This window comes from Schistocerca americana, chromosome 4 (assembly GCF_021461395.2).
Source record: "Schistocerca americana isolate TAMUIC-IGC-003095 chromosome 4, iqSchAmer2.1, whole genome shotgun sequence".
NCBI classification, from domain to species: Eukaryota; Metazoa; Arthropoda; class Insecta; order Orthoptera; family Acrididae; genus Schistocerca; species Schistocerca americana.
In genome coordinates, this window is record NC_060122.1 from 10,208,856 (window position 1) to 10,353,034 (window position 144,179).

A 144,179-nucleotide genomic window follows, 5' to 3' on the forward strand; every position below is an offset into this window, starting at 1 on the left:
CTTAGAGTTTGTGGTTTGAGCGGCTCCTGGGAGACTAGTATTAGATTCCGATGCCCCAGTGCAGGATTACTGTATCCCTTGGACCTTCACAATGACCATGAAACACAGAAATTGCATTTGAATTGAATACAAAAGGACCTTGACGTTTTAAGTACAAGAGGAGAGAAACTTATAAGAGTTTGCGGTTTGAGCGGCTGCCGGGAGACCAGTAGTAGATTCCGATGCACCAGTGCAGGTTTACTGTATCCCTTGGTCCATCACATTGACCATGAAACACAGAAATTGCATCGGGATTGAATACAAAAAGCACATTGCCGACTTAAGTACAAGAAGAGTGAATCTTCTAAGCGTATATGATCTGAGCTGCTCCTGCGAGACCAGTATTAGATTCCGATGCACCAGTGCAGGTTTACTTTACCCTTGGACATTTACATTGACCATGGAACACAGAAATCGCATCGGGATTGAATACAAAAGGCACAGAGCCGACTTAAGAATAAGAAGAGTGAATTATCCAAGAGTTTGTGCTTTGAGCGGATCCTGGGAGACCAGTATTAGAATCCGATGCACCAGTACAGGTTTACTGCATCCCTTGGACATTCACATTGACCATGACACACAAAAATCTTGTGAGGATTGAATACAAAATGCACGATGCTGACTTAAGTACAAGAAGAGTGAATCTTCTTAGAGTTATTGCCTTGTGCGGCTACTGGGAGACCAGTATTAGATTCCATTACACCAGCGCAGTTTTACTGTAATCCTTGGCCCTTCACATTGACCATGAAACACAGAAATTACATCGTGTTTGAATACAAAATGCACAATGCCGTCTTAAGTACAAGAAGAGGGAATCTTCTAAGAATTTGTGCTTTGAGCGGCACCTGGGAGACCAGTATTAGATTCCGATGCGCCAGTGCAGGTTTACTGTATCTCTTGGACCTTCACATTCACCATGATACACAGAAATTGCATTGTGATTGTATATTGAAGACACAATGCCGACTTAAGTACAAGAAGAGGGAAACTTCTTAGAGTTTGTGCTTTGAGCGGCTCTTGGGAGACCAGTATTAGATTCCGATGCGCCAGTGCAGGTTTACTGTATCCCTTGGACCTTCCCATTCACCATGAAACACAGAAATTGCATAAAGATTCAATACAAAAGTGACAATGCCGACTTAAGTACAAGAAGAGTGAATCTTCTAAGAGGTTGTGATTTGAGCGGCTGCCGAGAAACCAGTAGTAGATTCCGATGCACCAGTGCAGGTTAACTGTATCCCTTGGACCATCACATTGACCATGAAACACAGAAATTGCATCGGGATTGAATACAAAATGGACAATGCCGAGTTAAGTGCAAGACGAGTGAATCTTCAAAGAGTTAGTGTTTTGAGCGGCTTCTGGGAGACCAGTATTAGATTCCGATGCACCAGTGCAAGTTTACCGTGTCCCTTGAACTTTCACATTGACCATGAAACACAGAAATTGCATCGTGATTGAATATTAAAGGCACAATACCGACTTAACTAGAAGAAGAGTGAAACTTCTTAGAGTTTGTGCTTTGAGCGGCTCCTGGGACACCAGTATTAGATTCCGATGCGCCAGTACAGGTTTACTGTATGCCTTGGACCTTCACATTGACCATGAGTCACAGAAATTGCATCGGCATTGAATACAAAAGGACAATGCCGACTTAAGTACAAGAAGTGTATATCTTCTTAGAGTTTGTGGTTTGAGCGGCTCCTGGGAGACTAGTATTAGATTCCGATGCCCCAGTGCAGGATTACTGTATCCCTTGGACCTTCACAATGACCATGAAACACAGAAATTGCATTTGAATTGAATACAAAAGGACCTTGACGTTTTAAGTACAAGAGGAGAGAAACTTATAAGAGTTTGCGGTTTGAGCGGCTGCCGGGAGACCAGTAGTAGATTCCGATGCACCAGTGCAGGTTTACTGTATCCCTTGGTCCATCACATTGACCATGAAACACAGAAATTGCATCGGGATTGAATACAAAAAGCACATTGCCGACTTAAGTACAAGAAGAGTGAATCTTCTAAGCGTATATGATCTGAGCTGCTCCTGCGAGACCAGTATTAGATTCCGATGCACCAGTGCAGGTTTACTTTACCCTTGGACATTTACATTGACCATGGAACACAGAAATCGCATCGGGATTGAATACAAAAGGCACAGAGCCGACTTAAGAATAAGAAGAGTGAATTATCCAAGAGTTTGTGCTTTGAGCGGATCCTGGGAGACCAGTATTAGAATCCGATGCACCAGTACAGGTTTACTGCATCCCTTGGACATTCACATTGACCATGACACACAAAAATCTTGTGAGGATTGAATACAAAATGCACGATGCTGACTTAAGTACAAGAAGAGTGAATCTTCTTAGAGTTATTGCCTTGTGCGGCTACTGGGAGACCAGTATTAGATTCCATTACACCAGCGCAGTTTTACTGTAATCCTTGGCCCTTCACATTGACCATGAAACACAGAAATTACATCGTGTTTGAATACAAAATGCACAATGCCGTCTTAAGTACAAGAAGAGGGAATCTTCTAAGAATTTGTGCTTTGAGCGGCACCTGGGAGACCAGTATTAGATTCCGATGCGCCAGTGCAGGTTTACTGTATCTCTTGGACCTTCACATTCACCATGATACACAGAAATTGCATTGTGATTGTATATTGAAGACACAATGCCGACTTAAGTACAAGAAGAGGGAAACTTCTTAGAGTTTGTGCTTTGAGCGGCTCTTGGGAGACCAGTATTAGATTCCGATGCGCCAGTGCAGGTTTACTGTATCCCTTGGACCTTCCCATTCACCATGAAACACAGAAATTGCATAAAGATTCAATACAAAAGTGACAATGCCGACTTAAGTACAAGAAGAGTGAATCTTCTAAGAGGTTGTGATTTGAGCGGCTGCCGAGAAACCAGTAGTAGATTCCGATGCACCAGTGCAGGTTAACTGTATCCCTTGGACCATCACATTGACCATGAAACACAGAAATTGCATCGGGATTGAATACAAAATGGACAATGCCGAGTTAAGTGCAAGACGAGTGAATCTTCAAAGAGTTAGTGTTTTGAGCGGCTTCTGGGAGACCAGTATTAGATTCCGATGCACCAGTGCAAGTTTACCGTGTCCCTTGAACTTTCACATTGACCATGAAACACAGAAATTGCATCGTGATTGAATATTAAAGGCACAATACCGACTTAACTAGAAGAAGAGTGAAACTTCTTAGAGTTTGTGCTTTGAGCGGCTCCTGGGACACCAGTATTAGATTCCGATGCGCCAGTACAGGTTTACTGTATGCCTTGGACCTTCACATTGACCATGAGTCACAGAAATTGCATCGGCATTGAATACAAAAGGACAATGCCGACTTAAGTACAAGAAGTGTATATCTTCTTAGAGTTTGTGGTTTGAGCGGCTCCTGGGAGACTAGTATTAGATTCCGATGCCCCAGTGCAGGATTACTGTATCCCTTGGACCTTCACAATGACCATGAAACACAGAAATTGCAATTGAATTGAATACAAAAGGACCTTGACGTTTTAAGTACAAGAGGAGAGAATCTTATAAGAGTTTGTGGTTTGAGCGGCTGCCGGGAGACCAGTAGTAGATTCCGATGCACCAGTGCAGGTTTACTGTATCCCTTGGTCCATCACATTGACCATGAAACACAGAAATTGCATCGGGATTGAATACAAAAAGCACATTGCCGACTTAAGTACAGGAAGAGTGAATCTTCTAAGCGTATATGATCTGAGCTGCTCCTGCGAGACCAGTATTAGATTCCGATGCACCAGTGCAGGTTTACTTTACCCTTGGACATTTACATTGACCATGGAACACAGAAATCGCATCGGGATTGAATACAAATGGCACAGTGCCGACATAAGCATAAGAAGAGTGAATCATCCAAGAGTTTGTGCTTTGAGCGGATCCTGGGAGACCAGTATTAGAATCCGATGCACCAGTACAGGTTTACTGCATCCCTTGGACATTCACATTGACCATGACACACAAAAATTTTAGTGAGGATTGAATACAAAATGCACGATGCTGACTTAAGTACAAGAAGAGTGAATCTTCTTAGAGTTATTGCCTTGTGCGGCTCCTGGGAGACCAGTATTAGATTCCAATACACCAGCGCAGTTTTACTGTAATCCTTGGCCCTTCACATTGACCATGAAACACAGAAATTACATCTTGTTTGAATACAAAATGCACAATGCCGACTTAAGTACAAGAAGAGGGAATCTTCTAAGAATTTGTGCTTTGAGCGGCACCTGGGAGACCAGTATTAGATTCCGATGCGCCAGTGCAGGTTTACTGTATCTCTTGGACCTTCACATTCACCATGATACACAGAAATTGCATTGTGATTGAATATTAAAGACACAATGCCGACTTAAGTACAAGAAGAGGGAAACTTCTTAGAGTTTGTGCTTTGAGCGGCTCTTGGGAGACCAGTATTAGATTCCGATGCGCCAGTGCAGGTTTACTGTATCCCTTGGACCTTCTCATTCACCATGAAACACAGAAATTGCATAAAGATTGAATACAAAAGTGCCAATGCCGACTTAAGTACAAGAGGAGTGACTCTTCTAAGAGTTTATGATTTGAGCGGCTGTCGGGAGACCAGAATTCGATTCCGTTGCACCAGTGCAGGTTAACTGTATCCCTTGGACCTTCACATTGACCATGAAACACAGAAATTGCATCGGGATTGAATACATAATGGACAATGCCGACTTAACTGCAAGAAGAGTGAATCTTCTAAGAGTTTGTGTTTTGAGCGGCTCCTGGGAGACCAGTATTAGATTCCGATGCACCAGTGCAAGATTACCGTGTCCCTTGGACCTCCACATTTACCATGAAACACAGAAATTGCATCGTGATCGAATATTAAAGACACAATGCCGACTTAAGTACAAGAAGAGTGAAACTTCTTAGAGTTTGTGCTTTGAGCGGATCCTGGGAGACCAGTATTAGATTCCGATGCACCAGTACAGGTTTACTGCGTCCCTTGGACCTTTACATTGACCATGACACACAGAAATCGTGCCGGGATTGAATACAAAATGCACGATGCTGACTTAAGTACAAGAGGAGTGAATCTTCTAAGAGTTTGTGTTTTGAGCGGCTCCTGGGAGACCAGTATTAGTTTCCAATACACCAGCGCGGTTTTACTGTATCCTCTGGACCTTCACATTGACCATGAAACAGAGAATTTGCATCGGGATTGAATACAAAAGGCACAATGCCAAATTAAGTTCAAGACGAGTGTATCTTCTAAGAGATTGTGCTTTGAGTGGCTCCTTGGAGCCCAGTATTAGATTCTGATGCATCAGTGCAGGTTTACTGTATCCCTTAGACCATCACATTACCATGAAACACAGATATTGCATCGGGATTGAATACAAAAGGCCAAATGCCAACTTAAGTACAAGTCGAGTGAATCTTCTAAGGGTTTGTGTTTTGAGCGGCTCCTGGAAAGCCAGTATGAGATTTCCATGCACCAGTTTAGGGCTAATGTATCCCTTGGACCTTCTCATTGACCATGACACACATAAATAGCACCGGGATTGATGAGAAAAGGCACAATGCCGACTTATGTAAAAGAAGAGGAATCTTCTAAGAGTTTGTGCTTTGAGCGGTCCCTGGGAGACCAGTATTAGATTCCGATGCACCAGTGCAGGATTACTGTATCTCTTAGACGTTCACATTGACCGTGAAACACAGAAATTACACCGGGAATGAATACAAAAGGCACAATGGCCGACATAAGTACAAGATGAGTGAATCTTCTAAGAGTTTGTGCACTGTGGGACTCCTGGGAGACCAGTATTAGATTCCGATGCACGCGTGCAGGTTTACTGTATCCCATGGACCTTCACATTGACCATGAAACACAGAAATCGCAACGGGATCGAATACAAAATGCACAATGACGTCTTAAGTACAAGAAAAGAGAATAATCTAAGAGTTTTTGGTTTTAGTGCCTCCTGGGAGACCAGTATAAGATCCCGATGCAGCAGTGCTGGTTTGCGGTATCCCTTGGACCTTCACATTGACCATGAAACACAGAAATTGCCCCGGGATTTATTACAAAAGGCACAATGCCGACTTAAGTACAAGAACAATGAAACACCTAAGAGTTTGTGCTTTGAGCGGCCCCTGGGCGACCAGTGTTAGATTCCGATGCACCAGTGAAGGTTTACTGTATCCGTTGGACGTTCACATTGACCATGAAACACAGAAATTGCATCGGTATTGAAAACAAGAGAGAGAATTCCGACTTAAGTGTAAGAAGAGTGAATCTACTAAGTGTTGGTGCCTTGAGCGGCTCCTGGGAGACTAGTATTAGATTCCGATGCAGGTTTACTGTATCCCTTCAACCATCACATCCACCATGAAACATTGAAATTGCATCGGGATTGAATACAAAAAGCACCAGGGCGACTTAAATACAAGAAGAGTGAATCTTCTAAGAGTTTGGGTTTTGAGCGGCCCCTGAGAGACCAGTATTTGATTCCGATGCAGCAGTGAAGGTTTACAGTATCCCTTGGACTTTCACATTGACCATGAAACACAGAAATTGCATCGTGATTGAATATTAAAGGCACAATGCCGACTTAAGTACAAGAAGAGTGAAACTTCTTAGAGTTTGTGCATTGAGCGGCTCCTGGGAGACCAGTATTAGATTCCGATGCAGCAGTGAAGGTTTACAGTATCCCTTGGACATTCACATTGACCATGAAACAAAGAAATTGCATCGGGATTGAATACTAAAGGCACAATGACGAATTAAGTACACGATGAGTGAATCTCCCAAGAGTTTGTGCTTTCATCGGCTCCTTGGATACCAGTATTAGATTCCTATACACCAGTGCAGCTTTACCGTATCCCTTGGAACTTCACATTGACCATGAAGCACAGAAATCCCATCAGGGCTGAATACAAAAAGCACAATGCAGACTTAATTACAAGAAGAGTGAATTTCTAAGAGTTTGTGGTTTGAGCGGCTCCTGAGAGACCAGTATTGGATTCCGATGCACCAGTGCAGGTTTACTGTATCCCTAGGACCTTCACATTGACCATGAAACACAGATATCGCATCGGGATTGAATACAAAAGGAACAATGCCGACTTAAGTACAAGAAGAGTGAGCCTTCTAAGAATTTGTGCTTTGAGCGGCTCATGGGAGACCAGTATTAGATTCCGATGCACCAGTGCAGGTTTTCTGTATCCGTTTGACCTTCACTTTGACCATGAAACACGAAAATTGCATCGGGATTGAATACAGAAGGGACAATGCCGACTTAAGTACAAGAAGTGTGAATTTTCTAACAGTTTGTGGTTTGAGCGGCTCGTGGAAGACCTGTATTACCTTCCATTGCACCAGTGCGGGTTTTCTGTATCCCTTGGACCTTCCTATTGAACATGAAACACAGAAATCGCATCGGTATTGAATAAAAAAGGCACATAGCCGACTTAAGTACAAGAAGAGTGAATCTTCTATGAGTTTGTCCTTGGAGCGGCTCATCTGAGACCTGTATCAGATACCGATGCACCAGTGCAGGTTTACTGTATCCCTTGGACCTTCACATTGACCATGAAGCACAGAAATCGCATCGGGGTTCAATACAAAAAGCACAAAGCAGACTTAATTACAAGAAGAGTGAATTTTGTAAGAGTTTGTGGTTTGAGCTTCTCCTGGGAGACCAGTATTAGATTCAGATGCACCAGTGCAGGTTTACTGTATCCCTTGAACCTTCACATTGACCATGAAACACAGATATTGCATCGGGATTGAATACGAAAGGCACAATGCCGACTTAAGTGCAAGAAGAGTGAGTCTTCTATGAGTTTGTGCTTCCAGCGCCTCCAGGGACACCAGTATTAGATTTTGATGCACCAGTGTAGGTTTACCGTTTCCCTTAAACCTTCACATTGACCATGAAACACAGAATTTGCATCGGGATTGAATACAAAAACCACAATGGCGACTTAAGTACAAGAAGAGTGAATTTTGTAAGAGTTTGTGGTTTGAGCAGCACCTTGGGGGACTAGTATTGGATGCCGTTGCACCAGTGCAGGTTTACTGTATCCCTTGGACCATCACATTGACCATGAAACACAGATATTACATTCGGATTGAATCCAAAATGCACAATGCCGACCGAAGTACAAGAAGAGTTATCTTCTAAGAGTTTGTGCTTTGAGCGGCTCCTGGGAGACCAGTATTTGATTCCGATGGACCAGTGCAGGTTTACTGTATCCCTCGGACCATCACATTGACCATGAAACACAGAAACTGCATCGGGATTTAAATCAAAACGGACAATGCCGACTTAAGTACAAGAAGAGTGAATCTTCTGAGAGTTTATGCTTTGAGCGGCTCCTGGGATACCAGTATTAGATTGCGATGCACCAGTGCTGGTTTAACTTATCCCCTGGGCCTTCACATCGACCATGATACATAGAAATTGCATCGGGATTGAATACATAAGGCACAATGGCGACTTAAGTACAAGAAGAGTGAATCTTCTAAGAGTTTTTGCTTTGAGCGGCTCCTTGGGAGACTTGTATTAGGTTCCGATACACCAATGCAGGTTTACTGTCTCCCTTGGACTTTCACATTGACCATGAAGCACAGAAATCGCATGGGGGTTCAATACAAAAAGCACAAAGCAGACTTAATTACAAGAAGAGTGAATTTTCTAAGAGTTTGTGGTTTGAGCGTCTCCTGGGAGACCAGTATTAGATTCAGATGCACCAGTGCAGGTTTACTGTATCCCTTGAACCTTCACATTGACCATGAAACACAGATATCGCATCGGGATTGAATACAAAAGGCACAATGCCGACTTAAGTACAAGAAGGGTGAGTCTTCTAAGAATTTGTGCTTTGAGCGGCTCATGGGAGACCAGTATTAGATTCCGATGCACCACTGCAAGTTGTCTGTATCCGTTTGACCTTCACTTTGACCATGAAACACGGAAATTGCATCAGCATTGAATACAAAAGGGACAATGCCGACTTAAATACAAGAAGAGTGAATCTTCTATGAATTTGTGCTTTGAGCGGCTCATGGGAGACCAGTATTAGATTACGATGCACCAGTGCAGGTTAATTGTATCCCTTGGACATTCACATTGACCATGAAACAAAGAAAATGCATCGGGATTGAATACTAAAGGCACAATGACGAATTAGGTACACGATGAGTGAATCTCCCAAGAGTTTGTGCTTTCATCTGCTCCTTGGATACCAGTATTAGATTCCAATGCACCAGTGCAGGTTTACCGTATCCCTTGGAACTTCACATTGACCATGAAACTTGGAAATTGCATTGGGATTTAATACAAATGCACAATGCTGAGATAAGTACAAGACGAGTGAATCTTCAAAGAATTTGTGCTTTGAGCGGCTCCTGGGAGACCAGTATTAGATTTCGATGCACCAGTTCAGGTTTACTGTATCCGTCTGACCTTCACTTTGACCATGAAACACGGAAGATGCATCGGGATTGAATACAAAAGGGACAATGCCGACTTAAGTATAGGAAGTGTGAATTTTCTAACAGTTTGTGGTTTGAGCGGCTCGTGGGAGACCTGTATTACATTCCAATGCACCAGTGCGGGTTTACTGTATCCCTTGGACCTTCCCATTGACCATGAAACACAGAAATCGCATCGGTATTGAATAAAAAGGCACACAGCCGACTTAAGTACAAGAGGAGTGAATCTTCTATAAGTTTGTCCCTTGAGCGGCTCATCTGAGACCTGTATCAAATTCCGATGCACCAGTGCAGGTTTACTGTATCCCTTGGACCTTCACATTGACCATGAAGCACAGATATCGCATCGGGTTTCAATACAAAAAGCACAAAGCAGACTTAATTACAAGAAGGGTGAATTTTGTAAGAGTTTAAGATTTGAGCGTCTCCTGGGAGACCAGTATTAGATTCAGATGCACCAGTGCAGGTTTACTGTATCCCTTGAACCTTCACATTGACCATGAAACACAGATGTTGCATTGGGATTGAATACGAAAGGCTCTATGCCGACTTAAGTACAAGAAGAGTGAGTCTTCTATGAGTTTGTGCTTCCAGCGCCTCCAGGGACACCAGTATTAGATTTTGATGCACCAGTGCAGTTTTACCGTATCCCTTAAACCTTCACATTGACCATGAAACACAGAATTTGCATCGGGATTGAATACAAAAACCACAATGGCGACTTAAGTACAAGAAGAGTGAATCTTCTAAGAGTTTGTGCTTTGAGCAGCACCTTGGGAGACCAGTATTGGATGCCGTTGCACCAGTGCAGGTTTACTGTATCCCTTGGACCATCACATTGACCATGAACCACAGAAATTGCATTCGGATTGAATCCAAAATGCACAATGCCGACTGAAGTACAAGAAGTGTGATCTTCTAAGAGTTTGTGCTTTGAGCGGCTCCTGGGAGACCAGTATTTGATTATGATGGACCAGTGCAGGTTTACTGTATCCCTTGGACCATCACATTGACCATGAAACACAGAAATTGCATCGGGATTGAAATCAAAACGGACAATGCCAACTTAAGTACAGGAAGAGTGAATCTTCTGAGGGTTTGTGGTTTGAGCCGCTTTTTGGATACCAGTATTAGATTCCGATGCACCAGTGCATATTGAACTTATCCCTTGGACATTCGCATCAACTATGAAACATAGAAATTGCATCGGGATTGAATACAACAGGCACAATGACGACTTAAGTACAAGATGTGAGAGTCTCCCAAGGTTTTGTGCTTTCAGCGGCGCCTGGGATACCAGTATTAGATTTCGATGCACCAGTGCAGGATTACCGTATCCCTTGGACCTTCACATTGACAATGAAACACAGAAATTGCATCGAGATTGAAATCAGAAGGGTCAATGCCGACTTAAATACAAGAAGAGTGAATCTTCTAAGAGTTTAAGCATTGAGCGGCTCCTGGAAGACCAGTATTTGATTCCGATGCAGCAGTGCAGGTTTACAGTATCCCTTGGACCCTCACATTGACCATGAAACACAGAAATTGCCTCGGGATTTATTACAAAAGGCACAATGCCGACTTAAGTACAAGAAGAGTGAATCTTCTGAGAGTTTGTGTTTGAGCGGCTCCTGGGATTCCTGTATTAGATTCCGATGCACAAGTGCACGTTTAACTTATTCCCCAGACCTTCACTTCGACCATGAAACATAGAAATTGTATTGGGATTTAATACAAAGGGCACAATGGCAACTGAAGTACAAGGAGAGTGAATCTTCTAAGAGCTTTTGCTTTGAGTGGCTCCTTGGGAGACCAGTATTAGATTCCGATGCACCAGTGCAGGTTTACTGTATCCCTTGGACTATCACATTGACCATGAAGCACAGAAATCGCATCAGGGTTGAATACAAAAAGCACAATGCAGACTTAATTACAAGAAGAGTGAATTTCTAAGAGTTTGTGGTTTGAGCGGCTCCTGAGGGACCAGTATTAGATTCCGATGCACCAGTGCAGGTTTTCTGTATCCGTTTGACCTTCACTTTGACTATGAAACACAGATATCGCATCGGGATTGAATACAAAAGGAACAATGCCGACTTAAGTACAAGAAGAGTGAGCCTTCTAAGAATTTGTGCTTTGAGCGGCTCATGGGAGACCAGTACTAGATTCCGATGCACCAGTGCAGGTTTTCTGTATCCGTTTGACCTTCACTTTGACCATGAAACACGGAAATTGCATCGGGATTGAATACAAAAGGGACGATGCCGACTTAAGTACAAGAAGTGTGAATTTTCTAAGAGTTTGTGGTTTGAGCGGCTCGTGGGAGACCTGTATTAGATTCCAATGCACCAGTGCAGGTTTACTGTATCCCTTGGACCTTCCCATTGACCATGAAACACAGAAATCGCATCGGGATTGTATAAAAAAGGCACAATGCCGACTTAAGTACAAGAAGAGTGAATCTTCTAAGAATTTGTGCCCTTGAGCGGCTCATGAGAGACCAGTATTAGTTTCCGATGCAGCAGTGCAGGTTTTCTGTATCCGTTTGACCTTCACTTTGACCATGAAACACGGAAATTGCATCGGGATTGAAAACAAAAGGGACAATGGGTACTTAAGGACACGAAGAGTGAATCTTCTGAGAGTTTTTGCTTTGAGCGGCTCCTTGTGAGACCAGTATTAGATTCCGATGCACCAGTGCAGGTTTACTGTATCCCTTCGACTTTCATATTGACCATGAAGCACAGAAATTGCATCGGGGTTGAATACAAAAAGCACAAAGCCGACATAATTACAAGAAGAGTGATTTTTCTAAGAGTTTGTGGTTTGACCGGCTCCTGGGAGACCAGTATTAGATTCCGTTGCACCAGTGCAGGTTTACTGTATCCCTTGGACTTTCACATTGACCATGAAACACAGAAATCGCATCGGGATTAAATAGAAAACACACAATGCCGACTTAAGTACAAGAAGAGTGAATCTTCTAAGAGTTTGTGCTTTGAGCGGCTCATGGGAGACCAGTATTAGATTCCGATGCACCAGTGCATGTTTACTGTATCCCATCGACCTTCACATTGACAATGAAACACAAAAATTGCATCAGGATTGAATACAAAAGTCAGGATGACGACCTAAGTAAAAGATGAGTGAATCTCCCAAGATGTTGTGCTTTGAGTGGGTCCAGGGAGACCAGTATCAGATTCCGATGCACCAGTGCAGGTTTGCTGGAACCCTTGGACCATCACATTGACCATGAAACACAGAAATATCATTCGGATTGAATCCAAAATGCACAATGCCGACTGAAGTACAAGAGGAATGAATGTTCTAAGAGATTGATCTTTATGCGGCTCCAGGGAGACCAGTATTTGATTCCGATGCAGCAGTGCAGGTCTACAGTATCCCATGGACTTTCACATTGACGATGAAAGACGGATATTGCATCGGGATTGAAATCAAAAGAGACAATTCCGACTTATGTACAAGAAGAGTGAATCTTCTGAGAGTTTGTGCTTTGAGCGGCTTCTGGGATACCAGTATTAGATTCCGATGCACCAGTGCAGGTTTAACTTATCCCCTGGACCTTCACATCGACCATGAAACATAGACATTTCATCGGAATTGAATACAAAAGGCACAATGGCGACATAAGTACAAGAAGAGTTAATCTTCTAAGATTTTGTGTTTTGAACGGCTCCTTGGGAGACCAGTATTAGAATCCGATGCACCAGTGCAGGTTTACTGTATCCCTTGGACTTTCACATTGACCATGAAGCACAGAAATTGCATTGGGGTTGAATACAAAAGGCACAAATCCGGCTTAATTACAAGAAGAGTGAATCTTCTAAGAATTTTTCTTTTAGCGGCTCATTGGAGACGAGTATTAGATTCAGATGCACCAGTGCAGGTTTTCTGTATTTTTTTGTCCTTCACATTGACCATGAAACACAGAAATTGCATCGGAACTGATTACGAAAGGGACAAAGACGACTTAAGTACAAGAAGAGTGAGTCTTCTACGAGTTTGTGCTTTGAGCGGCTGCTGGGAGACGAGTATTAGATTCCGATGCACCAGTGCAGGTTTGCTGTATCCCTTGGACCTTCACATTGAGCATAAAAGAAAGAAATTATTTCGAAATTTGAATACAAAAAGCACATTGCCCACTTATTTAAGAGAAGAGTGATTCTTCTAAGAGTTTGTGCTTTGAGCGGCTCCTGGGAGATCAGTATTAGATTCCGATGCACCATTGGATGTTTACTGCATCCCATGGACCTTCACATTGACAATGAAACACAGAAATTACATCAGGATTGAATACAAATGGTACAATGACAACCTAAGTACAAGATGAGTGAATCTCCCTAGATTTTGTTCTTTGAGCGGGTCCAGGGAGACCAGTATTAGATTCCGATGCACCAGTGCAGGTTTACTGTAACCCTTGGACCATCACATTGACCATGAAACGCAGAAACTGCATTCGGATTGTAAAAAAAAGGCACAATGCCGACTGATGTACAAGAAGAGTGAATCTACTAAGATGTTGAGCTTTGAGCGGCTCCTGGGAGACCAGTATTTGATTCCGATGCAGCAGTGCAGGTTTACAGTATCCCTTGGACTTTCACATTGACCATGAAAGACAGATATTGCATAGGGATTGAAATCAAAAGGGACAATGCCGACTTAAGTATAAGAAGAGTGAATCTTCTTAGAATTTGTGCTTTGAGCGGCTTTTGGGATACCAGTATTAGATTCCGATGCACCAGTGCATATTTAACGTATCCCTTGGACCTTCACATCGACCATGAAACATAGAAATTGCATCGGGATTGAATACAAAAGGCACAATGGCGACATAAGTACAAGAAGAGTGAATCTTCTAAGATTTTGTATTTTGAGCGGCTCCTTGGGAGACCAGTATTAGATTCCGATGCACCAGTGCAAGTTTACTGTATCCCTTGGACTTTCACATTGACCATGAAGCACAGATATTGCATTGGGGTTGAATACAAAAGGCACAAACCCGGCTTAATTACAAGAAGAGTGAATCCTCTAAGAGTTTGTGCTTTGAGCGGCTCCTGGGAGACCGGTATCAGATTCCGATGTACCAGTGCAGGTTTACTGTATCCCTTGGACCTTCACATTGACCATGATACAAAGAAATTGCATCGGGGTTGAATACAAAAGGCACAAGGCCAACTTAAGTACAAGAAGAGTGAATCATCTGAAAGTTTGTGCTTCGAGCGGCTCCTGGGAGACCAGTATATGATTCCTATGCAGCTGTGCAGGTTTACTGCATCCCTTGAACCTTCACATTGACCATGAAAGACAGAATTTGCATCGGGATATAAATCAAATGGGACAATGCCGACTTGCGTACAAGAAGTGTGAATCTTCTGAGGGTTTGTGCTTTGAGCGGCTCCTGGGATACCAGTATTAGATTCGGATGCACCAGTGCAGGTTTCACTTATCCCCTAGACCTTTACATCGACCATGAAACATAGAAATTGCATCGGGATTGAATACAAAAGGCACAATGGCGACTTAAGTACAAGAAGAGTGAATTTTCTAAGAGTTTGTGGTTTGAGCGGCTCCTGGGAAACCAGTATTAGATTCCGATGTACCAGTGCAGGTTTACTGTATCCCTTGGACCTTCACATTGACAATGAAAGGCAGAAATTGCATCGGGATTGAAACCAAAAAGGACAATGCCGACTTAAGTACAAGAAGAGTGAATCTTCTATGAGTTTCTGCTTTGAGCGGTTCCTGGGAGACCAGTATTAGATTCCGAAGCACCAGTGCAGGTGTACTGTATCCCTTGGTCCTTCACATTGACCATGAAACACAGAAACTGCATTCGGATTGTAAAAAAAAAGGCACAATGCCGACTGATGTACAAGAAGAGTGAATCTACTAAGATGTTGTGTTTTGAGCGGCTCCTGGGAGACCAGTATTTGATTCCGATGCAGCAGTGCAGGTTTACAGTATCCCTTGGACTTTCACATTGACCATGAAAGACAGATAATGCATCGGGATTGAAATCAAAAGGGACAATGCCGACTTAAGTATAAGAAGAGTGAATCTTCTGAGAATTTGTGCTTTGAGCGGCTTTTGGGATACCAGTATTAGATTCCGATGCACCAGTGCATATTTAACGTATCCCTTGGACCTTTACATCGACCATGAAACATAGAAATTGCATCGGGATTGAATACAAAAGGCACAATGGCGACATAAGTACAAGAAGAGTGAATCTTCTAAGATTTTGTATTTTGAGCGGCTCCTTGGGAGACCAGTATTAGATTCCGATGCACCAGTGCAAGTTTACTGTATCCCTTGGACTTTCACATTGACCATGAAGCACAGAAATTGCATTGGGGTTGAATACAAAAGGCACAAACCCGGCTTAATTACAAGAAGAGTGAATCCTCTAAGGGTTTGTGCTTTGAGCGGCTCCTGGGAGACCGGTATTAGATTCCGATGTACCAGTGCAGGTTTACTGTATCCCTTGGACCTTCACATTGACCATGATACAAAGAAATTGCATCGGGGTTGAATACAAAAGGCACAAGGCCAACTTAAGTACAAGAAGAGTGAATCATCTGAAAGTTTGTGCTTCGAGCGGCTCCTGGGAGACCAGTATATGATTCCTATGCAGCTGTGCAGGTTTACTGCATCCCTTGAACCTTCACATTGACCATGAAAGACAGAATTTGCATCGGGATATAAATCAAATGGGACAATGCCGACTTGCGTACAAGAAGTGTGAATCTTCTGAGGGTTTGTGCTTTGAGCGGCTCCTGGGATACCAGTATTAGATTCCGATGCACCAGTGCAGGTTTCACTTATCCCCTAGACCTTTACATCGACCATGAAACATAGAAATTGCATCGGGATTGAATACAAAAGGCACAATGGCGACTTAAGTACAAGAAGAGTGAATTTTCTAAGAGTTTGTGGTTTGAGCGGCTCCTGGAAACCAGTATTAGATTCCGATGTACCAGTGCAGGTTTACTGTATCCCTTGGACCTTCACATTGACAATGAAAGGCAGAAATTGCATCGGGATTGAAACCAAAAAAGACAATGCCGACTTAAGTACAAGAAGAGTGAATCTTCTATGAGTTTCTGCTTTGAGCGGCTCCTGGGAGACCAGTATTAGATTCCGAAGCACCAGTGCAGGTTTACTGTATCCCTTGGTCCTTCACATTGACCATGATACAAAGAAATTGCATCGGGATTGAATACAAAAGGTACAATGCCGACTTAAGTACATGAAGAGTGAATCTTCTAAGAGTTTGTGCTTTGAGCGGCTCCTGGGAGACCAGTATTTGATTCCTAAGCAGCTGTGCAGGTTTACTGCATCCCTTGGACCTTCACATTGAGCATGAAAGACAGAACTTCCATCGGGATATAAATCAAAAGGGGCAATGCCGACTTGAGTACAAGAAGAGTGAATCTTCTGAGAGTTTGTGCTTTGAGCGTATCCTGGGATACCAGTATTAGATTCCGATGCAGCAGTGTAGGTTTCACTTATCCCCTGGACCTTCACATCGACCATGAAACATAGAGATTGCATCGGGATTGAATACAAAAAGCACTATGCCGACTTAGGTACAAGAAGAGTGAATCTTCTAAGAATTTGTGCTTTGAGCGTCTCATGGGAGACCAGTATTATATTCCGACGCACCAGTGCAGGTTCTCTGTATCCGTTTGACCATCACTTAGACCATGAAACACGGAAATTGCATCGGGATTGAATACAGAAGAGAAAATGCCGACTTAAGTACAAGAAGAGTGAATTTTCTAAGAGTTTGTGGTTTGAGCGGTTCCTAGGAGACCTGTATTAGATTCCATCGCACCAGTGCAGGTTTACTGTATCCCGTGGACCTTCACATTGACCGTGAAACATAGAAATCGCAGCGGGATTAAATAGAAAAGCCACAATGCCGACTTAAGTACAAGAAGAGTGAATCTTCTAAGAGTTTGTGCTTTGAGCGGTTCCTGGGAGACGAGTATTAGATTCCGATGCACCATTGCATGTTTACTGTATCCCATGGACCTTCACATTGACAATGAAACACAGAAATTACATCAGGATTGAATACAAATGGCACAATGACGACCTAAGTACAAGATGAGTGAATCTCCCGGCCAGCCGCGTTGGTCTAGCGGTTCTGGCGCTGCAGTCCGGAACCGCGGGACTGCTACGGTCGCAGGTTCGAGGTCTGCCTCGGGCATGGTTGCGTGTGATGTCCTTAGGTTAGTTAGGTTTAAGTAGTTCTAAGTTCCAGGGGACTTATGACCTAAGATGTATCCCTTGAACCTTCACATTGACCATGAAACACAGATATCGCATCGGGATTGAATACAAAAGGCACAATGCCGACTTAAGTACAAGAAGGGTGAATCTTCTAAGAATTTGTGCTTTGAGCGGCTCATGGGAGACCAGTATTAGATTCCGATGCACCACTGCAAGTTGTCTGTATCCGTTTGACCTTCACTTTGACCATGAAACACGGAAATTGCATCAGCATTGAATACAAAAGGGACAATGCCGACTTAAATACAAGAAGAGTGAATCTTCTATGACTTTGTGCTTTGAGCGGCTCATGGGAGACCAGTATTAGATTCCGATGCACCAGTGCAGGTTAATTGTATCCCTTGGACATTCACATTGACCATGAAACAAAGAAAATGCATCGGGATTGAATACTAAAGGCACAATGACGAATTAGGTACACGATGAGTGAATCTCCTAAGAGTTTGTGCTTTCATCTTCTCCTTGGATACCAGTATTAGATTCCAATGCACCAGTGCAGGTTTACCGTATCCCTTGGAACTACACATTGACCATGAAACTTGGAAATTGCATTGGGATTTAATACAAATGCACAATGCTGAGATAAGTACAAGACGAGTGAATCTTCAAAGAATTTGTGCTTTGAGCGGCTCATGGGAGACCAGTATTAGATTTCGATGCACCAGTGCAGGTTTACTGTATCCGTCTGACCTTCACTTTGACCATAAAACACGGAAATTGCATCGGGATTTAATACAAAAGGGACAATGCCGACTTAAGTATAAGAAGTGTGAATTTTCTAACAGTTTGTGGTTTGAGCGGCTCGTGGGAGACCTGTATTGCATTCCAATGCACCAGTGCGGGTTTACTGTATCCCTTGGACCTTCCCATTGACCATGAAACACAGAAATCGCATCGGTATTGAATAAAAAGGCACATAGCCGACTTAAGTACAAGAGGAGTGAATCTTCTATAAGTTTGTCCCTTGAGCGGCTCATCTGAGACCTGTATCAGATTCCAATGCACCAGTGCGGGTTTACTGTATCCCTTGAACTTTCACATTGACCATGAAACAGAGATGTTGCATTGGGATTGAATACGAAAGGCTCTATGCCGACTTAAGAACAAGAAGAGTGAGTCTTCTATGAGTTTGTGCTTCCAGCGCCTCCAGGGACACCAGTATTAGATTTTGATGCACCAGTGCAGTTTTACCGTATCCCTTAAACCTTCACATTGACTATGAAACACAGAATTTGCATCGGGATTGAATACAAAAACCGCAATGGCGACTTAAGTACAAGAAGAGTGAATCTTCTAAGAGTTTGTGCTTTGAGCAGCACCTTGGGAGACCAGTATTGGATATCGTTGCACCAGTGCAGGTTTACTGTATCCCTTGGACCATCACATTGACCATGAACCACAGAAATTGCATTCGGATTGAATCCAAAATGCACAATGCCGACTGAAGTACAAGAAGAGTGATCTTCTAAGAGTTTGTGCTTTGAGCGGCTCCTGGGAGACCAGTATTTGATTATGATGGACCAGTGCAGGTTTACTGTATCCCTTGGCCCATCACATTGACCATGAAACACAGAAATTGCATCGGGATTGAAATCAAAACGGACAATGCCAACTTAAGTACAGGAAGAGTGAATCTTCTGAGAGTTTGTGATTTGAGCGGCTCCTGGGATACCAGTATTAGATTCCGATGCACCAGTGCAGGTTTAACTTATCCCCTGGACCTTCACATCGACCATGATACATAGAAATTGCATCGGGATTGAATACAAAAGGCATAAGGGCGACATAAGTACAAGAAGAGTGAATCTTCTAAGAGTTTTTTCTTTGAGCGGCTCCTTGGGAGACCAGTATTAGATTCCGATATACCAGTGCAGGTTTACTGTCTCCCTTGGACTTTCAAATTGACCATGAAGCACAGAAATCGCATCGGGGTTGAATACAAAAAGCACAAAGCAGACTTAATTACAAGAGGAGTGAATTTTCGAAGAGTTTCTGGTTTGAGCGGCTCCTGGGAGACCAGTATTTGATTCAGATGCACCAGAGCAGGTTTGCTGTATCCCTTGGAACTTCACATTGACCATGAAACACAGATATCGCATCGGGATTGAATACGAAAGGCACAATGCCGACTTAAGTACCAGAAGTGTGAATCTTCTTTGAATTTGTGCTTTGAGCGGCTCATGGGAGACCAGTATTAGATTCCGATGCACCAGTGCTGGTTTTCTGTATCCGTTTGACCTTCACTTTGACCAAGAAACACGGAAATTGCATCGGGATTGAATACAAAACTGACACTGCCGACTTAAGTACAAGAAGATTGAATCTTCTAAGAATTTGTGCTTTGAGCGGCTCATGGGAGACCAGTATTAGATTCCGCTGCACCAGCGCAGGTTTTCTATATCCGTTTGACCTTCACATTGACCATGAAACACAGATACTCCATCGGGATTAAATATGGAGGGCACAATGCCGACTTAAGTACAAGAAGAGTGAGTCCTCCATGAGTTTGTGATTCCAGCGGCTCCTGGGATACCAGTTATAGATTCCGATGCACCAGTGCAGGTTTACCGTATCCCTTAAACCTTCACATTGACCATGAAACACTGAAATTATATCGGGATTGAATACGCAAGAGACAATGCCGACTTAAGTACAAGAAGAGTGAATCTTCTAAGAGTTTGTGCTTTGAGCGGCTCCTCGGAGACCAGTATTAGATTCCGATGCACCAGTGCAGGTTTACTGTATCCCTTGGACCTTCACATTGACCACGAAAAACAGAAATTGCATGGGGATTGAATACAAAAGGCACAGTGCCGACCTAAGTACAAGAAAAGTTAATCTTCTAAGAGTTTGTGCTTTGAGCGGCTCCAGGGAGACCAGTATTAGATTCCAATGCACCATTGCAGGTTTACTGTAACCCTTGGACCATCACATTTACCATGAAACACAGAACTTGCATTCGGATTGAATACAAAATGCACAATGCCGACTGAAGTACAAGAAGAGTGAATCTTCTAACAGATTGTGCTTTTAGCAGCTCCTGGGAGACCAGTATTTGATTCCGATGCAGCAGTGCAGGTTTACAGTATCCCTTGGACTTTCACATTGAACATGAGAGACAGATATTGCATCGGGATTGAAATCAAAAGGGACATTGCCGACTTAAGTACAAGAAGAGTGAATCTTCTGAGAATTTGTGCTTTGAGCGGCTTTTGGGATACCAGTATTAGATTCCGATGCACCAGTGCATATTTAACGTATCCCTTGGACCTTCACATCGACCATGAAACATAGAAATTGCATCGGGATTGAATGCAAAAGGCACAATAGCGACTCAAGTACAAGAAGAGTGAATCTTCTAAGAGTTTTTGCTTTGAGCGGCTCCTTCTGAGACCAGTATTAGATTCCGATGCACCAGTGCAGGTTTACTGTAACCCTTGGACTTTCACATTGAACATGAAGCACAGAGATTGCATTGGGGTTGAATACAAAAGGCACAAATCCGGCTTACTTACAAGAAGAGTGAATCTTCTAAGAGTTTGTGCTTTGAGCGGCTCCTGGGAGACCAGAATTTGATTCCTATGCAGCTGTGCAGGTTTACTGCATCCATTGGACCTTCACATTGACCATGAAACACAGAAATCGCATCGGGATTAAATAGAAAAGGCACAATGCCTACTTAAGTACAAGAAGAGTGAATATTCTAAGATGTTGTGCTTCGAGCGGCTCATGGGAGACGAGTATTAGATTCCGATGCACCAGTGCAGGTTTACTGTATCCCTTGCACCTTCACATTGACCATGCAACACAGATATTGCATCGGGATTGAATACAAAACGCACAATGCCGACTTGAGTATATGAAGAGTGAGTCTTCTTTGAGTTTGTGCTTTGAACGGCTCCTGAGAGACCAGTATTAGATTCCGATGCACCAGTGCAGGTTTACTGTATCCCTTGGACCTTCACATTGACCATGATACAAAGAAATTGCATCGGGGTTGAATACAAAAGGCACAAGGCCAACTTAAGTACAAGAAGAGTGAATCATCTGAAAGTTTGTGCTTCGAGCGGCTCCTGGGAGACCAGTATATGATTCCTATGCAGCTGTGCAGGTTTACTGCATCCCTTGAACCTTCACATTGACCATGAAAGACAGAATTTGCATCGGGATATAAATCAAATGGGACAATGCCGACTTGCGTACAAGAAGTGTGAATCTTCTGAGGGTTTGTGCTTTGAGCGGCTCCTGGGATACCAGTATTAGATTCGGATGCACCAGTGCAGGTTTCACTTATCCCCTAGACCTTTACATCGACCATGAAACATAGAAATTGCATCGGGATTGAATACAAAAGGCACAATGGCGACTTAAGTACAAGAAGAGTGAATTTTCTAAAAGTTTGTGGTTTGAGCGGCTCCTGGGAAACCAGTATTAGATTCCGATGTACCAGTGCAGGTTTACTGTATCCCTTGGACCTTCACATTGACAATGAAAGGCAGAAATTGCATCGGGATTGAAACCAAAAAGGACAATGCCGACTTAAGTACAAGAAGAGTGAATCTTCTATGAATTTCTGCTTTGAGCGGTTCCTGGGATACCAGTATTAGATTCCGAAGCACCAGTGCAGGTTTACTGTATCCCTTGGTCCTTCACATTGACCATGATACAAAGAAATTGCATCGGGATTGAATACAAAAGGTACAATGCCGACTTAAGTACAAGAAGAGTGAATCTTCTAAGAGTTTGTGCTTTGAGCGGCTCCTGGGAGACGAGTATTAGATTCCGATGCACCATTGCATGTTTACTGTATCCCATGGACCTTCACATTGACAATGAAACACAGAAATTACATCAGGATTGAATACAAATGGCACAATGACGACCTAAGTACAAGATGAGTGAATCTCCCGGCCGGCCGCGTTGGTCTAGCGGTTCTGGCGCTGCAGTCCGGAACCGCGGGACTGCTACGGTCGCAGGTTCGAGGTCTGCCTCGGGCATGGGTGCGTGTGATGTCCTTAGGTTAGTTAGGTTTAAGTAGTTCTAAGTTCCAGGGGACTTATGACCTAAGATGAATCCCTTGAACCTTCACATTGACCATGAAACACAGATATCGCATCGGGATTGAATACAAAAGGCACAATGCCGACTTAAGTACAAGAAGGGTGAATCTTCTAAGAATTTGTGCTTTGAGCGGCTCATGGGAGACCAGTATTAGATTCCGATGCACCACTGCAAGTTGTCTGTATCCGTTTGACCTTCACTTTGACCATGAAACACGGAAATTGCATCAGCATTGAATACAAAAGGGACAATGCCGACTTAAATACAAGAAGAGTGAATCTTCTATGAATTTGTGCTTTGAGCGGCTCATGGGACACCAGTATTAGATTCCGATGCACCAGTGCAGGTTAATTGTATCCCTTGGACATTCACATTGACCATGAAACAAAGAAAATGCATCGGGATTGAATACTAAAGGCACAATGACGAATTAGGTACACGATGAGTGAATCTCCCAAGAGTTTGTGCTTTCATCTTCTCCTTGGATACCAGTATTAGATTCCAATGCACCAGTGCAGGTTTACCGTATCCCTTGGAACTTCACATTGACCATGAAACTTGGAAATTGCATTGGGATTTAATACAAATGCACAATGCTGAGATAAGTACAAGACGAGTGAATCTTCAAAGAATTTGTGCTTTGAGCGGCTCATGGGAGACCAGTATTAGATTTCGATGCACCAGTGCAGGTTTACTGTATCCGTCTGACCTTCACTTTGACCATGAAACACGGAAATTGCATCGGGATTTAATACAAAAGGGACAATGCCGACTTAAGTATAAGAAGTGTGAATTTTCTAACAGTTTGTGGTTTGAGCGGCTCGTGGGAGACCTGTATTACATTCCATTGCACCAGTGCGGGTTTACTGTATCCCTTGGACCTTCCCATTGACCATGAAACACAGAAATCGCATCGGTATTGAATAAAAAGGCACATAGCCGACTTAAGTACAAGAGGAGTGAATCTTCTATAAGTTTGTCAGTTGAGCGGCTCATCTGAGACCTGTATCAGATTCCAATGCACCAGTGCGGGTTTACTGTATCCCTTGCACCTTCACATTGACCATGAAGCACAGATATCGCATCGGGTTTCAATACAAAAAGCACAAAGCAGACTTAATTACAAGCAGGGTGAATTTTGTAAGAGTTTGTGGTTTGAGCGTCTCCTGGGAGACCAGTATTAGATTCAGATGCACCAGTGCAGGTTTACTGTATCCCTTGAACCTTCACATTGACCATGAAACAGAGATGTTGCATTGGGATTGAATACGAAAGGCTCTATGCCGACTTAAGAACAAGAAGAGTGAGTCTTCTATGAGTTTGTGCTTCCAGCGCCTCCAGGGACACCAGTATTAGATTTTGATGCACCAGTGCAGTTTTACCGTATCCCTTAAACCTTCACATTGACAATGAAACACAGAATTTGCATCGGGATTGAATACAAAAACCACAATGGCGACTTAAGTACAAGAAGAGTGAATCTTCTAAGAGTTTGTGCTTTGAGCAGCACCTTGGGAGACCAGTATTGGATATCGTTGCACCAGTGCAGGTTTACTGTATCCCTTGGACCATCACATTGACCATGAACCACAGAAATTGCATTCGGATTGAATCCAAAATGCACAATGCCGACTGAAGTACAAGAAGAGTGATCTTCTAAGAGTTTGTGCTTTGAGCGGCTCCTGGGAGACCAGTATTTGATTATGATGGACCAGTGTAGGTTTACTGTATCCCTTGGCCCATCACATTGACCATGAAACACAGAAATTGCATCGGGATTGAAATCAAAACGGACAATGCAATCTTAAGTACAGGAAGAGTGAATTTTCTGAGAGTTTGTGCTTTGAGCGGCTCCTGGGATACCAGTATTAGATTCCGATGCACCAGTGCAGGTTTAACTTATCCCCTGGACCTTCACATCGACCATGATACATAGAAATCGCATCGGGATTGAATACAAAAGGCATAAGGGCGACATAAGTACAAGAAGAGTGAATCTTCTAAGAGTTTTTGCTTTGAGCGGCTCCTTGGGAGACCAGTATTAGATTCCGATATACCAGTGCAGGTTTACTGTCTCCCTTGGACTTTCAAATTGACCATGAAGCACAGAAATCGCATCGGGGTTGAATACAAAAAGCACAAAGCAGACTTAATTACAAGAGGAGTGAATTTTCGAAGAGTTTCTGGTTTGAGCGGCTCCTGGGAGACCAGTATTTGATTCAGATGCACCAGAGCAGGTTTGCTGTATCCCTTGGAACTTCACATTGACCATGAAACACAGATATCGCATCGGGATTGAATACGAAAGGCACAATGCCGACTTAAGTACCAGAAGTGTGAATCTTCTTTGAATTTGTGCTTTGAGCGGCTCATGGGAGACCAGTATTAGATTCCGATGCACCAGTGCTGGTTTTCTGTATCCGTTTGACCTTCACTTTGACCAAGAAACACGGAAATTGCATCGGGATTGAATACAAAACTGACACTGCCGACTTAAGTACAAGAAGAGTGAATCTTCTAAGAATTTGTGCTTTGAGCGGCTCATGGGAGACCAGTATTAGATTCCGCTGCACCAGCGCAGGTTTTCTATATCCGTTTGACCTTCACATTGACCATGAAACACAGATACTCCATCGGGATTAAATATGGAGGGCACAATGCCGACTTAAGTACAAGAAGAGTGAGTCCTCCATGAGTTTGTGATTCCAGCGGCTCCTGGGATACCAGTTATAGATTCCGATGCACCAGTGCAGGTTTACCGTATCCCTTAAACCTTCACATTGACCATGAAACACTGAAATTATATCGGGATTGAATACGCAAGGGACAATGCCGACTTATGTACAAGAAGAGTGAATCTTCTAAGAGTTTGTGCTTTGAGCGGCTCCTCGGAGACCAGTATTAGATTCCGATGCACCAGTGCAGGTTTACTGTATCCCTTGGACCTTCACATTGACCACGAAAAACAGAAATTGCATGGGGATTGAATACAAAAGGCACAGTGCCGACCTAAGTACAAGAAAAGTTAATCTTCTAAGAGTTTGTGCTTTGAGCGGCTCCAGGGAGACCAGTATTAGATTCCAATGCACCATTGCAGGTTTACTGTAACCCTTGGACCATCACATTTACCATGAAACACAGAACTTGCATTCGGATTGAATACAAAATGCACAATGCCGACTGAAGTACAAGAAGAGTGAATCTTCTAACAGATTGTGCTTTTAGCAGCTCCTGGGAGACCAGTATTTGATTCCGATGCAGCAGTGCAGGTTTACAGTATCCCTTGGACTTTCACATTGACCATGAGAGACAGATATTGCATCGGGATTGAAATCAAAAGGGACATTGCCGACTTAAGTACAAGAAGAGTGAATCTTCTGAGAATTTGTGCTTTGAGCGGCTTTTGGGATACCAGTATTAGATTCCGATGCACCAGTGCATATTTAACGTATCCCTTGGACCTTCACATCGACCATGAAACATAGAAATTGCATCGGGATTGAATGCAAAAGGCACAATAGCGACTCAAGTACAAGAAGAGTGAATCTTCTAAGAGTTTTTGCTTTGAGCGGCTCCTTCTGAGACCAGTATTAGATTCCGATGCACCAGTGCAGGTTTACTGTAACCCTTGGACTTTCACATTGAACATGAAGCACAGAGATTGCATTGGGGTTGAATACAAAAGGCACAAATCCGGCTTACTTACAAGAAGAGTGAATCTTCTAAGAGTTTGTGCTTTGAGCGGCTCCTGGGAGACCAGAATTTGATTCCTATGCAGCTGTGCAGGTTTACTGCATCCATTGGACCTTCACATTGACCATGAAACACAGAAATCGCATCGGGATTAAATAGAAAAGGCACAATGCCTACTTAAGTACAAGAAGAGTGAATATTCTAAGATGTTGTGCTTCGAGCGGCTCATGGGAGACGAGTATTAGATTCCGATGCACCAGTGCAGGTTTACTGTATCCCTTGCACCTTCACATTGACCATGCAACACAGATATTGCATCGGGATTGAATACAAAACGCACAATGCCGACTTGAGTATAAGAAGAGTGAGTCTTCTTTGAGTTTGTGCTTTGAACGGCTCCTGAGAGACCAGTATTAGATTCCGATGCACCAGTGCAGGTTTACTGTAACCCTTGGACCATCACATTGACCATGAAACACAAAAATTGCATACGGATTGAATACAAAATGCACAATGCCGACAGAAGTACAAAAAGAGTGAATCTTCTAAGAGATTGTGCTTTGAGCGGCTCCTGGGAGACCAGTATTTGATTCCGACGCAGCAGTGCAGGTTTACAGTATCCCTTGGACTTTTACATTGACCATGAAAGACAGATATTGCATCGGGATTGAAATCAAAATGGACAATGCCGGCTTAAGTACAAGAAGAGTGAATCTTCTGAGAATTTGTGCTTTGAGCGGCTTTTGGGATACCAGTAATAGATTTCGATGCACCAGGGATATTTAACGTATCCCTTGGACCTTCACATCGACTATGAAACATAGAAATTGCATCGGGATTGAATACAAAAGGCACAATGCCGACTTAAGTACTAGAAGAGAGAGTCTTCTCCGACTTTGTGCTTTGAGCGGCTCCTGGGAGACGAGTATTTGATTCTGATGCACCAGTGCAGGTTTACTGTATCCCTTGATCCTTCACATTGACCATGAAACACAGATATTGCATCGGGATTGAATACAAAAGGCACAATGCCGACTTAAGTACTAGAAGAGAGAGTCTTCTACGACTTTGTGCTTTGAGCGGTACTTGGGAGACCAGTATTAAATTCCGATGCACGAGTGCAGTTTTACTGTATCCTTTGGACCTTCACATTGACCTTGAAACGTAGAAATTGCATCCGGATGGAATACAAAATGGACAATGCCGACTTAAGTACAAAAAGAGTGAATCTTCTAAGAGATTGTGCTTTGAGCGGCTCCTGGGAGACCAGTATTTGATTCCGACGCAGCAGTGCAGGTTTACAGTATCCCTTGGACTTTTACATTGACCATGAAAGACAGATATTGCATCGGGATTGAAATCAAAATGGACAATGCCGGCTTAAGTACAAGAAGAGTGAATCTTCTGAGAATTTGTGCTTTGAGCGGCTTTTGGGATACCAGTAATAGATTTCGATGCACCAGGGATATTTAACGTATCCCTTGGACCTTCACATCGACTATGAAACATAGAAATTGCATCGGGATTGAATACAAAAGGCACAATGCCGACTTAAGTACTAGAAGAGAGAGTCTTCTCCGACTTTGTGCTTTGAGCGGCTCCTGGGAGACGAGTATTTGATTCTGATGCACCAGTGCAGGTTTACTGTATACCTTGATCCTTCACATTGACGATGAAATACAGATATTGCATCGGGATTGAATACAAAATGCACAATGCCGACTGAAGTACAAGACGAGTGAATCTATTTATAATTTGTGCTTTGAGCGGGTCATGGGAGACCAGTACTAGATTCAGACACACCAGTGCAGGTATTCTGCATACGTTTGACCTTCACTTTGACCATGAAGTACAAAAATTGCATCGGGAATAAATATAAAAGGCACAATGCCGACTTACGTACAAGTAGAGTGAATCTTGTAAGAGTTTGTGCTTTGAGCGGCTCATGGGAGACCAGTATTAGATTCCGATGCACCAGTGCAGGTTTACTGTATCCCTTGCACCTTCACATTGACCATGAAACACAGATATTGCATCGGGATTGAATACAAAACGCACAATGCCGACTTATGTATAAGAAGAGTGAGTCTTCTACGAGTTTGTGCTTTGATCGGCTCCTGAGAGATCAGTATTAGATTCCGAAGCACCAGTGCACGTTTACTGTATCCCATGGACCTTCACATTGACAATGAAACACAGAAATTGCATCAGGATTGAACACAAAAGGCACAATGACGACCTATGTACAAGATGAGTGAATCTCCCAAGATTTTGTGTTTTGAGCGGGTCCAGGGAGACCAGTATTAGATCCCGATGCACCAGTGCAGGTTTACTGTAACCCTTGGAGAATCACATTGACCATGAAACACAGAAATTTCATTCGGATGGAATACAAAATGCACAATGCCGACTGAAGTACAAGAAGAGTGAATCTTCTAAGAGATTGTGCTTTGAGCGGCTCCTGGGAGACTAGTATTTCGTTCCGATGCAGCAGTGCAGGTTTACAGTATCCCTTGGACTTTCACATTGACCATGAAAGACAGATATTGCATGGGGATTGAAATCAAAAGGGACAATGCCGGCTTAAGTACAAGAAGAGCAAATCTTCTGAGAATTTCTGCTTTGAGCGGCTTTTGGGATACCAGTAATAGATTTCTATGCACCAGTGCATATTTAACGTATCCCTTGGACCTTCACATAGACCATGAAACATAGAAATTACATCGTAATTGAATACAAAAGGCACAATGGCGACATAAGTTCAAGAAGAGTGAATCTTCTAAGATTTTGTGTTTTGAGCGGCTCCTTGGGAGACCAGTATTAGATTCCGACGCACCAGTGCAGGTTTATTGTATCCCTTGGACTTGCACATTGACCATGAAGCACAGAAATTGCATTGGGGTTGAATACAAAAGGCACAAAACCGGCTTAATTACAAGAAGAGTGAATCCTCTAAGGGTTTGTGCTTTGAGCGGCTCCTGGGACACCAGTATTTGATTACGATGCAGCAGTGCAGGTTTTCAGTATCCCTTGGACCCTCACATTGACCATGAAACACAGAAATTGCATCGGGATTGAATATTAAAGGCAAAATGTCGACTTAAGTACAAGAAGTGTGAATATTCTTAAAGTTTGTGCTTTGAGCGGCTCCTGGGAGACCAGTATTAGATTCCGATGCATCATTGCAGGTTTACTGTATCCCTTGATCCTTCACATTGACCATGAAACACAGATATTGCATCGGGATTGAATACAAAAGGCACAATGCCGACTTAAGTACTAGAAGAGAGAGTCTTCTACGACTTTGTGCTTAGAGCGGTACCTGGGAGACCAGTATTAAATTCAGATGCACGAGTGCAGGTTTGCTGTATCTCTCACACCTTCACATTGACCATAAAACACAGATATTGCATCGGGATTAAATACAAGAGGGACAATTCCAACTTAAATACAAGATGAGTGATTCTTCTAAGATTTTGTGATTTGAGCGACTCCTGGGAGACCAGTATTAGATTCCGATGCACCAGTGCAGATTTACTGTATCCCCTGGACCTTCACATTGACCATGAAACACAGAAATTGCGTCGGGATGGAATACAATATGGACAATGCCGACTTAAGTACAGGAAAAGTGAATCTTCTAAGAGTTTGTGGTTTGAGCGGCTACAGGGAGACCAGTATTAGATTCCGATGCACCATAGCAGGTTTTCTGTATCCCTTGAACCGTCACATTGACGATGAAATACAGAAATTGCATCGGGATTGAATACAAAATGCACAATGCCGACTGAAGTACAGGAAGAGTGAACCTGTTTATAATTTGTGCTTTGAGCGGGTCATGGGAGACCAGTATTAGATTCAGACACACCAGTGCAGGTTTTCTGCATCCGTTTGACCATCACTATGACCATGTAGTATAGAAATTGCATCGGGATTGAATACAAAATGGACAATGCCGCCTTAAGTACAAGAAGAGTGAATTTTCTAACAGTTTGTGGTTTGAGCGGCTCCTGGGAGACCTGTATTAAATTCCGATGCACCAGTGCATTTTTACTGTATCCCTTGGACCTTCGTCTTGACAATGAAACTAAGAAATTGCATCGGTTTTGAATACTAAAGGCACAATGACAACTTAACTACAAGAAGAGTAAATCTTCTAAGAGTTTTTACTTTGAGCGCTTCATGGGAGACCAGTATTAGATTCAGATGCACCAGTGCAGGTTTTCTGTATGTGTTTGTCCTTCACATTGACCATGAAACACAGAAATTGCATCGGGATTGATTACGAAAAGGACAACGCCGACTTAAGTACAAGAAGAGTGAGCCTTCCAAGAGTTTGTGTATTGAGCGGCCCCTGGGATTTCAGTATAAGATTCCCATGCACCAGTGCAGGTTTACTGTATCCCTTGGACCTTCACATTGACCATGAAACACAGAAATTGGATCGGGATGGAATAAGAAAGGAACAATGCCGCCTTATGTACTAGAAAAATGAATCTTCTAAGAGTTTGTGCTTTGAGTGGGTCCAGGGAGACCAGTATTAGATTCCGATGCACCAGTCCAGGTTTACTGTATCCCTTGGACCTTCACATTGACCATGAAAGACGGAAATTGCATCGGGATTGAAACCAAAAGGGTCAATGATGACTTAGGTACAAGAAGAGTGAATCTTCTGTTACTTTGTGTTTGAGCGGCTCCTGGGATACCAGTATTAGATTCCGATGCAGCAGTGCAGGTTTCACTTATAACCTGGACCTTCACATCGACCATGAAACATTGAAATTGCATCGGGATTGAATACAAAAGGCACAATGGCGACTTAAGTACAAGAAGAGTGATTCTTCTAAGAGTTCTTGCTTTGAGCGGCTAATTGTGGGACCAGTATTATTTTCCGATGCACCAGTGCAGGTTTACTGTATCCCTTCGACTTTCACATTGACCATGAAGCACAGAAATTGCATCGGGTTTGAATACAAAAAGCACAAAGCCGACTTAATTACAAGAAGAGTGAGTTTTCTAAGAGTTTGTGGTTTGAGCGCCTCCTGGGAGACCAGTATTAGATTCCGATGAACCAGTGCAGGTTTACTGTATACGTTTGTCCTTCACATTGACCATGAAACACATAAATTGCATCGGGTTTGATTACGAAAGGGACTATGCAGACTGAAGTACAAGAAGAGTGAATCTTCTAAGAGATTGTGCATTGAGCGGCTCCTGGGATACCAGTATTAGATTCCGATGCACCAGTGCAGGTTTCACTTATAACCTGGACCTTCACATCGACCATGAAACATAGAAATTGCATCGGGATTTAATACAAAAGGCACAATGGCGACTTAAGTACAAGAAGAGTGAATCTTCTAAGAGTTCTTGCTTTGAGCGGCTAATTGTGGGACCAGTATTATATTCCGATGCACCAGTGCAGGTTTACTGTATCCCTTCGACTTTCACATTGACTATGAAGCACAGAAATTGCATCGGGTTTGAATACAAAAAGCACAAAGCCGACTTAATTACAAGAAGAGTGAGTTTTCTAAGAGTTTGTGGTTTGAGCGCCTCCTGGGAGACCAGTATTAGATTCCGATGAACCAGTGCAGGTTTACTGTATACGTTTGTCCTTCACATTGACCATGAAACACATAAATTGCATCGGGTTTGATTACGAAAGGGACTATGCCGACTGAAGTACAAGAAGAGTGAATCTTCTAAGAGATTGTGCATTGGGCGGCTCCTGGGAGACCAGTATTTGATTCCGATGCAGCAGTGCAGGTTTACAGTATCCCTTGGACTTTCACATTGACCATGAAAGACAGATATTGCATCGGGATTGAAATCAAAAGGGACAATGCCGGCTTAAGTACAAGAAGAGTGAATCTTCTGAGAATTTGTGCTTTGAGCGGCTTTTGGGATACCAGTAATAGATTTCCATGCAACAGTGCATATTTAACGTATCCCTTGGACCTTCACATCGACCATGAAACATAGAAATTGCATCGTGATTGAATACAAAAACCACAAAGGCGACATAAGTACAAGAAGAGTGAATCTTTTAAGATTTTGTGTTTTGAGCGGCTCCTTGGGAGACCAGTATTAGATTCCGATGTACCAGTGCAGGTTTACTGTAACCCTTGGACTTCCACATTGACCATGAAGCACAGACATTGCATTGGGGTTGAATACAAAAGGCACAAATCCGGCTTAATTACAAGAAGAGTGAATCTTCTAAGGGTTTGTGCTTTGAGCGGCTCCTGGGCACCAGTATTTGATTACGATGCAGCAGTGCAGGTTTTCAGTAACCCTTGGACCCTCACATTGACCATGAAACACAGAAATTGCATCGGGATTGAATAATAAAGCACAATGGGGCCTTAAGTACAAGCAGACTTAATCTTCTAAGAGGTTGTGCTTTCAGCGGCTAATGGGAGACCTGTATTAGATTCCAATGCAGCAGTGCATTGTTTCTGTATCCCTATCACCTTCACATTGACCATGAAACACAGATATTGCATCGGGATTGAATACGAAAGGCACAATGCCGACTTAAGTACTAGAAGAGAGAGTCTTCTACGACTTTGTGCTTAGAGCGGCTCCGGGGAGACGAGTATTTGATTCTGATGCACCAGTGCAGGTTTACTGTATACCTTGGACCTTCACATTGAGCATGAAAGAAAGATATTGTATCGGGATTGAATATTAAAGGCAAAATGTCGACTTAAGTACAAGAAGTGTGAATCTTCTTAGAGTTTGTGCTTTGAACGGCTCCTGGGAGACCAATATTAAATTCCGATGCACGAGTGCAGGTTTACTGTATCCCTTAGACCTTCACGTTGACCATAAAACACACATATTGCATCGGGATTGAATACAAGAGGGACAATTCCAACTTAAAGACAAGATGAGTGAATCTTCTAAATTTTTGCGCTTTGAGCGACTCCTGGGAGACCAGTATTAGATTCCGATGCACCAGTGCAGATTTACTGTATCCCCTGGACCTTCACATTGACCATGAAATACAGAAATTGAATCGGGATGGAATACAAAATGGACAATGCCGACTTAAGTACAAGGAAAGTAATCCATCTAAGAGTTTGTGGTTTGAGCGGCTACAGGGAGGCCAGTATTAGAATCCGATGCACCAATGCAGGTTTTCTGTATCCCTTGAACCGTCACATTGACGATGAAATACAGAAATTGTATCGGGATTGAATACAAAATGCACAATGCCGACTGAAGTACAAGAAGAGTGAATCTATTTATAATTTGTGCTTTGAGCGGGTCAAGGGAGACCAGTATTAGATTCAGACACATCAGTGCAGGTTTTCTGCATCCGTTTGACCTTCACTTTGACCATGAAGTACAGAAATTGCATCGGGATTGAATACAAAATGGACAAGGCCGACTTAAGTACAAGAAGAGTGAATCTTCTAAGAGTTTGTGTTTCAAGCGGCTCCTGGGAGTTCAGTATTAGAATCCGATGCACCAATGCAGGTTTTCTGTATCCCTTGAAACGTCACATTGACGATGAAATACAGAAATTGTATCGGGATTGAATACAAAATGCACAATGCCGACTGAAGTACAAGAAGAGTGAATCTATTTATAATTTGTGCTTCGAGCGGGACATGGGAGACCAGTATTAGATTCAGATGCACCAGTGCAGGTTTTCTGTATATGTTTGTCCTTCACATTGACCATGAAACACAGAAATTGCATCGGGATTGATTACGAAAAGGACAACGCCGACTTAAGTACAAGAAGAGTGAATCTTCCATGAGTTAGTGCATTGAGAGGCTCCTGGAAGTTCAGTATTAGATTCCGATGCACCAGTGCAGGTTTACTGAATCCCTTGGACCTTCACATTGACCATGAAACACAGAAATTGCATTTGGATGGAATAGGAAAGGGACAATGAAGCCTTATGTACTAGAAAAATGAATCTTCTGAGAGTTAGTGCTTTGAGCAGGTCCTGGGAGACCGGGTATTAGATTCCGATGCACCAGTGCAGGTTTACTGTATTTCTTGGACCTTCACATTGACCATGAAATCCGGAAATTGCATCGGGATTGAAACCAAAAGGGGCAAATACGACTTAAGTACAAGAAGAGTGAATCTTCTGATAGTTTGTGCTTTGAGCGGCTCCTGGGATACCAGTATTAGATTTCGATGCACCAGTGCTGGTTTAACGTATCCTTTGGACCTTCACATTGACCATGAAAAATAGAAATTGCATCGGGATGGAATACAAAAGGCACAACGGCGACTTAAGTACAAGAAGAGTGAATCCTCTAAGAGTTCGTGCTTTGAGCGGCTGCTTGGGAGACCAGAATTAGATTCCGATGCCTCAGTGCAGGTTTACCGTATCTCTTGGACCTTCACATTAACCATGAAACACAGAAATTGCATCGGGATTGAATACGTAAGGGACAATGCCGACGTAAGTACAAGAAGGGTGAATCTTCTATGAGTTTGTGCCTTGAGCGGCTCCTGGGATACCAGTATTAGATTTCGATGCACCAGTGCTGGTTTAACGTATCCTTTGGACCTTCACATTGACCATGAAAAATAGAAATTGCATCGGGATGGAATACAAAAGGCACAACGGCGACTTAAGTACAAGAAGAGTGAATCTTCTGATACTTTGTGCTTTGAGCGGCTCCTGGGATACCAGTATTAGATTTCGATGCACCAGTGCTGGTTTAACGTATCCTTTGGACCTTCACATTGACCATGAAAAATAGAAATTGCATCGGGATGGAATACAAAAGGCACAACGGCGACTTAAGTACAAGAAGAGTGAATCTTCTAAGGGTTTGTGCATTGAGAGGCTCCTGGGAGACCAGTATTAGATTCCGATGCACCAGTGCAGGTTTACTGTATCCCTTGGACATTCACATTGACCATGATACAAAGATATTGCATCGGGATTGAATACAAAAGGCACAATGCCGACTTAAGTGCATGAAAAGTGAATCCTCTAAGAGTTTGTCCTTCGAACGGCTCCTGGGAGACCAGTATTTGATTCCGATGCAGCTGTTCATTTTTACTGTATACCTTGGACCTTCACATTGACCATGAAAGACAGAAATTGCATCGAGATTGAAACCAAAAGGGACAATGCCGACTTAAGTACTAGAATTTGTGCTTTGAGCGGCTCCAGGGATTCTAGTATTAGATTCAGATGCACCAGTGCTGGTTTAACGTATCCCTAGGACCTTCACATTGACCATGAAACATAGAAATTGCATCAGGATTGAATACAAAAGTCACAACGGCGACTTAAATACAAGAAGAGTGAATCTTCTAAGAGTTCGTGCTTTGACTGCTACTTGGGAGACCAGTATTAGATTCCGATGCACCAATGCAGGTTTACTGTATCCCCTGGACCTTCACATTGACCATGATACAAAGAAATTGCATCGGGATTGAATACAAAAGGATCAATGCCGACTTAAGTAAAAGAAGAGTGAATCTTCTAAGAGTTTGTGCTTCGAGCGGCTACTTGGGAGACCAGTATTAGTTTCCGATGCACCAAAGCAGGTTTATTGTATCCCTTGGACTTTCACATTGACCATGAAGCACAGAAGTTGCATCACGGTTGAATACAAAAGGCACAAAGCCGACTTAGGTACAAGAAGAGTGAATCTTCTAAGGGTTTGTGCATTGAGAGGCTCCTTGGAGACCAGAATTAGATTCCGTTGCACCACTGCAGGTTTACTGTATCCCTTGGACCTTCACATTTACCATGAAACACGGAAATTGCATCGGGATGGAATTCAAAAGGGACAATGCCGCCTTAAGTACAAGAAGAGTGAATCTTGTGAGAGGTTGTGCTCTGAGCGGCTCCAGGGAGACCAGTATTAGATTCCGATGTACCAGTGCAGGTTTACAGTATCCCTTGGACCTTCACATTGACCAGGATACGAAGAAATTGCATCGGGATTGAATACTAAGAGCACGATGAGGACTTAAGTACAAGATGAGTGAATCACCTAAGAGTTTGTGTTTTCAGCGGCTCCCGGGAAACCACTATCAGATTATGATGCACCAATGCAGGTTTACCGTTTCCTTGGACCTTCACATTGACCATGAAACACAGAAAATGCATCGGGATTGAATAATAAAGGCACAATGCCGACTTAAGTACAAGAGGAGTGAATCTTCTAAGAGTTTGTGCTTTGAGCGGCTCCTGGGAGACCAGTATTAGATTCCGAGGCACCAGTGCAGGTTTACTGTATCCCTTGGACCTTCACATTGACCATGAAACACAGATATTGCATCGGGATCGTATAGAAAGGCACAATGCCGACTTAAGTACAAGAAGAGTGAGTCTTCTATGAGTTTGTGCTTTGAGCTGCTCCTGGGAGACCAGTATTAGATTCCGAGGCACCAGTGCAGGTTTACTGTATTCCTTCGACCCTCATATTTACCATGAAACACAGAAATCGCATCGGGATTGAATACAAAAGCACAATGCCGACTTAAGTACAAGACGAGTGAACCTTCTAAGAATTTTTGCCTTGAGCGGCTCATGGGAGACCAGTATTAGATTCTGATGCACCAGTGCAGGTTTTCTGCATCCGTTTGACCTTCACATTGACCATGAAACACAGAAATTGCATCGGGATTGATTACAAAATGCACAATGCCGACTGACGCACAAGAAGAATGACTCATCTAAGAGTTTGTGGTTCGAGCGGCTCCTGGGAGACCAGTATTTGATTCCGATGCAGCTCTGCAAGTTTACTGTATTTGTTGGACCTTCACATTGACCGTGAAACACAGAAATTGCATCGGGATGGAATACAATACGGACAATGCCGCCTTAAGTACTAGAAAAGTGAATCTACTGAGAGTTTGTGCTTTGAGCGGCTCCAGGGAGACCAGTATTAGATTCCGATGCACCAGTGCAGGTTTACTGTATACGTTTGTCCTTCACATTGACCATGAAACACATAAATTGCGTCGGGTTTGATTACGAAAGGCACTATGCCGACTTAAGTACAGGAATAGTGAATCTTCTAAGAGTTTGTGTTGCGAGCGGCTCCTGGGAGACCAGTATTTGATTCCTAAGCACCTGTGCAGGTTTACTGCATCCCCTAGACCTTCACATTGACCATGAAAGACAGAACTTCCATCGGGATATAAATCAAATGGGGCAATGCCGACTTGAGTACAAGAAGAGTGAATCTTCTGAGAGTTTGTGCTTTGAGCGTATCCTGGGATACCAGTATTAGATTCCGATGCACCAGTGTAGGTTTCACTTATCCCCTGGACCTTCACATCGACCATGAAACATAGAGATTGCATCGGGATTAAATACAAAAAGCACTATGCCGACTTAATTACAAGAAGAGTGAATTTTCTAAGAGTTTGTGGTTTGAGCGGCTCCTGGGAGACCAGTATTACATTCCGATGTACCAGTGCAGGTTTACTGTATCCCTTGGGCCATCTCATTGACCATGAAACACTGATATCGCATCGGGATTAAATACAAAATGCACAATGCCGACTTAGGTACAAGAAGAGTGAATCTTCTAAGAATTTGTGCTTTGAGCGTCTCATGGGAGACCAGTATTATATTCCGACGCACCAGTGCAGGTTCTCTGTATCCGTTTGACCTTCACTTTGACCATGAAACACGGAAATTGCATCGGGATTGAATACAGAAGAGAAAATGCCGACTTAAGTACAAGAAGAGTGAATTTTCTAAGAGTTTGTGGTTTGAGCGGCTCCTAGGAGACCTGTATTAGATTCCAATGCACCAGTGCAGGTTTACTGTATCCCTTGGACCTTCACATTGACCGTGAAACATAGAAATCGCATCGGGATTAAATAGAAAAGCCACAATGCCGACTTAAGTACAAGAAGAGTGAATCTTCTAAGAGTTTGTGCTTTGAGCGGCTCATGGGAGACCAGTATTAGATTCTGATGCACCAGTGCAGGTTTACTGTATCCCTTGCACCTTCACATTGACCATGAAACACAGATATTGCATCGGGATTGAATACAAAACGCACAATGTCGACTTACGTACAAGAAGAGTGAGTCTTCTACGAGTTTGTGCTTTGAGCGGCTCCTGGGAGATCGGTATTAGATTCCGATGCACCATTGCATGTTTACTGTATCCCATGGACCTTCACATTGACAATGAAACAAAGAAATTACATCAGGATTGAATACAAATGGCACAATGACGACCTAAGTACAAGATGAGTGAATCTCCCGGCCGGCCGCGTTGGTCTAGCGGTTCTGGCGCTGCAGTCCGTAACCGCGGGACTGCTACGGTCGCAGGTTCGAATCCCGCCTCGGGATGGGTGTGTGTGATGTCCTTAGGTTAGTTAGGTTTAAGTAGTTCTAAGTTCCAGGGGACTTATGACCTAAGATGTTGAGTCCCATAGTGCTCAGAGCCATTTGAGTGAATCTCCCAAGATTTTGTATTTTGAGCGGGTCCAGGGAGACCAGTATTAGATTCCGATGCATCAGTGCAGGTTTACTGTAACCCTTGGACCATCACATTGACCATGAAACACAGAAATTGCATTCGGATTGAATACAAAATGCACAATGCCGACTGATGCACAAAAAGAGTGAATCTTCTAAGAGATTGTGATTTGAGCGGCTCCTGGGAGACCAGTATTTGATTCCGATGCAGCAGTGCAGGTTTACAGTATCCCTTGGACTTTCACATTGACCATGAAAATCAGATATTGCATCGGGATTGAAATCAAAAGGGACAATGCCGACTTAAGTACAAGAAGAGTGAATCTTCTGAGAATTTGTGCTTTGAGCGGCTTTTGGGATACCAGTATTAGATTCCGATGCCTCAGTGCAGGTTTACCGTATCTCTTGGACCTTCACATTAACCATGAAACACAGAAATTGCATCGGGATTGAATACGTAAGGGACAATGCCGACGTAAGTACAAGAAGGGTGAATCTTCTATGAGTTTGTGCCTTGAGCGGCTCCTGGGAGACCAGTATTAGATTCCGATGCACCAGTGCAGGTTTACTGTATCCCTTGGACCTTCACATTGACCATGATACAAAGAAATTGCATCGGGATTGAATACAAAAGGATCAATGCCGACTTAAGTAAAAGAAGAGTGAATCTTCTAAGATTTTGTGCTTCGAGCGGCTACTTGGGAGACCAGTATTAGTTTCCGATGCACCAATGCAGGTTTATTGTATCCCTTGGACTTTCACATTGACCATGAAGCACAGAAGTTGCATTGCGGTTGAATACAAAAGGCACAAAGCCGACTTAAGTACAAGAAGAGTGAATCTTCTAAGAGTTTGTGCATTGAGAGGCTCCTGGGAGACCAGTATTAGATTCCGATGCACCAGTGCAGGTTTACTGTATCCCTTGGACATTCACATTGACCATGATACAAAGATATTGCATCGGGATTGAATACAAAAGGCACAATGCCGACTTAAGTGCATGAAAAGTGAATCCTCTAAGAGTTTGTCCTTCGAACGGCTCCTGGGAGACCAGTATTTGATTCCGATGCAGCTGTTCATTTTTACTGTATACCTTGGACCTTCACATTGACCATGAAAGACAGAAATTGCATCGAGATTGAAACCAAAAGGGACAATGCCGACTTAAGTACTAGAATTTGTGCTTTGAGCGGCTCCAGGGATTCTAGTATTAGATTCAGATGCACCAGTGCTGGTTTAACGTATCCCTAGGACCTTCACATTGACCATGAAACATAGAAATTGCATCAGGATTGAATACAAAAGTCACAACGGCGACTTAAATACAAGAAGAGTGAATCTTCTAAGAGTTCGTGCTTTGACTGCTACTTGGGAGACCAGTATTAGATTCCGATGCACCAATGCAGGTTTACTGTATCCCCTGGACCTTCACATTGACCATGATACAAAGAAATTGCATCGGGATTGAATACAAAAGGATCAATGCCGACTTAAGTAAAAGAAGAGTGAATCTTCTAAGAGTTTGTGCTTCGAGCGGCTACTTGGGAGACCAGTATTAGTTTCCGATGCACCAAAGCAGGTTTATTGTATCCCTTGGACTTTCACATTGACCATGAAGCACAGAAGTTGCATCACGGTTGAATACAAAAGGCACAAAGCCGACTTAGGTACAAGAAGAGTGAATCTTCTAAGGGTTTGTGCATTGAGAGGCTCCTTGGAGACCAGAATTAGATTCCGTTGCACCACTGCAGGTTTACTGTATCCCTTGGACCTTCACATTTACCATGAAACACGGAAATTGCATCGGGATGGAATTCAAAAGGGACAATGCCGCCTTAAGTACAAGAAGAGTGAATCTTGTGAGAGGTTGTGCTCTGAGCGGCTCCAGGGAGACCAGTATTAGATTCCGATGTACCAGTGCAGGTTTACAGTATCCCTTGGACCTTCACATTGACCAGGATACGAAGAAATTGCATCGGGATTGAATACTAAGAGCACGATGAGGACTTAAGTACAAGATGAGTGAATCACCTAAGAGTTTGTGTTTTCAGCGGCTCCCGGGAAACCACTATCAGATTATGATGCACCAATGCAGGTTTACCGTTTCCTTGGACCTTCACATTGACCATGAAACACAGAAAATGCATCGGGATTGAATAATAAAGGCACAATGCCGACTTAAGTACAAGAGGAGTGAATCTTCTAAGAGTTTGTGCTTTGAGCGGCTCCTGGGAGACCAGTATTAGATTCCGAGGCACCAGTGCAGGTTTACTGTATCCCTTGGACCTTCACATTGACCATGAAACACAGATATTGCATCGGGATCGTATAGAAAGGCACAATGCCGACTTAAGTACAAGAAGAGTGAGTCTTCTATGAGTTTGTGCTTTGAGCTGCTCCTGGGAGACCAGTATTAGATTCCGAGGCACCAGTGCAGGTTTACTGTATTCCTTCGACCCTCATATTTACCATGAAACACAGAAATCGCATCGGGATTGAATACAAAAGCACAATGCCGACTTAAGAACAAGACGAGTGAATCTTCTAAGAATTTTTGCCTTGAGCGGCTCATGGGAGACCAGTATTAGATTCTGATGCACCAGTGCAGGTTTTCTGCATCCGTTTGACCTTCACATTGACCATGAAACACAGAAATTGCATCGGGATTGATTACAAAATGCACAATGCCGACTGACGCACAAGAAGAATGACTCATCTAAGAGTTTGTGGTTCGAGCGGCTCCTGGGAGACCAGTATTTGATTCCGATGCAGCTCTGCAAGTTTACTGTATTTGTTGGACCTTCACATTGACCGTGAAATACAGAAATTGCATCGGGATGGAATACAATACGGACAATGCCGCCTTAAGTACTAGAAAAGTGAATCTACTGAGAGTTTGTGCTTTGAGCGGCTCCAGGGAGACCAGTATTAGATTCCGATGCACCAGTGCAGGTTTACTGTATACGTTTGTCCTTCACATTGACCATGAAACACATAAATTGCGTCGGGTTTGATTACGAAAGGCACTATGCCGACTTAAGTACAGGAATAGTGAATCTTCTAAGAGTTTGTGTTGCGAGCGGCTCCTGGGAGACCAGTATTTGATTCCTAAGCAGCTGTGCAGGTTTACTGCATCCCCTAGACCTTCACATTGACCATGAAAGACAGAACTTCCATCGGGATATAAATCAAATGGGGCAATGCCGACTTGAGTACAAGAAGAGTGAATCTTCTGAGAGTTTGTGCTTTGAGCGTATCCTGGGATACCAGTATTAGATTCCGATGCACCAGTGTAGGTTTCACTTATCCCCTGGACCTTCACATCGACCATGAAACATAGAGATTGCATCGGGATTAAATACAAAAAGCACTATGCCGACTTAATTACAAGAAGAGTGAATTTTCTAAGAGTTTGTGGTTTGAGCGGCTCCTGGGAGACCAGTATTACATTCCGATGTACCAGTGCAGGTTTACTGTATCCCTTGGGCCATCTCATTGACCATGAAACACTGATATCGCATCGGGATTAAATACAAAATGCACAATGCCGACTTAGGTACAAGAAGAGCGAATCTTCTAAGAATTTGTGCTTTGAGCGTCTCATGGGAGACCAGTATTATATTCCGACGCACCAGTGCAGGTTCTCTGTATCCGTTTGACCTTCACTTTGACCATGAAACACGGAAATTGCATCGGGATTGAATACAGAAGAGAAAATGCCGACTTAAGTACAAGAAGAGTGAATTTTCTAAGAGTTTGTGGTTTGAGCGGCTCCTAGGAGACCTGTATTAGATTCCAATGCACCAGTGCAGGTTTACTGTATCCCTTGGACCTTCACATTGACCGTGAAACATAGAAATCGCATCGGGATTAAATAGAAAAGCCACAATGCCGACTTAAGTACAAGAAGAGTGAATCTTCTAAGAGTTTGTGCTTTGAGCGGCTCATGGGAGACCAGTATTAGATTCTGATGCACCAGTGCAGGTTTACTGTATCCCTTGCACCTTCACATTGACCATGAAACACAGATATTGCATCGGGATTGAATACAAAACGCACAATGTCGACTTACGTTCAAGAAGAGTGAGTCTTCTACGAGTTTGTGCTTTGAGCGGCTCCTGGGAGATCGGTATTAGATTCCGATGCACCATTGCATGTTTACTGTATCCCATGGACCTTCACATTGACAATGAAACAAAGAAATTACATCAGGATTGAATACAAATGGCACAATGACGACCTAAGTACAAGATGAGTGAATCTCCCGGCCGGCCGCGTTGGTCTAGCGGTTCTGGCGCTGCAGTCCGTAACCGCGGGACTGCTACGGTCGCAGGTTCGAATCCCGCCTCGGGATGGGTGTGTGTGATGTCCTTAGGTTAGTTAGGTTTAAGTAGTTCTAAGTTCCAGGGGACTTATGACCTAAGATGTTGAGTCCCATAGTGCTCAGAGCCATTTGAGTGAATCTCCCAAGATTTTGTATTTTGAGCGGGTCCAGGGAGACCAGTATTAGATTCCGATGCATCAGTGCAGGTTTACTGTAACCCTTGGACCATCACATTGACCATGAAACACAGAAATTGCATTCGGATTGAATACAAAATGCACAATGCCGACTGATGCACAAAAAGAGTGAATCTTCTAAGAGATTGTGATTTGAGCGGCTCCTGGGAGACCAGTATTTGATTCCGATGCAGCAGTGCAGGTTTACAGTATCCCTTGGACTTTCACATTGACCATGAAAAACAGATATTGCATCGGGATTGAAATCAAAAGGGACAATGCCGACTTAAGTAAAAGAAGAGTGAATCTTCTGAGAATTTGTGCTTTGAGCGGCTTTTGGGATACCAGTATTAGATTCCGATGCACCAGTGCATATTTAACGTATCCCTTGGACCTTCACATCGACCATGAAAGACAGATATTGCATCGGGATGAAATACAAAAGGCACAAATCCGGCTTAATTACAAGAAGAGTGAATCTTCTAAGAGTTTGTGCTTTGAGCGGCTCCTGGGAGACCAGTATTAGATTCCGATGCACCAGTGCAGGTTTACTGTATCCCTTGGACCTTCACATTGACCATGTTACAAAGAAATTGCATCGGGGTTGAATACAAAAGGCACAAGGCCGACTTAAGTACAAGAAGAGTGAATCATCTGAAAGTTTGTGCTTCGAGCGGCTCCTGGGAGACCGTTATATGATTCCTATGCAGCTGTGCAGGTTTACTGCATCCCTTTAACCTTCACATTGACCATGAAAGACAGAACTTGCATCAGGATATAAATCAAAAGGGACAATGCCGACTTGAGTACAAGAGGAGTGAATCTTCTGAGAGTTTCTGCTTTGAGCGGCTCCTGGGATACCAGTATTAGATTCCGATGCACCAGTGCAGGATTCACTTATCCCCTGGACCTTCACATCGACCATGAAACTTAGAAATTGCATCGGGATTGAATACAAAAGGCACAATGGCGACTTAAGTACAAGAAGAGTGAATCTTCTAAGAGTTTTTGCTTTGAGCGGATAATTGTGAGACCAGTATTAGATTCCGATGCACCAGTGCAGGCTTACTGTGTCCCTTCGACTTTCACATTGACCATGAAACACAGAAATTGCATCGGGTTAGAATACAAAAAGCACAAAGCCGACTTAATAACAAGAAGACTGAATTTACTAAGATGTTGTGGTTTGAGCGGCTCCTGGGAGACCAGTATTAGATTCCGATGCACCAGTGCAGGTTTACTGTATCCCTTGGACCTTCACATTGACCATCAAACACAGATATCGCATCGGGATTGAATACAAAATGCACAATGCGGACTTAGGTACAAGAAGAGTGAATCTTCTAAGAATTTGTGCTTTGAGCGGCTCATGAGAGACCAGTATTAGATTCCGACGCACCAGTGCAGGTTTTCTGTATCCGTTTGACCTTCACTTTGACCGTGAAACACGGAAATTGCATCGGGATTGAATACAGAAGGGACGATGCCGACTTAGGTAAAAGAAGAGTGAATTTTCTAAGAATTTGTGTTTTGAGCGGCTCCTAGGAGACCTGTATTAGATTCCAATGCACCAGTGCAGGTTTACTGTATCCCTTGGACCTTCACATTGACCGTGAAACACAGAAATCACATCGGGATTAAATAGAAAAGGCACAATGCCGACTTAAGTACAAGAAGAGTGAATCTTCTAAGAGTTTGTGCTTTGAGCGGCTCATGGGAGACCAGTATTAGATTCCGATGCACCAGTGCAGGTTTACTGTATCCCTTGCACCTTCACATTGACCATGAAACACAGATATTGCATCGGGATTGAATACAAAACGCACAATATCGACTTAAGTACAAGAAGTGTGAGTCTTCTACGAGTTTGTGCTTTGAGCGGCTCCTGGGAGACGAGTATTAGATTCCGATGCACCAGTGCAGGTTTGCTGTATCCCTTGGACCTTCACATTGAGCATAAAAGAAAGAAATTGCTTCGGAATTTAAATACAAAAAGCACATTGCCCACTTATTTAAGAGAAGAGTGATTCTTCTAAGAGTTTATGCTTTGAGCGGCTCCTGGGAGATCGGTATTAGATTCCGATGCACCATTGCATGTTTACTGTATCCCATGGACCTTCAAGTTGACAATGAAACACAGAAATTACATCAGGATTGAATACAAATGGCGCAATGACGACCTAAGTACAAGATGAGTGAATCTCCCGGCCGGCCGCGTTGGTCTAGCGGTTCTGGCGCTGCAGTCCGGAACCGCAGGACTGCTACGGTCGCAGGTTCGAATCCCGCCTCGGGCATGGGTGTGTGTGATGTCCTTAGGTTAGTTAGGTTTAAGTAGTTCTAAGTTCCAGGGGACTTATGACCTAAGATGTTGAGTCCCGTAGTGCTCAGAGCCATTTGAGTGAATCTCGCAAGATTTTGTATTTTGAGCGGGTCCAGGGAGACCAGTATTAGATTAAGATGCATCAGTGCAGGTTTACTGTAACCCTTGGACCATCACATTGACCATGAAACACAGAAATTGCATTCGGATTGAATACAAAATGCACAATGCCGACTGATGTACAAGAAGAGTGAATCTTCTAAGAGATTGTGCTTTGAGCGGCTCCTGAGAGACCAGTATTTGATTCCAATGCAGCAGTGCAGGTTTACAGTATCCCTTGGACTTTCACATTGACCATGAAAGACAGATATTGCATCGGGATGAAATACAAAAGGCACAATGACGACATAAGTACAAGAAGAGTGAAACTCCTAAGATTTTGTGTTTTGAGCGGCTCCTTGGGAGACCAGTATTAGATTCCGATGCACCAGTGCAAGTTTGCTGTATCCCTTGGACTTTCACATTGACCATGAAGAACAGAAATCGCATTGGGGTTGAATACAAAAGGCACAAATCCGGCTTAATTACAAGAAGAGTGAATCTTCTAAGAGTTTGTGCTTTGAGCGGCTCCTGGGAGACCAGTATTAGATTCCGAGGCACCAGTGCAGGTTTACTGTAGCCCTTGGAACTTCACATTGACCATGTTACAAAGAAATTGCATCGGGGTTGAATACAAAAGGCACAAGGCCGACTTAAGTACAAGAAGAGTGAATCATCTGAAAGTTTGTGCTTCGAGCGGCTCCTGGGAGACCAGTATATGATTCCTATGCAGCTGTGCAGGTTTACTGCATCCCTTGAACCTTCACATTGACCATGAAAGACAGAACTTGCATCGGGATATAAATCAAAAGGGACAATGCCGACTTGAGTACAAGAAGAGTGAATCTTCTGAGGGTTTCTGCTTTGAGCGGCTCCTGGGATACCAGTATTAGATTCCGATGCACCAGTGCAGGATTCACTTATCCCCTGGACCTTCACATGGACCATGCAACGCATGGACCTTCACATTGAGCATGAAAAAAAGATATTGCATCGGGATTCAATATTAAAGGCAAAATGTCGACTTAAGTACAAGAGGTGTGAATCTTTTTAGAGTTTGTGCTTTGCGCGGCTCCAGGGAGACCAGTATTAAATTCAGATGCACGAGTGCAGGTTTACTGTATCTCTTAGACCTTCACATTGACCATAAAACACAGATACTGCATCGGGATTAAATACAAGAGGGACAATTCCAACTTAAATACAAGATGAGTGAATCTTCTAAGATTTTGTGATATGAGCGACTCCTGCGAGACCAGTATTAGATTCCGATGCACCAGTGCAGGTTTACTGTATCCCCTGGACCTTCACATTGACCATGAAACACAGAAATTGCATCGGGATGGAATACAAAATGGACAATGCCGACTTAAGTACAGGAAAAGTGAATCTTCTAAGAGTTTGTGTTTTGAGCGGCTACAGGGAGACCAGTATTAGATTCCGATGCACCATTGCAGGTTTTCTGTATCCCTTGAACCGTCACATTGACGATGAAATACAGAAATTGCATCGGGATTGAATACAAAATGCACAATGCCGACTGAGGTACAAGAAGAGTGAATCTGTTTATAATTTGTGCTTTGAGCATGTCATGGGAGACCAGTATTAGATTCAGACACACCAGTGCAGGTTTTCTGCATCCGTTTGACCTTCACTTTGACCATGTAGTATAGAAATTGCATCGGGATTGAATACTAAAGGCACAATGACGACTTAACTACAAGAAGAGTGAATCTTCTAAGAGTTTTTACTTTGAGCGGGCCATGGGAGACCAGTATTAGATTCAGATGCACCAGTGCAGGTTTTCTGTATGTGTTTGTCCTTCACATTGACCATGAAACACAGAAATTGCATCGGGATTGATTACGAAAAGGACAACGCCGACTTAAGTACAAGAAGAGTGAATCTTCCAAGAGTTTGTGTATTCAGCGGCTCCTGGGAGTTCAGAATTAGATTCCGATGCACCAGTGCAGGTTTACTGTATCCCTTGGACCATCACATTGACCATGAAACACAGAAATTGGATCGGGATGGAATAAGAAAGGGACAATGCCGCCTTATGTACTAGAAAAATGAATCTACTAAGAGATTGTGCTTTGAGTGGGTCCAGGGAGACCAGTATTAGATCCCGATGCACCAGTGCAGGTTTTCTGTATCCCTTGAACAGTCACATTGACGATGAAACACAGAAATTGCATCGGGATTGAATACAAAATGCACAATGCCGACAGAAGTACAAGAAGAGTTAATCTTCTAAGAGTTTGTGCTTCGAGCGGCTCCTGGGAGACCAGTATTAGATTCCGATGCACCAGTCCAGGTTTACTGTATCCCTTGGACCTTCACATTGACCACGAAAGACGGAAATTGCATCGGGATTGAAACCAAAAGGGACAATGCCGACTTAAGTACAAGAATAGTGAATCTTCTGTTAGTTTGTGCTTTGAGCGGCTCCTGGGATACCAGTATTAGATTCCGATGCACCAGTGCAGGTTCCACTTATCCGCTGGACCTTCACATCGACCATGAAACAAAGAAATTGCATCGGGATCGAATACAAAAGGCACAATGGCGACTTACGTGCAAGAAGAGTGAATCTTCTAAGAGTTCTTGCTTTGAGCGGCTAATTGTGGGACCAGTATTATATTCCGATGCATCAGTGCAGGTTTACTGTATCCCTTCGACTTTCACATTGACCATGAAGCACAGAAATAGCATCGGGTTTGAATACAAAAAGCACAAAGCTGACTTAATTACAAGAAGAGTGTTTTTTTAAGAGTTTGTGGTTTGAGCGGCTCCTGGGAGACCAGTATTAGATTCCGATGAACCAGTGCAGGCTTACTGTAACCCTTGGACTTTCACATTGACCATGAAGCACAGAGATTGCATTGGGGTTGAATACAAAAGGCACAAATCCGGCTTACTTACAAGTAGAGTGAATCTTCTAAGTGTTTGTGCTTTGAGCGGCTCCTGGGAGACCAGAATTTGATTCCTATGCAGCTGTGCAGGTTTACTGCATCCCTTGGACCTTCACATTGACCATGAAACACAGAAATCGCATCGGGATTAAATAGAAAAGGCACAATGCCTACTTAAGTACAAGAAGAGTGAATATTGTAAGAGTTTCTGCTTTGAGCGGCTCATGGGAGACGAATATTAGATTCCGATGCACCAGTGCAGGTTTACTGTATCCCTTGCACCTTCACATTGACCATGCAACACAGATATTGCATCGGGATTGAATACAAAACGCACCATGCCGACTTGAGTATAAGAAGAGTGAGTCTTCTTTGAGTTTGTGCTTTGAGCGGCTCCTGAGAGACCAGTATTAGATTCCGATGCACCAGTGAAGGTTTACTGTAACCCTTGGACCATCACATTGACCATGAAACACAGAAATTGCATTGGGGTTGGATACAAAAGGCACAAATCCGGCTTAATTACAAGAAGAGTGTATCTTCTAAGAGTTTGTGCTTTGAGCGGCTCCTGGGACACCAGTATTTGATTACGATGCAGCATTGCAGGTTTTCAGTATCCCTTGGACCCTCACATTGACCATGAAACACAGAAATTACATCGGGATTGAATAACAAAGGCACAATGCCGACTTAAGTACAAGAAACCTGAATCTTCTAAGGGGTTGTGCTTTCAGCGGCTCATGGGAGACCAGTATTAGATTCCGATGCAGCAGTGCATTGTTTCTGTATCCCTATCACCTTCACATTGACCATGAAACACAGATATTGCATCGGGATTGAATACAAAAGGCACAATGCCGACTTAAGTACTAGAAGAGAGAGTCTTCTACGACCTTGTGCTTAGAGCGGCTCCTGGGAGACAAGTATTTGATTCTGATGCACCAGTGCAGGTTTACTGTATCCATTGATCCTTCACATTGACCATGAAACACAGATATTGCATCGGGATTGAATACAAAAGGCACAATGCCGACTTAAGTACTAGAAGAGAGAGTCTTCTACGACTTTGTGCTTTGAGCGGTACCTGGGAGACCAGTATTAAATTCCGATGCACGAGTGCAGGTTTACTGTATTCCTTGGACCTTCACATTGGCCATAAAACACAGACATTGCATCGGGATTGAATACAAGAGGGACAATTCCGACTTAAAGACAAGATGAGTGAATCTTCTAAGATTTTGTGCTTTGAGCGACTCCTGGGAGACCAGTATTAGATTCCGATGCACCAGTGCAAATTTACTGTATCCCTTGGACCTTCACATTGACCATGACACACAGAAATTGCATCGGGATGGAATACAAAATGGACAATGCCGACTTAAGTTCAAAAAAAGTGAATCTTTTAAGAGTTTGTGGTTTGAGCGGCTACAGGGAGACCAGTATTATTTCGATGCACCAATGGCAGTTTTCTGTATCCCTTGAACCGTCAAATTGACGATGAAATACAGATATTGCATCGGGATTGAATACAAAATGCACAATGCCGACTGAAGTACAAGAAGAGTGAATCTATTTATAATTTGTGCTTTGAGCGGGTCATGGGAGACCAGTACTAGATTCAGACACATCAGTGCAGGTTTTCTGCATACGTTTGACCTTCACTTTGACCATGAAGTACAAAAATTGCATCGGGATTGAATACAAAATGCACAATGCCGACTTAGGTACAAGAAGAGTGAATCTATTTATAATTTGTGCTTTGAGCGGATCATGAGAGACCAGTATTAGAATCCGGCGCACTAGTGCAGGTTTTCTGTATACGTTTGACCTTCACTTTGACCATGAAACACGGAAATTGCATCGGGATTGAATACAGAAGGGACAATGCCGACTTAAATATAAGAAGAGTGAGTCTCTACGAGTTTGTGCTTTGAGCGGCTCCTGAGAGATCAGTATTAGATTCCGAAGCACCAGTGCACGTTTACTGTATCCCATGGACCTTCACATTGACAATGAAACACAGAAATTGCATCAGGATTGAACACAAAAGGCACAATGACGACCTAAGTACAAGATGAGTGAATCTCCCAAGATTTTGTGTTTTGAGCGGGTCCAGGGTGACCAGTATTAGATCCCGATGCACCAGTGCAGGTTTACTGTAACCCTTGGACCATCACATTCACCATGAAACACAGAAATTGCATTCGGATTGAATACAAAATGCACAATGCCGACTGAAGTACAAGAAGAGTGAATCTTCTAAGAGATTGTGCTTTGAGTGGCTCCTGGGTGACTAGTATTTCATTCAGATGCAGCAGTGCAGGTTTACAGTATCCCTTGGACTTTCACATTGACCATGAAAAACAGATATTGCATCGGGATTGAAATCAAAAGGGACAATGCCGGCTTATGTACAAGAAGAGTGAATCTTCTGAGAATTTGTGCTTTGAGCGGCTTTTGGGTTACCAGTAATAGATTTCGATGCACCAGTGCATATTTAACGTATCCCTTGGACCTTCACATCGACCATGAAACATAGAAATTGCATCGTAATTGAATACAAAAGGCACAATGGCGACATAAGTTCAAGAAGAGTGAATCTTCTAAGATTTTGTGTTTTGAGCGGCTCCTTGGGAGACCAGTATTAGATTCCGATGCACCAGTGCAGGTTTATTGTATCCCTTGGACTTGCACATTGACCATGAAGCACAGAAATTGCATTGGGGTTGAAGACAAAAGGCACAAATCCGGCTTAATTACAAGAAGAGTGAATCTTCTAAGGGTTTGTGCTTTGAGCGGCTCCTGGGACACCAGTATTTGATTACGATGCAGCAGTGCAGGTTTTCAGTATCCCTTGGACCCTCACATTGACCATGAAACACAGAAATTGCATCGGGATTGAATACTAAAGGCACAATGACGACTTAACTACAAGAAGAGTGAATCTTCTAAGAGTTTTTACTTTGAGCGGGCCATGGGAGACCAGTATTAGATTCAGATGCACCAGTGCAGGTTTTCTGTATGTGTTTGTCCTTCACATCGACCATGAAACATAGAAATTGCATCGGGATTGAATACAAAAGGCACAATGGCGACTTAAGTACAAGAAGAGTGAATCTTCTAAGAGTTTTTGCTTTGAGCGGATAATTGTGAGACCAGTATTAGATTCCGATGCACCAGTGCAGGCTTACTGTGTCCCTTCGACTTTCACATTGACCATGAAACACAGAAATTGCATCGGGTTAGAATACAAAAAGCACAAAGCCGACTTAATAACAAGAAGACTGAATTTACTAAGATGTTGTGGTTTGAGCGGCTCCTGGGAGACCAGTATTAGATTCCGATGCACCAGTGCAGGTTTACTGTATCCCTTGGACCTTCACATTGACCATCAAACACAGATATCGCATCGGGATTGAATACAAAATGCACAATGCGGACTTAGGTACAAGAAGAGTGAATCTTCTAAGAATTTGTGCTTTGAGCGGCTCATGAGAGACCAGTATTAGATTCCGACGCACCAGTGCAGGTTTTCTGTATCCGTTTGACCTTCACTTTGACCGTGAAACACGGAAATTGCATCGGGATTCAATACAGAAGGGACAATGCCGACTTAGGTAAAAGAAGAGTGAATTTTCTAAGAGTTTGTGTTTTGAGCGGCTCCTAGGAGACCTGTATTAGATTCCAATGCACCAGTGCAGGTTTACTGTATCCCTTGGACCTTCACATTGACCGTGAAACACAGAAATCACATCGGGATTAAATAGAAAAGGCACAATACCGACTTAAGTACAAGAAGAGTGAATCTTCTAAGAGTTTGTGCTTTGAGCGGCTCATGGGAGACCAGTATTAGATTCCGATGCACCAGTGCAGGTTTACTGTATCCCTTGCACCTTCACATTGACCATGAAACACAGATATTGCATCGGGATTGAATACAAAACGCACAATATCGACTTAAGTACAAGAAGTGTGAGTCTTCTACGAGTTTGTGCTTTGAGCGGCTCCTGGGAGACGAGTATTAGATTCCGATGCACCAGTGCAGGTTTGCTGTATCCCTTGGACCTTCACATTGAGCATAAAAGAAAGAAATTGCTTCGGAATTTAAATACAAAAAGCACATTGCCCACTTATTTAAGAGAAGAGTGATTCTTCTAAGAGTTTATGCTTTGAGCGGCTCCTGGGAGATCGGTATTAGATTCCGATGCACCATTGCATGTTTACTGTATCCCATGGACCTTCAAGTTGACAATGAAACACAGAAATTACATCAGGATTGAATACAAATGGCGCAATGACGACCTAAGTACAAGATGAGTGAATCTCCCGGCCGGCCGCGTTGGTCTAGCGGTTCTGGCGCTGCAGTCCGGAACCGCAGGACTGCTACGGTCGCAGGTTCGAATCCCGCCTCGGGCATGGGTGTGTGTGATGTCCTTAGGTTAGTTAGGTTTAAGTAGTTCTAAGTCCCATAGTGCTCAGAGCCATTTGAGTGAATCTCGCAAGATTTTGTATTTTGAGCGGGTCCAGGGAGACCAGTATTAGATTCCGATGCATCAGTGCAGGTTTACTGTAACCCTTGGACCATCACATTGACCATGAAACACAGAAATTGCATTCGGATTGAAAACAAAATGCACAATGCCGACTGATGTACAAGAAGAGTGAATCTTCTAAGAGATTGTGCTTTGAGCGGCTCCTGGGAGACCAGTATTTGATTCCAATGCAGCAGTGCAGGTTTACAGTATCCCTTGGACTTTCACATTGACCATGAAAGACAGATATTCCATCGGGATTGAAATCAAAAGGGACAATGCCGACTTAAGTACAAGAAGAGTGAATCTTCTGAGAATTAGTGATTTGAGTGGCTTTTGGGATACCAGTATTAGATTCCGATGCACCAGTGCATATTTAACGTATCCCTTGGACCTTCACATCGACCATGAAAGACAGATATTGCATCGGGATGAAATACAAAAGGCACAATGGCGACATAAGTACAAGAAGAGTGAAACTCCTAAGATTTTGTGTTTTGAGCGGCTCCTTGGGAGACCAGTATTAGATTCCGATGCACCAGTGCAAGTTTGCTGTATCCCTTGGACTTTCACATTGACCATGAAGAACAGAAATCGCATTGGGGTTGAATACAAAAGGCACAAATCCGGTTAATTACAAGAAGAGTGAATCTTCTAAGAGTTTGTGCTTTGAGCGGCTCCTGGGAGACCAGTTTTAGATTCCGAGGCACCAGTGCAGGTTTACTGTAGCCCTTGGACCTTCACATTGACCATGTTACAAAGAAATTGCATCGGGCTTGAATACAAAAGGCACAAGGCCGACTTAAGTACAAGAAGAGTGAATCTTCTGAGGGTTTCTGCTTTGAGCGGCTCCTGGGATACCAGTATTAGATTCCGATGCACCAGTGCAGGATTCACTTATCCCCGGGACCTTCACATGGACCATGCAACGCATGGACCTTCACATTGAGCATGAAAAAAAGATATTGCATCGGGATTGAATATTAAAGGCAAAATGTCGACTTAAGTACAAGAGGTGTGAATCTTTTTAGAGTTTGTGCTTTGCGCGGCTCCAGGGAGACCAGTATTAAATTCAGATGCACGAGTGCAGGTTTACTGTATCTCTTAGACCTTCACATTGACCATAAAACACAGATACTGCATCGGGATTAAATACAAGAGGGACAATTCCAACTTAAATACAAGATGAGTGAATCTTCTAAGATTTTGTGATATGAGCGACTCCTGCGAGACCAGTATTAGATTCCGATGCACCAGTGCAGGTTTACTGTATCCCCTGGACCTTCACATTGACCATGAAACACAGAAATTGCATCGGGATGGAATACAAAATGGACAATGCTTCCAAGAGTTTGTGTATTCAGCGGCTCCTGGGAGTTCAGTATTAGATTCCGATGCACCAGTGCAGGTTTACTGTATCCCTTGGACCATCACATTGACCATGAAACACAGAAATTGGATCGGGATGGAATAAGAAAGGGACAATGCCGCCTTATGTACTAGAAAAATGAATCTTCTAAGAGATTGTGCTTTGAGTGGGTCCAGGGAGACCAGTATTAGATCCCGATGCACCAGTGCAGGTTTTCTGTATCCCTTGAACAGTCACATTGACGATGAAACACAGAAATTGCATCGGGATTGAATACAAAATGCACAATGCCGTCAGAAGTACAAGAAGAGTTAATCTTCTAAGAGTTTGTGCTTCGAGCGGCTCCTGGGAGACCAGTATTAGATTCCGATGCATCAGTGCAGGTTTACTGTATCCCTTCCACTTTCACATTGACCATGAAGCACAGAAATAGCATCGGGTTTGAATACAAAAACCACAAAGCTGACTTAATTACAAGAAGAGTGGGTTTTTAAGAGTTTGTGGTTTGAGCGGCCCTGGGAGACCAGTATTAGTTTCCGATGAACCAGTGCAGGCTTACTGTAACCCTTGGACTTTCACATTGACCATGAAGCACAGAGATTGCATTGGGGTTGAATACAAAAGGCACAAATCCGGCTTACTTTCAAGTAGAGTGAATCTTCTAAGTGTTTGTGCTTTGAGCGGCTCCTGGGAGACCAGAATTTGATTCCTATGCAGCTGTGCAGGTTTACTGCATCCCTTGGACCTTCACATTGACCATGAAACACAGAAATCGCATCGGGATTAAATAGAAAAGGCACAATGCCTACTTAAGTACAAGAAGAGTGAATATTGTAAGAGTTTCTGCTTTGAGCGGCTCATGGGAGACGAATATTAGATTCCGATGCACCAGTGCAGGTTTACTGTATCCCTTGCACCTTCACATTGACCATGCAACACAGATATTGCATCGGGATTGAATACAAAACGCACAATGCCGACTTGAGTATAAGAAGAGTGAGTCTTCTTTGAGTTTGTGCTTTGAGCGGCTCCTGAGAGACCAGTATTAGATTCCGATGCACCAGTGAAGGTTTACTGTAACCCTTGGACCATCACATTGACCATGAAACACAGAAATTGCATTCGGATTGAATACAAAATGCACAATGCCGACTGAAGTACAAGAAGAGTGAATCTTCTAAGAGATTGTGCTTTGAGCGGCTCCTGGGAGACCAGTATTTGATTCCGACGCAGCAGTGCAGGTGTACAGTATCCCTTGGACTTTTACATTGACCATGAAAGACAGATATTTCATCCGAATTGAAATCAAAATGGACAATGCGGGCTTAAGTACAAGAAGAGTGAATCTTCTGAGAATTTGTGCTTTGAGCGGCTTTTGGGATACCAGTAATAGATTACGATGCACCAGGGTTATTTAACGTATCCCTTGGACCTTCACATCGACTATGAAACATAGAAATTGCATCGGGATTGAATACAAAAGGCACAATGGCGACATAAGTACAAGAAGAGTGAATCTTCTAAGATTTTGTGTTTTGAGCGGCTCCTTGGGAGACCAGTATTAGATTCCGATGCACCAGTGCAGGTTTACTGTATCCCTTTGACTTTCACATTGACCATGAAACACAGAAATTGCATTGGGGTTGGATACAAAAGGCACAAATCCGGCTTAATTACAAGAAGAGTGTATCTTCTAAGAGTTTGTGCTTTGAGCGGCTCCTGGGACACCAGTATTTGATTACGATGCAGCATTGCAGGATTTCAGTATCCCTTGGACCCTCACATTGACCATGAAACGCAGAAATTACATCGGGATTGAATAACAAAGGAACAATGCCGACTTAAGTACAAGAAACCTGAATCTTCTAAGGGGTTGTGCTTTCAGCGGCTCATGGGAGACCAGTATTAGATTCCGATGCAGCAGTGCATTGTTTCTGTATCCCTATCACCTTCACATTGACCATGAAACACAGATATTGCATCGGGATTGAATACAAAAGGCACAATGCCGACTTAAGTACTAGAAGAGAGAGTCTTCTACGACCTTGTGCTTAGAGCGGCTCCTGGGAGACGAGTATTTGATTCTGATGCACCAGTGCAGGTTTACTGTATCCATTGATCCTTCACATTGACCATGAAACACAGATATTGCATCGGGATTGAATACAAAAGGCACAATGCCGACTTAAGTACTAGAAGAGAGAGTCTTCTACGACTTTGTGCTTTGAGCGGTACCTGGGAGACCAGTATTAAATTCCGATGCACGAGTGCAGGTTTACTGTATTCCTTGGACCTTCACATTGGCCATAAAACACAGACATTGCATCGGGATTGAATACAAGAGGGACAATTCCGACTTAAAGACAAGATGAGTGAATCTTCTAAGATTTTGTGCTTTGAGCGACTCCTGGGAGACCAGTATTAGATTCCGATGCACCAGTGCAAATTTACTGTATCCCTTGGACCTTCACATTGACCATGACACACAGAAATTGCATCGGGATGGAATACAAAATGGACAATGCCGACTTAAGTACAAAAAAAGTGAATCTTTTAAGAGTTTGTGGTTTGAGCGGCTACAGGGAGACCAGTATTATTTCGATGCACCAATGGCAGTTTTCTGTATCCCTTGAACCGTCAAATTGACGATGAAATACTGATATTGCATCGGGATTGAATACAAAATGCACAATGCCGACTGAAGTACAAGAAGAGTGAATCTATTTATAATTTGTGCTTTGAGCGGGTCATGGGAGACCAGTACTAGATTCAGACACACCAGTGCAGGTTTTCTGCATACGTTTGACCTTCACTTTGACCATGAAGTACAAAAATTGCATCGGGATTGAATACAAAATGCACAATGCCGACGTAGGTACAAGAAGAGTGAATCTATTTATAATTTGTGCTTTGAGCGGATCATGAGAGACCAGTATTAGAATCCGGCGCACTAGTGCAGGTTTTCTGTATACGTTTGACCTTCACTTTGACCATGAAACACGGAAATTGCATCGGGATTGAATACAGAAGGGACAATGCCGACTTAAGTACAAGAAGAGTGAATTTTCTAAGAGTTTGTGGTTTGAGCGGCTCCTAGGAGACCTGTATTAGATTCCAATGCACCAGTGCAGGTTTACTGTATCCCTTGGACCATCACATTGACCATGAAACACAGAAATCGAATCGGGATTAAATATAAAAGGCACAATGCCGACTTACATACAAGAAGAGTGAGTCTTCTAAGAGTTTGTGCTTTGAGATTCCGATGCACCAGTGCAGGTTTACTGTATCCCTTGCACCTCCACATTGACCATGAAACACAGATATTGCATCGGGATTGAATACAAAACGCACAATGCCGACTTAAATGAAAGAAGAGTGAGTCTCCTACGAGTTTGTGCTTTGAGCGGCTCCTGAGAGATCAGTATTACATTCCGAAGCACCAGTGCACGTTTACTGTATCCCATGGACCTTCACATCGACAATGAAACACAGAAATTGCATCAGGATTGAACACAAAAGGCACAATGACGACCTAAGTGCAAGATGAGTGAATCTCCCAAGATTTTGTGTTTTGAGCGGGTCCAGGGTGACCAGTATTAGATTCCGATGCACCAGTGCAGGTTTATTGTATCCCTTGGACTTGCACATTGACCATGAAGCACAGAAATTGCATTGGGGTTGAAGACAAAAGGCACAAATCCGGCTTAATTACAAGAAGAGTGAATCTTCTAAGGGTTTGTGCTTTGAGCGGCTCCTGGGACACCAGTATTTGATTACGATGCAGCAGTGCAGGTTTTCAGTATCCCTTGGACCCTCACATTGACCATGAAACACAGAAATTGCATCGGGATTGAATACAAAAGGCACAATGCCGACTTAAGTACTAGAAGAGAGAGTCTTCTACGCCTTTGACCTTAGAGCGGCTCCTGGGAGACGAGTATTTGATTCTGATGCACCAGTGCAGGTTTACTGTATCCCTTGGACCTTCACATTGAGCATGAAAAAAAGATATTGCATCGGGATTGAATATTAAAGGCAAAATGTCGACTTAAGTACAAGAAGAGTGAATCTTCTTAGAGTTTGTGCTTTGCGCAGCTCCAGGGAGACCAGTATTAAATTCAGATGCACGAGTGCAGGTTTACTGTATCTCTAAGACCTTCACATTGACCATAAAACACAGATACTGCATCGGGATTAAATACAAGAGGGACAATTCCAACTTAAATACAAGATGAGTGAATCTTCTAAGATTTTGTGATATGAGCGACTCCTGGGAGACCAGTATTAGATTCCGATGCACCAGTGCAGGTTTACTGTATCCCCTGGACCTTCACATTGACCATGAAACACAGAAATTGCATCGGGATGGAATACAAAATGGACAATGCCGACTTAAGTACAGGAAAAGTGAATCTTCTAAGAGTTTGTGGTTTGAGCGGCTACAGGGAGACCAGTATTAGATTCCGATGCACCATTGCAGGTTTTCTGTATCCCTTTAACCGTCACATTGACGATGAAATACAGAAATTGCATCGGGATTGAATACAAAATGCACAATGCCGACTGAGGTACAAGAAGAGTGAATCTGTTTATAATTTGTGCTTTGAGCGGGTCATGGGAGACCAGTATTAGATTCAGACACACCAGAGCAGGTTTTCTGCATCCCTTTGACCTTCACTTTGATCATGTAGTATAGTAATTGCATCGGGATTGAATACTAAAGACACAATGACGACTTAACTACAAGAAGAGTGAATCTTCTAAGAGTTTTTACTTTGAGCGGGCCATGGGAGACCAGTATTAGATTCAGATGCACCAGTGCAGGTTTTCTGTATGTGTTTGTCCTTCACATTGACCATGAAACACAGAAATTGCATCGGGATTGATTACGAAAAGGACAACGCCGACTTAAGTACAAGAAGAGTGAATCTTCCAAGAGTTTGTGTATTGAGCGGCTCCTGGGAGTTCAGTATTAGATTCCGATGCACCAGTGCAGGTTTACTGTATCCCTTGGACCATCACATTAACCATGAAACACAGAAATTGGATCGGGATGGAATAAGAAAGGGACAATGCCGCCTTATGTACTAGAAAAATGAATCTTCTAAGAGATTGTGCTTTGAGTGGGTCCAGGGAGACCAGTATTAGATCCCGATGCACCAGTGCAGGTTTTCTGTATCCCTTGAACAGTCACATTGACGATGAAACACAGAAATTGCATCGGGATTGAATACAAAATGCACAATGCCGACAGAAGTACAAGAAGAGTTAATCTTCTAAGAGTTTGTGCTTCGAGCGGCTTCTGGGAGACCAGTATTAGATTCCGATGCACCAGTCCAGGTTTACTGTATCCCTTGGACCTTCACATTGACCACGAAAGACGGAAATTGCATCGGGATTGAAACCAAAAGGGACAATGCCGACTTAAGTACAAGAAGAGTGAATCTTCTGTTAGTTTGTGCTTTGAGCGGCTCCTGGGATACCAGTATTAGATTCCGATGCACCAGTGCAGGTTCCACTTATCCGCTGGACCTTCACATCGACCATGAAACAAAGAAATTGCATCGGGATTGAATACAAAAGGCACAATGGCGACTTAAGTACAAGAAGAGTGAATCTTCTAAGAGTTCTTGCTTTGAGCGGCTAATTGTGGGACCAGTATTATATTCCGATGCACCAGTGCAGGTTTACTGTATCCCTTCGACTTTCACATTGACCATGAAGCACAGAAATAGCATCGGGTTTGAATACAAAAAGCACAAAGCCGACTTAATTACAAGAAGAGTGAGTTTTCTAAGAGTTTGTGGTTTGAGCGGCTCCTGGGAGACCAGTATTAGATTCCGATGAACCAGTGCAGGCTTACTGTATCCCTTGGACCTTCAAATTGACCATGAAACACAGATATCGCAACGGGATTGAATACAAAATGCACAATGCGGACTTAGGTACAAGAAGAGTTAATCTTCTAAGAATTTGTGCTGTGAGCGGCTCATGAGAGACCAGTATTAGATTCCGACGCACCAGTGCAGGTTTTCTGTATCCGTTTGACCTTCACTTTGACCGTGAAACACGGAAATTGCATCGGGATTGAATACAGAAGGGACAATGCCGACTTAGGTAAAAGAAGAGTGAGTCTTCTACGAGTTTGTGCTTTGAGCGGCTCCTGAGAGATCAGTATTAGATTCCGATGCACCAGTGCAGGTTTACTGTATCCCTTTGACTTTCACATTGACCATGAAACACAGAAATTGCATTGGGGTTGAATACAAAAGGCACAAATCCGGCTTAATTACAAGAAGAGTGTATCTTCTAAGAGTTTGTGCTTTGAGCGGCTCCTGGGACACCAGTATTTGATTACGATGCAGCAGTGCAGGTTTTCAGTATCCCTTGGACCCTCACATTGACCATGAAACACAGAAATTACATCGGGATTGAATAACAAAGGCACAATGCCGACTTAAGTACAAGAAACCTGAATCTTCTAAGGGGTTGTGCTTTCAGCGGCTCATGGGAGACCAGTATTAGATTCCGATGCAGCAGTGCATTGTTTCTGTATCCCTATCACCTTCACATTGACCATGAAACACAGATATTGCATCGGGATTGAATACAAAAGGCACAATGCCGACTTAAGTACTAGAAGAGAGAGTCTTCTACGACTTTGTGCTTTGAGCGGTACCTGGGAGACCAGTATTAAATTCCGATGCACGAGTGCATGTTTACTGTATTCCTCGGACCTTCACATTGGCCATAAAACACAGATATTGCATCGGGATTGAACACAAGAGGGACAATTCCGACTTAAAGACAAGATGAGTGAATCTTCTAAGATTTTGTGCTTTGAGCGACTCCTGGGAGACCAGTATTAGATTCCGATGCACCAGTGCAAATTTACTGTATCCCTTGGACCTTCACATTGACCATGACACACAGAAAATCCATCGGGATGGAATACAAAATGGACAATGCCGACTTAAGTACAAAAAAAGTGAATCTTCTAAGAGTTTGTGGTTTGAGCGGCTACAGGGAGACCAGTATTATTTCGATGCACCAATGGCAGTTTTCTGTATCCCTTGAACCGTCAAATTGACGATGAAATACAGATATTGCATCGGGATTGAATACAAAATGCACAATGCCGACTGAAGTACAAGAAGAGTGAATCTATTTATAATTTGTGCTTTGAGCGGGTCATGGGAGACCAGTACTAGATTCAGACACACCAGTGCAGGTTTTCTGCATACGTTTGACCTTCACTTTGACCATGAAGTACAAAAATTGCATCGGGATTGAATACAAAATGCACAATGCCGACTTAGGTACAAGAAGAGTGAATCTACTAAGAATTTGTGCTTTGAGCGGATCATGAGAGACCAGTATTAGAATCCGGCGCACTAGTGCAGGTTTTCTGTATACGTTTACCTTCACTTTGAACATGAAACGCGGAAATTGCATCGGGATTGAATACAGAAGGGACAATGCCGACTTAAGTACAAGAAGAGTGAATTTTCTAAGAGTTTGTGGTTTAAGCAGCTCCTAGGAGACCTGTATTAGATTCCAATGCACCAGTGCAGGTTTACTGTATCCCTTGGACCTTCACATTGACCATGAAACACAGAAATCGCATCGGGATTAAATATAAAAGGCACAATGCCGACTTACATACAAGAAGAGTGAGTCTTCTAAGAGTTTGTGCTTTCAGATTCCGATGCACCAGTGCAGATTTACTGTATCCCTTGCACCTCCACATTGACCATGAAACACAGATATTGCATCGGGATTGAATACAAAACGCACAATGCCGACTTAAATATAAGAAGAGTGAGTCTCCTACGAGTTTGTGCTTTGAGCGGCTCCTGAGAGATCAGTATTAGATTCTGATGCACCAGTGCACGTTTACTGTATCCCATGGACCTTCCCATTGACATTGAAACACAGAAATTGCATCAGGATTGAACACATAAGGCACAATGACGACCTATGTTCAAGATGAGTGATTCTCCCAAGATTTTGTGTTTTGAGCGGGTCCAGGGAGACCAGTATTAGATTCCGATGCACCAGTGCAGGTTTACTGTAACCCTTGGACCATCACATTGACCATGAAACACAGAAATTGCATTCGGATTGAATACAAAATGCACAATGCCGACTGAAGTACAAGAAGAGTGAATCTTCTAAGAGATTGTGCTTTGAGCGGCTCCTGGGAGACCAGTATTTGATTGCAATGCAGTAGTGCAGGTTTACAGTATCCCTTGGACTTTCACATTGACCATGAAAGACAGATATTGCATCGGGATTGAAATCAAAAGGGACAATGCCGGCTTAAGTACAAGAAGAGTGAATCTTCTGAGAATTTGTGCTTTGAGCGGCTTTTGGGATACCAGTAATAGATTTCCATGCATCAGTGCATATTTAACGTATCCCTTGGACCTTCACATCGACCATGAAACATAGAAATTGCATCGTGATTGAATACAAAAGGCACAATGGCGACATAAGTACAAGAAGAGTGAATCTTCTAAGATTTTGTGTTTTGAGCGGCTCCTTGGGAGACCAGTATTAGATTCCGATGCACCAGTGCAGGTTTATTGTATCCCTTGGACTTGCACATTGACCATGAAGCACAGAAATTGCATTGGGGTTGAAGACAAAAGGCACAAATCCGGCTTAATTACAAGAAGAGTGAATCTTCTAAGGGTTTGTGCTTTGAGCGGCTCCTGGGACACCAGTATTTGATTACGATGCAGCAGTGCGGGTTTTCAGTATCCCTTGGACCCTCACATTGACCATGAAACACAGAAATTGCATCGGGATTGAATAAAAAAGGCACAATGCCGACTTAAGTACAAGAAGACTGAACCTTCTAAGAGGTTATGCTTTCAGCGGCTCATGGGAGACCAGAATTAGATTTCGATGGAGCAGTGTATTGTTTCTGTATCCCTATCACCTTCACATTGACCATGAAACACAGATATTGCATCGGGATTGAATACAAAAGGCACAATGCCGACTTAAGTACTAGAAGAGAGAGTCTTCTACGACTTTGAGCTTAGAGCGGCTCCTGGGAGGCGAGTATTTGATTCTGATGCACCAGTGCAGGTTTACTGTATCCCTTGGACCTTCACATTGAGCATGAAAAAAAGATATTGCATCGGGATTGAATATTAAAGGCAAAATGTCGACTTAAGTACAAGAAGTGTGAATCTTCTTAGAGTTTGTGCTTTGCGCGGCTCCAGGGAGACCAGTATTATATTCAGATGCACGAGTGCAGGTTTACTGTATCTCTTAGACCTTCACATTGACCATAAAACACAGATACTGCATCGGGATTAAATACAAGAGGGACAATTCCAACTTAAATACAAGATGAGTGAATCTTCTAAGATTTTGTGATATGAGCGACTCCTGGGAGACCAGTATTAGATTCCGATGCACCAGTGCAGGTTTACTGTATCCCCTGGACCTTCACATTGACCATGAAACACAGAAATTGCATCTGGATGGAATACAAAATGGACAATGCCGACTTAAGTACAGGAAAAGTGACACTTCTAAGAGTTTGTGGTTTGAGCGGCTACAGGGAGACCAGTATTAGATTCCGATGCACCATTGCAGGTTTTCTGTATCCCTTGACCCGTCACATTGACGATGAAATACAGAAATTGCATCGGGATTGAATACAAAATGCACAATGCCGACTGAGGTACAAGAAGAGTGAATCTGTTTATAATTTGTGCTTTGAGCGGGTCATGGGAGACCAGTATTAGATTCAGACACACCAGTGCAGGTTTTCTGTATGTGTTTGTCCTTCACATTGACCATGAAACACAGAAATTGCATCGGGATTGATTACGAAAAGGACAACGCCGACTTAAGTACAAGAAGAGTGAATCTTCCAAGAGTTTGTGTATTGAGCGGCTCCTGGGAGTTCAGTATTAGATTCCGATGCACCAGTGCAGGTTTACTGTATCCCTTGGACCATCACATTGACCATGAAACACAGAAATTGGATCGGGATGGAATAAGAAAGGGACAATGCCGCCTTATGTACTAGAAAAATGAATCTTCTAAGAGTTTGTGTTTGAGTGGGTCCAGGGAGACAAGTATTAGATCCCGATGCACCAGTGCAGGTTTTCTGTATCCCTTGAACAGTCACATTGACGATGAAACACAGAAATTGCATCGGGATTGAATACAAAATGCACAATGCCGACAGAAGTACAAGAAGAGTTAATCTTCTAAGAGTTTGTGCTTCGAGCGGCTCCTGGGAGACCAGTATTAGATTCCGATGCACCAGTCCAGGTTTACTGTATCCCTTGGACCTTCACATTGACCACGAAAGACGGAAATTGCATCGGGATTGAAACCAAAAGGGACAATGCCGACTTAAGTACAAGAAGAGTGAATCTTCTGTTAGTTTGTGCTTTGAGCGGCTCCTGGGAAACCAGTATTAGATTCCGATGCACCAGTGCAGGTTTCACTTATCCGCTGGACCTTCACATCGACCATGAAACAAAGAAATTTCATCGGGATTGAATACAAAAGGCACAATGGCGACTTAAATACAAGAAGAGTGAATCTTCTAAGAGTTCTTGCTTTGAGCGGCTAATTGTGGGACCAGTATTACATTCCGATGCACCAGTGCAGGTTTACTGTATCCCTTCGACTTTCACATTGACCATGAAGCACAGAAATAGCATCGGGTTTGAGTACAAAAAGCACAAAGCCGACTTAATTACAAGAAGAGTGAGTTTTCTAAGAGTTTGTGGTTTGAGCGGCTCCTGGGAGACCAGTATTAGATTCCGATGAACCAGTGCAGGCTTACTGTATCCCTTGGACCTTCAAATTGACCATGAAACACAGATATCGCATCGGGATTGAATACAATATGCACAATGCCGACTTAGGTACAATAAGAGTGACTCTTCGAAGAATTTGTGCTTTGAGCGGCTCATGAGAGACCAGTATTAGAATCCGACGCACCAGTGCAGGTTTTCTGTATACGTTTGACATTCATTTTGACCATGAAACACGGAAATTGCATCGGGATTGAATACAGAAGGGACAATGCCGACTTAAGTACAAGAAGAGAGAATTTTCTAAGAGTTTGTGTTTTGAGCTACTCCTAGGAGACCAGTATTAGATTCCGATGCACCAGTGCGGGTTTACTGTATCCCTTGCACCTTCCCATTGACCATGAAACGCAGATATTGCATCGGGATTGAATACAAAACGCACAATGCCGACTTAAGTATAAGAAGAGTGAGTCTTCTACGAGTTTGTGCTTTGAGCGGCTCCTGAGAGATCAGTATTAGATTCTGATGCACCAGTGCACGTTTACTGTATCCCATGGACCTTCACATTGACATTGAAACACAGAAATTGCATCAGGATTGAACACATAAGGCACAATGACGACCTATGTTCAAGATGAGTGATTCTCCCAAGATTTTGTGTTTTGGGCGGGTCCAGGGAGACCAGTATTAGATTCCGATGCACCAGTGCAGGTTTACTGTAACTCTTGGACCATCACATTGACCATGAAACACAGATATTGCATTCGGATTGAATACAAAATGCACAATGCCGACTGAAGTACAAGAAGAGTGAATCTTCTAAGAGATTGTGCTTTGAGCGGCTCCTGGGAGACCAGTATTTGATTCCAATGCAGTAGTGCAGGTTTACAGTATCCCTTGGACTTTCACATTGACCATGAAAGACAGATATTGCATCGGGATTGAAATCAAAAGGGACAATGCCGGCTTAAGTACAAGAAGAGTGAATCTTCTGAGAATTTGTGCTTTGAGCGGCTTTTGGGATACCAGTAATAGATTTCCATGCATCAGTGCATATTTAACGTATCCCTTGGACCTTTACATCGACCATGAAACATAGAAATTGCATCGTGATTGAATACAAAAGGCACAATGGCGACATAAGTACAAGAAGAGTGAATCTTCTAAGATTTTGTGTTTTGAGCGGCTCCTTGGGAGACCAGTATTAGATTCCGATGCACCAGTGCAGGTTTACTGTATCCCTTGGACTTTCACATTGACCATGAAGCACAGAAATTGCATTGGGGTTGAATACAAAAGGCACAAATCCGGCTTAATTACAAGAAGAGTGAATCTTCTAAGGGTTTGTGCTTTGAACGGCTCCTGGGACACCAGTATTTGATTACGATGCAGCAGTGCAGGTTTTCAGTATCCCTTGGACCCTCACATTGACCATGAAACATAGAAATTGCATTGGGATTGAATAATAAAGGCACAATGGGGCCTTAAGTACAAGCAGACTTAATCTTCTAAGAGGTTGTCCTTTCAGCGGCTCATGGGAGACCTGTATTAGATTCCGATGCAGCAGTGCATTGTTTCTGTATCCCTATCACCTTCACATTGACCATGAAACACAGATAATGCATCGGGATTGAATACAAAAGGCACAATGCCGACTTAAGTACCAGAAGAGAGAGTCTTGTACGACTTTGTGCTTAGAGCGGCTCCGGGGAGTCGAGTATTTGATTCTGATGCACCAGTGCAGGTTTACTGTATCCCTTGGACCTTCACATTGAGCATGAAACAGAGATATTCCATCGGGATTGAATATTAAAGGCAAAATGTCGACTTAAGTACAAGAAGTGTGAATCTTCTTAGAGTTTGTGCTTTGAACATCTCCTGGGAGACCTATATTAAATTCCGATGCACGAGTGCAGGTTTACTGTATCCCTTAGACCTTCACATTGACCATAAAAGACACATATTGCATCGGGATTGAATACAAGAGGGACAATTCCAACATAAAGACGAGATGAGTGAATCTTCTAAAATTTTGTGCTTTGGGCGACTCCTGGGAGACCAGTATTAGATTCCGATGCACCAGTGCAGATTTACTGTATCCCCCGGACCTTCACATTGACCATGATATACAGGAATTGAATCGGGATGGAATACAAAATGGACAATGCCGACTTAAGTACAAGGAAAGTGAACCTTCTAAGAGTTTGTGGTTTGAGCGGCTACAGGGAGGCCAGTATTAGAATCCGATGCACCAATGCAGGTTTTCTGTATCCCTTGAACCGTCACATTGACGATGAAATACAGAAATTGTATCGGAATTGAATACAAAATGCACAATGCCGACTGAAGTAGAAGAAGAGTGAATCTATTTATAATTTGTTCTTTGAGCGGGTCATGGGAGACCAGTATTAGTTTCAGACACACCAGTGCAGGTTTTTTGCATCCGTTTGACCTTCACTTTGTCCATGAAGTACAGAAATTGCATCGGGATTGAATACAAAATGGACAATGCCGACTTAAGTCCAAGAAGAGTGAATCTTCTAAGAGTTTGTGCTTCGAGCGGCTCCTGGGTGACCAGTATTAGATTCCGATGCACCAGTGCAGGTTTACTGTATCCCTTGGACCTTCACATTGACCATGAAATACGGAAATTGCATCGGGATTGAAACCAAAAGGGACAAATCCGACTTAAGTACAAGAAGAGTGAATCTTCTGATAGTTTGTGCTTTGAGCGGCTCCTGGAATACCAGTATTAGATTTCGATGCACCAATGCTGGTTTGACGTATCCCTTGGACCTTCACATTGACCATGAAAAATAGAAATTGCATCAGGATTGAATACAAATGGCACAACGGCGACTTAATTACAAGAAGAGTCAATCTTCTAAGAATTCGTGCTTTGAGCTGCTACTTGGGAGACCAGTATTAGATTCCGAGGCACCAATGCAGGTTTACTGTATACCATGGACTTTCTCATTGACCATGAAGCACAGAAATTGCATCGGGGATGAATACAAAAGGCACAAAGCCGACATAAGCACAAGAAGAGTGAATCTAATAAGAATTTGTGCTTTGAGCAGCACATGGGAGACCAGTATTAGATTCAGATGCACCAGTGCAGGTTTTCTGTAGCCGTTTGACCTTCACTTTGACCATGAAACACGGAAATTGCATCGAGATTGAAAATAAAAGGGACAATGCCGACTGAAGTACAAGAAGAGTTAATTTTCTAAGAGTTTGTGGTTTGAGCGGCTACTGGGAGACCTGTATTAGATTCCGATGCACCAGTGGAGGTTTACTGTATCCTTCGGACCTTCACATTGACCATGAAACACAGATATCGCATCGGGATTGAATACAAAAGGCACAATGCCGACTTCTGTACAAGAAGAGTGAACATTATTAGAATTTGTGTTTTGAGCGGCTCATGGGAGACCAGTATTAGATTCCAATGCACCAGTTTAGGTTTACTGTATCCCTTGGACCTTCATATTGACCATGAAACACAGATATTGCATCTGCATTGCATACAAAAGGCACAATGCCGACTTAAGTACAAGAAGAGGAAGTCTTCTAAGAATTTGTGATTTCAGCGGCTCCTGGCAGACGAGTATTACATTCCGATGCACCAGTTCATTTTTACTGTATCCCTTAGGCTTTCACATTGACCATGAAACAAAGAAATTGCATCGGGATTAAATACTAAGAGCACGATGACGACTTAAGTACAACATGAGTGAATCTCCTAAGAGTTTGTGCTTTCAGTGGCTCCTGGGATACCACTATCAGATTCCGATGCACCAGTGCAGGTTTACCGTTTCCCTTGGACCTTCACATTGACCATGAAACACAGAAAATGATTCGGGATTGAATACGAAAGGGACATGTCCGACTTAAGTGCAAGAAGAGTGAATCTTCTTCGAGTTTGTACTTTGAGCGGCGCCTGGAAGACCAGTATTTGATTCCGAAGCACCAGTGCAGGTTTACCTTATCCCATGGACCTTCACATTAACAATGAGACACAGATATTGCATCGGGTTTAAATAAGAAAGGGACAATGCCGACTTAAGTACAATAAGAGTGAATCTTCTAAGAATTTGTGCTTTGAGCGGCTCATGGGAGACCGGTAATAGATTCCGATGCACCAGTGCAGGTTTACTGTATCCCTTGGACCTTCACATTGACCATGAAACACAGATATTGCATTGGGATCGTATAGAAAAGCACAATGCCGACTTAAGTACAAGAAGGGTGAGTCTTCTATGAGTTTGTGCTTTGAGCGGCTCCTGGGAGACCAGTATTAGATTCCGAGGCACCAGTGCAGGTTTACTGTATCCCTTCGACCCTCATATCGACCATGAAACATAGAAATCCCATCGGGGTTGAATACAAAAGCACAATGCCGACTTAAGTACAAGAAGAGTGAATCTTCTAAGAAATTTTGCATTGAGCGGCTCATGGGAGACCAGTATTTGATTCCGATGCAGCTGTGCAGGTTTACTGCATCCGTTGGACCTTCACATTGACCATGAAAGACAGAACCTGCATCGGGATATAAATCAAAATGGACAATGCAGTCTTATGTACAAGAAGAGTGAATCTTCTGAGAGTTTGTGCTTTGAGCGGCTCCTCGGATACCAGTATTAGATTCCGATGCACCACTGCAGGTTTAATGTATCCCTTCGACCGTCACATTGACGATGAAACACAGAGATTGCATCGAGAATGAATACAAAATGCACAATGCCGACTAAAGTACACGAAGAGCGAATCTTCTAAGAGTTTGTGTTTCGAGCGGCTCCTGGGAGACAAGTATTTGATTCCGATGCAGCTGTTCAGGTATACTGTATACCTTGGACCTTCACATTGACCATGAAAGACAGAAATTGCATCGGGATTGAAACCAAAACGGACAATGGCGACTTAAGTACTAGAAGAGTGAATCTTCTGAGAGTTTGTGCTTTGAGCGGCACCTGGGATACTAGTATTAGATTCCGATGCACCAGTGCTGGTTTAACGTATCCCTAGGACCTTCACATTGAGCATGAAACATAGAACTTGCATCAGGATTGAATACAAAAGGCACAACGGTGACTTAAATACAAGAACAGTGAATCTTCTAAGAGTTCGTGCTTTGAGCTGCTACTTGGGAGACCAGTATTAGATTCCGATGCACCAAAGCAGGTTTACTGTATCCCTTGGACTTTCTCATTGACCATGACGCACAGAAATTGCATCGGGGTTGAATACAAAATTCACAAAGCCGACTTAAGTACAAGAAGAGTGAATCTAATAAGAATTTGTGCTTTGAGCGGCTCATGGGAGCCCAGTATTAGATTCGGATGCACCAGTGCAGGTTTTCTTTATCAGTTTGACCTTCACTTTGACCATGAAACACGGAAATTGCATCGGGATTGAAAACAAAAGGGACAATGGCGACAGAAGTACAAGAAGAGTGAATTTTCTAAGAGTTTGTGGTATGAGCGGCTCCTGTGAGACCTGCATTAGATTCCGATGCACCAGTAGTGGTTTACTGTATCCCTTGGACTTTCATATTGACCATGAAACACAGATACTGCATCTGGATTGCATACAAAAGGCACAATTCCGACTTAAGTTCAAGAAGAGGGAGTCTTCTAAGAGTTTGTGATTTGAGCGGCTCCTGGCAGACGAGTATTAGATTCCGATGCACCAGTTAATTTTTACTGTATCCCTTGGACTTTCACATTGACCATGAATCAAAGAGATTGCATCAGGATTAAATACGAAAGGGACAATGCCGACTTAAGTGCAAGAAGATTTAATCTTCTACGAGTTTGTGCTTTGAGCGGCTCCTGTGAGTCCAGTATTAGTTTTTCGATGCACCAGTGCAGGTTTACAGTATTCCTTGCTCCTTCACATTGACCATGATACAAAGAATTTGCTTCGGGATTGAATACAGAAGGCAGAATGCCGACTTAAGTACAAGAAGAGTGAATCTTCTAAGAGTTTGTGCTTTGAGCGTCTCATGGGAGACCAGTATTAGATTCCGATTCACCAGTGCAGGTTTACTGTATCCCTTGGACCTTCACATTGACCATGAAACACAGATATTGCATCGGGATCGTATAGGAAAGCACAATGCCGACCTAAGTCCAAGAAGTGTGAGTCTTCTATGAGTTTGTGCTTTGAGCGCCTTCTGGGAGACCAGTATTAGATTCCGAGGCACCAGTTCAGGTTCACTTTATCCCCTGGACCCTCATATTGACCATGAAACACAGAAATCGCATCGGGATTGAATACAAAAGCACAATGCCGATTTAAGTACAAGAAGAGTGGATCTTCTAAGAATTTTTGCCTTGAGAGGCTCATGGGAGACCAGTATTGGATTCAGATGCGCCAGTGCAGGTTTTCAGTATCCCTTTGACCTTCACATTGACCATGAAACAGAGAAATTGCATCGGGATTGATTGCAAAGTGCACAATGCCGAATGACGTACAAGAAGAGTGAATCTTCTAAGAGTTTGTGCATTGAGAGGCTCCTGGGAGACCAGTATTAGATTCCGATGCACTAGTGCAGGTTTACTGTATCCCTTGGACTTTCACATTGACCATGAAACACACAAATTGCATCGGGATGGAATACAAAAGGGACAATGCCGCCTTAAGTACTAGAAAAGTGAATCTTCTGAGATTATGTGCTTTGAGCGGCTCCAGGGAGACCAGTATTAGCTTCCGAAGCACCACTGCAGGTTTACTGTATCCCTTGAACCGTCACATTGACGATGAAACACAGACATTGCATCGGAATTGAATACAAAATGCACAATGCTGACTGAAGTACAAGAAGAGTGATTCTTCTAAGAATTTGTGCTTCGAGCGGCTCCTGGGAGACCAGTATTTGATTGCGATGCAGCTGTGCAGGTTTACTGTGTACCTTGGACCTTCACATTGACCATGAAAGATAGAAATAGCATCGGGATTGAAACCAAAAGGGACAATGCCGACTTAAGTACTAGAAGAGTGAATCTTCTGAGAGTTTGTGTTTTGAGCGGTTCGTGGGATACTAGTATTAAATTCCGATGCACCAGTGCTGGTTTAACATATCCCAAGGACCTTCACATTGACCATGAAACATAGAAATTGCATCGGGATTGAATACAAAAGGCACAACGGCGACATAAATACAAGAAGAGTGAATCTTCTAAGAGTTCGTGCTTTGAGCGGCTACTTGGGAGACCAGTATTAGATTCCGATGCTCCAGTACAGATTTGCTGTATCCCTTGGACCTTCACATTGACCATGAAACACAGAAATTGAATCGGGATGGAATACAAAAGGGACAATGCGACCTTAAGTACTAGATAAGTGAATCTTCTGAGAGTTTGTGGTTTGAGCGGCTCCAGGAAGACCAGAATTAGATTCCGATGCACCAGTGCAAGTTTACTGTATCCCTTGGACTGTCACATTGACGATGAAACACAGTAATTGCATCGGGATTGAAAACAAAATGCACAATGCCGACTGAAGTACAAGAAGAGTGAATCTTCTAAGAGTTTGTGCTTTGAGCGGTTCCTGGGAGACCAGTATTTGATTCCGATGCAGCTGTGCAGGTTTACTGTATCCCTTGGACCTTCACATTGACCATGAAAGACAGAAATTGCATCGGGATTGAAATCAAAAGGGACAATGCCAACTTAAGTACAAGAAGAGTGAATCTTCTAAGAGTTTTTGCTTCGAGCGGCTCCTGGGAGACCTGTATTTGATTCCGATGCAGCTGTGCAGGTTTACTTCATCCCATGGACTTTCACATTGGCCATGAAAGACAGAACTTGCATCGAGATATAAATCAAAAGGGACAATGCAGACTTTAGTACTAGAAGAGTGAATCTTCTGAGAGTTGGTGCTTTGAGCGGCTCCTGGGGTACTAGTACTAGATTCCGATGCACCAGTGCTGGTTTAACGTGTCCTTTGGGCCTTGACATTGACCATGAAACATAGAAATTGCATCGGGATTGAATACAAAAGGCACAAAGGAGACTTAAACACAAGATGAGTGAATCTTCTAAGAGTTCGTGATTTGAGCTGCTACTTGTGAGACCAGTAGTACATTCCGATGCACCAATGCAGGTTTACTGTATTCCTTGGACATTCTCATTGACCATGAAGCACAGAAATTGCATCGGGGTTGAATACATAAGGCACAAAGCCAACTTAATTACAAGAAGAGTGAATTTTCTAAGAGTTTGTGGATTGAGCGGCTCCTGGGAGACCAGTATGAGACTCCGATGCACCACCGTACGTTTACTATACCCCTTGGACCTTCAAATTGACCATGAAACACAGATATCGCATAGGGATTGAATACGATAGGCACAATGACGACTTAAGTACAAGAAGAGTGAATCTTCTAAGAATTTAAGCTTTGAGCGGCTCATGCGAGAACAGTATCAGGCTCAGATGCACCAGTGCAGGTTTTCTGTATGCGTTTGACCTTCACTTTGACCATGAAACACGGAAATTGCATTGGGATTGAATACGAAAGGGACAATGCCGACTTAAATACAAGAAGAGTGAATCTTCTATGAGTTTGTGCTTTGAGCGGCTCCTGGCAGACGAGTATTAGATTCCGATGCACCAGTGCATTTTTACTGTACCCCTTGGACTTTCACATTGGCCATGAAACAAAGAAATTGCATCGGGATTGAATACTAAGAGCACAATGACGACTTAAGTTCCAGATGAGTGATTCTCCCAAGAGTTTGTGCTTTCAGCGGCTCCTGGGTTACCAGTATCGGATTCCGATGCACCAGTGCAGGTTTACCGTATCCCTTGGACCTTCACATTGACCATGAAACACAGAAAATGCATCGGGATTGAATACGAAAGGGACAATGCCGACTTAAGTACAAGAAGAGTGAATCTTCTATGCGTTTGTGCTTTGAGCATCTCCTGGGGAACCAGTATTAGTTTCCGATGCACCACTGCAGGTTTACTGTATCCCTTGGACCTTCACATTGACCATAATACAAAGAAATTGCTTCGGGATTGAATACAGAAGGTACAATGCAGACTTAAGTACAAGAAGAGTGAATCTTCTAAGAGTTTGTGCTTTGAGCGGCTCATGGGAGACCAGTATTAGTTTCCGATGCACCAGTGCTGGTTTACTGTATCGCTTGGTCCTTCACATTGACCATGAAACACAGATATTGCATCGGGATTGTATAGAAAAGCACAATGCCGACTTAAATACAAGAAGAGTGAGTCTTCTATGAGTTTGTGCTTTGAGCGGCTCCTGGGAGACCAGTATTAGATTCCGAGGCACCAGTGCAGGTTTACTGTATCCCTTGGACCCTCATATTGACCATGAAAAACAGAAATCGCATCGGGATTGAATACAAAAGGCACAATGCCGACTTAAGTACAAGAAGAGTGAATCTTTCAAGAATTTTTGCCTTGAGCGGCTCATGGGAGATCAGTATTAGATTCAGATGCACCTGTGCAGGTTTTCTGTATCCCTTTGACCTTCACATTGACCATAAAACACAGATATTACATCGGGATTGATTACAAAATGCACAATGCCGACTGACGTACAAGAAGATGGAGTCATCTAAGAGTTAGTGCTTCGAGCGGCTCCTGAGCGACCAGTATTTGAATGCGATGCAGCTGTGCAGGTTTACTGTATCCCTTGGACCTACACATCGACCATGAAACATAGAAATTGCATCGGGATTGAATACAAAGAAACAACGGCGACTTAAATACAAAAAGAGTGAATCTTCTAAGTGTTCGTGCTTTGAGCGGTTACTTGTGAGACCAGTATTAGATTCCGATGCACCAATGGAGTTTTACTGTATTTCTTGGACTTTCTCATTGACCATGAAGCACAGAAATCGCATCGGGGTTGAATACATAAGGCACAAAGCCGACATAATTACAAGAAGAGTGTATTTTCTCTGAGTTTGTGGATTGAGCGGCTCCTGGGAGACCAGTATTAGACTCCGATGCACCAGTGCACGCTGACTGTATCCCTTGGACCTTCAAATTGACCATGAAACACAGATATCGCATCGGGATTGAATACGATAGGCACAATGACGACTTAAGTACAAGCAGAGTGAATCTTCTAAGAATTTGAGCTTTGAGCGGCACATGGGAGAACAGTATCAGACTCAGATGCACCAGTGCAGGTTTTCTGTATGCGTTTGACCTTCACTTTGACCATGAAACACGGAAATTGCATCGGGATCGAATACGAAAGGGACTATGCCGACTTAAGTACAAGAAGAGTGAATTTTCTAAGAGTTTGTGCTTTGAGCATCTCCTGGGGAACCAGTATTAGTTTCCGATGCACCACTGCAGGTTTACTGTATCCCTTGGACCTTCACATTGACCATAATACAAAGAAATTGCTTCGGGATTGAATACAGAAGGCACAATGCAGACTTAAGTACAAGAAGAGTGAATCTTCTAAGAGTTTGTGCTTTGAGCGGCTCATGGGAGACCAGTATTAGTTTCCGATGCACCAGTGCTGGTTTACTGTATCGCTTGGTCCTTCACATTGACCATGAAACACAGATATTGCATCGGGATTGTATAGAAAAGCACAATGCCGACTTAAATACAAGAAGAGTGAGTCTTCTATGAGTTTGTGCTTTGAGCGGCTCCTGGGAGACCAGTATTAGATTCCGAGGCACCAGTGCAGGTTTACTGTATCCCTTGGACCCTCATATTGACCATGAAAAACAGAAATCGCATCGGGATTGAATACAAAAGGCACAATGCCGACTTAAGTACAAGAAGAGTGAATCTTTCAAGAATTTTTGCCTTGAGCGGCTCATGGGAGATCAGTATTAGATTCAGATGCACCTGTGCAGGTTTTCTGTATCCCTTTGACCTTCACATTGACCATAAAACACAGATATTGCATCGGGATTGATTACAAAATGCACAATGCCGACTGACGTACAAGAAGATGGAGTCATCTAAGAGTTAGTGCTTCGAGCGGCTCCTGAGCGACCAGTATTTGAATGCGATGCAGCTGTGCAGGTTTACTGTATCCCTTGGACCTACACATCGACCATGAAACATAGAAATTGCATCGGGATTGAATACAAAGAAACAACGGCGACTTAAATACAAAAAGAGTGAATCTTCTAAGTGTTCGTGCTTTGAGCGGTTACTTGTGAGACCAGTATTAGATTCCGATGCACCAATGGAGTTTTACTGTATTTCTTGGACTTTCTCATTGACCATGAAGCACAGAAATCGCATCGGGGTTGAATACATAAGGCACAAAGCCGACATAATTACAAGAAGAGTGTATTTTCTCTGAGTTTGTGGATTGAGCGGCTCCTGGGAGACCAGTATTAGACTCCGATGCACCAGTGCACGCTGACTGTATCCCTTGGACCTTCAAATTGACCATGAAACACAGATATCGCATCGGGATTGAATACGATAGGCACAATGACGACTTAAGTACAAGCAGAGTGAATCTTCTAAGAATTTGAGCTTTGAGCGGCACATGGGAGAACAGTATCAGACTCAGATGCACCAGTGCGGGTTTTCTGTATGCGTTTGACCTTCACTTTGACCATGAAACACGGAAATTGCATCGGGATCGAATACGAAAGGGACTATGCCGACTTAAGTACAAGAAGAGTGAATTTTCTAAGAGTTTGTGCTTTGAGCGGCTCCTGGGAGTACCGTCTTAGATTCTGATGCACCAGCGCAGGTTTACCGTATCCCTTGGACCTTCACATTGACCATGAAACTCAGAAATTGCACCGGGATTGAATACGAAACGGACAATGCCGACTTAAGTACAAGAGGAGTGAATTTTCTATGAGTTTGTGCTATGAGCGGCTCCTGGGAGACCAGTATAAAATACCGATGCACCAGTGCAGGTTTACTGTATCCCTTAAACCTTCACATTGACCATGATACAAAGAAATTGCATCGGGATTGAATACAAAAGGCACAATGCCGACTAAAGTACAAGAAGAGTGAATCTTCAAAGAGTTTGTGATTTGAGCGGCTCCTGGCAGACGAGTATTAGATTCCGATGCACCAGTGCATTTTTACTGTATCCCTTGGACTTTCGCATTGACCATGAAACAAAGACATTGCATCTAGATTGAATACTAAGAGCACAATGACGACTTAAGTTCAAGATGAGTGATTCTCCCAAGAGTTTGTGCTTTCAGCGGCTCCTGGGTTACCAGTATCGGATTCCGATGCACCAGTGCAGGTTTACCGTATCCCTTGGAACTTCACATTGACCATGAAACACAGAAAATGCATCGGGATTGAATACGAAAGGGACAATGCCGACTTAAGTACAAGAAGAGTGAATCTTCTATGCGTTTGTGCTTTGAGCATCTCCTGGGGAACCAGTATTAGTTTCCGATGCACCACTGCAGGTTTACTGTATCCCTTGGACCTTCACATTGACCATAATACAAAGAAATTGCTTCGGGATTGAATACAGAAGGCACAATGCAGACTTAAGTACAAGAAGAGTGAATCTTCTAAGAGTTTGTGCTTTGAGCGGCTCATGGGAGACCAGTATTAGTTTCCGATGCACCAGTGCTGGTTTACTGTATCGCTTGGTCCTTCACATTGACCATGAAACACAGATATTGCATCGGGATTGTATAGAAAAGCACAATGCCGACTTAAATACAAGAAGAGTGAGTCTTCTATGAGTTTGTGCTTTGAGCGGCTCCTGGGAGACCAGTATTAGATTCCGAGGCACCAGTGCAGGTTTACTGTATCCCTTGGACCCTCATATTGACCATGAAAAACAGAAATCGCATCGGGATTGAATACAAAAGGCACAATGCCGACTTAAGTACAAGAAGAGTGAATCTTTCAAGAATTTTTGCCTTGAGCGGCTCATGGGAGATCAGTATTAGATTCAGATGCACCTGTGCAGGTTTTCTGTATCCCTTTGACCTTCACATTGACCATAAAACACAGATATTGCATCGGGATTGATTACAAAATGCACAATGCCGACTGACGTACAAGAAGATGGAGTCATCTAAGAGTTAGTGCTTCGAGCGGCTCCTGAGCGACCAGTATTTGAATGCGATGCAGCTGTGCAGGTTTACTGTATCCCTTGGACCTACACATCGACCATGAAACATAGAAATTGCATCGGGATTGAATACAAAGAAACAACGGCGACTTAAATACAAAAAGAGTGAATCTTCTAAGTGTTCGTGCTTTGAGCGGTTACTTGTGAGACCAGTATTAGATTCCGATGCACCAATGGAGTTTTACTGTATTTCTTGGACTTTCTCATTGACCATGAAGCACAGAAATCGCATCGGGGTTGAATACATAAGGCACAAAGCCGACATAATTACAAGAAGAGTGTATTTTCTCTGAGTTTGTGGATTGAGCGGCTCCTGGGAGACCAGTATTAGACTCCGATGCACCAGTGCACGCTGACTGTATCCCTTGGACCTTCAAATTGACCATGAAACACAGATATCGCATCGGGATTGAATACGATAGGCACAATGACGACTTAAGTACAAGCAGAGTGAATCTTCTAAGAATTTGAGCTTTGAGCGGCACATGGGAGAACAGTATCAGACTCAGATGCACCAGTGCAGGTTTTCTGTATGCGTTTGACCTTCACTTTGACCATGAAACACGGAAATTGCATCGGGATCGAATACGAAAGGGACTATGCCGACTTAAGTACAAGAAGAGTGAATTTTCTAAGAGTTTGTGCTTTGAGCATCTCCTGGGGAACCAGTATTAGTTTCCGATGCACCACTGCAGGTTTACTGTATCCCTTGGACCTTCACATTGACCATAATACAAAGAAATTGCTTCGGGATTGAATACAGAAGGCACAATGCAGACTTAAGTACAAGAAGAGTGAATCTTCTAAGAGTTTGTGCTTTGAGCGGCTCATGGGAGACCAGTATTAGTTTCCGATGCACCAGTGCTGGTTTACTGTATCGCTTGGTCCTTCACATTGACCATGAAACACAGATATTGCATCGGGATTGTATAGAAAAGCACAATGCCGACTTAAATACAAGAAGAGTGAGTCTTCTATGAGTTTGTGCTTTGAGCGGCTCCTGGGAGACCAGTATTAGATTCCGAGGCACCAGTGCAGGTTTACTGTATCCCTTGGACCCTCATATTGACCATGAAAAACAGAAATCGCATCGGGATTGAATACAAAAGGCACAATGCCGACTTAAGTACAAGAAGAGTGAATCTTTCAAGAATTTTTGCCTTGAGCGGCTCATGGGAGATCAGTATTAGATTCAGATGCACCTGTGCAGGTTTTCTGTATCCCTTTGACCTTCACATTGACCATAAAACACAGATATTGCATCGGGATTGATTACAAAATGCACAATGCCGACTGACGTACAAGAAGATGGAGTCATCTAAGAGTTAGTGCTTCGAGCGGCTCCTGAGCGACCAGTATTTGAATGCGATGCAGCTGTGCAGGTTTACTGTATCCCTTGGACCTACACATCGACCATGAAACATAGAAATTGCATCGGGATTGAATACAAAGAAACAACGGCGACTTAAATACAAAAAGAGTGAATCTTCTAAGTGTTCGTGCTTTGAGCGGTTACTTGTGAGACCAGTATTAGATTCCGATGCACCAATGGAGTTTTACTGTATTTCTTGGACTTTCTCATTGACCATGAAGCACAGAAATCGCATCGGGGTTGAATACATAAGGCACAAAGCCGACATAATTACAAGAAGAGTGTATTTTCTCTGAGTTTGTGGATTGAGCGGCTCCTGGGAGACCAGTATTAGACTCCGATGCACCAGTGCACGCTGACTGTATCCCTTGGACCTTCAAATTGACCATGAAACACAGATATCGCATCGGGATTGAATACGATAGGCACAATGACGACTTAAGTACAAGCAGAGTGAATCTTCTAAGAATTTGAGCTTTGAGCGGCACATGGGAGAACAGTATCAGACTCAGATGCACCAGTGCAGGTTTTCTGTATGCGTTTGACCTTCACTTTGACCATGAAACACGGAAATTGCATCGGGATCGAATACGAAAGGGACTATGCCGACTTAAGTACAAGAAGAGTGAATTTTCTAAGAGTTTGTGCTTTGAGCATCTCCTGGGGAACCAGTATTAGTTTCCGATGCACCACTGCAGGTTTACTGTATCCCTTGGACCTTCACATTGACCATAATACAAAGAAATTGCTTCGGGATTGAATACAGAAGGCACAATGCAGACTTAAGTACAAGAAGAGTGAATCTTCTAAGAGTTTGTGCTTTGAGCGGCTCATGGGAGACCAGTATTAGTTTCCGATGCACCAGTGCTGGTTTACTGTATCGCTTGGTCCTTCACATTGACCATGAAACACAGATATTGCATCGGGATTGTATAGAAAAGCACAATGCCGACTTAAATACAAGAAGAGTGAGTCTTCTATGAGTTTGTGCTTTGAGCGGCTCCTGGGAGACCAGTATTAGATTCCGAGGCACCAGTGCAGGTTTACTGTATCCCTTGGACCCTCATATTGACCATGAAAAACAGAAATCGCATCGGGATTGAATACAAAAGGCACAATGCCGACTTAAGTACAAGAAGAGTGAATCTTTCAAGAATTTTTGCCTTGAGCGGCTCATGGGAGATCAGTATTAGATTCAGATGCACCTGTGCAGGTTTTCTGTATCCCTTTGACCTTCACATTGACCATAAAACACAGATATTGCATCGGGATTGATTACAAAATGCACAATGCCGACTGACGTACAAGAAGATGGAGTCATCTAAGAGTTAGTGCTTCGAGCGGCTCCTGAGCGACCAGTATTTGAATGCGATGCAGCTGTGCAGGTTTACTGTATCCCTTGGACCTACACATCGACCATGAAACATAGAAATTGCATCGGGATTGAATACAAAGAAACAACGGCGACTTAAATACAAAAAGAGTGAATCTTCTAAGTGTTCGTGCTTTGAGCGGTTACTTGTGAGACCAGTATTAGATTCCGATGCACCAATGGAGTTTTACTGTATTTCTTGGACTTTCTCATTGACCATGAAGCACAGAAATCGCATCGGGGTTGAATACATAAGGCACAAAGCCGACATAATTACAAGAAGAGTGTATTTTCTCTGAGTTTGTGGATTGAGCGGCTCCTGGGAGACCAGTATTAGACTCCGATGCACCAGTGCACGCTGACTGTATCCCTTGGACCTTCAAATTGACCATGAAACACAGATATCGCATCGGGATTGAATACGATAGGCACAATGACGACTTAAGTACAAGCAGAGTGAATCTTCTAAGAATTTGAGCTTTGAGCGGCACATGGGAGAACAGTATCAGACTCAGATGCACCAGTGCAGGTTTTCTGTATGCGTTTGACCTTCACTTTGACCATGAAACACGGAAATTGCATCGGGATCGAATACGAAAGGGACTATGCCGACTTAAGTACAAGAAGAGTGAATTTTCTAAGAGTTTGTGCTTTGAGCGGCTCCTGGGAGTACCGTCTTAGATTCTGATGCACCAGCGCAGGTTTACCGTATCCCTTGGACCTTCACATTGACCATGAAACTCAGAAATTGCACCGGGATTGAATACGAAACGGACAATGCCGACTTAAGTACAAGAGGAGTGAATTTTCTATGAGTTTGTGCTATGAGCGGCTCCTGGGAGACCAGTATAAAATACCGATGCACCAGTGCAGGTTTACTGTATCCCTTAAACCTTCACATTGACCATGATACAAAGAAATTGCATCGGGATTGAATACAAAAGGCACAATGCCGACTAAAGTACAAGAAGAGTGAATCTTCAAAGAGTTTGTGATTTGAGCGGCTCCTGGCAGACGAGTATTAGATTCCGATGCACCAGTGCATTTTTACTGTATCCCTTGGACTTTTGCATTGACCATGAAACAAAGACATTGCATCTAGATTGCATACTAAGAGCACAATGACGGCTTAAGTACAAGATGAGTGAATCTCCCAAGAGTTTGTGCTTTCAGCGGCTCCTGGGATACTAGTATCAGATTGCGATGCACCAGTGCAGGTTTACCGTTTCCCTTGGACCTTCACATTGACCATGAAACACAGAAAATGCATCAAGATTGAATAGGAAAGGGACAATGCCGACTTCAGTACAAGAAGAGTGAATCTTCTGCGAGTATGTGCTTTGAGCGGCTCCTGGGATACCAGTATTAGATTCCGTAGCACCAGTGCTCCTTTAACGTATCCGTTGGACCTTCACATCGACCATGAAACATAGAAATTTCATCAGGATTGAATACAAAAGTCACAATAGCGACTTAAGTACAAGAAGTGTGAATCTTCTAAGAGTTTGTGCTTTGAGCGCCTGCTTGGGAGACCAGTATTAGATTCCGATGCACCAATGCAGGTTTACTGCAACAGGGCAGGTTAACTGTATCCCTTGGACCTTCACATTGACCATGAAACACAGAAATTGCATCGGGATTGAATACAAGAGGGACAAAGCCGACTTATGTACAAGAAGAGTAAACCCACTAAGAATTTGTGGTTTGAGCGGCTGCTGGGAGACCAGTATTAGATTCCGATGCACCAATGGAGGTTTACTGAATTCCTTGGACTTTCTCATTGACCATGAAGCACAGAAATCGCATCGGGGTTGAATACATAAGGCACAAAGCCGACTTAATTACAATAAGAGTGAATTTTCTCAGAGTTTGTGGATTGAGCGGCTCCTGGGAGAACAGTATTAGACTCCGATGCACCAGTGCACGTTGACTGTATCCCTTTAATCTTCAAATTTAACCATGAAACACAGATATCGCACGATAGGCACAATGACGACTTAAGTACAAGCAGAGTGAATCTTCTAAGAATTTGAGCTTTGAGCGGCACATGGGAGAACAGTATCACACTCAGATGCACCAGTGCAGGTTTTCTGTATGTGTTTGACCTTCACTTTCACCATGAAACACGGAAATTGCATCGTGATTGAATACGAAAGGGACTATGCCGACTTAAGTACAAGAAGAGTGAATTTTCTAAGAGTTTGTGGTTTGAGCGGCTCCTGGGGGTACTGTCTTAGATTCTGATGCACCAGCGCAGGTTTACCGTATCCCTTGGACCTTCACATTGACCATGAAACACAGAAATTTCATCGGGGTTGAATACAAAAGCCACAATAGACCTTAAGTACAAGAAGAGTGAATCTTCTAAGAGTTTGTGCTTTGAGCGCCTGCTTGGGAGACCAGTATTAGATTCCGATGCACCAATGCAGGTTTAATGTATCCCTTGGACTTTCACATTGACCATGAAGCGCAGAAATTGAATCGGGGTTGAATACAAAAGGCACAAAGCCGACTTAATTACAAGAAGAGTGAACATTATTAGAATTTGTGATTTGAGCGGCTCATGGGAGACCAGTATTAGATTCCGATGCACCAGTGCAGGTTTACTGTATCCCTTGGTCCTTCACATTGACCATGGAGCTCAGAAATTGCATCGGGATTGAATCCAAATGTCACAATCGCGACTGAAGTACAAGAAGAGTTAATCTTCTAAGAGTTTCTACTTTGAGCGGTTCCTTGGGGACCAGTGTTAGATTCCGGTGCACCAGTGCAGGTTTACTGTATCTTTTGGACCTTCACGTTCACCATGAAACACAGAAATTGCATCGGCATTGATTACAAAAGGGACAATGCAAACTTAAGTACTAGAAGAGTGAATCTTCTACGAGTTTGTGGTTTGAGCGGCTCCTGGGAGACCTGTTCTAGATTCCGATACACGAGTGCAAGTTTACCGTATCCCTTTGACCTTCACATTGACCATGAACACAGAAATTGCATCTGGATTGGATACAAAAGGGACCATGCCCACTTAAGTACAAGAGGAGTGAATTTTCTAAGAGTTTGTGGTTTGAGCGACTCCTGGGAGACCAGTGTTAGATTCCGATGCACCAGTGAAGCTTTACCGTATCCCTTGGACCTTCTAATTGACCATGAAAAACAGAATTCGCATCGTGATTGAATACAAAAGGCACAATGCCGAATTAAAACAAGAAGAGTGAATCTTCCAAGAGCTTGTGGTTTGAGCATCGCATGGGAGACCAGTATCAGAATGCGATGCACCAGTGCAGGATTACTGTATCCCTTGGCCTTCACATTGACCATGAGTCACAGAAATTGCATCGGGATGGAATACAAATGGCACAATTCCCTCTTAAGTACAAGAAGAGTGAATCTTCTAAGAGTTAATGATTTGAGCGGCTCCTGGGAGACCAGTATGAGATTCCGATGCACCAGTGCTGGCTCACTGTATCCCTTGGGCCTTAACATTGATCATGCAACATAGAAATTGCTTCGGGACTGAATGCAAAAGGCACAATGCCGACTTAGGTACAAGAAGAGTGAATCATCTATGAATTTGTGTTTGAGGGGCTCCTGGGAGACCAGTCTTAGATTCCGATGCACCAGTGCAGGTTTACTGTATTCCTTGGACCTTCACATTGACAATTAAACACAGAAATTGCATCGGGATTGAATACAAAGGGACAATGCCGACATTAGTACAAGAAGACTGAATCTTCTAAGAGTTTGTGTTTAAGCGGCTCCTGGGCGACCAGTATTAGATTCCGTATCACCAGTGCAGGTTTACTGTATCCCTTGGACCTTCACATTGACCACGAAACACAGAAATTGCATCGTGATTGAATGTAAAAGGCACAATTTTGAATGAAGTACAAGAAGTGCGATTCGTCTAAGAGTTGTGATATGAGCGCCTCCTGCGAGACCAGTATTAGATTCCGATGCACCAGTGCAGGTTCACTGTATCCCTTGGACCTTCAAATTGACAATGAAACACAGATATTGAATCGGGATATAATACAAAAAGCACAATGCCGACTTAAGTACAAGAAGAGTGAGTTTTCTAAGAGTTTGTGGTATGAGCGGCTCCTGGGAGACCAGTATTAGATTCCGATGCAACAGGGCAGGGTTACTGTATCCCTTGGACCTTCACATTGACCATGAAACACCGAAATTGCATCGGGATTGAATACAAGATGGACAAAGCCAACTTAAGTACAAGAAGGGTGAATCCACTAAGAATTTGTGGTTTGAGCGGCTGGTGGGAGACCAGTATTAGATTCCGATGCACCAGTGCAGAATTACTGTATCCCTTGGACCTTCACAATGACCATGAAACACAGAAATTGCATCGGGATTGAACACAAAATTTACAATGCCAACTTAAGTACTAGAAGAGTGAATCTTCTACGAGTTTGTAGTTTGAGCTGTTCCTGGGAGACCTGCATTAGATTCCGATACACCAGTGCACGTTTACTGTATTCCTTGGACCTTCACATTAACCATGAAAAACAGAATTCGCATCGTGATTGAATACAAAAGGCACAATGCCGAATTAAAAACAAGAAGAGTGAATCTTCTAAGAGTTTGTGGTTTGCGCATCGCATGGTAGACCAGTATCAGATTCCTATGCACCAGTGTAGAATTACTGTATCCCTTGGGCCTTCACATTGACCATGAATCACAGAAATTGCATCGGAATGGAATACAAATGGCACAATTCCGTCTTAAGTACAAGAAGAGTGAATCTTCTAAGAATTTATGCTTTGAGCGGCTCCTCGGCGACCAGTATTAGATTTTGATGCACCAGTGCAGGTTTACTGTATCCCTTGGAGCTTCACATTGACCATGAAACACAGAAATTGCATCGGGATTGAATACAAAGTTCACAATGCCGACTTAAGTACAAGATGAGTGAATCTTCCAAGAGTTTGTTCGTAGTGCGGCTCCTGGGACACCAGTAGTAGATTCCGATGCACCAGTCCGGTTACTGTATCCCTTGGACCTTCACATTGACAATGAAATACAGAAATTACTTCGGGACTGAAAACCAAAGAGACAATGCCGACTTAAATACAAAAAGAGTGAATTTTCTTAGAGTTTGAGATTTTAGAGGCTCCTGGGAGACCAGTATTAGATTCCGTTGTACCAGTGCAGGTTTACTGTATCCCTTTTACTTTCACATTGACCATGAAGCGCAGAAATTGCATCGGGGTTGAATACAAAAGGCACAAAGCCGACTTAATTACAAGAAGAGTGAATTTTCTAAGAGTTTGTGGTTTTTTGGGGCTCCTGCGGGACCAGTAATAAACTCCGATGCACCAGTGCAGGTTTACTGTATCCCTTGGACCTTCACATTGACCATGAAACTCAGATATCGCATTGGGATTGAATACAAACGCACAACGCCGACTTAAGTACAAGAAGAGTGAACCTTCTAATAATTTGTGATTTGAGCGGCTCATGGGAGACCAGTATTAGATTCCGATGCAACAGGGCAGGTTTACTGTATCCCTTGGACCATTACATTGACCATGAAACACAGAAATTTCATCGGGATTGAATACAAGAGGGACAAAGCCGACTTAAGTACAAGAAGAGTGAACCCACTAAGAATTTGTGGTTTGAGCGGCTGCTGGGAGACCAGTATTAGATTCCGATGCACCAGTGCAGGTTTACTGTATACCTTGGTCCTTCACATTGACCATGGAGCTCAGAAATTGCATCGGGATTGAATCCAAATGTCACAATGGCGACTGAAGTACAAGAAGAGTTAATCTTCTAAGAGTTTCTACTTTGAGCGGCTCCTTGGGGACCAGTATTAGATTCCGGTGCACCAGTGCAGGTTTACTGTATCTTTTGGACCTTAACGTTCACCATGAAACACAGAAATTGCATCGGCATTGATTACAAAAGGGACAATGCAAACTTAAGTACTAGAAGAGTGAATCTTCTACGAGTTTGCGTTTTGAGCGGCTCCTGGGAGACCTGTTCTAGATTCCGATGCACCAGCGAAGCTTTACCGTATAACTTGGACCTTCAAATTGACCATGAAAAACAGAATTCGCATCGTGATTGAATACAAAAGGCACAATGCCGAATTAGAAACTAGAAGAGTGAATCTTCTAAGAGCTTGTGGTTTGAGCATCGCATGGGAGACCAGTATCAGATTCCGATGCACCAGTGCAGGTTTACTGTATCCCTTGGGCCTTCACATTGACCATGAGTCACAGAAATTGCATCGGGATGGAATACAAAAGGCACAATTCCGTCTTAAGTACAAGAAGAGTGAATCTTCTAAGAGTTAATGCTTTGAGCGGCTCCTGGGAGACCAGTATGAGATTCCGATGCACCAGTGCTGGCTCACTGTATCCCTTGGGCCTTAACATTGACCATGCAACATAGAAATTGCTTCGGGACTGAATGCAAAAGGGACAATGCCGACTTAGGTACAAGAAGAGTGAATCATCTATGAATTTGTGTTTGAGGGGCTCCTAGGAGACCAGTATTAGATTCCGATGCACCAGTGCAGGTTTACTGTATTCCTTGGACCTTCACATTGACAATTAAACACAGATATTGCATCAGGATTGAATACAAAAGGGAAAATGCCGACATTAGTACAAGAAGACTGAATCTTCTAAGAGTTTGTGTTTAAGCCGCTCCCGGGCGACCAGTATTAGATTCCGTTTCACCAGTGCAGGTATACTGTATCCCTTGGACCTTCACATTGACAACGAAACACAGAAATTGCATCGTGATTGAATGTAAAAGGCACAATGCTGAATTAAGTACAAGAAGTGTGATTCGTTTAAGAGTTTGTGATTTGAGCGCCTCCTGCGAGACCAGTATTAGATTCCGATGCACCAGTGCAGGTTTACTGTATCCCTTGGACCTTCACATTGGCAATGAAACACAGATATTGAATCGGGATCTAATACAAAAAGCACAATGCCGACTTAAGTACAAGAAGAGTGAGTTTTCTAAGAGCTTGTGCTATGAGCGGCTCCTGGCAGACCAGTACTAGATTCCGATGCAACAGGGCAGGGTTACTGTATCCCTTGGACCTTCACATTGACCATGAAACACAGAAATTGCATCGGGATTGAATGCAAGAGGGACAATGCCGTCTTAAGTACAAGAAGAGTGAATCCTTTAAGAGGTTGTGGTTTGAGCGGCTCCTGGGAGACCAGTTTCAGATTACGATGCACCATTGCAGGTTTACTGTACCCCTTGGACGTTAACATTGACCATGAAACACAGAAATTGCATTGGGATTGAATACAAAAGGCACAATGCCGAATAAGTACAAGTTGAGTGTATCTTTTAAGAGTTTGTGATTTGAGCGGCACCTGGGAGAAAAGTATTAGATTCCGGGCGCCAGTGCAGGTTTACTGTATCCCTTTGACATTCACATTGACCATGAATGACAGAAATTGCATCGGGATTGAAATCAAAAGGGACAATGCCGACTTAAGTACAAGAAGAGTGAATTTTCTAAGAGTTTTTGGTTTGAGCGGCTCCTGGGAGACCAGTATTAGATTCCGATGCGCCAGTGAAAGCTTACCGTATCCCTTGGACCTTCACATTGACCATGTATCACAGAAACTGCATCGGGATTGAATCCAAAAGCACAATGCTGACTTAAGTACAAGAAGAGTGAATCTTCTAAGAGTTTGTGCTTTGAGTGGCTCGATGGGAGACCGGTATTAGATTCCGACGCACCAGTGCAGGTTTACTGTATCCCTCGGACGTGCACATTGACCATGAAACACACACACTGCATCGGAATTGAATACAGAAGGCACAATGCCGACTTAAGTACAAGAAGAGTGAATCTTCTAGCAGTTTGTATATTGAGCGGCTCCTGCGAGACCTGTATTAGATTCCGATGTACCAATGCCGGTTTATCGTATCCCTTGGACCTTTACATTGACCTTGAAACACAGAAATTGCCTCGGGATTAAATACAAATGGCACAATGCCGACATAAGTACAAGAAGAGTGAATCTTCTAAGAGTTAGTGCTTTGTGCGGCTTCTGGGAGACCAGTTTCAGATTCCGATGCACCAGTACAGGTTTACTGTATCCCTTGGACCTTCTCATTGACCATGAAACACAGTAATTGCATCGGGTTTGAATACAAAGGAGACAATGCCGATTTAGGTACAACAATACTGAATCTTCTAAGAATTTGTGTTTGAGCGGCTCCTGGGAGACCAGTATTAGAATCCGATGCACCAGTGCAGGTTTACTCTATCCCTCGGACATTCACATTGACCATCAAACACAGAAATTGCATTGGGATTGAATACGAAAGACACAATGCCGACTTAAGTACAAGAAGAGTGAATCTTCTAAGAGTTTGTCCTTTGAGCGGCCCCTGGGAGAGCAGTATTAGATTCCGATGCACTGGTGCAGGTTAACTGTATCCCTTGGACTTTCACATTGACCATGAAGAACAGAAATTGCATCGGGATTGAATACGAAAGGCACAATGCCGACTTAAGTACAGGATGAGTGAATCTTCTTAGAGTTTGTGGTTTGGGCAGCTCCTGGGAGACCAGTATTAGATTACGATGCATCAGTGCACGTTTACTGTATCCCTTGGACATTCAATATGACCATGAATTACAGAAATTGCGTCGGGATCGAATACAAAAGCACAATGCCGACTTAAGTACATGAAGAGTGAATCTGTAAGAGTCTTTGCTTTGAGCGGCTCCTTGGAGACCGGTATTAGATTCCGATGCACCAGCGCAGGTTAACTGTATCCCTTGGACCTTCACATTGACCATGAAACATCGAAATTGCATCGGCATTGAATACAAAAGGGACAGTGCCGACTTAGGTACAAGAAGAGTGACTCTTCTAAAAGTTTGTGCTTTGAGTGGCTTCTCGGACATCAGTATTGGATTCCGATGCGCCAGTGCCGGTTTACTGTATCCCTTGGAACTTCACATTGACCTCGAAACACAGAATTAGCATCGGGATTGAATACAAAATGGACAGTCCCGACTTAAGTACAAGAAGAGTGAATTTTCTATGAGTTTGTGGTTTGAGCTGCGTCTGGGAGACAAGTATTAGATTCCGATGCACCAGGGAAAGTTTACTGTATCCCTTGGGCCTTCACATTGACCATGAAACACAGAAATCAGATCGTGATTGAATACAAAAGGCACAATACCGAATCCAGTAAAGAAGAGTGAATCTTCTAAGAGCTTGTGCTTTGAACGCCTCCTTGGAGACCAGTATCAGATTCCGATGCACCAGTGCAGGTTTACTGTATACCTTGGACCTTCACATTGACCAAGAAACACTGAAATTGCATCGGGATTGAATACAAAAGGGACAATGCCAACTTAAGTACAAGAAGAGTGAATCTTCAAAGAGTTTGTGCTTTGAGTGGCTCGATGGGAGACCAGTATTAGATTCCGATGCACCAGTGCAGGTTTACTGTATCCCTCGGACGTTCACATTGACCATGAAACACACACACTGCATCGGGATTGAATACAAAATGCACAATTCCGACTCAAGTACAAGTAGAGTGAGTCTTCTAAGAGTTTGTGTTTGAGTGGCTCCTGGGAGACCAGTATTAGATTCCGATGCACCAGTGCTGTCTTACTGTATCCCTTGGACCTTTACATTCACCGTGGAACACAGAAATTGCATCGGGATTGAATACAAAAGGCACAATGCCGACTTAAGTACAAGAAGAGTGAATCTTCTAAGAGTTTGTCCTTTGAGCGGCCCCTGGGAGACCAGTATTAGTTTCCGATACACGTGCGCAGGTTTACTGTATCCCTTGGTTCTTTAACATGACCATGAAACACAGAAGTTGCATCGGTATTGAATACATAAGGCACAATGCCTACTTAAGTACAAGATGAGTGAATCTTCTAAGAGTTTGTGCTTTGAGCGGCTCCTTGGAAGACCAGTATTAGTCTCCGATGCACCAGTGCAGAATTACTGTATCCGTTGGACGTTCGCATTGACCATGAAGCACAGAATTTGCATCGAAATTGAATTCAAAATGTACAGTGCCGACGTAGGTACAAGAAAAGTGATCCTCCTAAGAGTTTGTACTTTTAGCGGCTCCTTGCAGACCAGTATTAGATTATGATGCACCAGTGCAGGTTTGCTGTATTCCTTGGACCTTCACATTTACCATGAGACACAGAATTTTCATCGGCAATGAACACGAAAGGAACAATGCCGAAATAAGTACATAACGAGTGAATCTTCTAAGAGTTTGTGTTTTTGGTGGCTCCTGGGAGACCAGTATTAGAATCCGATGCACCAGTGCAGGTTTACTGTATCCCTTGGACTTTCGCATTGACCATGAAACACAGAAATTGCAACGGAATTGAATACAAAAGGCACAATGCCAACTTAAGTACAAGTAGAGTGTGTCATCTACGAATTTGAGGTATGAGCGGCTCCTGGGAGACCTGTATTAGATTCCGGTGCACCATTGCACGTTTACTGTATCCCTTTGACCTTCAAATTGACCATGAACCACAGATATTGCATCGGGATTGAATTCTAAAGGGACAATGCTGACCTAACTACAAAAAGAATGAATTTTCTAAGAAATTGTGGTTTGAGCGGCTCCTGGGAGACCAGTATTAGATTCCGATGCACCATTGCAGGTTTACTGTATCCCTTGGACCTTCATATTGACCATGAAACACACAAATTGCATCGGGATTGATTACACGATAGACAATGAGGACTTATGTACAAGAACAGTGAATCTTCTAAGAGTTTGTGGTTTGAGCGGCGCCTGAGAGACCAGTATTAGATTCCGATGCACCAGTGCAGGTTTACTGTTTCCCTTGGAGCTTCATATGAACCAAGAAAGACAGAAATTGCATCGGGATTGAAATCAAAAAGGACAATGCCGACTAAAGTACAAGCACAGTAAATCTTCTAAGAGTTTGTGCTTTGAGCGGCTCCTGGGACACCAGTACTAGATTCCAACGCACCAGTGCAGGTTTACCGTATCCCTTGGACCTTCACTTTGACCATGAAACACAGAAATTGCATCGGGATTGAATACAAAAGGGACAATGCCAACTTAAGTACAAGAAGAGTGAATCTTCTAAGAGTTTGTGCTTTGAGAGGCTCCCGGCAGACCAGTATTAGATTCCGATGCACCAGTGCTGTCCTACTGTATCCCTTGGACCTTTGCATTCACCGTGGAACACAGAAATTGCATCGGGATTGAATACAAAAGGAACAATGCCGACTTAAGTACAAGAAGAGTGTATCTTCTAAGAGTTTGACCTTTGAGCGGCCCCTGGGAGACCAGTATTAGATTCCGATGCACCAGTGCAGGTTAACTGTTTCCCTTGGACTTCACATTGACCATGAAACATCGAAATTGCATCGGCATTGAATACAAAAGGGACAGTGCCGACTTAGGTACAAGAAGAGTAAATCTTCTAAGAGATTGTGCTCTGAATAGCTTCTCGGACACCAGTATTGGGTTCCGATGCACCAGTTTCGGTTTACTGTATCCCTTGGACCTTCACATTGACCTTGAAACACAGAATTAGCATCGGGATTGAATACAAAAGGGACAGTACCGACTTAAGTACAAGAAGAGTGAATTTTCTAAGAGTTTGTGGTTTGAGCTGCTCCTGGGAGACAAGTATTAGATTCCGATGCACCAGGGCAGGTTTACTGTATTCTTTGGACCTTCACGTTGACCATGAAACACAGATATTGCATCGGGATTGAATACGAAAGGCACAATGCCGTCTTGAGTACAAGAAGAGTGAATCTTCTAAGTGTTTGTGCTTTGAGCGGCTCCTGGGAGACCAGTATTAAATTCCTATGCACCAGTGCAGGTTTACTGTATCCCTCGGACCTTCACGTGGACCATGAAACACAGAAATTGCATCGGGATTGAATACAAAATGCACAATGCCAACTTAAGTACAAGAAGAGTGAATCACCTAAGAGTTTGTGGTTTGAGCGGCTCCTGGGAGACCTGTAATAGATTCCGATGCACCAGTTCACGTTCTCTGTATTCCTTGGACCTTCACATTGACCATGAAGCACAGTAATTGCATCGGGATGGAATGCAAAAGGCACAATGTCGACTTAAGTACAAGAAGAGTGAATCTTCTAAGGGTTTATGATTTGTGCGTCTCCTGGGTGACCAGTATTAGAATCCGATGCACCAGTGCACGTTTACTGTATCCCTCTTACCTTCACATTGACCATCAAACACAGAAATTGCATCGGGGTTATATACAAAAAGGACAATGCCGACTTAAGTACAAGTAGAGTAAATTTTCTAAGAGTTTGTGGTTTGAGCGGCTCTTGGGAGACCAGCATTCGATTCCGATGCACCAGTGAAGGTTTACTGCATAACTTGTACCTTCAAATTGACCATGAAACATAGAAATCGCATCGTGATTGAATACAAAAGGCACAATGCCGGATAAAGTACAATAAGAGCGAATCTTCTAAGAGCTTGTGGTTTCAGCGGCTCATGGGAGACCAGTATTAGATTCCGATGCACCGCTGCAGGTTTACCGTATGCTTTGGACCTTCACATTGTCCATGTAACACAGAAATTGCATCGAGATTAATACAAAAGGTACAATGCCGACTTAAGTAAAAGAAGAGTGAATCTTCTAAAAATTTGTGCTTTGAGCGGCTCCTGGGAGACCAGTATTAGATTCCGATGCACCAGTGCAGGTTTACCATATCCATTGGACCATTACATTGACCATGAAACACAGAAATTGCATCGGGATTGAATACACAAGGCACAATGCCGACTAAAGTACAAGAAGAGAGAATCTTCTAAGAGTTTTTGCTTTGAGCATCTCCTGGGAGACCAGTATTATATTACGTTGCACCAGGGCAGGTTTACTTTATCACTTGGACCTGCACATTGACCATGAAACACAGAAATTGCATCGGGACTGAATACAAAATGCACAATGCCGACTAAAGTACAAGAAGAGAGAATCTTCTAAGAGTTTTTGCTTTGAGCATCTCCTGGGAGACCAGTATTAGATTCCGATGCACCAGTGCAGGTTTACTGTATCCCTTGGACCTTCACATTGACCATGAAACACAGAAATTGCATCGGGATTGAATACAAGAGTGACAATTCGGACTTATGTACAAGAAGAGTGTATCTTCTAAGAGTTTGTGGTTTGAGCGGCTCCTGGGAGACCAGTATTAGATTCCGATGCACCAGTGCAGGTTTACTGTCTACATCTACATCTACATCTATATTGATACTCCGCAAGCCACCCAACGGTGTGTGGCGGAGGGCACTTTACGTGCCACTGTCATTACCTCCCTTTCCTGTTCCAGTCGCGTATGGTTCGCGGGAAGAACGACTGTCTGAAAGCCTCCGTGCGCGCTCTAATCTCTCTAATTTTACATTCGTGATCTCCTCGGGAGGTATAAGTAGGGGGAAGCAATATACTCGATACCTCATCCAGAAACGCACCCTCTCGAAACCTGGCGAGCAAGCTACACCGCGATGCAGAGCGCCTCTCTTGCAGAGTCTGCCACTTGAGTTTATTAAACATCTCCGTAACGCTATCACGGTTACCAAATAACCCTGTGACGAAACGCGCCGCTCTTCTTTGGATCTTCTCTATCTCCTCCGTCAGACCGATCTGGTACGGATCCCACACTGATGAGCAATACTCAAGTATAGGTCGAACGAGTGTTTTGTAAGCCACCTCCTTTGTTGATGGACTACATTTTCTAAGCACTCTCCCAATGAATCTCAACCTGGTACCCGCCTTACCAACAATTAATTTTATATGATCATTCCACTTCAAATCGTTCTGCACGCATACTCCCAGATATTTTACAGAAGTAACTGCTACCAGTGTTTGTTCCGCTATCATATAATCATACAATAAAGGATCCTTCTTTCTATGTTTTCGCAATACACTACATTTGTCTATGTTAAGGGTCAGTTCCCACTCCCTGCACCAAGTGCCTATCTGCTGCAGATCTTCTTGCATTTCGCTACAATTTTCTAATGCTGCAACTTCTCTGTATACTACAGCATCATCCGCGAAAAGCCGCATGGAACTTCCGACAATATCTACTAGGTCATTTATATATATTGTGAAAAGCAATGGTCCCATAACACTCCCCTGTGGCACGCCAGAGGTTACTTTAACGTCTGTAGACGTCTCTCCATTGATAACAACATGCTGTGTTCTGTTTGCTAAAACCTCTTCAATCCAGCCACACAGCTGGTCTGATATTCCGTAGGCTCTTACTTTGTTTATCAGGCGACAGTGCGGAACTGTATCGAACGCCTTCCGGAAGTCAAGAAAAATAGCATCTACCTGGGAGCCTGTATCTAATATTTTCTGGGTCTCATGAACAAATAAAGCGAGTTGGGTCTCACACGATCACTGTTTCCGGAATCCATGTTGATTCCTACATAGTAGATTCTGGGTTTCCAGAAATGACATGATACGCGAGCAAAAAACATGTTCTAAAATTCTACAAGAGATCGACGTCAGAGATATAGGTCTATAGTTTTGCGTATCTGCTCGACGACCCTTCTTGAAGACTGGGACTACCTGTGCTCTTTTCCAATCATTTGGAACGCTCCGTTCCTCTAGAGACTTGTGGTACACGGCTGTTAGAAGGGGGGCAAGTTCTTTCGCGTACTCTGTGTAGAATCGAATTGGTATCCCATCAGGTCCAGTGGGCTTTCCTCTATTGAGTGATTCCAGTTGCTTTTCTATTCCTTGGACACTTATTTCGATGTCAGCCATTTTTTCGTTTGTGCGAGGATTTAGAGTTGGAACTGCAGTGCGGTCTTCCTCTGTGAAACAGCTTTGGAAAAAGGTGTATAGTATTTCAGCTTTACGCGTGTCATCCTCTGTTTCAATGCCATCATGACCCCGTAGTGTCTGGATATGCTGTTTCGAGCCACTTACTGATTTAACGTAAGACCAGAACTTCCTAGGATTTTCTGTCAAGTCGGTACATAGAATTCTACTTTCGAATTCAATGAACGCTTCACGCATAGCCCTCCTTACGCTAACTTTGACATCGTTTAGCTTCTGTTTGTCTGAGAGGTTTTGGCTGCGTTTAAACTTGGAGTGGAGCTCTCTTTGCTTTCACAGTAGTTTCCTAACTTTGATGTTGTACCACGGTGGGTTTTTCCCGTCCCTCACAGTTTTACTCGGCACGTACCCGTCTAAAACGCATTTTACGATTGCCTTGAACTTTTTCCATAAACACTCAACATTGTCAGTTTCGGAACAGAAATTTTCGTTTTGATCTGTTAGGTAGTCTGAAATCTGCCTTCTATTACTCTTGCTAAACAGATAAACCTTCCTCCCTTTTTTTATATTCCTATTAACTTCCATATTCAGGGATCCTGCAACGGCCTTATGATCACTGATTCCCTGTTCTGTACATACAGAGTCGAAAAGTTCGGGTGTGTTTGTTATCAGTAGGTCCAAGATGTTATCTCCACGAGTCGGTTCTCTGTTTAATTGCTCGAGGTAATTTTCGGATAGTGCACTCAGTATAATGTCACTCGATGCTCTGTCCCTACCACCCGTCCTAAACATCTGAGTGTCCCAGTCTATATCTGGTAAATTGAAATCTCCACCTAAGACTATAACATGCTGAGAAAATTTATGTAAAATATATTCCAAATTTTCTCTCAGGTGTTCTGCCACAAATGCTGCTGAGTCGGGAGGTCGGTAAAAGGAGCCAATTATTAACCTAGTTCGGTTGTTGAGTGTAACCTCCACCCATAATAATTCACAGGAACTATCCACTTCTACTTCACTACAGGATAAAGAACTACTAACAGCGACGAACACTCCATCACCGGTTGCATGCAATCTATCCTTTCTAAACACCGTCTGTACCTTTGTAAAAATTTCGGCAGTATTTATCTCTGGCTTAAGCCAGCTTTCTGTACCTATAACGATTTCAGCTTGGACCTTCACATTGACCATGAGACACAGAAATATCATCGGGATTGAATACAAAAGGCACAATGCTGATTTAAGTACAAGAAGAGTGAATCTTCTAAGAGTTTGTGCTTTGAGCGGTTCCTGGGAGACCAGTATCAGATTCTGATGCACCAGTGCAGGTTTACCGTATCCCTTGGAGCTTCACATTGACCATGAAACACAGAAATTGTATCGGGATTGAATCCAAAAGGCACAATGAAAACTTAAATACAAGATGAGAGAATCTTCTAAGAGTTTGTGGTTTGAGCGGCTCCTGGGAGACCAGTATTAGATTCCGATGCACCAGTGCAGGTTTACTGTATCCCTTGGACCTTCATATTGACCATGAGACACAGAAATATCATCGGGATTGAATACAAAATGCACACTGCTGATTTAAGTACAAGAAGAGTGAATCTTCTAAGAGTTTGTGCTTTGAGCGGCTCCTGGGAGACCAGTATTAGATTCTGATGCACCATGCAGGTTAACTGTATCCCTTGGAGCTTCACATTGACCATGAAACACAGAAATTGTATCGGGATTGAATCCAAAAGGCACAATGCCGACTTAAATACAAGATGAGAGAATCTTCTAAGAGTTTGTGATTTGAGCGGCTCCTGAGAGACCCGTACTAGTTTCCGACGCACCAGTGCAGGTTTACCGTATCCCATGGACCTTACCTTTGACCATGAAACACAGAAATTGCATCGGGATTGAATACAAAAGGCACAATGCCAACTTAAGTACAAGAAGTGTGGATCTTCTAAGAGTTTGTGCTTTGAGAGGCCCCTGGCAGACCAGTATTAGATACCGATGCATCAGTGCTGGTTTACTGTATCCCTTGGACCTTTACATTCACCATGGAACACAGAAATTGCATCGGGATTGAATACAAAAGGCACAATGCCGACTTAAGTACAAAAAGAGTGAATCTTCTAAGAGTTTAAGATTTAAGCGGCTCCTGGCAGACCATTATTAGATTCCGATGCACCAGTGCAGGTTTACCGTATCACTTGCACCTTCACATTGTCCATTTAACACAGAAATTGCATCGGGATTGAATACAAGATGCACAATACCGTCTTAAGTACAAGAAGAGTGAATCTTCTAAAAGTATGTGCTTTGAGCGGCTCATGGGAGCCCAGTATTAGATTCCGATGCACAAGTGCAGGTCTACTGTATCCCTTGGAGCTTCACATTGACCATGAAACACAGATTTTGCATTGGGATTCAAAACAAAAGGCACAATGCCGACTTAAGTACAAGAAGAGTGAATCTTCTAAGAGTTTGTGCTTTGAGCGGCTCCTGGGAGACCAGTACAAGATTCCGATGCACAAGTGCAGGTATACTGTATCCCTTGGACCTTCACATTCTCCATGAAACACAAAAATTGCTTCGGGATTGAATACAAAAGGGACAATGCCGACTTAAGTACAACAAGAATGAATGTTCTAAGAGTTTGTGCTTTGAGCGGCTCATGGGAGACCAGTATTAGTTTGCGATGCCCCAGTGCAGGTTTACTGTATCCCTTGGACCTTCACATGGAGCATGAATCACAGAAATTGCATCGGGAATGTATACAAAATTCACAATGCTGAATTAAGTACAAGAAAAGTGAATCTTCAAAGAGTTTGTGCTTTGAGCGGCTCCTGGGAGACCTGTAATAGATTCCGATGCACCAGTTCACGTTCACTGTATTCCTTGGACCTTCACATTGACCATGAAGCACAGTTATTGCATCGGGATGGAATGCAAAATGCACAATGTCGACTTAAGTACAAGAAGAGTGAATCTTCTAAGAGTTTGTGATTTGTGCGTCTCCTGGGTGACCAGTATTAGAATCCGATGCACCAGTGCACGTTTACTGTATCCCTCTTACCTTCACATTGACCATCAAACACAGAAATTGCATCGGGGTTGGATACAAAAAGGACAATGCCGACTGAAGTACAAGTAGATTAAATTTTCTAAGAGTTTGTGGTTTGAGCGGCTCTTGGGAGACCAGCATTCGATTCCGATGCACCAGTGAAGGTTTACTGCATAACTTGTACCTTCAAATTGACCATGAAACATAGAAATCGCATCGTGATTGAATACAAAAGGCACAATGCCGGATAAAGTACAATAAGAGCGAATCTTCTAAGAGCTTGTGGTTTCAGCGGCTCGTGGGAGACCAGTATTAGATTCTGATGCACCGCTGCAGGTTTACCGTATGCTTTGGACCTTCACATTGACCATGAAACACAGAAATCGCATCGTGACTGAATACAAAATTCACAATGCCGAATTAAGTACAAGAAAAGTGAATCTTATAAGGGTTTGTGGTTTGAGCGGCTCACGAGAGACCAGTATTAGATTCCAATGCACCAGTGCAGGTTTACTCTATCCCTTGGACTTTCACATTGATAATGAAACACAGATATTGCAACGGGATTGAACACAAAAATCACAATGCCGACTTAAGTACAAGATGAGTGAATCTTCTAAGAGTTTGTGCTTCCAGCGGCTACTGGGAGACCAGTATTAAATTCCGATGCACCGCTGCAGGTTTACCGTATCCCTTGGTTCTTCGCATTGACCACGAAACACAGATATTAGATCGGGATTGAATACAAAAGTATAATGCCGACTTAAGTACAAGAAAGGTGAATCTTCTAAGAGTTTGTGCTTTGGGCGGCTCCTGGGAGACCAGTATTAGATTGCGATGCACCAGTGCAGGTTTACCGTATCCATTGGACATTCACATTGACCATGATACACAGAAAATGCATTAGGATTGAATACAAAATGGACAACGCCGAATTATGTACAAGAAGAGTGAATCTTCTAAGAGTTTGTGTTTTGAGCGGCTCCTGGGAGACCAGTATTAGATTCCGATGCACCAATGCCGGTTTACCATATCCCTTGGACCTTCACATTGACCATGAAACACAGAAATTGCATCGGGATTGAATACAGAAGGGACCATGCCGACATAAGTAGAAGAAGAGTGAATCTTCTAAGAGTTCGTGCTGTGAGCCACTGCTGGGAGACCAGTACTAGATTCCGATGCACCAGTGGAGGATTACTTTATCCCTTCGACTTTCAAATTGACCATGAAACACAGAAATTGCATAGGGATTGAATACAAAAGGCACAATGCCGACTAAAGTACAAGAAGAGTGTATCTTCTAAGAGTTTATGCTTTGAGCGTCTCCTGGGAGACCAGTATTATATTCCGATGGACCAGTGCAGGTTCAGTTTATCACTTGGACCTGCACATTGGCAAGAAACACAGAAATTGCATCAGGATTGAATACAAAAGGGACAATGCCATCTTAAGAACAGGAAGAGTGAAACTTCTAAGAGTTTGTGCTTTGAGCATCTCTTCGGAGACCAGTAGTAGATTCCGATGCACCAGAGCAGGTTACTGTATCCCTTGCCCCTTAACATTGACCATGAAACACAGAAATCGCATCGTGATTGAATACAAAAGGCACAATGCCGAATTTAGTACAAGAAGAGTGAATCTTCTAAGGGTTTGTGGTTTGAGCGGCTCATGGGAGACCAGTATTTGATTCCGATGCAGCAGTGCAGGTTTACTGAATCCCTTTGACCTTCACCTTGACCATGAAACACAGATATTGCATCGGGATTGAATACAAAATAGAAAATGCCGACTTCAGTACAAGAAGAGTGAGTTTTCTTAGAGTTTGTGGTTTGAGCGGCTCCTGGGAGACTAGTAATAGATTATGATGCACCAGTGAAGGTTTACTGTATCCCTTGGACCTTCACATTGACCATGATACAAAGTAATCGCATCGTGATTAAGTAAAAAACACAATGACGAATTATGTACAAGAAGAGTGAATCTTCTAAGGGTTTGTGGTTTGAGCGGCTCATGGGAGACCAGTATTAGATTCCGATGCACCAGTGCAGGTTTACCTTATCCTTTGGACCTTCACATTGACCATGACACACAGAAATTTCACCGGGATTGAATACAAATGGCACAATGACGACTTAAGTACAAGAAGAGTTAATCGTTTAAAAGTATGTGCTTTGAGCGTCTCCTGGGAGTCCAGTATTATATTCCGATGCACCAGTGCATGTTTATTTTATCACTTGGACCTGCACATTGACCATGAAACACAGAAATTGCATCGGGATTGCATACAAAACGGACAATGGCGACTTAAGGTCAAGAAGAGTGAATTTTCTAAGAGTTTGTGCTTTGAGCGGCTCCTCGAAGACCAGTATTAGATTCCGATGCACCAGAGCAGGTTTACTGTATACCTTGGACCTTTGCATTGACAGTGAAACACAAAGGTTGCATCGGCATTGAATACGAAAAGGACAATGCCGACTTAAGTACATAAAGAGTGAATCTTCTAAGAGTTTGTGTTTTTAGTGGCTAGTGGGAGACCAGTTTTAGACTCCGATGCACCAGTGCAGGTTTACTGTATCCCTTGGACCTTCACATTGACCATGAAGCACAGAAATTGCATCGGGACTGAATACAAAATGTACAATGCCGACACAAATACAAGAAGAGTTAATCTCCTACGTGTTTGTACGTTGAGCGCCTCCTTGGAGACCAGTATTAGATTACAATGCACCAGTGCAGATTTACTGTATCCCTTGGACCTTCACATTGACCATGAAACACAGATGTTGCATTGGCATTGAGTACAAAAGGGACAATGCCGACTTAAGAACAAGGAGAGTGAATCTTCTAAGCGTTTGTGCTTTGAGCGGCTCCTGGGAGACCTATGTTAGAATCCGATGCACCAGTGCACGTTTACTGTATCCCTTTGACCTTCACCTTGACCATGAAACACACATATTGCATCGGGATTGAATACAAAATGGGAAATGCCGACTTAAGTACAAGAAGAGTGAGCTTTCTAAGAGTTTGTGGTTTGAGCGGCTCCTGGTAGACTAGTAATAGATTACGATGCACCAGTGAAGGTCTACTGTAACCCTTGGACCTTCACATTGACCATGAAACAAAGAAATCGCATCGTGATTAAGTAAAGAAGCGCAATGACGAATTAAGTACAAGCAGAGTGAATCTTCTAAGGGTTTGTGATTTCTGCGGCTCATGGGAGACCAGTATAACATTCCGATGCAGCAGTGCAGTTTTACTGTATCCCTTGGACATTCACATTTACCATGAAACACAGATGTTGCATTGGCATTGAGTACAAAAGGGACAATGCCGACTTAAGAACAAGGAGAGTGAATCTTCTAAGAGTTTGTGCTTTGAGCGGCTCCTGGGAGACCTATATTAGAATCCGATGCACCAGTGCACGTTTACCGTATCCCTTGGACCTTCACATTGACCATGACACACAGAAATTGCACCGGGATTAATACAAATGGCACAATTACGACTTAAGTACAAGAAGAGTGAATCCTCTAAGAGTATGTGCTTTGAGCGGCTCCTCGGAGACCACTATTAGATTCCGATGCACCAGTTCACGTTGACTGTAACAATTGGACTTTCACATTGACCGTGAAACACAGAAATCCCATCGTGATTGAATACAAAGGGCACAATGCCGAATTAAGTACAAGAAGAGTGAATCTTCTAAGGGTTTGTGGTTTGAGCGGCTCATGGGAGACCAGTATTTGATTCCAATGCACCAGTGCAGATTTACTGTATCCCTTTGACCTTCTCATTGACTATGAAACACAGAAATTGCATCGGGATTGAATACAAAAGGCACAATGCTGACTTAAGTACAAGAAGAGTGAATCTTGTAAGAGTTCATGTTTTGAGCGGCTGCTGGGAGACCTGTATTACATTCCGATGCACCAGTAGAGATTTACTGTATCCCTTGGACCTTCGCATTGACCATGAAACACTGAAATTGCATCGGGATTGAATACAAAGGGCACAATGCCGACTAAAGTACAAGAAGAGTGAATCTTCTAAGAGTTTTTGCTTTGAGCGTCTCCTGGGAGACCAGTATTGTATTCCGATGCACCAGTGCAGGTTTACTTTATCACTTGGACCTGCACTTTGACCACGAAACACAGAATTTGCATCGGGATTGAATACAAAAGGGACAATGCCGACTTAAGGACAAGAAGAGTGAAACTTCTAAGAGTATGTGCTTTGAACGACTCCTCGGAGACCAGTATTAGATTCCGATGCACCAGAGCAGGTTAACTGTATACCTTGGACCTTTACATTGACAGTGAGACACAGAAGTTGTATCGGCATTGGTTACGAAAAGGACAATGCCGACTTAAGTACATAAAGAGTGAATCTTCTAAGAGTTTGTGATTTTAGTGGCTAGTGGGAGACCAGTTTTAGACTCCGATGCACCAGTGCAGGTTTACTGTATCCCTTGGACTTTCACATTGACCATGAAGCACAGAAATTGCATCGGGACTGAATACAAAATGTACAATGCCGACATAAATACAAGAAGAGTGAATCTTCTAAGTGTTTGTACGTTGAGCGCCTCCTTGGAGACCAGTATTAGATTACAATCCGCCATTGGAGATATACTGTATCCCTTGGACCTTCACATTGACCATGAAACACAGATTTTGCATCGGCATTGGATACGAAAGGGACATTGACGACTTAAGTACCTTAAGAGTGAATCTTCTAAGAGTTTGTGTTTTTGGTGGCTGCTGGGAAACCAGTATTAGAATCCGATGCACCAGTGCAGGTTTACTGCATACCTTGGACATTCACATTGACCATGAAACACAGAAATTGCAACGGCATTGAATACAAAAGGGACAATGCCGACTTTGGTACAAGGAGAGTGAATCTTCTAAGAGTCTGTGCTTTGAGCGGCTCGTGAGAGACTAGTATTAGATTCCGATGCACCAATGCTGGTTTACTGTATACCTTGGACCTATACATTGACCATGAAACACAGAAATTGCATCGGGATTGAATACAAATAGCACAATGACGACTTAAGTACAAGAAGATAGAATCTTCTAAGAGTTTGTGATTTCTGCGGCTCCTGGGAGACCAGTATTCGACTCCGATGCAGCAGTGCAGTTTTACTGTTTCCCTTGGACCTTCACATTGGCCATGAAACACAGATGTGGCATTGGCATTGAGTACAAAAGGGACAATGCCGACTTAAGTACAAGGAGAGTGAATCTTCTGAGAGTTTGTGCTTTGAGCGGCTCCTGGGAGCCCAGTATTACATTCCGATGCACCAGTGCAAATTTACTGTATCCCTTGGACCTTCACATTGACCATGAAGCACAGAAATTGCATCGAATTGAATACAAAATGCACAATGCCAACTTATGTACAAGAAGGGTGAATCTTCTACGAGTTTGTGGTTTGAGCGGCTCCTGGGAGACCTATATTAGAATCCGATGCACCAGTGCACGTTTACTGTATCCCTTTGACCTTCACCTTGACCATGAAACACACATATTGCATCGGGATTGAATACAAATTGGGAAATGCCGACTTAAGTACAAGAAGAGTGAGCTTTCTAAGAGTTTGTGGTTTGAGCGGCTCCTGGTAGACTAGTTATAGATTACGATGCACCAGTGAAGGTCTACTGTAATCCTTGTACCTTCACATTGACCATGAAACAAAGAAATCGCATCGTGATCAAGTAAAGAAGCGCAATGACGAAATAAGTACAAGCAGAGTGAATCTTCTAAGGGTTTGTGGTTTGAGCGGCTCATGGGAGACCAGTATTAGATTCCGATGCACCAGTTCAGGTTGACTGTATCATTTGGACCTTCACATTGACCGTGAAACACAGAAATCCCATCGTGATTGAATACAAAAGGCACAATGCCGAATTAAGTACAAGATGAGTGAAGCCCCTAAGAGTATGTGCTTTGAGCGGCTCCTGGGAGACCACTATTACATTCCGATGCACCAGTTCAGGTTGACTGTATCATTTGGACCTTCACATTGACCGTGAAACACAGAAATCCCATCGTGATTGAATACAAAAGGCACAATGCCGAATTAAGTACAAGATGAGTGAATCGCCTAAATGTTTGTGGTTTGAGCGGCTTATGGGAGACCAGTATTAGATTCAGATACACCAGTGCAGGTTTACTATATCCCTCAGACCTTAACATTGACCATGAAACACAGAAATTGCATCGGGATTGAATAGAAAAAGCACAATGCCGACTAAAGTACAAGAAGAGTGAACCTTCTAAGAATTTTTGCTTTGAGCGTCTCCTGGGAGACCACTATTATATTCCGATGGACCAGTGCAGCTTTACTTTATCACTTGGACCTGCACATTGACCATGAAACACAGAAATTGCATCGGGATTCAATTCAGAAGGGACAATGCCGACTTATGAACAAGAAGAGTGAAACTTCTAAGAGTTTGTGCTTTGAGCGGCTCCTCGGCGACCAGTTTTAGACTCCGATGCACCAGTGCAGGTTTACTGTATCCCTTGGACCTTCACATTGACCATGAAGAACAGAAATTGCATCGGGACTGAATACAAAACGTACAATGCCGACATAAATACAAGAAGAGTGAATCTTCTAAGTGTTTGTACGTTGAGCGCCTCCTTGGAGACCAGTATTAGATTACAATGCACCATTGCAGATTTACTGTATCCCTTGGACCTTCACATTGACCATGAAACACAGAATTTGCATCGGGATTGAATACAAAAGGGACAAGGCCGACTTAAGTACAAGAAGAGTGAATCTTCTAAGAGTCTGTGCTTTGAGCGGCTCCTGAGAGACTAGTATTAGATTCCGATGCACCAGTGCAGGTTTACTGTATTCTTTGGACCTTCACGTTGACCATGAAACACAGATATTGCATCGAGATTGAATACAAAATACACAATGCCAAGTTAAGTACAAGAAGAGTGAATCACCTAAGAGTTTGTGGTTTGAGCGGCTCCTGGGAGACCTGTAATAGATTCTGATGCACCCGTTCACGTTCACTGTATTCCTTGGACCGTCGCATTGACCATGAAGCACAGTAATTGCATCGGGATGGAATGCAAAAGGCACAATGTCGACTTAGGTACAAGACGAGTGAATCTTCTAAGAGTTTGTGATTTGTGCGTCTCCTGGGAGACCAGTATTAGAATCCGATGCACCAGTGCACGTTTACTGCATCCCACTTACCTTCACATTGACCATCAAACACAGAAATTGCATCGGGGTTGAATTCAAAAAGGACAATGCCGACTTAAGTACAAGTAGAGTAAATTTTCTAAGAATTTGTGGTTTGAGCGGCTCTTGGGAGACCAGCATTCCATTCCGATGCACCAGTGAAGGTTTACTGCATAACTTGTACCTTCAAATTGACCATGAAACATAGAAATCGCATCGTGATTGAATACAAAAGGCACAATGCCGGATAAAGTACAATAAGAGCGAATCTTCTAAGAGCTTGTGGTTTCAGCGGCTCATGGGAGACCAGTATTAGATTCCGATGCACCGCTGCAGGTTTACCGTATCCTTTGGACCTCCACATTGTCCATGTAACACAGAAATTGCATCGAGATTAATACAAAAGGTACAATGCCGACTTAAGCAAAAGAAGAGTGAATCTTCTAAAAATTTGTGCTTTGAGCGGCTCCTGGGAGACCAGTATTAGATTCCGATGCACCAGTGCAGGTTTACCATATACATTGGACCATTACATTGACCATGAAACACAGAAATTGCATCGGGATTGAATACACAAGGCACAATGCCGACTAAAGTACAAGAAGAGAGAATCTTCTAAGCGTTTTTGCTTTGAGCATCTCCTAGGAGACCAGTATTATATTCCGTTGCACCAGGGCAGGTTTACTTTATCACTTGGACCTGCACATTGACCATGAAACACAGAAATTGCATCGGGACTGAATACAAAATGCACAATGCCGACTAAAGTACAGGAAGAGATAATCTTCTAAGAGATTTTGCTTTGAGCATCTCCTGGGAGATTATATTCCGATGCACTAGTGCAGGATTACTTTATCACTTGGACCCACACATTGGCCATGAAACACAGAAATAGCATCGGGACAATGCCGACTAAAGTACAAGGAGAGTGAGTTTTCTAAGAGTTTGTGGTTTTAGCGGCTCCTGGGAGACCAGTATTAAATTCCGATGCACCAATGAAGGTTTACTGTATCCCTTCGACCTTCACATTGACCATGAAACACAGAATTCGCATCGTGACTGAATACAAAATTCACAGAGCCGAATTAAGTACAAGAAAAGTGAATCTTATAAGGGTTTGTGGTTTGAGCGGCTCACGGGAGACCAGTATTAGATTCCGATGCACCAGTGCAGGTTTACTCTATCCCTTGGACATTCACATTGATAATGAAACACAGATATTGCAACGGGATTGAACACAAAAACCACAATGCCGACTTAAGTATAAGATGAGTGAATCTTCTAAGAGTTTGTGCTTCCAGCGGCTACTGGGAGACTAGTATTAAATTCCGATGCGCCGCTGCAGGTTTACCGTATCCCTTGGAACTTCGCATTGACCAAGAAACACAGATATTCCATCGGGATTGATTACAAAAGTACAATGCCGACTTAAGTACAAGAAGAGTGAATCTTCTACGAGTTTGTTCTTTGGGCGGCTCCTGGGAGACCAGTATTAGATTGCGATGCACCAGTGCAGGTTTACCGTATCTATTAAACATTCACATTGACCATGAAACACAGAAAATGCATTAGGATTGAATACAAAAGGGACAATGCCGAATTATGTACAAGAAGAGTGAATCTTCTAAGAGTTTGTGTTTTGAGCGGCTCCTGGGAAACCAGTATTAGATTCCGATGCACCAGTGCCGGTTTACCATATCCCTTGGACCTTCACATTGACCATGAAACACAGAAATTCCATCGGGATTGAATACAGAAGGGACCATGCCGACATAAGTAGAAGAAGAGTGAATCTTCTAAGAGTTCGTGCTGTGAGCAGCTGCTGGGAGACCAGTACTAGATTCCGATGCACCAGAGAAGGTTACTGTATCCCTTGGCCCTTCACATTGACCATGAAACACAGAAATCGCATCGTGATTGAATACAAAAGGCACAATGCCGAATTTAGTACAAGAAGAGTGAATCTTCTAAGGGTTTGTGGTTTTAGCGGCTCATGGGAAACCAGTATTTGATTCCGATGCACCGGTGCAGATTTACTGTATCCCTTAGACCTTCTCATTGACCATGAAACACAGATATTGCATCGGGATTCAATACAAAAGTCACAATGCCGACTTAAGTACAAGAAGAGTGAATCTTCTAAGAGTTCGTGATTTGAGCGGCTGCTGGGAGACCTGTATTACATTCCGATGCACCAGTGGAGATTTACTGTCTCCCTTTGACCTTCACAATGACCATGAAACACAGAAATATCATCGTGATTGAGTAAAAAGGCACAATGACGAATTAAGTTTAAGAAGAGTGGATCTTCTAAGAGTTTGTGATTTATGCGGCTCCTGGGAGACCAGTATTAGATTCCGATGCACCAGTGCAGGTTTACTGTATCCCTTGGACCTTCACATTGGCCATGAAACACATAATTTGCATCGGTGTTGATTACAAAAGGCACAATGACGACTTAAGTACAAGAAGAATGAATCTTCTAAGAATTTGTGTTTTACGCGGCTCCTGGGAGACCAGTATTAGAATCCGATGCACCAGTGCACGTTTACTGTATCCCCCTGACCTTCACATAGACCATCAAGTACAGAAATTGCATCAGGATTGGATACAAAAAGGACAATGCCGACTTAAAAACAAGAAGAGTGAATTTTCTAAGAGTTTGTGGTTTGAGCGGCTCTTGGGAGACCAGCATTCGATTCCGATGCACCAGTGAAGGTTTACCGTATAACTTGGACCTTCAAATTTACCATGAAACACAGAAATCGCATCGTGATTGAATACAAAAGGCACAATGCCGGATTAAGTACAATAAGAGCGATTCTTCTAAGAGTTTGTGGTTTGATCGGCTCATGGGAGACCAGTATTAGATTCCGATGCAGCAGTGCAGGTTTACTGAATCCCTTTGACCTTCACCATGACCATGAAACACAGATATTGCATCGGGATTGAATACAAAATGGAAAATGCCGACTTAAGTACAAGAAGAGTGAGTTTTCTAAGAGTTTGTGGTTTGAGCGGCTCCTGGGAGACTAGTAATTGATTACGATGCACCAGTGAAGGTTTACTGTAACCCTTGGACCTTCACATTGACCATGAAACAAAGTAATCGCATCGTGATTAAGTAAAAAACACAATGACGAATTAAGTACAAGAAGAGTGAATCTTCTAATGGTTTGTTGTTTGAGCGGCTCATGGGAGACCAGTATTAGATTCCGATGCACCAGTGCAGGTTTACCGTATCCTTTGGACCTTCACATTGACCATGACACACAGAAATTTCACCGGGATTGAATACAAATGGCACAATGGAGACTTAAGTACAAGAAGAGTGAATCCTTTAAGAGTATGTGCTTTGAGCGTCTCCTGGGAGACCAGTATTATATTCCGATGCACCAGTGCATGTTTACTTTATCCCTTGGACCTGCACATTGACCATGAAACACAGAAATTGCATCGGGATTGAATACAAAAGGGACAATGGCGACTTAAGGTCAAGAAGAGTGAATTTTCTAAGAGTTTGTGCTTTGAGCGGCTCCTTGAAGACCAGTATTAGATTCCGATGTACTAGAGCAGGTTTACTGTATACCTTGCACCTTTGCATTGACAGTGAAACACAAAAGTTGCATCGGCATTGAATACGAAAAGGACAATGCCGACTTAAGTACATAAAGAGTGAATCTTCTAAGAGTTTGTGTTTTTAGTGGCTAGTGGGAGACCAGTTTTAGTCTCAGATGCACCAGTGCAGGTTTACTGTATCCCTTGGACCTTCACATTGACCATGAAGCACAGAAATTGCATCGGGACTGAATACTAAATGTACAATGCCGACATAAATACAAGAAGAGTTAATCTCCTAAGTGTTTGTACGTTGAGCGCTTCCTTGGAGACCAGTATTAGATTACAATGCACCAGTGCAGATTTACTGTATCCCTTGGACCTTCACATTGACCATGAAACACAGAATATGCATCGGCATTGAATACGAAAGGGACAATGACGACTTAAGTACCTTAAGAGTGAATCTTCTAAGAGTATGTGTTTTTGGTGGCTCCTGGGAAACCAGTATTGGAATCCGATGCACCAGTGTAGGGTTACTGTATACCTTGGACATTCACTTTGACCATGAAACACAGAAATTGCAATGGCATTGAATACAAAAGGGACAATGCCGACTTAGGTACAAGGAGAGTGAATCTTCTAAGAGTCTGTGCTTTGAGCGGCTCCTGATAGCCTAGTATTAGATTCCGATGCACCAGTGCTAGTTTACTGTATACCTTGAACCTTCACATTGACCATGAAACACAGAAATTGCATCGGGATTGAATACAAAAAGCACAATGACGACTTAAGTACAAGAAGATAGAATCTTCTAAGAATTTGGGATTTCTGCGGCTCCTGGGAGACCAGTATTCGATTCCGATGCAGCAGTGCAGTTTTACTGTATCCCTTGGACCTTCATATTAACCATGAAACACAGATGTTGCATTGGCATTGAGTACAAAAGAGACAATGCCGACTTAAGAACAAGGAGAGTGAATCTTCTAAGAGTTTGTGCTTTGAGCGGCTCCTGGGAGACCTATATTAGAATCCGATGCACCAGTGCACGTTTACTGTATCCCTTTGACCTTCACCTTGACCATAAAACACACATATTGCATCGGGATTGAATACAAAATGGGAAATGCCGACTTAAGTACAAGAAGAGTGAGCTTTCTAAGAGTTTGTGGTTTGAGCGGCTCCTGGTAGACTAGTAATAGATTACGATGCACCAGTGAAGGTCTACTGTAACCCTTGGACCTTCACATTGACCATGAAACAAAGATATCGCATCGTGATTAAGTAAGGAAGCGCAATGACGAATTAAGTACAAGCAGAGTGAATCTTCTAAGGGTTTGTGATTTCTGCGGCTCATGGGAGACCAGTATAAGATTCCGATGCACCAGTGCAGGTTTACTGTATCCCTTGGACCTTCACATTGACCACGACACACAGAAATTGCACCGGGATTAATACAAATGGCACAATGACGACTTAAGTACAAGAAGAGTGAATCCTCTAAGAGTATGTACTTTGAGCGGCTCCTGGGTGACCACTATTAGATTCCGATGCACCAGTTCAGGTTGACTGTATCATTTGGACCTTCACATTGACCGTGAAACACAGAAATCCCATCGTGATTGAATACAAAATGCACAATGCCGAATTAAGTACAAGAAGAGTGAATCTTCTAAGGGTTTGTGGTTTGAGCTGCTCATGGGAGACCAGTATTTGATTCCAATGCACCAGTGCAGATTTACTGTATCCCTTAGACCTTCTCATTGACCATGAAACACAGAAATTGCATCGGGATTGAATACAAAAGGCACAATGCTGACTTAAGTACAAGAAGAGTGAATCTTCTAAGAGTTCATGTTTTGAGCGGCTGCTGGGAGACCTGTATAACATTCCGATGCACCAGTAGAGATTTACTGTATCCCTTGGACCTTCGCATTGCCCATGAAACACTGAAATTGCATCGGGATTGAATACTAAAGGCACAATGCCGACGAAAGTACAAGAAGAGTAAATCTTCTAAGAGTTTTTGCTTTTAGCGTCTCCTGGGAGACCAGTATTGTATTCCGATGCACCAGTGCAGGTTTACTGTATACCTTGGACCTATACATTGACCATGAAACACAGAAATTGCATCGGGATTGAATACAAAAAGCACAATGACGACTTAAGTACAAGAAGATAGAATCTTCTAAGAGTTTGTGATTTCTGCGGCTCCTGGGAGATCAGTATTCGATTCCGATGCAGCAGTGCAGTTTTACTGTATCCCCTGGACCTTCACATTGACCATGAAACACAGATGTGGCATTGGCATTGAGTACAAAAGGGAAAATGCCGACGTAAGTACAAGGAGAGTGAATCTTCTAAGAGTTTGTGCTTTGAGCGGCTCCTGGGAGACCAGTATTAGATTCCGATGCACCAGTGCAAGTTTACTGTATCCCTTGGACCTTCACATTGACCATGAAGCACAGAAATTGCATCGAATTGAATACAATATGCAAAATGCCAACTTATGTACAAGAAGAATGAATCTTCTACGAGTTTGTGGTTTGAGCGGCTCCTGGGAGACCTATATTAGAAACCGATGCACCAGTGCACGTTTACTGTATCCCTTTGACCTTCACCTTGACCATGAAACACAGATATTGCATCGGGATTGAATACAAAATGGGAAATGCCGACTTAAGTACAAGAAGAGTGAGCTTTCTAAGAGTTTGTGGTTTGAGCGGCTCCTGGTAGACTAGTAATAGATTACGATGCACCAGTGAAGGTCTACTGTAACCCTTGGACCTTCACATTGACCATGAAACAAAGAAATCGCATCGTGATCAAGTAAAGAAGCGCAATGACGAATTAAGTACAAGCAGAGTGAATCTTCTAAGGGTTTGTGGTTTGAGCGGCTCATGGGAGACCAGTATTAGATTCCGATGCACCAGTGCAGCTTTACTTTATCACTTGGACCTGCACATTGACCATGAAACACAGAAATTGCATCGGGATTCAATTCAGAAGGGACAATGCCGACTTATGAACAAGAAGAGTGAAACTTCTAAGAGTTTGTGCTTTGAGCGGCTCCTCGGCGACCAGTTTTAGACTCCGATGCACCAGTGCAGGTTTACTGTATCCCTTGGACCTTCACATTGACCATGAAGCACAGAAATTGCATCGGGACTGAAAACAAAATGTACAATGCCGACATAAATACAAGAAGAGTGAATCTTCTAAGTGTTTGTACGTTGAGCGCCTCCTTGGAGACCAGTATTAGATTACAATGCACCATTGCAGATTTACTGTATCCCTTGGACCTTCACATTGACCATGAAACACAGAATTTGCATCGGCATTGAATACGAAAGGGACAAGGACGACTTAAGTACCTTAAGAGTGAATCTTCTGAGAGTTAGTAATTTTGGTGGCTCCTGGGAAACCAGTATTAGAATCCGATGCACCAGTGCAGGTTTACTGTATACCTTGGACATTCACATTGACCATGAAACACAGAAATTGCAACGGCATTGAATACAAAAGGGACAATGCCGACTTTGGTACAAGGAGAGTGAATCTTCTAAGAGTCTGTGCTTTGAGCGGCTCCTGAGAGACTAGTATTAGATTCCGATGCACCAGTGCAGGTTTACTGTGTTCTTTGGACCTTCACGTTGACCATGAAACACAGATATTGCATCGGGATTGAATACGAAAGGCACAATGCCGTCTTGAGTACAAGAAGAGTGAATCTTCTAATAGTTTGTGCTTTGAGCGGCTCCTGGGAGACCAGTATTAAATTCCTATGCACCAGTGCAGGTTTACTGTATCCCGCGGACATTCACGTGGACCATGAAACACAGATATTGCATCGGTATTGAATACAAAATGCACAATGCCAACTTAAGTACAAGAAGAGTGAATCACCTAAGAGTTTGTGGTTTGAGCGGCTCCTGGGAGACCTGTAATAGATTCCGATGCACCAGTTCACGTTCACTGTATTCCTTGGACCTTCACATTGACCATGAAGCACAGTAATTGCATCGGGATGGAATGTAAAAGGCACAATGTCGACTTAAGTACAAGAAGAGTAAATTTTCTAAGAGTTTGTGGTTTGAGCGGCTCTTGGGAGACCAGCATTCGATTCCGATGCACCAGTGAAGGTTTACTGCATAACTTGTACCTTCAAATTGACCATGAATCATAGAAATCGCATCGTGATTGAATACAAAAGGCACAATGCCGGATAAAGTACAATAAGAGCGAATCTTCTAAGAGCTTGTGGTTTCAGCGGCTCATGGGAGACCAGTATTAGATTCCGATGCACCGCTGCAGGTTTACCGTATCCTTTGGACCTTCACATTGTCCACGTAACACAGAAATTGCATCGAGATTAATACAAAAGGTACAATGCCGACTTAAGTAAAAGAAGAGTGAAACTTCTAAAAATTTGTGCTTTGAGCGGCTCCTGGGAGACCAGTATTAGATTCCGATGCACCAGTGCAGGTTTACCATATCCATTCGACCATTACATTGACCATGAAACACAGAAATTGCATCGAGATTGAATGCACAAGGCACAATGCCGACAAAAGTACTAGAAGAGAGAATCTTCTAAGAGTTTTTGCTTTGAGCATCTCCTCGGAGACCAGTATTATATTCCGTTGCACCAGGGCAGGTTTACTTTATCACTTGGACCTGCACATTGACCATGAAACACAGAAATTGCATCGGGATTGAATACAAAAGGCACAATGCGACTAAAGTGCAAGAAGAGAGAAACTTCTAAGAGATTTTGCTTTGAGCATCTCCTGGGAGATTATATTCCGATGCACCAGTGCAGGATTACTGTATCACTTGGACCTGCACACTGGCCATGAAACACAGAAATAGCATCGGGAATGAATACAAAAGGACAATGCCGACTAAAGTACAAGGAGAGTGAGTTTTCTAAGAGTTTGTGGTTTTAGCGGCTCCTGGGAGACCAGTATAAAATTCCGATGCACCAATGAAGGTTTACTGTATCCCTTGGACCTTCACATTGACCATGAAACAAAGAAATCGCATCGTGATTAAGTAAAGACGCGCAATGACGAATTAAGTGTTGATTACAAAAGGCACAATGACGACTTAAGTAGAAGAAGAGTGAATCTTCTAAGAATTTGTGCTTTACGCGGCTCCTGGGAGACCAGTATTAGAATCCGATGCACCAGTGCACGTTTACTGTATCCCCCTGACATTCACATTGACCATCAAGTACAGAAATTGCATCAGGATTGGATACAAAAAGGACAATGCGACTTAAAAACAAGAAGTGTGAATTTCCTAAGAGTTTGTGGTTTGAGTGGCTCTTGGGAGACCAGCATTCGATTAAGATGCACCAGTGAAGGTTTACCGTTTAACTTGGACCTTCAAATTTACCATGAAACACAGAAATCGCATCGTGATTGAATACAAAAAGCACAATGCCGGATTAAGTACAATAAGAGCGAATCTTCTAAGAGTTTGTGGTTTGAGCGGCTCATGGGAGATCAGTATTAGATTCCGATGCAGCAGTGCAGGTTTACTGAATCCCTTTGACCTTCACCTTGACCATGAAACACAGATATTGCATCGGGATTGAATACAAATGGCACAATGACGACTTAAGTACAAGAAGAGTGAATCCTTTAAGAGTATGTGCTTTGAGCGTCTATTGGGAGACCAGTATTATATTCCGATGCACCAGTGCATGTTTACTTTATCACTTGGACCTGCACATCGACGATGAAACACAGAAATTGCATCGGGATTGAATACAAAAGGGACAATGGCGACTTAAGGTCAAGAAGAGTGAATTTTCTAAGAGTTTGTGCTTTGAGCGGCTCCTCGAAGACCAGTATTAGATTCCGATGCACCAGAGCAGGTTTACTGTATACCTTGGACCTTTGCATTGACAGTGAAACACAAAAGTTGCATCGGCATTGAATACGAAAAGGACAATGCCGACTTAAGTACATAAAGAGTGAATCTTCTAAGAGTTTGTGTTTTTAGTGGCTAGTGGGAGACCAATTTTAGACTCCGATGCACCAGTGCAGGTTTACTGTATCCCTTGGACCTTCACATTGACCATGAAGCAGAGAAATTGCATCGGGACTGAATACAAAATGTACAATGCCGACATAAATACAAGAAGAGTTAATCTCCTAAGTGTTTGTACGTTGAACGCCTCCTTGGAGACCAGTATTAGATTACAATGCACCAGTGCAGATTTACTGTATCCCTTGGACCTTCACATTGACCATGAAACACAGAATATGCATCGGCATTGAATACGAAATGGACAATGACGACTTAAGTACCTTAAGAGTGAATCTTCTAAGAGTTTGTGTTTTTGGTGGCTCCTGGGAAACCAGTATTAGAATCCGATGCACCAGTGCAGGTTTACTGTATACCTTGGACATTCACATTGACCATGAAACACAGAAATTGCAATGGCATTGAATACAAAAGGGACAATGCCGACTTAGGTACAAGGAGAGTGAATCTTCTAAGAGTCTGTGCTTTGAGCGGCTCCTGATAGACTAGTATTAGATTCCGATGCACCAGTGCTGGTTTACTGCATACCTTGGACCTTCACATTGACCACGAAACACAGAAATTGCATCGGGATTGAATACAAAAAGCACAATGACGACTTAAGTACAAGAAGAAAGAATCTTCTAAGAGTTTGGGATTTCTGCGGCTCCTGGGAGACCAGTATTCGATTCCGATGCAGCAGTGCAGATTTACTGTATCCCTTTGACCTTCACCTTGACCATGAAACACACATATTGCATCGGGATTGAATACAAAATGGAAAATGCCGACTTAAGTACCAGAAGAGTGAGCTTTCTAAGAGTTTGTGGTTTGAGCGGCTCCTGGTACACTAGTAATAGATTACAATGCACCAGTGAAGGTCTACTGTAACCCTTGGACCTTCACATTGACCATGAAACAAAGAAATCGCATCGTGATTAAGTAAAGACGCGCAATGACGAATTAAGTACAAGCAGAGTGAATCTTCTAAGGGTTTGTGATTTCTGCGGCTCATGGGAGACCAGTATAAGATTCCGATGCACCAGTGCAGGTTTACTGTATCCCTTGGACCTTCACATTGACCATGACACACAGAAATTGCACCGGGATTAATACAAATGGCACAATGACGACTTAAGTACAAGAAGAGTGATTCCTCTAAGAGTACGTGCTTTGAGCGGCTCCTGGGAGACCACTATTACATTCCGATGCACCAGTTCAGGTTGACTGTATCATTTGGACCTTCACATTGACCGTGAAACACAGAAATCCCATCGTGATTGAATACAAAAGGCACAATGCCGAATTAAGTACAAGAAGACTGAATCTTCTAAGGGTTTGTGGTTTGAGCGGCTCATGGGAGACCAGTATTTGATTCCAATGCACCAGTGCAGATTTACTGTATCCCTTAGACCTTCTCATTGCCCATGAAACACAGAAATTGCATCGGGATTGAATACAAAAGGCACAATGCTGACTTAAGTACAAGAAGAGTGAATCTTCTAAGAGTTCATGTTTGAGCGGCTGCTGGGAGACCTGTATTACATTCCGATGCACCAGTAGAGATTTACTGTATCCCTTGGACCTTCGCATTGACCATGAAACACTGAAATTGCATCGGGATTGAATACAAAAGGCACAATGCCGACTAAAGTACAAGAAGAGTGAATCTTCTAAGAGTTTTTGCTTTGAGCGTCTCCTGGGAGACCAGTATTGTATTCCGATGCACCAGTGCAGGTTTACTTTATCACTTGGACCTGCACTTTGACCATGAAACACAGAATTTGCATCGGGATTGAATACAAAACGGACAATGCCGTTTTAAGGACAAGAAGAGTGAAGCTTCCAAGAGTATGTGCTTTGAACGACTCCTCGGAGACCAGTATTAGATTCCGATGCACCAGAGCAGGTTTACTGTATACCTTGGACCTTTACATTGACAGTGAAACACAGAAGTTGCATCGGCATTGGCTACGAAAAGGACAATGCCGACTTAAGTACATAAAGAGTGAATGTTCTAAGAGTTTGTGACTTTAGTGGCTAGTGGGAGACCAGTTTTAGACTCCGATGCACCAGTGCAGCTTTACTGTATCCCTTGGACCTTCACATTGACCATGAAGCACAGAATTTGCATCGGCATTGAATACGAAAGGGACAATGACGACTTAAGTACCTTAAGAGTGAATCTTCTAAGAGTTTTTTGTTTTTGGTGGCTGCTGGGAAACCAGTATTAGAATCCGATGCACCAGTGCAGGTTTACTGTATACCTTGGACATTCACATTGACCATGAAACACAGAAATTGCAACGGCATTGAATACAAATGGGACAATGCCGACTTTGGTACAAGGAGAGTGAATCTTCTAAGAGTCCGTGCTTTGAGCGGCTCCTGAGAGACTAGTATTAGATTCCGATGCACCAGTGCTGGTTTATAGTATACCTTGGACCTATACATTGACCATGAAACACAGAAATTGGATCGGGATTGAATACAAAAAGCACAATGACGACTTAAGTACAAGAAGATAGAATCTTCTAAGAGTTTGTGTTTTCTGCGGCTCCTGGGAGACCAGTATTCGATTCCGATGCAGCAGTGCAGTTTTACTGTATCCCTTGGACCTTCACATTGACCATGAAACACAGATGTGGCATTGGCATTGAGTACAAAAGGGACAATGCCGACTTAAGTACAAGGAGAGTGAATCTTCTAAGAGTTTGTGCTTTGAGCGGCTCCTGGGAGACCAGTATTAGATTCCGATGCACCAGTGCAAGTTTACTGTATCCCTTGGACCTTCACATTGACCATGAAGCACAGAAATTGCATCGAATTGAATACAATATGCACAATGCCAACTTATGTACAACAAGAGTGAATCTTCTACGAGTTTGTGGTTTGAGCGGCTCCTGGGAGACCTATATTAGAATCCGATGCACCAGTGCACGTTTACTGTATCCCTTTGACCTTCACCTTCACCATGAAACACAGATATTGCATCGGGATTTAATACAAAATCGGAAATGCCGACTTAAGTAAAAGAAGGGTGAGCTTTCTAAGAGTTTGTGGTTTCAGCGGCTCCTGGTAGACTAGTAATGAATTACGATGGACCAGTGAAGGTCTACTGTAACCTTGGACCTTCACATTGACCATGAAACAAAGAAATCGCATCGTGATCAAGTAAAGAAGCGCAATGACGAATTAAGTACAAGCAGAGTGAATCTTCTAAGGGTTTGTAGTTTGAGCGGCTCATGGGAGACCAATATTAGATTCCGATGCACCATTGCTGGTATACTGTATCACTTGGACCTTCACATTGACCATGACACACAGAAATTGCACGGGGATTAATACAAATGGCACAATGACGACTTAAGTACAAGAAGAGTGAAGCCTCTAAGAGTATGTGCTTTGAGCGGCTCCTGGGAGACCACTATTAGATTCCGATGCACCAGTTCAGGTTGACTGTATGATTTGGACCTTCACATTGACCGTGAAACACAGAAATCCCATCGTGATTGAATACAAAAGGCACAATGCCGAATTAAGTACAAGAAGAGTGAATCGCCTAAGAGTTTGTGGTTTGAGCGGCTTATGGGAGACCAGTATTAGATTCAGATACACTAGTGCAGGTTTACTATATCCCTTAGACCTTAGCATTGACCATGAAACACAGAAATTGCATCGGGATTGAATAGAAAAAGCACAATGCCGACTAAAGTACAATAAGAGTGAATCTTCTAAGAATTTTTGCTTTAAGCGTCTCCTGGGAGACCACTATTATATTCCGAAGGACCAGTGCAGCTTTACTTTATCACTTGGTCCTGCACATTGACCATGAAACACAGAAATTGCATCGGGATTCAATTCAGAAGGGACAATGCCGACTTATGAACAAGAAGAGTGAAACTTCTAAGAGTTTGTGCTTTGAGCGGCTCCTCGGCGACCAGTTTTAGACTCCGATGTACCAGTGCAGGTTTACTGTATCCCTTGGACCTTCACATTGACCATGAAGCACAGAAATTGCATCGGGACTGAATACAAAATGTACAATGCCGACATAAATACAAGAAGAGTGAATCTTCTAAGTGTTTGTACGTTGATCGCCTCCTTGGAGACCAATATTAGATTACAATGCACCATTGCAGATTTACTGTATCCCTTGGACCTTCACATTGACCATGAAACACAGAATTTGCATCGGCATTGAATACGAAAGGGACAATGACGACTTAAGTACCTTAAGAGTGAATCTTCTAAGAGTTTGTGTTTTTGGTGGCTGCTGGGAAACCAGTATTAGAATCCGATGCACCAGTGCAGGTTTACTGTATACCTTGGACATTCACATTGACCATGAAACACAGAAATTGCAACGGCATTGAATACAAAAGGGACAGTGCCGACTTTGGTACAAGGAGAGTGAATCTTCTAAGAGTCTGTGCTTTGAGCGGCTCCTGAGAGACTAGTATTTGATTCCGATGCACCAGTGCTGGTTTACTGTATACCTTGGACCTACACATTGACCATGAAACACAGAAATTGCATCGGGATTGAATACAAAAAGCACAATGACGACTTAAGTACAAGAAGATAGAATCTTCTAAGAGTTTGTGATTTCTGCGGCTCCTGGGAGACCAGTATTCGATTCCGATGCAGCAGTGCAGTTTTACTGTATCCCTTGGACCTTCACATTGACCATGAAACACAGATGTGGCATTGGCATTGAGTACAAAAGGGACAATGCCGACTTAAGTACAAGGAGAGTGAATCTTCTAAAGTTTGTGCTTTGAGCGGCTCCTGGGAGACCAGTATTAGATTCCGATGCACCAGTGCAAGTTTACTGTATCCCTTGGACCTTCACATTGACCATGAAGCACAGAAATTGCATCGAATTGAATACAAAATGCACAATGCCAACTTATGTACAACAAGAGTGAATCTTCTACGAGTTTGTGGTTTGAGCGGCTCCTGGGAGACCTATATTAGAATCCGATGCACCAGTGCACGTTTACTGTATCCCTTTGACCTTCACCTTCACCATGAAACACAGATATTGCATCGGGATTGAATACAAAATCGGAAATGCCGACTTAAGTATAAGAAGTGTGAGCTTTCTAAGAGTTTGTGGTTTCAGCGGCTCCTGGTAGACTAGTAACAGATTACGATGGACCAGTGAAGGTCTACTGTAACCTTGGACCTTCACATTGACCATGAAACAAAGAAATCGCATCGTGATCAAGTAAAGAAGCGCAATGACGAATTAAGTACAAGCAGAGTGAATCTTCTAAGGGTTTGTAGTTTGAGCGGCTCATGGGAGACCAATATTAGATTCCGATGCACCAGTGCAGGTTTACTGTATCACTTGGACCTTCACATTGACCATGACACACAGAAATTGCACCGGGATTAATACAAATGGCACAATGACGACTTAAGTACAAGAAGAGTGAAGCCTCTAAGAGTATGTGCTTTGAGCGGCTCCTGGGAGACCACTATTAGATTCCGATGCACCAGTTCAGGTTGACTGTATGATTTGGACCTTCACAATGACCGTGAAACACAGAAATCCCATCGTGATTGAATACAAAAGGCACAATGCCGAATTAAGTACAAGAAGAGTGAATCGCCTAAGAGTTTGTGGTTTGAGCGGCTTATGGGAGACCAGTATTAGATTCAGATACACTAGTGCAGGTTTACTATATCCCTTAGACCTTAGCATTGACCATGAAACACAGAAATTGCATCGGGATTGAATAGAAAAAGCACAATGCCGACTAAAGTACAATAAGAGTGAATCTTCTAAGAATTTTTGCTTTAAGCGTCTCCTGGGAGACCACTATTATATTCCGATGGACCAGTGCAGCTTTACTTTATCACTTGGTCCTGCACATTGACCATGAAACACAGAAATTGCATCGGGATTCAATTCAGAAGGGACAATGCCGACTTATGAACAAGAAGAGTGAAACTTCTAAGAGTTTGTGCTTTGAGCGGCTCCTCGGCGACCAGTTTTAGACTCCGATGAACCAGTGCAGGTTTACTGTATCCCTTGGACCTTCACATTGACCATGAAGCACAGAAATTGCATCGGGACTGAATACAAAATGTACAATGCCGACATAAATACAAGAAGAGTGAATCTTCTAAGTGTTTGTACGTTGATCGCCTCCTTGGAGACCAGTATTAGATTACAATGCACCATTGCAGATTTACTGTATCCCTTGGACCTTCACATTGACCATGAAACACAGAATTTGCATCGGCATTGAATACGAAAGGGACAATGACGACTTAAGTACCTTAAGAGTGAATCTTCTAAGAGTTTGTGTTTTTGGTGGCTGCTGGGAAACCAGTATTAGAATCCGATGCACCAGTGCAGGTTTACTGTATACCTTGGACATTCACATTGACCATGAAACACAGAAATTGCAACGGCATTGAATACAAAAGGGACAATGCCGACTTTGATACAAGGAGAGTGAATCTTCTAAGAGTCTGTGCTTTGAGCGGCTCCTGAGAGACTAGTATTAGATTCCGATGCACCAGTGCTGGTTTATTGTATACCTTGGACCTATACATTGACCATGAAACACAGAAATTGGATCGGGATTGAATACAAGAAGCACAATGACGAATTAAGTACAAGAAGATAGAATCTTCTAAGAGTTTGTGATTTCTGCGGCTCCTGGGAGACCAGTATTCGATTCCGATGCAGCAGTGCAGTTTTACTGTATCCCTTGGACCTTCACATTGACCATGAGACACAGATGTGGCATTGGCATTGAGTACAAAAGGGACAATGCCGACTTAAGTACAAGGAGAGTGAATCTTTTAAGAGTTTGTGCTTTGAGCGGCTCCTGGGAGACCAGTATTAGATTCCGATGCACCAGTGCAAGTTTACTGTATCCCTTGGACCTTCACATTGACCATGAAGCACAGAAATTGCATCGAATTGAATACAAAATGCACAATGCCAACTTATGTACAACAAGAGTGAATCTTCTACGAGTTTGTGGTTTGAGCGGCTCCTGGGAGACCTATATTAGAATCCGATACACCAGTGCACGTTTACTGTATCCCTTTGAGCTTCACCTTGACCATGAAACACAGATATTGCATCGGGATTGAATACAAAATCGGAAATGCCGACTTAAGTGCAAGAAGTGTGAGCTTTCTAAGAGTTTGTGGTTTCAGCTTCTCCTGGTAGACTAGTAATAGATTACGATGCACCAGTGAAGGTCTGCTGTAACCCTTGGACCTTCACATTGACCATGAAGCACAGAAATTGCATCGGGACTGAATACAAAATGTACAATGCCGACATAAATACAAGAAGAGTGAACCTTCTAAGTGTTTGTACGTTGAGCGCCTCCTTGGAGACCAGTATTAGATTACAATGCACCATTGCAGATTTACTGTATCCCTTGGACCTTCACATTGACCATGAAACACAGAATTTGCATCGGCATTGGATACGAAAGGGACAATGACGACTTAAGTACCTTAAGAGTGAATCTTCTAAGAGTTTGTGTTTTTGGTGGCTCCTGGGAAACCAGTATTAGAATCCGATGCACCAGTGCAGGTTTACTGTATACCTTGGACACTCACATTGACCATGAAACAGAGAAATTGCAACGGCATTGAATACATAAGGGACAATGCCGACTTTGGTACAAGGAGAGTGAATCTTCTATGAGTCTGTGCTTTGAGCGGCTCCTGAGAGACTAGTATTTGATTCCGATGCACCAGTGCTGGTTTACTGTATACCTTGGACCTACACATTGACCATGAAACACAGAAATTGCATCAGGATTGAATACAAAAAGCACAATAACGACTTAAGTACAAGAAGATAGAATCTTCTAAGAGTTTGTGATTTCTGCGGCTCCTGGGAGACCAGTATTCGATTCCAATGCAGCAGTGCAGTTTTACTGTATCCCTTGGACCTTCACATTGACCATGAAACACAGATGTGGCATTGGCATTGAGTACAAAAGGGACAATGCCGACTTAAGTACAAGGAGAGTGAATCTTCTAAGAGTTTGTGCTTTGAGCGGCTCCTGGGAGACCAGTATTAGATTCCGATGCACCAGTGCAAGTTTACTGTATCCCTTGGACCTTCACATTGACCATGAAGCACATAAATTGCATCGAATTGAATACAAAATGCACAATGCCAACTTATGTACAACAAGAGTGAATCTTCTACGAGTTTGTGGTTTGAGCGGCTCCTGGGAGACCTATATTAGAATCCGATGCACCAGTGCACGTCTACTGTATAACTTTGACCTTCACCTTCACCATGAAACACAGATATTGCATCGGGATTGAATACAAAATCGGAAATGCCGACTTAAGTATAAGAAGTGTGAGCTTTCTAAGAGTTTGTGGTTTCAGCGGCTCCTGGTAGACTAGTAATAGATTACGATGCACCAGTGAAGGTCTACTGTAACCTTGGACCTTCACATTGACCATGAAACAAAGAAATCGCATCGTGATCAAGTAAAGAAGCGCAATGACGAATTAAGTACAAGCAGAGTGAATCTTCTAAGGTTTTGTGGTTTGAGCGGCTCATGGGAGACCAATATTAGATTCCGATGCACCAGTGCAGGTTTACTGTATCACTTGGACCTTCACATTGACCATGACACACAGAAATTGCACCGGGATTAATACAAATGGCACAATGACGACTTAAGTACAAGAAGAGTGAAGCCTCTAAGAGTATGTGCTTTGAGCGGCTCCTGGGAGACCACTATTAGATTCCGATGCACCAGTTCAGGTTGACTGTATCATTTGGACCTTCACATTGACCGTGAAAGACAGAAATCCAATCGTGATTGAATACAAAAGGCACAATGCCGAATTAAGTACAAGAAGAGTGAATCGCCTAAGGGTTTGTGGTTTGAGCGGCTTATGGGAGACCAGTATTACATTCAGATACACTAGTGCAGGTTTACTATATCCCTTAGACCTTAACATTGACCATGAAACACAGAAATTGCATCGGGATTGAATAGAAAAAGCACAATGCCGACTAAAGTACAATAAGAGTGAATCTTCTAAGAATTTTTGCTTTGAGCGTCTCCTGGGAGACCACTATTATATTCCGATGGACCAGTGCAGCTTTACTTTATCACTTGGACCTGCACATTGACCATGAAACACAGAAATTGCATCGGGATTCAATTCAGAAGGGACAATGCCGACTTATGAACAAGAAGAGTGAAACTTCTAAGAGTTTGTGCTTTGAGCGGCTTCTCGGCGACCAGTTTTAGACTCCGATGAACCAGTGCAGGTTTACTGTATCCCTTGGACCTTCACATTGACCATGAAGCACAGAAATTGCATCGGGACTAAATACAAAATGTACAATGCCGACATAAATACAAGAAGAGTGAATCTTCTAAGTGTTTGTACGTTGAGCGCCTCCTTGGAGACCAGTATTAGATTACAATGCACCATTGCAGACTTACTGTATCCCTTGGACCTTCACATTGACCATGAAACACAGAATTTGCATCGGCATTGGATACGAAAGGGACAATGACGACTTAAGTACCTTAAGAGTGAATCTTCTAAGAGTTTGTGTTTTTGGTGGCTGCTGGGAAACCAGTATTAGAATCCGATGCACCAGTGCAGGTTTACTGTATACCTTGGACATTCACATTGACCATGAAACACAGAAATTGCAACGGCATTGAATACAAAAGGGACAATGCCGACTTTGGTTCAAGGAGAGTGAATCTTCTAAGAGTCTGTGCTTTGAGCGGCTCCTGAGAGACTAGTATTAGATTCCGATGCACCAGTGCTAGTTTATTGTATACCTTCGACCTATACATTGACCATGAAACACAGAAATTGGATCGGGATTGAATACAAAAGGCACAATGAGGACTTAAGTACAAGAAGATAGAATCTTCTAAGAGTTTGTGATTTCTGCGGCTCCTGGGAGACCAGTATTCGATTCCGATGCAGCAGTGCAGTTTTACTGTATCCCTTGGACCTTCACATTGACCATGAAACACAGATGTGGCATTGGCATTGAGTACAAAAGGGGCAATGCCGACTTAAGCACAAGGAGAGTGAATCTTCTAAGAGTTTGTGCTTTGAGCGGCTCCTGGGAGACCAGTATTAGATTCCGATGCACCAGTGCAAGTTTACTGTATCCCTTGGACCTTCACATTGACCATGAAGCACAGAAATTGCATCGAATTGAATACAAAATGCACAATGCCAACTTATGTACAACAAGAGTGAATCTTCTACGAGTTTGTGGTTTGAGCGGCTCCTGGGAGACCTATATTAGAATCCGATACACCAGTGCACGTTTACTGTATCCCTTTGACCTTCACCTTGACCATGAAACACAGATATTGCATCGGGATTGAATATAAAATGGGAAATGCCGACTTGTAGAGTGAGCTTTCTAAGAGTTTGTGGTTTGTGCGGCTCCTGGTAGACTAGTAATAGATTACGATGCACCAGTGAAGGTCTACTGTAACCCTTGGACCTTCACATTGACCATGAAACAAAGAAATCGCATCGTGATCAAGTAAAGAAGCGCAATGACGAATTAAGTACCAGCAGAGTTAATCTTCTAAGTATTTGTGGTTTGAGCGGTTCATGGGAGACCAGTATTAGGTTCCGATGCACCAGTGAAGGTTTACTGTATCCCTTGGACCTTCACATTGACCATGACACACAGAAATTGCACCGGGATTAATACAAATGGCACAATGACGACTTAAGTACAAGAAGAGTGAAGCCTGTAAGAGTATGTGCTTTGAGCGGCTCCTGGGAGACCACTTTTAGATTCCGATGCACCAGTTCAGGTTGACTGTATCATTTGGACCTTCACATTGACCGTGAAACACAGAAATTCCATCGTGATTGAATACAAAAGGCACAATGCCGAATTAAGTACAAGAAGAGTGAATCGCCTAAGAGTTTGTGGTTTGAGCGGCTTATGGGAGACCAGTATTAGATTCAGATACACCAGTGCAGGTTTACTATATCCCTTAGACCTTAACATTGACCATGAAACACAGAAATTGCATCGGGATTGAATACAAAAGGCACAATGCTGACTTAAGTACAAGAAGAGTGAATCTTCTAAGAGTTCATGTTTTGAGCGGCTGCTGATAGACCTGTATTACATTCCGATGCACCAGTGGAGATTTACTGTATCCCTTGGACCTTCGCATTGACCATGAAACACTGAAATTGCATCGGGATTGAATAGAAAAGGCACAATGCCGACTAAAGTACAAGAAGAGTGAATCTTCTAAGAATTTTTGCTTTGAGCGTCTCCTGGGAGACCACTATTATATTCCGATGGAGCAGTGCAGCTTTACTTTATCACTTGGACCTGAACATTGACCATGAAACACAGAAATTGCATCGGGATTCAATTCAGAAGGGACAATGCCGAGTTATGAACAAGAAGAGTGAAACTTCTAAGAGTTTGTGCTTTGAGCGGCTCCTCGACGACCAGTATTAGATTTTGATGCACCAGAGCAGGTTTACTGTATCCCTTGGACCTTCACATTGACCATGAAACACAGAAATTGCATCGGGAATGAAAACAAAAGGACAATGATGACTAAAATACAAGAAGAGTGAGTTTCCTAAGAGTTTGTGGTTTTAGCAGCTCCTGGGAGACCAGTATTAAATTCCGATGCACCAGTTAAGGTTTACTGTATCCCTTGGCCCTTCACATTGACCATGAAACACAGAAATCGCATCGTGATTGAATACAAAAGGCACAATGCCGAATTAAGCACAAGAAGAGTGAATCGTCTAAGGGTTTGTGGTTTGAGCGGCTCATGGGAGACCAGTATTTGATTCCGATGCACCAGTGCAGATTTACTGTATCCCATAGACCTTCTCATTGACCATGAAACACAGAAATTGCATCGGGATTGAATACAAAAGGCACAATGCTGACTTAAGTACAAGAAGAGTGAATCTTCTAAGAGTTCATGTTTTGAGCGGCTGCTGATAGACCTGTATTACATTCCGATGCACCAGTGGAGATTTACTGTATCCCTTGGACCTTCGCATTGACCATGAAACACTGAAATTGCATCGGGATTGAATACAAAAGGCACAATGCCGACTAAAGTGCAAGAAGAGTGAATCTTCTAAGAGTTTTTGCTTTGAGCGTCTCCTGAGAGACCAGTATTGTATTCCTATGCACCAGTGCAGGTTTACTTTATCACTTGGACCTGCACATTGACTTGAAACACAGAAATTTTATCAGGATTGAATACAAAAGGGACAATGCCGACTTAAGGTCAAGAAGAGTGAAACATCTAAGAGTATGTGCTTTGAGCGGCTCCTCGGAGACCAGTATTTGATTCCGATGCATAAGAGCAGGTTTACTGTATCCCTTGGACCTTCACAACTACCATGAAGCACAGAAATTGCACCGGGAATGAAAACAAAAGGACAATGATGACCTAAATACAAGAAGAGTGAGTTTTCTAAGAGTTTGTGGTTTTAGCGGCTCCTGGGAGACCAGTATTAAATTCCGATGCACCAGTTAAGGTTTACTGTATCCCTTGACCCTTCACATTGACCATGAAACACAGAAATCGCATCGTGATTGAATACAAAAGGCACAATGCCGAATTAAGCACAAGAAGAGAGAATCGTCAAAGGGTTTGTGGTTTGAGCGGCTCATGGGAGACCAGTATTTGATTCCGATGCACCAGTGCAGATTTACTGTATCCCCTAGACCGTCTCATTGACCATGAAACACAGAAATTGCATCGAATTGAATACAAATGGCATAATGACGACAAACGTACAAGATGAGTGAATAATCTAAGAGTTTGTGCTTTGAGCGGCTCCTGGGAGACAAGTATCAGATTCTGATGCACCACTTCAGGTTTACTGTATACCTTGGACCTTTACATTGACAATGAAACACAGAAATTGCATCGGCATTGAATACGAAAAGGACAATGCCGACTTAAGTACATAAACAGTGAATCTTCTAAGAGTTTGTGCTTTTACTGGTTCCTGGGAGACCAGTATTAGACTCCGATGCACCAGCGCAGGTTTACTGTATACCTTGGACCTTCACATTGACCATGAAGCACAAAAATTGCATCGGGATTGAATACAAAATGTACGATGCCGACATAAGTACAAGAAGAGTGAATCTTCTAAGTGTTTGTGCTTTGAGCGCCTCCTTGGAGACCAGTATTAGATTACAATGCACCAGTGCCGATTAACTGTATCCCTTGGACCTTCACATTGACCATGAAACACAGAATATGCGTCGGCATTGAATACGATAGGGACAATGACGACTTAAGTTCATTAAGAGTGAATCTTCTTACAGTCTGTGTTTTTGGTGGCTCCTGGGAAACCAGTATTCGATTCCGATGCAGCAGTGCAGTTTTACTGTATCCCTTGGACCTTCACATTGACCATGACGCACAGATATTGCATTGGCATTGAGTACAAAAGGGAAAATGCCGACTTAAGTACAAGGAGAGTAAATCTTCTAAGAGTTTGTGCTATGAGCGGCTCCTGGGAGACCAGTATTAGATACCGTTGCACCAGTGCAAGTTTACTGTATCCCTTGGACCTTCACATTGACCATGAAACACAGAAATTGTATCGAATTGAATACAAAATGCACAATGCCAAATTAAGTACAAGAAGAGTGAATTTTCTAAGAATTTGTGGTTTGAGCGGCTCCTGGGAGACTAGTAACAGAGTACGATGCACCAGTGAAAGTTTACTGTATCCCTTGGAATTCACATTGACCATGAAACAAAGAAATCGCATCGTGATTATGAAAAAAAGGACAATGACGAATTATGTACAAGAAGAGTGAATCTTCTAAGGGTTTGTGGTTTGAGCGGCTCATTGGAGACCAGTATTAGATTCAGATGCACCAGTGCAGGTTTACTGTATCCATTAGACCTTCACATAGACCATGAAACACAGAAATTGCATCATGATTGAATACAATAGGCACAATGCCGGCTTAAGTACAAGAAGAGTGAAACTTCTAAGAGCATGCGCTTGCTGCGGCTCCTGTGAGACCAGTATTAGATTCCGATGCACCAGTACAGGTGTACTGTATCCCTTGGACTTTCACATAGACCATTAAACACAGAAATTGCATCGAACTGAATACAAATGGCACAATGCCGACAAATGTACAAGATGAGTGAATCTTCTAAGAGTTTGTGCTTTGAGCGGCTCCTGGGAGACCAGTATTAGATTCCGATGCACCAGTGTAGGTTTACTGTATCCCTTGGACCTTCAAATTGACCATGAAACACAGAATTTGCATCGGCATTGAATACGTAAAGGACAATGCAGACTTAAGTACATACAGGGTGAATCTTCTAGGAATTTGTGTTTTTAGTGGCTCCTTGGAGACCAGTATTAGAATCCGATGCACCAGTGTGGGTTTACTTTATCCCTTGGACCTTCACATTGACCATGAAACACAGAAATCGCATCGTGATTTAATACAAAAGGCACAATGCCTAATTAAGTACAAGAAGAATGAATCTTCTAAGGATTTGTTGTTTGAGCGGCTCTTGGGAGACCAGTATTAGATTCCGATGCACCAGTGCAGGTTTACTGTATCTCTTAGACCTTCACATTGACCATGAAACACAGAAATTGCATCGGGATTGTATACAAAAGGGACAATGCCGACTGAAGTACAAGAAGAGTGAATTCTCTAAGAGTTTGTGGTTTCAGCGGCTCCTGGGAGACCAGTGTTAGATTCCGATGCACCAGTGCAGGTTTACTGTATCTCTTAGACCTTCACATTGACCATGAAACACAGAAATTGCATCGGGATTGAATACAAAATGCACAATACCAAATTAAGTACAAGAAGAGTGAATTTTCTAAGAGTAAGTGTTTTGAGCGGCTCCACGGAGACCAGTATTAGATTCCGATGCACCAGTGCTGGTTTGCTATATCCCTTGGACCTTCACATTGACCATGAAACACATAAATTGCATCGGGATGGAATACATAAGGGACAATGGCGACTTTAGTACAAGAAGAGTGAATCCTCTAAGAATATGTGCTTTGAGCGGCTCCTGAGTGTCCAGTATTACATTCCGATGCACCTGTGCAGGTTTAGTGTATCCCTTGGACCTTTACATTGACCTTGAAACACAGAAATTTCATCGGGTTGGAATACAAAATGCACAATTCCAACTTAAGTACAAGAAGAGTGAATTTTCTTAGAGTTTGTGCTTTGATCGGCTCCTCGGAGACCAGTATCAGATTCCGATGCACCAGTGCAGGTTTGCTGTATCCCTTGGCCTTCACATTGACCATGAAACACAGATATATCATCAGGATTGATTTCAAAACGCACAATGCCAACTTAAGTACAAGAGGAGTGAATTTTCTAAGAGTTTGTGCTTTGAGCGGCTCCTCGGAGACCAGTATCAGATTCCGATCCACCAGTGCAGATTTACTCTGTCCCTTGGACCTTCACATTGACCTTGAAACACAGGAGCTGCATCGGGATTAAATACAAAAGGGACAATGCCGACTTAAGTACAGGAAGTGTGAATTTTCTAAGAGTTTGTGGTTTGAGCGGCTCCTGGGTGGCCAGTGTTAGATTCCGATGCACCAGTGCGGGTTTACTGTATCGCGTGGACCTTCACATTGATTATGAAACACAGAAATTGCATCGGGATAGAAAACAAAAGAGACAATGCCGACTTAAGTACAAGAGGAGTGAGTCTTCTAAGAGTTTGTGCGATGAGCGGCTCCTAGGAGACCAGTATTAGGTTCGGATGCACCAGCCAAGGTTTACTCTATCCCTTGGCCCTCCACATTGAGCATGACACACAGACATTGCATAGGGATTGAATAAAACAGAGACAATGCCTACTGAAGTACAAGAGCTGGGATTCTTCTAAGAGTTTGTGCTTTGAGCGGCTTCTGAGAGATCAGTATTAGGTTCCAATTCATCTGCGCAATTTTACTGTATCCCTTGGTCCAACACATGGACCATGAAACACAGAAATTGCATCGGTATTAAATACAAAATACACAATGCCAACTTAAGTGCAAGAAGAGTGAATATTCTAAGGGTTTGTGCTTTGAGCGGCTCCTCGGAGAGCAGTAATAGAATCCGATGCACCAGTGCAGGTTTACTGTATCCCTTGGACCTTTACATTGACCTTGAAACACAGAAATTGCATCGGGATATAATACAAAATGCACAATGCCAAATTAAGTACAAGAAGAGTGAATTTTCTTGGAGTTTGTGCTTTGATCGGCTTCTCGGAGACCAGTATCAGATTCCGATGCACCACTGCAGGTTTACTGTATCCCTTGACCTTCACATTGACCATGAAACACAGATATTTCATCAGGATTGATTTCAAAACGCACAATGCCAACTTAAGTACAAGAGGAGTGAATTTTCTAAGAATTTGTGCTTTGAGCTTCTCCTCGGAGACCAGTATCAGATTCCGATGCACCAGTTCAGGTTTACTCTATCCCTTGGACCTTCACATTGACCTTGAAACACAGGAGCTGCATCGGGATTGATTACAAAAGGGACAATTCCGACTTAAGTACAAGAAGTGTGAATTTCCTAAGAGTTTGTAGTTTGAGCGGCTTCTGGGAGGCCAGTTTTAGATTCCGAAGCACCAGTGCTGGTATACTGTATCCCTTGGACCTTCCCATTGACCATGTAACACAGAAATTGCATCGAGATTGAGTACAAAATGCACAATGCCATCTTAAGAACATGAAGAGTGAATTTTCTAAGAGTTTGTGCTCTGAGCAGCTCCTCAGAGACCAGAACTAGATTCCGATGCACCAGTGCAGGTTTACAGTATCCCTTGCCCCTTAACATTGACCAAGAAACACAGAAATTGCATCGGGATTAAAAACATAGGTACAATGCCGATTTAAGTACAAAAAGAGTGAATCCTCTATGGGTTTGACATTTGAGCGGCTCCTGGGTGTCCAGTATTAGATTCCGATGCACCTATGCAGGTCTACTGCGTCCCTTGGACCTTCACTTTAACCATGAGACACAGATATTGCTTCGGGATTGAATACAAAAGGCACAACCGAGTTACGTACAAGAAGAGTGAATCTTCTAAGAGTTCGAGCTTTGAGCGGCTCCTGGGAGACCAGTATTAGATTCCGATGCACCAGTGCTGGTATACTGTATCCCTTGCACCTTCACATTGACCATGAAACACAGAAATTGCATCGGGATTGAATACAAAATGCACAATGCAATCTTATGCACAAGAAGAGTGAATTTTCAAAGAGTTTGTGCTTTGAGCGGCTCCTCAAAGACCAGTATTACATTCCGATACACCAGTGGCGGTTTACTGTATCCCTTGGCCCTTAACACTAACCATGAAACACAGAAATTGCATCTGGATTGAATACATAATGCTCAGTGCCGACTTAAGTACAAGCAGATCGAACCTTCTAAGACTTTGTGCTTTGAGCGGCTCTTGGGAGACCAGTCTCAGATTCCGTTGTATCAGTGCAGGTTTACTGTATCCCTTGGACCTTCACATTAACCATGAAACACAGAAATTGCATAGGGATTGATTACAAAATGCACAATGCCAACTTAAGTACAAGAAGAGTGAATCTTTTAAGAGTTTGTGCTCTGGGCGGCTCCTGGGAGTCCAGTATTAGATTCCGTTGCACCAGTGCAGGTTTACTGTATCCCTTGTACCTTCACATTGACCATGAAACACAGAAATTTCATCGGGATTGAATGTAAAAGGGACAATGCCGACTGAAGTACAGTAAGAGTGAATTTTCTAAGAGTTTGTGGTTTGAGCGGCTCCTGGGAGACCAGTGTTAGTTTCCGATGCACCCGAGCAGGTTTACTGTATCGCGTGGACCTTCACATTGACCATGAAACACAGAAATTGCATCGGAATTGAATACAAAACAGACAATGCCGACTTAGGTACAAGAGGAGTGAAACTTTTAAGAGTTTGTGCTTTGAGCAGCTACTGGGAGACCAGTACTAGGTCCCGATTCACCTGTTCAGGTTTACTGTATCCCTTGGTCCAACACATGGACCATGAAACACAGAAATTGCATCGGTATTAAATACAAAATACACAATGCCAACTTAAGTGCAAGAAGAGTGAATATTCTAAGGGTTTGTGCTTTGAGCGGCTCCTCGGAGAGCAGTATTAGAATCCGATGCACCAGTGCAGGTTTACTGTATCCCTTGGACCTTTACATTGACCTTGAAACACAGAAATTGCATCGGGATATAATACAAAATGCACAATGCCAAATTAAGTACAAGAAGAGTGAATTTTCTTAGAGTTTGTGCTTTGATCGGCTTCTCGGAGACCAGTATCAGATTCCGATGCACCACTGCAGGTTTACTGTATCCCTTGACCTTCACATTGACCATGAAACACAGATATTTCATCAGGATTGATTTCAAAACGCACAATGCCAACTTAAGTACAAGAGGAGTGAATTTTCTAAGAATTTGTGCTTTGAGCTTCTCCTCGGAGACCAGTATCAGATTCCGATGCACCAGTTCAGGTTTACTCTATCCCTTGGACCTTCACATTGACCTTGAAACACAGGAGCTGCATCGGGATTGAATACAAAAGGGACAATGCCGACTTAAGTACAGGAAGTGTGAATTTTCTAAGAGTTTGTGGTTTGAGCGGCTCCTGGGTGGCCAGTGTTAGATTCCGATGCACCAGTGCGGGTTTACTGTATCGCGTGGACCTTCACATTGATTATGAAACACAGAAATTGCATCGGGATAGAAAACAAAAGAGACAATGCCGACTTAAGTACAAGAGGAGTGAGTCTTCTAAGAGTTTGTGCGATGAGCGGCTCCTAGGAGACCAGTATTAGGTTCGGATGCACCAGCCAAGGTTTACTCTATCCCTTGGCCCTCCACATTGAGCATGACACACAGACATTGCATAGGGATTGAATAAAACAGAGACAATGCCTACTGAAGTACAAGAGCTGGGATTCTTCTAAGAGTTTGTGCTTTGAGCGGCTTCTGAGAGATCAGTATTAGGTTCCAATTCATCTGCGCAATTTTACTGTATCCCTTGGTTCAACACATGGACCATGAAACACAGAAATTGCATCGGTATTAAATACAAAATACACAATGCCAACTTAAGTGCAAGAAGAGTGAATATTCTAAGGGTTTGTGCTTTGAGCGGCTCCTCGGAGAGCAGTAATAGAATCCGATGCACCAGTGCAGGTTTACTGTATCCCTTGGACCTTTACATTGACCTTGAAACACAGAAATTGCATCGGGATATAATACAAAATGCACAATGCCAAATTAAGTACAAGAAGAGTGAATTTTCTTAGAATTTGTGCTTTGATCGGCTTCTCGGAGACCAGTATCAGATTCCGATGCACCACTGCAGGTTTACTGTATCCCTTGACCTTCACATTGACCATGAAACACAGATATTTCATCAGGATTGATTTCAAAACGCACAATGCCAACTTAAGTACAAGAGGAGTGAATTTTCTAAGAATTTGTGCTTTGAGCTTCTCCTCGGAGACCAGTATCAGATTCCGATGCACCAGTTCAGGTTTACTCTATCCCTTGGACCTTCACATTGACCTTGAAACACAGGAGCTGCATCGGGATTGATTACAAAAGGGACAATTCCGACTTAAGTACAAGAAGTGTGAATTTCCTAAGAGTTTGTAGTTTGAGCGGCTTCTGGGAGGCCAGTGTTAGATTCCGAAGCACCAGTGCTGGTATACTGTATCCCTTGGACCTTCCCATTGACCATGTAACACAGAAATTGCATCGAGATTGAGTACAAAATGCACAATGCCATCTTAAGAACATGAAGAGTGAATTTTCTAAGAGTTTGTGCTCTGAGCAGCTCCTCAGAGACCAGAACTAGATTCCGATGCACCAGTGCAGGTTTACAGTATCCCTTGCCCCTTAACATTGACCAAGAAACACAGAAATTGCATCGGGATTAAAAACATAGGTACAATGCCGATTTAAGTACAAAAAGAGTGAATCCTCTATGGGTTTGACATTTGAGCGGCTCCTGGGTGTCCAGTATTAGATTCCGATGCACCTATGCAGGTCTACTGCGTCCCTTGGACCTTCACTTTAACCATGAGACACAGATATTGCTTCGGGATTGAATACAAAAGGCACAACCGAGTTACGTACAAGAAGAGTGAATCTTCTAAGAGTTCGAGCTTTGAGCGGCTCCTGGGAGACCAGTATTAGATTCCGATGCACCAGTGCTGGTATACTGTATCCCTTGCACCTTCACATTGACCATGAAACACAGAAATTGCATCGGGATTGAATACAAAATGCACAATGCAATCTTATGTACAAGAAGAGTGAATTTTCAAAGAGTTTGTGCTTTGAGCGGCTCCTCAAAGACCAGTATTACATTCCGATACACCAGTGGCGGTTTACTGTATCCCTTGGCCCTTAACACTGACCATGAAACACAGAAATTGCATCTGGATTGAATACATAATGCTCAGTGCCGACTTAAGTACAAGCAGATCGAACCTTCTAAGACTTTGTGCTTTGAGCGGCTCTTGGGAGACCAGTCTCAGATTCCGTTGTATCAGTGCAGGTTTACTGTATCCCTTGGACCTTCACATTAACCATGAAACACAGAAATTGCATAGGGATTGATTACAAAATGCACAATGCCAACTTAAGTACAAGAAGAGTGAATCTTTTAAGAGTTTGTGCTCTGGGCGGCTCCTGGGAGTCCAGTATTAGATTCCGTTGCACCAGTGCAGGTTTACTGTATCCCTTGTACCTTCACATTGACCATGAAACACAGAAATTTCATCGGGACTGAATGTAAAAGGGACAATGCCGACTGAAGTACAGTAAGAGTGAATTTTCTAAGAGTTTGTGGTTTGAGCGGCTCCTGGGAGACCAGTGTTAGTTTCCGATGCACCCGAGCAGGTTTACTGTATCGCGTGGACCTTCACATTGACCATGAAACACAGAAATTGCATCGGAATTGAATACAAAACAGACAATGCCGACTTAGGTACAAGAGGAGTGAAACTTTTAAGAGTTTGTGCTTTGAGCGGCTACTGGGAGACCAGTACTAGGTCCCGATTCACCTGTTCAGGTTTACTGTATCCCTTGGTCCAACACATGGACCATGAAACACAGAAATTGCATCGGTATTAAATACAAAATACACAATGCCAACTTAAGTGCAAGAAGAGTGAATATTCTAAGGGTTTGTGCTTTGAGCGGCTCCTCGGAGAGCAGTATTAGAATCCGATGCACCAGTGCAGGTTTACTGTATCCCTTGGACCTTTACATTGACCTTGAAACACAGAAATTGCATCGGGATATAATACAAAATGCACAATGCCAAATTAAGTACAAGAAGAGTGAATTTTCTTAGAGTTTGTGCTTTGATCGGCTTCTCGGAGACCAGTATCAGATTCCGATGCACCACTGCAGGTTTACTGTATCCCTTGACCTTCACATTGACCATGAAACACAGATATTTCATCAGGATTGATTTCAAAACGCACAATGCCAACTTAAGTACAAGAGGAGTGAATTTTCTAAGAATTTGTGCTTTGAGCTTCTCCTCGGAGACCAGTATTAGATTCCGATGCAGCAGTGCTGGTATACTGTATGCCTTGGACCTTCACATTGACCATGTAACACAGAAATTGCATCGGGATTGAGTACAAAATGCACAATGCCATCTTAAGAACATGAAGAGTGAATTTTCTAAGAGTTTGTGCTCTGAGCAGCTCCTCAGAGACCAGAATTAGATTCCGATGCACCAGTGCAGGTTTACAGTATCCCTTGCCCCTTAACATTGACCAAGAAACACAGAAATTGCATCGGGATTAAATACATAGGTACAATGCCGATTTAAGTACAAAAAGAGTGAATCCTCTATGGGTTTGAGCGGCTCCTGGGTGTCCAGTATTAGATTCCGATGCACCTATGCAGGTTTACTGTATCCCTTGGACCTTCACATTAACCATGAAACACAGAAATTGCATCGGGATTGATTACAAAATGCACAATGCCAACTTAAGTACAAGAAGAGTGAATCTTTTAAGAGTTTGTGCTCTAGGCGGCTCCTGGGAGTCCAGTATTAGATTCCGTTGCACCAGTGCAGGTTTACTGTATCCCTTGTACCTTCACATTGACCATGAAACACAGAAATTTCATCGGGATCGAATACAAAAGGGACAATGCCGACTGAAGTACAGTAAGAGTGAATTTTCTAAGAGTTTGTGGTTGGAGCGGCTCCTGGGAGACCAGTGTTAGTTTCCGATGCACCAGAGCAGGTTTACTGTATCGCGTGGACCTTCACATTGACCATGAAACACAGAAATTGCATCGGTATTGAATACAAAACAGACAATGCCGACTTAAGTACAAGATGAGTGAATCTTGTCAGAGTTTGTGCTTTGAGCGGCTCCTGGGATACCAGTATTAGTTTCAGATGCACCAGTGCAGGTTTACTGTATCCCCTGGACCTTCACATTGACCATGACACCGAAATTGAATAGGGATTGAATACAAATGGGACAACGCTGACTTAAGTACAAGAAGTGTTAAACTTCCAAGAGTTTGTGCTTCGAGCGGCTCCTGGGAGACCAGTATTAGATTCCAAAGCACCAGTGCTGGTACACTGTATCCCTTGCAGCTTCACATTGACAATGAAACACAGAAATTCCGACGGGATTGAATACAAAATGCACAATGCCATCTTAAGTACAAGAAGAGTGAATTTTCAAAGACTTTGTGCTTTGAGCGGCTCCTCAAAGACCAGTATTAGATTCCGATGCACCAGTGGGGGTTTACTGTATCCCTTGGCCCTTAACATTGACCATGATACACAGGAATTGCATCGGGATGGAATACATAGGGACAATGCCGACTTAAGTGCAAAAAGAGTGAATCTTCTAAGAGTTTGAGTTTTGAGCGGCTCCTGGGTGTCCAGTATTAGATTCCGATGCACCTGTGCAGGTTTACTGTATCCCATGGACCTTCACATTGCCCATGTAACAGAGAAATTGCATCGGGATAAAATACAAAAGGGTCAAGCCGACTTAAGTACAAGAAGAGTAAATTTTCTCAGAGTTTGTGGTTTGGACCGCTCCTGGGAGACCAGTGTTAGTTTCCGATGCACCAGAGCAGGTTTACTGTATCCCGTGGACCTTCCCATTGACCATGAATCACATAAATTGCATCGCGATTGAATACAAAATGCACAATGCCAACTTAAGTACAAAAAGAATGAATTTTCTAAGAGTTTGTGCTTTGAGCGGCTCCTCGGAGACCAGTATTTGATTCCGTTGCACCAGTGCAGGTTTTCTGTATCACTTGGACCTTCACATTGACCATGAAACACAGAGGTTGCATCGGGATAGAATACAAAAGGGACAATGCCGACTTAAGTACAAGGAGAATGAATCTCTTCAGAGTTTGTGCTTTGAGCGGCTCCTAGGATACCAGTATTAGATTCCGATGCACCAGTGCAGGTTTATTCTCTCCCTTGGACCTTCACATTGACCAAGAAACTCAGAAATTGCATCGGGATTGAATACAAAATGCCAATGTCGACTTAAGTATAAGAAGAGTGAATCTTCTAAGGGTTTGTGGTTTGAGCGGCTCATGGGAGACCAGTATTAGATTCCGATGCACCAGTGCTGGTTTGCTGTATCCCTTACACCTTCACATTGACCATGACGCACAGAAATTGCTTCGGGATTGAATATAAAAAGGCACAATGCCGACTTAAGTACAAGAAGAGTTAAATTTCTAAAAGTTTGTGCTTCCAGCGGCTCCTGGGAGACCAGTATTAGATTCCAAAGCACCAGTGCTGGCATACTGTATCCCTTGCACCTTCACATCGACCATGAAAAACAGAAAATGCGACGGGATTGAAAACAAAATGCACAATGCCATCTTAAGTACAAGAAGAGTGAATTTTCAAAGAGTTTGTGCTTTGAGCGGATCCTCAAAGACCAGTATTAGATTCCGATGCGCCAGTGGCGGTTTACTGTATCCCCTGGCCCTTAACATTGACCATGACACACAGGAATTGCATCAGGATGGAATACATAGGTACAATGCCGACTTAAGTACAAAAAGAGTGAATCTTCTAAGAGTATGAGCTTTGAGCGGCTCCTGGGTGTCCAGTATTAGATTCCGATGCACCTGTGCAGGTTTACTGTCTCGCTTGGACCTTCACATTGACCATGAAACACAGAAATTGCATCTTGATTGAATACAAAATGGACAATGCCGACTTCAGTACAAGAAGGGTGAGTCTTCTAAGAGTTTGTGCTTTGAGTTGTTCCTGGGAGACCAGTATTAGATTGCGATGCACAAGTGCAGGTTTACTGTATCCCTTGGTAGATCACATTGATCATGAAGCACAGATATTGCATCGGGATTGAATACAAAAGGGACAAAGCCGACTTAAGTACAAGAAGAATGAATCTCTTCAGCGTATGTGCTTTGAGCGGCTCTTGGGATACCAGTATTAGATTCCGATGCACCAGTGCAGGTTTACTCTCTCCCTTGGACCTTCGCATTGACCATGAAACACAGATATTGCATCGGGACTGAATACAATAGGCAGAATGCCGCCTTAAGTACAAGAAGAGTTAATATTCCAAGAGTTTGTGAATTGAGCGGCTCCTGGGAGACCAGTATTAGATTCCGATGCACCAACGCAGGTTTACTGTATCCCTTGGACCTTCACATTGACCATGAAACACAGAAATTGCATCGGAATAGAATACAAAATGCACAATGCCAACTTAAGTACAAGATGAGTGAATTTTCTAAGAGTTTGTGCTTTGAGCGGCTCCCGGGTGTCCAGTATTACATTCCGATGCATCTGTGCAGGTTTACTGTATCCCTTGGACCTTCACACTGACCATGAAACACAGAAATTGCATCGGGATTGAAAACAAAAGGGACAATGATGACTGAAGTACAAGAAGAGTGAAACTTTTAAGGGTTTGTGCTTTGCGCGGTTCCTGGGATTCCAGTATTAGATTCCGATGCACCAGTGAAGGTTTACTATATCCCTTGGACCTTCACATTGGTCATGAAACAAAGATATCGCATCGAGATTGAATACAAAATGCACAATGACGATTTAAGTTTAAGAAGAGTGAATCTACTAAGGGTTTGTGGTTTGAGCGGCTCATGGGAGACCAGTAATAGATTCCGATGCACCAGTGCGGGATTACTGTATCCCATGGACCTTCACATTGACCATGTAACAGAAAAATTGCATCGGGATTGAATACAAAAGGGTCAAGCCGACTTAATTACAAGAAGTGTAAATTTTCTCAGAGTTTGTGGTTTGGGCGGCTCCTGGGAGACCAGTATTAGATTCCGATGCACCAGTGCAGGTTTACTGTATCCCTCGGACCTTCACATTGATCATGAATCACAGTCATTGCATCGGGATTGAATACAAAATGGACAATGCCGACTTAAGTTTAAGAAGAGTGAATTTTCTAAGAGTTTGTAGTTTGAGCGGCTCCTGGGAGACCAGTGTTAGATTCCGATGCACCAGTGCAGGTTTACTGTATCACTTGCACCTTCACATTGACCATGAAACACAGAAGTTGCATCGGGATAGAATACAAATGGCACAATGCCGCCTTAAGTACAAGCAGAGTTAATATTCTAAGAGTTTGTGTAGTGAGCGGCTCCTGGGAGACCAATATAAGTTTCCGATGCACCAGCGCAGGTTTACTGTATCCCTTGGACCTTCCCATTGACCATGGGTCACAGATATTGCATCGGGATTGAATACAAATGGGTCAATGCCGACTTAAGTACAAGAAGAGGGAACTTTGTAAGAAATTGTGATTTGCGCGGCTCCTGGGAGACCAGTATTAGATTCCGATGCACCAGTGCTGGTTTAATGTATCCCTTGGACCTTCACATTGAATATGAAACACAGAAATCACATCGGTATTGAGAACAAAAGGGACAATGCCAACTTAAGTGCAAGAAGAGTGAATTTTCAAAGGTTTTGTGTTTTGAGCAGCTCCTCGGAGACCAGTATTAGATTCCGATGCACCAGTGCTGGTTTACTGTATCCCTTGGACCTTCAAATTGACCATGAAACACAGAAATAGCATCGGGATTGAATACAAAATGCCAATGTCGACTTAAGTATTAGAAGAGTGAATCTTCTAAGGGTTTGTGGTTTGAGCGGCTCCTGGGAGACCAGTATTAGATTGCGATGCACAAGTGCAGGTTTACTGTACCCTTGGCCCTTCACATTGTTCATGAAACACAGAAATTGCATCGGGATTGAATACAAAATGCACAATGCCAACTTAAGTGCAAGAAGAGTGAATTTTCAAAGATTTTGTGTTTTGAGCAGCTCCTCGGAGACCAGTATTAGATTCCGATGCACCAGTAAAGGTTTACTATATCCCTTGGACCTTCACATTGGTCATGAAACAAAGATATCGCATCGAGATTGAATACAAAATGCACAATGACGATTTAAGTATAAGAAGAGTGAATCTACTAAGGGTTTGTGGTTTGAGCGGCTCATGGGACACCAGTATTAGATTCCGATGCACCAGTGCTGGTTTGCTGTATCCCTTAGAACTTCACATTGACCATGACCAACAGAAATTGCTTCGGGATTGAATATATAAGGGACAATGCCGACTTAAGTACAAGATGAGTGAACCTTCTAAGAGTTTCTGTTCTGATCGGCTGCTGGGAGACCAGTATTTGGATCCGTTACACCAGTGCCGGTTTACGGTATCCCTTGGACTTTCACATTGACCATGAAACACAGTCATTGCATCGGGATTGAATACAAAAGGGACAATGCCGACTTAAGCACAAGAAGAGTGAATTTTCTAAGAGTTTGTGGTTAGAGCGGCTCCTTGGTGACCAGTGTTAGATTCCGATGCACCAGTGCAGGATTACTGTATCCCTTGGTCCATCACATTGCCCATGAAACACAGAAATTGAATCGGGATTGAATACAAAAGAGACAATGCCGACTTAAGTACAAGAGGAGTGAACCTTCTAAGAGTTTGCGTTTTGGGCGGCTCTTGGGAGACCAGTATTAGGTTCCGATGCACCAGTGCTGGTTTGCTGTATCCCTTAGACCTTCACATTGACCATGAAACACAGAAATTGCATCGGGATTGAATACAAAATGCACAATGCCAACTTAAGTGCAAGAAGAGTGAATTTTCAAAGATTTTGTGTTTTGAGCAGCTCCTCGGAGACCAGAATTAGATTCCGAAGCACCAGTGCTGGTTTACTGTATCCCTTGGACCTTCACATTGAATATGAAACACAGAAATCGCATCGGTATTGAGAACAAAAGGGACAATGCCGACATAAGTACAAGAAGAGTGAATCTTCAAAGGGTTTGTGCATTCAGCGGCTCCTGGGAGACCAGTATTAGATTGCGATGCACCAGTGCCGGTTTACTGTATCAATTGGACCTTCACCTTGACCATGAAACACAGAAATTGATTTGGGATTGAATACAAAAGAGACAATGCCGACTTAAGTACAAGAGGAGTGAATCTTCTAACAGTTTGCGACTTGAGCGGCTCTTGGGAGACCAATATTAGGTTCCGATGCACCAGTGCAGGATTACTGTATCCCTTGGTCCATCACATTGATCATGAAGCACAGATATTGCATCGGGATTGAATACAAAAGGGACAATGCTGACTTAAGTACAAGATGAATGAATCTCCTCAGAGTTTGTGCTTTGAGCGGCTCCTGGGATACCGGTATTAGATTCCGATGCACCAATGCAGGTTTAATCTCTCCTTTGGACCTTCACATTGACCAATAAACACAGAAATTGAATCGGGATTGAGTGAAAAAGCACAATGCCTCCCTAAGTACAAGAGGAGTTAATATTCTCAGAGTTTGTGTGTTGAGTGGCTCTTGGGAGACCAGTGTAAGTTTCCGATGCACCGGTGCAGGTTTACTGTAACCCTTCGACCTTCACATTCAACATGAAACACAGAAATTGTGTCTGGATTGAATACAAATGGGTC